The 144,179-nt window shown below is 36.8% G+C and overlaps 1 protein-coding gene across 1 annotated transcript; it reads right to left on the bottom strand.

The window, feature by feature from the left end:
* Positions 1-51,164: 51,164 nt before the first annotated feature.
* On the bottom strand, positions 51,165-136,856 carry LOC141518408 (gamma-butyrobetaine dioxygenase-like). The gene is made up of 9 exons (XM_074230402.1): positions 136,766-136,856; positions 135,004-135,249; positions 120,396-120,648; positions 118,545-118,659; positions 90,519-90,717; positions 74,146-74,251; positions 64,426-64,622; positions 55,479-55,645; positions 51,165-54,416 (listed from the first exon to the last, which is right to left on the bottom strand). The coding sequence occupies exons 3-9, from the start codon at positions 120,615-120,617 to the stop codon at positions 54,256-54,258; spliced, it is 1,167 nt and encodes a 388-aa protein (XP_074086503.1). The 5' UTR covers positions 120,618-120,648; positions 135,004-135,249; positions 136,766-136,856; the 3' UTR covers positions 51,165-54,255.
* Positions 136,857-144,179: the final 7,323 nt, after the last annotated feature.

The following is a 144,179-nucleotide window of genomic DNA, read 5'->3' as shown; positions in this document are numbered from 1 at the left end:
TCCCCTTTTCTCAAAAAACTCTCATTTGATCATTCCATTCCCACTAACCATGTTTCTCCTGTATTTTTGTTGCTAAAATCCTTGAGAAGACCATCTACAACAGATACTTCCTCTTTCTCTCCCCTCACTCTTCCCCTAATTTCCTACAAAACAGTTTCCAACCTCATCATTCAATGGAAACTGCTTTCACCAAAGTTGCCAATGATCTCTTAATGGCCAAGTCCAGTGGTTTTTCTCAATCCCTCTTTTTCTCAATTCAGTTGGTCTTTCCCCAACATAAGAGCTGTAACTAGCAATTTTGGTACCCTATATTAAAACTCAATTTCTTCATTTGCAAAGTGGTTTTATTAGAATTCTGTCACTTACTAGGTGTATGATCTTGGATAAGTCACTTAAATGTTCTCACCTAGGTTTCTTCATATATAAAATGAGATTAATCAATTAGCAAGCATTTATTAAATGTCTATAAAAATAGAAGTCTCTGCTCTAAAATAAGTCAAGTTCTGTTTGATTCTGGGCAAACCATTTTCCTGTTCTGAGGCTCATTTTCCTTAATTCATAAGCATTTAATCATTGTCTATAAGAATGAAACACTTTTTGCCCTCAGAAAACTTAAATTCTATTATGGAAGATATACCAAACTCCCCAAACCCTGAAACAAAGAAAACAGTTACACAAAAGGCATCCTCAAATCTACATTGTAATTTATAATATATAAAATAACACAAGAAGTAAGACAAATTTTACTGAATTCTTTATTTTCATTTATACTGGATTCTTTAATACTCATGAAAATTTTTACATCTGCCAAATTTTGGTTCTTCCTAAACTGAGGTCCTTGTGAAGCTTCAGATAAGGAAGACAATAGGTTCTCATCATTAAAAAAATTGCAGATCATTGTATATACCATCCTGGTTCTATACCTCATGAAAACTTGATGCCATGTTTTCCAATAGTTAGAATGCCATTGCTATTGTAAAGGACTGAGTGCTTTGGGATGCTTCCCCCCCACCCCAGAGTTGTTTCTCTCTGTCTTTTCTCCCAAGTAAACTGACTATTCAACTAATTCTCAGAAAAATTTCTGAAATCTACAGGTTGAGAAAATAAAAAACAACTTAAGAACAAAATAATAATAATAGCATTTATACTTTAAGATTTGCAAAGCATTTAACAAATAACACCTCATTTTATCCTCCAACAACCTTGGAAGGTAAGGGCAATTATCCTTATTTTACAAATGAGGAAATTAAGACAAAGTTAGGTACCCAGGTTTACACAGTAATATTTGAACTCAGGTCTTCCTGACCACCAGGTAAGTACACAATCCACTGTTCTACTCAGTTCAACCTAAAAATAGCCTCCAAAGTTAGTCTGGTCAGCTCTCAATAATGAACTCAGCAAGGAAGCTCACAAATCTAATTCAACAACAAATATTGTTTTAAGCAGCCACCCTCCAAGGATCAGATAGTGTGCTTACTGAGGGGATAAAATGTGCAAAGAGATAAAAGTATATGTGAAAGAGATAAGAGAGATGACATATGCATACAGAAACACACAGAGAGGACAGAGACAGAGAAACTATTAAATAAAGTTATTAGGAAAGACCATGGAAGATGGCTATGGATTGAGCCCTTAAAAGATTCTAAAAAGGATTCCAAGAGACAGATAAGAAAATGACTTATGGAATGGGGCAATTTATGTAAAGGCATGAGGTTGGAGCAGTGTCTGTCTTGGGGTACAGCAAATTGGTCAGCTTGGCTGTAATGTACATTGTATATGATGGGGAGCACTATATAACACAAGAATGATTGGCTTTTTCTAGTGGCAAAGAATTGGAAATTGAGGAGAAGCCTATCAATTGGAGAATGGATGAATAAGTTGGGTAAATGAATGTGATGGAATACTATTGTTCATAAGAAATAATGAGTAGGTGGATTTTGGAAAAACCTAGAAAGATTTCTGTGAACTGATGCTGAGTGAAGTGAGCAGAACCAAGAGAATATTGTACACACTACAGCAACATTGGGTGACGATCACTATGATGGACTTAACTCTTCTCAGCAATACAGGGATGCAAGACAATTCCAAAAAACTCATGATGGAAAATACCATCCGCATCCAGAGAAAGAAGTATGGAGTTTGAATACAGATTAAAGTATACTATTCACTTTTTTTGTTTTTCTTTCTTGTGAATTTTCCTGATTCTTCTTTCATTACATGACTAATGTGGAAATATGTTTAGCATGATTGTACATGTATAACCTATATTAGATGGCTTTTTGTCTTGGGAAGGTATAACAGAGGGAGGGAGAAAAATTTGGAACTCAAAGTCTGACAAAAATGAATGTTGAGACTTACGTGGAAATATGTTTAATATAGTTAAACATGTATAAACTAAATCAGATTACTTGCTGTCCAGGGGAGGGGAAGGGGAATGGAAGAAGGGAGAAAATGTAGAACTCAAAATCAAATAAAAAAGTTTCAACAAATTATCTTTATATATAATTGAATAATAAATTAATTAATTAAAAATGAAGGTTGAAAACAATCAAAAAAATTATAAAGTGTTTAAAAAAAGAGAATTAAATGAAACCAGACTCAAAATTTAAAAAAGCAAATCTGAGAAGTTTGTAATGAACTTTAAAATTGGCTTCCTTTGTAATCTAATGTATTTTTTTTAATGCCATTATTCTGTGGAGATCCATTTTCCCCAAGCTTCATTGGGGATCAAGATAATAAAGAGGTTAAGAGCTAGTCTCTTGGTGTAAATATGAGGCCTCTGAATATTGAATGAGGGAATGCTATGGTCAGTCATGCCTTGGAAAGACAACTTTGGCAGTTACGAGGGAAGATAGATTGATGTCGGCTATCCAGTTAGGAGGTGATGCAAAAATATCTTGTTTACTCCCTAGTTGCCTCTTAAAGTGACCTGACTGCTTGAGAAATGTCTCTTTGTAGGTTGTTTATTTGTCCTCCTTCTACCTTCCTAATTCCTGTTTATGTTCAGAAGCTAAGCTAGTTCTTTCTCCCCATCAACTGGTCCCTATAAAAGGAACCAGCTGTCTGTAGAGTCATTAGCCTTTGGTGGTGATAACATCTTCATACTCATGGGTCAGGAGTTTTATCTCAAACCCATGGAGGTGACTGTTTGGTTAAGAGTGAATCCAAAATAGCGTCCCATGACCCCCTAAGAGGAAATCAGAAAACTCATTGGGAACTAAAATGTCCCAGAAAATCTCATATAGTTTTCTGTTTATCTTTTTTCCCTTTATGTATATTTAAGAGATTTTTAGCTGAGTTTTCTTCTTTGATGAATGGGCTTAAAAATAACAGCATTCACACTGAGAAAGGAGAGTAGAGTGTGGAAAACAGATCCACTTCAGCTTTAATGAAAATAATGAGTCTGTGTTTGTATGTCTTGGAAGGAAGGGGGCTGGTTGAAGGCAGGAGGTTGCATGAAATGACCTCCTGAATTTCCTCCAAGCTTTCTCATTGTTTCAGACTATTGATTGAGGCTACTCTGAGAAGGAGATTTCTTTCCACAGGCAGACACTGAATATGACTTTAAATTTGCTTAGGAGAAGTAAGAAAAGGGATAAAGACCATTCTTATTATTTTCAGGCTTGAAAAAACTGATTTATTCATTCACATTCAATAAGCATTTGCTCATTCAACATTACTTATTAAATAAATAGCTGAGATACATAATAAATGAACTGAGGAGGCTTGAACTCAGGAATATACATTAGAAACTTTTTAGTTCTGTGACTGTCAGGAACTTGCTTTTTCCTCAGTTCCTCATCTGTAAAATAGGGGATTGAACTGGATGATCAATGATGATGACCTAAAAGGGATGATCTAAATTATGTACATGGGTTGGTTCCATCCCAAAAAACCCCCACATGTATCTGCTCTAGAGAGAGGGAATCCAAAGACAATAATGAGTCAACCCTTATCCTCAAGGAACTTACCGTCTAATAGGCTGGAAATAGCATGTGCTTTGAAAATAATGAACATACAAAGTATGTACAAAATAAATTTCTGGGGGAAAGACAGGCCTATCATGTTATTGATGTAACAGGGGTCTCAGAGGGCAGCAAAGGACAAGATAATTTGTGATTGGAGCATAAGAGGACTAGGAGTCACAGAGCTCCAACTGACTTGAGAGAGCCAATTGTTAAACCTTCAGTGTAAACATTTACACTTTGACTATCAGCAAACACCACAAATCAAGGCTAGATTTACTGTTTATTGATTATTGAGATTTTAAAAAATGTTGGAGAAAATATTAATAATGAAATTGTTAAAATTTTTAAATTTAAAAGAATGGGACGCATTTTTGGTGAGCTGGTGGTTAAATATTTACTGGAACACCCTAGTTCGATGCTATTTAACATTTTTATTAATAATTTGTGTATGGTGGTGAAATGAGCAGATGGCAAAAAATTGAGAGGAGAGCTAAAACACTGGATGACAAAGTTAGGATCCAAAAATATCTTGACCACTTTGAGCATTTGACTAAATGTAATAAAATAAAATTTCATAGGAATAAATATAAATTCTTGCACTTGGGAAGGGAAAAATTAATTTAAAAAATATAAAATGGGTAAGGCAGAGAAAGAGGAAGGGAAAGAAGGGGAGAGAGATAGGGAGAGGGGGACAGAGATAGAAAAAGACAAAGAGACAGAGGGGGAGAGAGAGAGAGAGAAGAAGGAGAAGAGAAAAAAAAGAGGGGAGAGAAAGAAACTGAGACATGAGGAAAAATAGAGATGGGGGAGACAGAGACAGACTGAGGCAGAGACTGACAAAAAAAAGAAGTTCTTCTGAAAATGATCTTAGGGTTTGAGTGGGTTACAAGCTCATCAGGTCATCAGCTTCATGGGGAAGGCAGCCCCACCCCAAAGATGTTGGGCTTTATTGAGCAGAATATGATTTCTAGGATAGGAGGTAATATTCCCACTGAACTTTACCTTACTCAATTTTCATCTGGAGTACTTCATTCAATTCACTGCAGTTAAAAAAGGAAATTCATAAACTGGATAGTGTCCAGGGTGGACAAACAGAAAAGGGACATGTTTAAACTGCAGCAGAGAAGATTTGGTGCAGATATGGGAGCTGAGTTCAAGTATCTGAAATACTCTCATGGGAAGTAATATTTAAACTTGTTTCTTTTGTCCCTCAAGGGTATAACTGGGAACAATGGGTAGATATGGCAGAGAGGTTAATTTAGGCTGGATGACTGGATAATATTTGGAGTTGTCCAGAGATGAAAAGGGCTGTTTTTTTTTTTTAGTTTTTGCAAGGCAATGGGGTTAAGTGGCTTGCCCAAGGTCACACAGCTAGGCAATTATTAAGTGTCTGAGGCCGGATTCGAACTCAGGTACTCCTGACTCCAAGGCCAGTGCTCTATCCACTGCGCCACCTAGCTGCCCCTGAAAAGGGCTGCTTCTAAATGTTAGGTGGTGAGGTTTTCTTTCCTTTTACATCTTCAAAGATCTTGGCACAGATCAAGGAGATTCCTCTGTGGATGGGTCAGACTATGCAGATGTTGAGATTCCTTCTAGTTCTTACATTTTACACTTCTCTAATTTTGTGGAGGACTTTGAAGGAGACAGAAGGGTGCCTAGGAAAGAACACTTCAGCTGAGTTACCTTGGGGCTCAGGATTAGATTGCCTCACTCTTTCCGATAGCAATAGCAATGTTGACTTGATTCCTAATCCCTGAGCAAGAAGTGGAAGGTGGAGAGAATGTGAGGTACATAATAGTACAGGTACATTATGAGGCTGTGGTTTTGTGTTGTAGGAGGAATATCCACACCTCATAGGCAGGGTGAGTTTATTTTTGTCCTTTAGCAGACAGAAAAAACTCAAAAAGCTTAGCTTTTGGGAGGGGTGCCATTAATATAAAAGCAAATAGCTTTACATACCTCAATAACGCCCCAGGACATCACTGCATTATAGCTCAACACAATAATGACCTGAATAAAAGTAACAGCATTTAGGTGGTGACTACTATGATCAGACACCACAAATGCTTTACAAATATTACATCATTTGAGTCTCACAACAAAATGGTGAAGTAGGTTCTATTATTATTATTCTCTTTTTTTACAGTTGAGGAAACTGAGACAGGCAATGGTTAAGTGATTTGCCTAGGTTAAACAGTAGTGTCTGAGGTCATGTCTTCCTGATTCTGTGCTCAGCACTCTGTCCACTGATCCACCTTGCTGCCTAAAACAATAAAAAAAATAGCAATGATCCTAATCAAAAGAATTAAGATTTAATATGATAGTCCTCAATAATTGATAAAAACAAATAATCAAATAAGTTGAGTATAATTTATTTAAAACAATACAGTTGTGGAAAACCTCCTGAGAACGATTTCCTTGGGAAATGGTTGGAACAACAAAAGTGGTGTGGCATTGAAAGGGATAATAGGATATATATATGTATATATCTATATCTATATCTATATCTATATCTATATCTATCTATCTATCTATATATATATATATATATATATATCTATATCTATATCTATATCTATACCTATACCTATATCTATATCTATATCTATATCTATATCTATATCTAGAGAGAGAGAGAGAGAGAGAGAGAGAGAGAGAGAGAGCAGTTAATTGAAACTCAGGTCTTTCTGACTCCAAGTTCTCATTCCTGTTGTTCATTTTTCTGTTCTCAAAAAGGATGATGTCTTGAATTTGGGTTTGAGGGAGGCAGAGCTGCACAAAGTCATCAACCTCACTCTTTCCTCATTGGAGCCCAGTGGCAAGGCAAAGGACAAGAGGACTGGTGATGGATCAGGATGCAATGGATAACTCTGGTCTTTTCTTATTCTACCGCCTAGATATCTCCATTACAATCCAATTCAATGATTACATAAATACAGGGAGAAAGAGATAAGATGGTCAATGCCATAATAAATGATAAAAAGGATAACTAAATACTAAAGTATCTGATGTGAATATAAAGATCATGGAATTTCAGAAAATGGACAGAAGCCAGAGGAAGCAGTGGCAAGGACTGCTGTCAGTATCTGGTAGGCAAAGTGACTGAACCAAACTTTCAAGTCTCCCCTTCTGGTAAAGGGATCTTTAACTGATTTTAACTCAATTCAGTGTGAGGCCAAAGAAATGGATTAAATGGGCTGTTCCATGGCTTCATCTACTCCCACTAGTTTTTTTTTTTTCCTTGAAAGAAAAATGAAACTATCCTCAATATTTCATTGATTGAAGATTCAGGTTTAGCCACTGTTGTAGTTTCCAAGTTACCTAAATAGAAGGCATAGTTTATTATTCATCTTTCTATTCTGCCAAATTGACTCCAGAAATGCCTGGAAGATATTAAACGAATTAAGAAGGAGGTGAGAATTGAACTGAATTCTAACAGGGGATAGTGTATGTCAAGTCTAAGAGTCAGGAAGACGGAGGAACAGTTAGTAGTTCTGTTTGATTGGAAAAGAAAGTGTGTGAACCCAAATATTGTGAAATAGGACTGAAAAATAGTTGGATTGAAAATTGACCTTAAATGCCAGGCTAAAGATGTTGTATTTTATTTTGTGGATAATGTGGACATCGGTTGGGCAGGCTATCAATTGAAAATATTTATTAATTGCTTATTGTGTTTCGGGCCTAGTGTTAAGGCACAGATATTTTGGAATTGCTATGCCCCCTGAATATTATTTCATCCTAAAGCAGGGACTAAACCCATGAAAACTCCAATTATCTTTTAAAAATTAGCTTTTCATGGAAACCCATTGGTGGGGGCCCTGGTCTTTGAGCCTGCACCTGTGTTCTTTTAGATACATGGTTTGAATAGCAATCAGAATAAATGGGTGTGGATGAAATAATAAAATGCTTTTTAATGTGTCTACAAAGTTGACTCAAGCCCTTATCACCGGAAGGGTGACAAAGGGGAAGCATGGTTTCCTTTTCTTTCTTCTTTCTTCTTTCTTTTTTTTTTTTTTTTGGTTGGTTGGTTGGAACTTATTCAGGGAATAGACTCTGCCTTTCTCTAGCACACAAAGTAATTTGAATTTAACTTTAAAAGAGAGGGTGGGATTCAGTAACACACCTCATATTGGGTCTCTGCCTCATGACCAGTCACATTAGTCATTGTTCATTCTTCAACTGTCCTTATCTGGTAGAGCTATCTGAATTTAGGGCTCCCCCCCCAATAGCAGGGTTCTTAAATTAGTCATTTTGCTTTCTATTCTACCTTTTTTGCTTCCTCCTTTTCCCCCTCCTTTTTCTGCTTCCTTGGGAGGCAGTATGTTATATGAAAGGAACATGGGCTCTGGAGTTAGAGGGTTGTGGAGGGACTTTGAAATCTGCTAGCCCACCTCCCCTTACCCTTTCATTCTTTTCCTCCTCATTTAGCTCAGGTAAAGAGAAGTGAAGTCACTTACCCAGCAAATTTTCTCATTTAAGACTTCTACATACCAATGGAATTTCGTATCCAATTCTTGTCCTAAGCACCTAGAACATATGTACCTAATAAATACTTGCTGATGGACTGATTAGTAAGACCTATCAGGACTTCCCTTTTATCATCTCCCTGGATCCTAGCACTGTCTCTTCTGAGTTCCGATTTATTCATCTTGTTCCCGCACTTGGACTGTAAGCTCCTTGGAGACAGGGACTAGTTTTCCTGCTTCAATCAATCAATCAATAAGGCACTATATGGGGTGCAGGGGATAGAGCACCAGTCCTGGAGTCAGGAGGACCTGAGTTCAAATACAGCCTTGACACTAGATACTTACTGTGTGACTTTGGGTAAGTCACTTAATCATGTTTGTCTCTCATCTAGGGCTATCTCCAGTCATCCTGATACTTAACTACTGGACCCAAATAGTTCTGGATAGTACAACTCAAAGCCATTTCTACATGGTGATGGACCATAAAAGCTAGACTCTAAGGTAGTCCAGGGTGGAGACCCTTCACAGCTGAACTGGCAAATGAATCTGGAAGACCGCCTAGGACATACTTCCCCCCACCATTTTATGATGTGGAAGTGTGGCTTGCCTATTGTCACACAGATAATTAGTGACAGAATCGGGTCACTCAGTCTTCTGTTGTCCACCCCAGGGCTCTTATAACAGTTGGCATCTCCTTCAAAGATAGAAGTCCACACATGGAAATACAAATAAAAAGACTATGTAGAAAGAATTTGAGCATTGAGGACTGATGACACAGCTTTGTTTTTTCTTAGTAGAGAAGTGGGGGGACAATGGATATGGAAAACTACATCCTGTCAGACATGATTGAGAGCCAGATTATTTTTCTTAATTGTTTTTGTTACCAGAGATGATTCCATAGGAAAGGGAGGTTATGTGACATTGCATTTTTTTTTAAAGGCCAATAAAACATTTAAAAAGGAGTTTTGGTTTATGTGCTTCTTGGATATTTTTGTTCTCTCTCTCTTTTACCTTTTCTTCTTTCTTTTTTCCTCTCTCTCTCTCTCTCTCTCTCTCTCTCTCTCTCTCTTGCCTTCCCTTTCTTTTCTTTCACTACCATCCTCCTTCCTCCTCTTTCCTTTCCTCTCTCTTTCCTTCTCTTTTTCTCCTTTGCCTCTTTTTTCCTTTTCTTCTTTCCCTCCTTCCCTTTCTCTACCAGTCTCCTTCCTCTCCTTTCCCCTTTCTTTCCCTCTCTTTCCTTCTCTTCTTTTTGTTTTTTCTCCCCTTTTCTTCCCTTCCTTTTTTATACCATCCTCCCTCCTTTTCTTTCCCTCCTTCCTTCCTATTCCCTTTCCTCTCTCTTTTGTTTTCTGTATTTCTTTCCTTCTCTCTTCTGCCTCTTCTTTTCTTTTCTTTTCCTCCCTCTCACCTTCCCTTTCTTTCCTTTCTCTGCCATTCTCCTTCCTCTCCTTTTCCCTTTCCTTCCCTCTTTTCTCTTTCTTACCTTTTCCTCCCTTTCTTCTCTTTCTTTCTTTTCTCTACCATCCTCTCTCCTTTCCTTTCCCTCCTTCCTTTTCCTTCCCTTTCCTTCCCTTTCTCTTTCCTTCTCTCTTTCCTTCTTTCTCTCACTCTTCCTCTCTCCCCCTCCATTCTCTCCCTCCTTCAATCCATCCCTCAGCCTTTCACTCTCACCCTTCCCTCATTCCCTCCCTCCATAGACCCCTCCTTCCCTTCTGCCTTTTTGCCAGTGAAAGTGAGCACTAAAGTAATTTGCTCTTTCCAGAGGTGGAAGCCTGGGGATCCCCAATAGTGGGATCACCAAAGAAGAGAGAAATGAGAGTTAAGAAAGGGCCACATTTCTCTTCACTTTGAAGGAACTAGGGCTCCTTCAACTGGATTTAGATTATAACACAAGAGGCCCCAGGTGATAAAGCCTATGCCCAAACAAGCTGTTTTCTTGGCCCTGGGACAAAGGAAACCCGAAACTTGGAATTTTAGCTCTGTTGGGCCTCCCCTTGAGGCCGGCTGTATCCTACTTTCCATTTAAAACTGACAGTTGAGACCTTGAAATACTAGAAAGGAGCCCTAAACTCACCAGTATCTTATAATGGACAATCCAGACCTTTACAGGGGTTGCAGAGAGACAGAATTATCTTCGGGTGGGGGGGGGGGGGTTGGTGGTAACTTATCCAAATGGACAAAGGAGGCCCGCACTGATTCAGGAGGATCTGAGGACTGTTTCTCCTCACTTGGGTGCCAACCATTTTACCATTAGAAATGAATTCTTTTGGCTTAAGCATTACTTTCTCCTTTGGATATTTCATTGTTATTGGGAATTGTTTTCATTGTTATAGGAAACTCCATTTCTCAACCCTTATACATCTTTAACTGAGCTGCAACTCACAGTCATGAGAGAGGGACCTGGGGTATTGAGAAATCAAGTCACTGGTCCTCAGTCCTGTAGCTAGTATATATTGGGGAGGGGGTGTTGTTTGGAATAGTGGAAAGAGCAATGACTGGTCCAAGGGTCCAATCCAGCCTCTGTTGACACTTGGCTTTGTGTTCTCACTCACCCTTCTCTATGGACTTTAGTATCATGACCTGTATGGGGGGGTGGGGCCAGATGACCTCTGATCTCTTGCTACTTTAGATAAAAGATTCCATTATCCTGCCAAGGGATGCTAAGACTTCTCTCTATGAATCCTTTAAAAACCCAATCCTTCTAAAACAAGGGATGGGGTCTATCCCTCTCCCCATGTAATGAGGCTGAACTCTCTTAAGTCCCTGGAAGCTCTGACAATCCATGCCTCTTAGGATACATCACTGAGCATGGTGGGGAAACAGCCCCTGGGGACCAAGACCAGATTTCAACCCAAGGACCGCCTGCCCTCTAGTGGCAGAAGAGTAAGATTAGCGGGTGTCTTTGGGACCAACGAAGCTAATCACAGAGCTAGAAGGGAAATCAGAGAGTCTGGTCCCACCTTTTTTTTACAGGCAAGGAAATTGAGGCTTATGAAGGAGAAGTGACTTTCTTGAGGCTGTGCAACTGGAGAAGGGGCAGAGTTGGCTTGTGAAAGCCAAGTTTCTTGTTCAGTGTTCTTCCCACATAACAATGATGCTAACAAAAACAATAAAAATGATAATAGCTATTATATAAATGAATTTTTAGTTATTTTGATTAATTATATAATAATTAAAATTATTTTAAAATGTAATGTTTACATGTTCCATATCGATCTATGTTTAGCATGGTTATAAATATAGAGCTTATATCAGATTGCTTTCTGTCAGGGGCAGGGGGAGGGAGGGGAGGGAGGGAGAAAAATTGTAAAAATCAAAACTTTGCCAAAAAAATGATTGGTAAAAACTACCATTGCTTGTAGTTATATAAACAAATAAAGAATATATTTAAATTTTTAAAAATGTAATGTTTGCAAAACACTTTACATGTTATCTCATTGGATCATATAACAACCCTGTGAGGTAGGTGCTATTATTTTATTTATTTATTTTTTTCGAGGTAGTGGGATTAAGTGATGTGCCCAGGGTCACACAGCAAGAGAGTTTTAACTGTCTGAGGTTAAATTTGAACTTGGGTCCTCTGGACTTCAGAGCCAGTACTCTATCCACTGCACCCCCTAGCTGCCCTGGTGTTATAATTTTATAGATGAAGAAAATGACCTGTCATGGGTCACACGGTAAGTATCTAAAGGTCGCTTAAGACAATCTCTAAATGAATGAATGAATAAAAATGTATTAGGTAGCTAGAATCAGTTATCCCCCCCCCCCCCAAAAAAAGAAGATGTTTTCATGTTCTGGAGAAGAATCAGAGATGTGTGGGATAGTTTGTGATAGGAACTGACCTGCTATTAAAAAGTATATAAATTCTGCTTGGCCCTTAAAGACTGCCCCCAACCTGCCTTTCTCTCCTGACTGTGCATTGTTTCCTTCCAGTCCCACTGTGTTTTAGTTAACATAACTTTCTTGTTCTTCCTGCTTAGCAGCCACCATCTCCTGCTACTGACCTAAGCCCTGATTAGACCGGACCCCTTCTCACCTGCCCCTTTCAGACTCCGATCCTCAATCTTCTCTACAAGAATTCTCTTCTTCCCTCTAATGGCTGGTTCCTTATCCTCCAAACCACCTTGCATTGATTAAATTTACTCACCTAAATAGAGACAGCTAGCTAGTGGATAGAGAGCCAGAACTGAAGTCTGGAACACTTGAGTTTAGATGTGACCTCAGGCAATCACTCATTGTGTGATCCTAGGTAAGTCTTTGGTTTAACTCAGTGTTCTAAACTGTAAAATGGGGAGGGAGGTAATAACAGTGCTCATATTTCAGGGTTATTGTGAAACTCAAATGAGATTATATTTCTAAAACAGCTGAGCACAAAGTTGTTGTTCACTTGTTTCAGTCACGTCTGACTCTTCATGATCCCATTTGGAGTTCTTTTTGATAAAGTGTTAACTGGAATGGTTCACCATTTCCTTTTCCAGCTCATTGGACAGATGGGGAAACTGAGGCAAACAAGTGACTTGCCCAGAGTCACCCAGCTGGTGAGTGTCAGGTCAGATATGAACCCCTAAAGATGAGTGTTTCTGATTCCTGGTGCTCTACACACTATGGTATGACCCAGCCTTCCTTGGTTCATAACTGACTCTCTGTAAATAGATGCTTTTTTCCTTTCCCCAGTGTGTATACATTTTTGATTACTTTGACTAGAATGAAAGTTTATTTTTATTTTCAGTTCTTATCTATCTCCCTTCACATCATATTGCTAGTACCATACCTGCTGTGTTTAATAATTATATTATTAATTAATCACACTCATCATCAGCATTCAATTAATTAACTAGTTGTTAATTAATTAACCAGTCAACCAATTAATAAATAAATTAATTAATTCCTGATACGTCCCAGCCCAAACACTATCATTACTGATGAATTTAGATTAGCCTAAAGGAAAATCTTGAGTGGACAATGTTCCCATGGGCCATTTTTATCAATTTCTGAGACGTTTCTCAGATGCTCTCCTTATTAGATTTTCATCTAGTATAAAACTGAGAGAGAAGCTGAACATATTTGGTTATAGAACTGGGATTCACAAAGATTTTACTGGGCTAGGATGGTGGTTGGGATGTAATAAAAGGAAGTCATGATAATATGGGAAAAAGCATGGAGGTATAGGGCCTAGATTCAAATTCTGTCTAATACTTGATTACTGTGTGATCTAGAACAAGTTGCTTCTACTTCATCTGTGAAATGAAGAGGATAGGGGCAGCTGGGTGGTACAGTGACTAGAGCACCAGCCCCGGAGTCAGGAGGACCTGAGTCCAAATCCAGCCTCAGACACTTAATAATTACCTAGCTGTGTGGTCTTGGGCAAGTCACTTAACCCCATTTGCCTTGCAAAAACCTTAAAAAAAAAGGAAGAGAATAGACTTGATGGCTTCTGAGGCTCTTTCTGGATCTAAATCTACAATCTTAAAATGAAACTTAATAGAAAAATGTATAAAAATAGAAAGCAGGGGCGGCTAGGTGGCATAGTGGATAGAGCACCGGCCTTGGAGTCAGGAATACCTGGGTTCAAATCCAACCTCAGACACTTAATAATTATCTAGCCGTGTGGCCTTGGGCAAGCCCTTAACCCCATTGCCTTGAAAAATCTAAAAAAAAAATAGAAGGCAGTTGTATAGAATGGGAGAAATGGGACTAGATAGCCACTCACTGTAAAAAAAAATCTACAAAATTGAATGCACAAAAAAACCTAAAAAAAGTCAATGCAATCCAGGTGCAACAGTTCCATTGACCTCTTCCCAAATCTCTTGAATATTATATGGAGTTTTGGGAGCCACATTTGAACAGAGATGTGATAAATTTGAGCATTTCTAGAATGCTCTAGAATTCTTATTCCAGCATAAGAAGGGAATCGGACCCAGGCCATCCTACATTTGATGGAAATGGGGATATTTATTCTGGAAAAGAGAAGACTTAGGAGAAAAACAGGAGACTTTAGATGGCTTCTGTGTCTTGCCCCCCAGAGAATAGAAATAGGACCAAGGAATATTCTAAGGAGGTGGGCTGATTCAGACTCAGTATATGGAGAAACAGAGGTCAAGGGCTTCTTAGGGAATGAATGGGGTCCATGGTCAATTTGATGTAGTCATTGGCCCTTGAGAAGCTCCTCTGGGTGGGGTTCCTTGACCCCTGTGCTATGGATGGCCCAGGCTATTGCCCTCTGGTCTAAGCTGTTCAGGGATTCCATGTCCCATCAGGAAGCTTTCATCCAATTTCTCAGCAGACCTAGTGGCCAGGCAAATCATGCAGCTCCTGTGCAAGCCAGTAATTAATTAACACTCATTAATTAATAGGGGGAATTTGAGCTTGCAAACACAGCTGCTCCACTCCTGCCTCAAAGGATCCCTGGGTAATCAGTGAGTGGAAAACAAAAGCAAACAACCCAGTGGTGGGATGGGGAGGGGGTGGGGGAGAGACACAGTTTCATTGTGCTGTCTTTCTCTAATTGAACGGTCCAGCGAATCATCTGGCTCAAGAGCCAACATCAACAGAGTATTAGCTGCCTGGAAACTGGGAGACAAGGCCTTAGAGATGTTTCTAGCCTGGAGTTTAAATATCTGGAACAAACATTAACACAAGGACTGTGGTGAAGAAGTGGGGGGGGGAGCACCCTCAGACCCAAGTCCATTTACCTTGGTGGCTGGGGCCAAAATATGCTTAAGGAAAAAGTGGGCTAATATGATCAAAAGAAAGTTAGATTTGGAATCAAGAGGCCTGAGCTTGCCTCTTCATGGGTTATGTGACCCAGAGCAGATCACTTAACCCATCTGAGCCTGGTTGAGACCTGTAAAATGGGGGTCCTACTCTGCTAACCTGGTAGGGCGGTTGTAAGAATCATCATTCTCATAAAGTGTCATTCGGCACTGTGACATACAGAGAGGGTCATCCTTGGAGTCAAGAACACTTACGTTCTGACCTTCATCTAGTCTAGATCTATGATCTTGGGCAAGAAACGGACCCTCTTTGTGACCCCCCCCCAACCAGAGCTCTCTAATGCTGAATGATGGATCAGCTTTGATTTGCATTGTTGAAGGGGTTTTCCACCCCATGAGTTGATGAGATGATGATAATGATGTCAGCTATAATAACAATAATAAAAGTGGCAATTTTGTTATGATGAAGGGTTTTTTCCTCCTACTTCAGTGAGACTTGAAGGTGAGACTTTATGACTCTATTGAATACATCACTGTCTGCTGGTACTAATTATTTGGTTCTGATTTATTTCAGACTCTTCTACTGAGCAGATAAGACAAGACCTATCAGGATGGGGGTGGGATGGGCCCATTTTTCAATCCTGACCTGAGGAGTTGCCATTCTTCTGGAACAGAGCCTGAGCCTTCCAATCTGGAATTTCTTGCTTCAGTCTTAGGACAAACTGCCCTGGAGGTCCATTGGGGAGCACATTATGGTAGCAGTTCACCAACATTCAAGAGGCAGCTTGTTTAGAATTTCAAGCAAGATACAAACAGGAAAAACCAAAAAAGGAATGGAGACACCAAGCTGGATGGGAAGCTGCTGTTCTGCCCTTCTCCTTCCAGTTTCTGGTAAAATGTCTGTGATTTTCAGCAACAGAGCATGGTGGATCAAAAGACTTTTTTATGACACAAAAAAAACAGGAGACTTGAGTTCATATTGTGGTTCCATTTCTTATTAGTTGTGTGAATCTACATAAGTTGTTTACCTTCCCTAAGTCTCAGTTTCTTCAGCTGTAAAATGGCATAATAAAGTCCAGATTACTATGTCTCAAGGTGATTGTTAGAAAGGTACTTTGTACCTTTTTATTTTGTACTTAGAATTCCATAGAAATGTAAATTATTATTAAAATCATAAATCTAAAACTGAAATGTCATTTAATCAACAAATATTTATTATGTACTTATTAATACAGCTACACTGGAGGGAACAAAGAAAGGCAAAATATGGCCATGCCTTTGAGGAATTCACATTCTAACGGAGTGGGTTGGGGTAGGGGGAAGAGAGGCAATTGCAAAAAAGGGTGTACATTGTCAGTCACTCAATAAAATTTTAAATTAATAAACCTTTAAGTTGACAAAGCTTGGTATACCTCCCTCCAGGTCAGGCCACATATGGAGGACCCTATTACCTTGTTGGGTGGCAGTTTAGGTAGATCCTAATTAAATTGGAACACCTCCAGCAGAAGATGGCAATCAGGACAATTGAGCCAGAAGAAGACTTCAAGAAGGGGATGTGTTTGAGGTTTTCAATCATTAGAAGGATTTTGCTCATGGAAAAGGAATTAGTCTTCTAAAAGCAATAGAAGGAAACTGGAGGAAGGAACTTAATGTGAGGTATAATTTCTTAATAAAAAAACCCAACTATTCTCAAGTGGAACGGTCTGCCTGGGTAGAAAGAGAGCTCTCCATCACTAGAGGTTGGAAGACCACTCATCAAGGATATTGCAGCTAAGATTCTGGATGGTTTCTGAGACTCCTTCCAACTCTGTAGATCAATAATTCTGAGTTTCTAGGACACATAACACCCACATACATACCCACACAGATAAAGCTCAAGGCAACAAAAAGGTCATGGACTAAGGAGACAAACAAGAACCCAGAACAAGAGGAATTCTCAAATTCAAACAAAAGAATGATCTACAGAAGTTCAAGTTAAAGAAACAAGGATGGTCAATAGGAGTAGCAAACTTTAGTAATGGAGGCAATTTGCCAGCTTATTCTGGGTTGTATTCATTTCTTTGACTAGGTAAGAGGTAATGGGGAGGCTGACTTGGAGGAGGGCAGGTGATGGAGGTGAAGGAACAATTTCCTTCTTGCTTCTTAGTGGAACAAAAGAAGAAAAAAGATGGAATTTTATCCTTAGTTTTCTTTATATCTGATTGCCAGAGGTTGATCTGCTGGAAAAAGAAACTGAGCCCACACTCTACTTCCTGTGGATGAAACAAAAGCTTCTCTGAGGGATGCTCTTCATGAGAGGAAGTGATAGGAGTTCAGTTCTCTATGAAGCAGTTACACAAATACATTGCCTCTACCACCTCATTTGATCCCTACAACAAGCCTAGAGACAAATTTCATACAGTAGAATGTAACCCCCTTAAGGACAGGCATTATTTAGATTTGGTATTTATCTCCTCAGTACCTGGAAAAGGAACCTGTGCATGGTAGTTAATTAGTGTTTGTTGAATTAAATTAAATTTATTACTTTGGTCTGTAATTTCACCCAAACTTCTATGCCTGCAAATTGGGACCCCCTCCAATGCTTTTGTGTTGTGTTGTGTTGTGTTGTGTATAATTCTTATTTGTGTCCTAGCTAGACACAAATGGGGAGGGGGTGGGGGAGAGATAACAGTTTCATTGCGCTCTTTCTAGATTGTAGATATTTCCTGTGTGACCCTAAGTAAATCATTTATTTTCTTCTAGCTTTAATTTCCTCCTCTCTAAAAATGGGTTTTTAATCCTTCTGAGGAACAAATAACACATTTAACATATTAACAAATAACACATTTAAAGGCAATATTGAGATGGTATCATGGATAGGAAGAATCCTAGACTTGAAGTCAGGAAAATTGGAGTTTGAATTTTGACTCAGGTGCATCTAACTGTATAACTCTAGGCAAGTCATCTAACCCTCAAACTCAGTTTCCTCATATATATATATATATATATATATATATATATATATATGTATATATGAAAGAGATAGCAATAAGCTAATCCTACAAGGTTTTATGGGGGCATAAATATGATAATATTTGTAAAATGTTTTACAAAGCTAGGGCATTTTCTTTTGTATCACCTTGGACTATAGCATCACAACATTATAGAGATAGAGCTAGAAGAGACCCCAGGCTAGTCCCCCTCATCTCACAGATGAGGAAACCAAGGGGCAGAGGGACCAAGCAACTTGCCCAAAGTTCCCTAGGCTGGAAGTGACAGGGCAAGGATATTAAATGTAGGCCCTCTGATGCTGAAATGCAGGGCTCTTTCCATCTCACCATACTGGATCATTCATGCCTGTCTGCTCTCTCCAATGCATTTTCACCATTTGGCATTATAGTTTCTTGGTATATGTTAGAATGGAAGTTCTTTGTGAAGTGGGATTAGTTCATTCAAAATATTTTTATCCTTTGCAAATTGATTGACATATAATTAAATATTTTTTATAGTAGGTACATGAGCTATTTTTTCATCTTTGTATAATGGTAATTCATTTTGTGAATATATTTATATTTATATTATTATGTGATTCTATAAATATTAAGGCAGAAATGTATCTGTATCAATACTTTATCTATCTATCTATCAAGGCTGAAGGATCCTGCAGAAGCCAATAAAAGGAGCATGGGCTCAGAATGCCACTGGAAACTTGAGGGACTCCTGAAGAACAATGTGACTCATTGTTGGGGAATTTGAGGAAGATGAATTTTCTGGCTGCTCCAGGTCCTATGATGGTTCCGTACTTTACAATGATGTGATAGTGATCCCTTGGTTGACTCCTCACCTTTTGACATTCTATATGGGTCCGATGCTACACTTTATAAAAGAAGAGGCTTCCATCTGGTGGCCATTTTTTAGAATGTAGCTTTTCATCTGGTGATAAGATGTGATGTCAGGGAGGAGGTAGATATTCTTTTTTTTTATTTAGGTTTTTGCAAGGCAATGAGGTTAAGTGACTTGCCCAAGGTCACACAGTAAGTATTTGAGGTCAGCTTTGAACTCAGGTCCTCTTGACTCCAGGACCTATTCACTGTACTACCTAGCTACCCCCAGTGAGGGGGGTAGAGAAGAATGACACATATCTTTCTTAAAATACCAGGCAGCACAGTGGATAGAGGACTGGACTCTGGAATCAGGAGGACCTGAGTTCAAACCTATCTTAGACATTTACTAGGGTCACCCTGGACAAGTCACTTAATCCCAACTGTCTTTAAAAAAAATTACTCACCATATGAAAAAAAGTCAGTCCTAGGACTTGTACAGCCCTTTGCCTCTCTTTTTTGTGACTTTTTTGGTGAACATCTACTAGTCTTGAATGTTTTGTGACTGATGAGGAGAAGCTGTAAGAACTCTCCAAGCAATTACAATTACAGCGCTGGTAACAAGTGTAGCCCAGCCCCAAGGGAAAAATCAACATTGTAGAAAGAGAAGCAACTTGCTCTTTAAATGAAGTGTAAAAAAGGTTAATTAGCAGCATTATAAAAATGGTTTATTTCCCAGCAAGAATTGTCATCCAACACATTTTACACATAGTTAGGAATTACAGTATTCTGTCTTTTTTTTTTTAGGTTTTTTCAAGGCAAATGGGGTTAAGTGGCTTGCCCAAGGCTACACAACTAGGTAATTATTAAGTGTCTGAGGCCGGAGTTGAACTCAGGTCCTCCTGACTCCAGAGCTGGTGCTCTATCCACTATGCCACTTAGCCACCCTAGTATTCTGTCTTAATCATTCTGTAATGTATACTTAGATGCAAAAGTTGAGCATCCTCTTTTTTTGCATGGGAATAAAATTGTTCCATTCCAAATTCATATTTGTACAAAGAGTGCTATTTAAAAAATTTCTCTGACACCCCCACTTCCTTTTTTTTTGGAAATCCTCCACAAACAACTTTCTTCAGTAGGCCATGGGGGGTGATGAATCAAGGAAGGTGATAATTGGGGAACCCATTTCATCTACTGAAAATCAAATTTGCCCCAGAGCTAAATCTCGAGCAAAACATTTTGCAACTGAAGAAAGAAATTGGTGGGTGGAGTAGGAGGAATAGGGAGAAAGTACTGAGGGTAGAGTTGGGAAAGGGGAGACAAAAATAGATTATTTCTAGGACCCAATGGAGCCCCTGGAAGCCCCATGGGCATCACTGGTACTTCATGGGAGCATCTATTTTCTTAGCCCCTTTTTAGTTGCTTTTCCCCCTTTTTATCTTGGCTAGGATATATGATTTTTGATAGAGTTTGACTCTAGCAAGTCTTCACAAGAGCCTTCTGATCTTCTGTTTGGATGCAGTACCTGGCTTTGAGTAGCAGAACCTGATGGCATATTTCTTGTTAAACATGGTTCCCCCTGCAGGTATGTACTTTTCTCTACAGTCAGACTCTGTCAACACAAGTCTTGGCTTCCACCTTTCCTTGTTAAGATAAATGCTATGTCAATCAATACTAGTCTTTTTTTTTTCTCTTAAGTTGACCATTGAAGTTTGAGAACCTAAGTTTTCAGTTGGAAGGTCAATAGTCATTCATGTCTTTCACATAATTTGAGCTTTATAGTATAAACACAGATATGTAAAATAGATGACCAGAGTCAATGTTTGGTGTATCAGAACGACCAGCAAGTATTTCACTTAACATTCCTGTTAGAGATACATGGACAGACTCCTAGATGGTTAGAGTTGGAAGGGAGCTTAGAGATCAGCTGGTCCCACTCAGTCCTCATCTTACAGAAGTAGAAACTGAGACTCAAAAAAAGGGGAAATGATTTACTTGGGTATATATGGGAAGTTGGTGACACAACTAGGTCCAGAACTCAATTAGTCTAATCAGTGCTCTTTCTATTTCCGTGAGCTTCTTCAGGCTCCATGGGACCGGAATCCTTCTTTTTTTAGGTGTGGCATTTTGAAAAAATTCAAGAAATATAATTTCTGAATAATTAGTCATTTTATTAATAATGGCAGCCTTCTTCATAAAAGGTCAGTGATACTCTTGAATGCCAAAGACCCTCATGGGGATAGGTTCCTGCCCTTGGAAGAGGGGTGTTTCTGAGGGTGACATTCAACTCCTGATGGTTAACTATTAATTATAGGTGGATTTTACACAGAGAAGTGAGCTCACTCTAGTGAGGGACTTAGAGTGATATCATGTCGTTCTTGGTCAGATACCCAAACCCCCCAACTTTGGTCAATTCAGACAAAGAATTTCTATAACCCCCACCCATTCTTTTTTTAAAAATTTTATTTATTTAAGACAATTGGGATTAAGTGACTAGCCCAAGGTCACACAGATAGGCAATTATTAAGTGGCCTGAGGCTGGATTTGAACTTAGCTCCTCCTGACTCCTGGGCCAGTGCTCTATACACTGTACCACCTAGCTGCTCCCCCCCCCCCATTCTTGACCTAGTTGAATGGAATAGCAATATCCAGAAAGAAAAGAATGTTAACACTATCTTCCGAGAGAGAGAGAGAGAGAGAGAGAGAGAGAGAGAGAGAGAGAGAGAGAGAGAGAGAGAGAGAATCATATCCTTGAGAGATTGGGCAAGAAAATGAAATGAAAAAAACCTTGGGTTTCTTCAATTTTATTAATTGGTTATGAATAGGAGAGAGACGCAAGCTTTTCTCTGTTACTAGGCATTAACACATTGAATGCATGTGAACTATTATGATGATTTCAGGAATGAGAGGTGGCCAATAAGATAGAACCTGTCTCATTCTAGTTCCATATTTTACTCCTCTCCAAAGGTTTCCACACTCTCCCCAAGTCCCCCAAAGAAATACCAGGAAAGATATACTCAGTTCCCATTTTGGGATTTTGAGGAGGATTATCAGAAAAACTCTGAAGACTTTCTAAAGACCCTTAGTGATTTTAATTTATATGTCAACCTGAAGTAGAAAACCGATTCCCTTTGGTGACTTGCTGTCTTGCTCAACTCCTTCAATTATGGGGATTGTTTTGTTTTAACAGCTGACCAGATTCATCTGGCTTCTAAATTGGAGGGCTGGTTCCTAGATCTAGGGCAAATCCATATGTACAGCTCTGCCCTTAACCATAACACAAATCTCAGGTTTCTAAGAAATATTATAGTTGAGGAAAAGAGGGTTATTTGAAATGACACTTTATTTATTTTCAATTTTGGGGGAATGAGGTATGCCAAATAAGTGAATTGTCCAGATTTCCTCCTTTAAATTCTAAAATTATGATTTCAGGTTCATGTGGAGTATTTTGGGTAATCATATTTATGCAAATCCTTGCTTGATCATGCCAATACTACAATTGCAATTCCCAGACAAGGCAGAAACAATGAATTAAATAGAAATTATTTGATTAGAACAAAGTATTTGGGGTAACACATTTGAAAAAACAAGCAATAGAATAATTTTTAAAGTCTACTCCTTCCAACCCTCAAAAACCTACATTTCTCTAGATAGTGGGGAAATCACCACCTCCACATGAAGCTGGTAATCCAAACTGGGCTTTCAGTACTAACACTGAATCCTCTGTGGTCCATCAGGGCTAGAATTGCCATTGTTTCACCTCTAGGCTGTCAGCTGGTCCCACACAGTCAATGTCCCTAGTATTCCTTAGAAGCTGACCATAGAGTTGCTATAATGACATTATTTCTCACTCCTCAGGTCACACCCCTGCCCCCTTGTTTCTGTGGCTGTCTTCTTTAGGAGAGTATCACAGCAAGCATACTGTGGTCCTAGGCATGCTCTGGCTACCATCAGGGCAGGGTCCCTACTTTCTCCCTGCAGTTACTCTCTTACCCTCTATCTTCTTTCCTCTTTCTCAGTGTAGACCTGGTGTAGACCTGCCCATCTGATGCCCAAGTGTCTTGGTTTTAATCTTAGAGGATTTTGGCATTCCTTTGTGGTTGGCAAGAAGACCAATGCCATCAAAGTCTACTTGCCTTTATATTATTCATCCTGGAGCTTTGCAGGAATCTTTTATTAAGGACAAAACACTAAAGAAAGTCCATTACGATTTGTCCTTTTCTTAATGTCAGCCATTTGACAGGACAGCCACATGACTCAGTCGATAGAGCATCCAGAAGACTTGAGTTCAGATATGACCTCAGGCAATTACTAGTTGTGTGACCCTGGGCAAGTCATACAGTCGCTGTTTGCCTTAGTTTCCTCATCTGTAAAATGGGGATGATAGGATTGCCTTGAGGATTAAGTGGGAAAATAATTAAAACTGTTCAGTCTTTTTAGTTTTTCTGAGATTCCCATTTGGAGGTTTTCTTTGTAGAGATACTGGGAGTGCTTTACCATTTCTTTCTCTAGTTCATTTTATACATGAGGAAACTGAGGCAAATAGGGTGAAGTGACTTGCCCAGGGTCACACAGCTAGTATATATATATATATATATATATATATATATATATATATATATATATATATACACACACACACACACACACACATATATGCATATATATGTATATATATATATATATATATATATATATATATATATATATATATATATATATATATACATATATCTGAGGTCACATTTGAATTCAGGTCTTCCTGATCCCAGGATTAATAAGTATTCTATTCACTGCACCATCAAAAGAGGCTGCTAGGAAAGAGTTTATTTATATCCCCTAGTGGTGACAAAAATGACAAAGTTGTCTTCATCTTTGGATTACCCAACTACTCCAACATTCACTTTTCCCTTAATAATGTTATTGATTTCCCCCTTTTTTTGCAATAGTTTTTCAGTTATGTCTGACTTTGTAACTCTGTTTTTTTCTTGGCAGAGATACTGGAGTGCTTTGTCATTTCCTTCTCTAGTTTAGTTTACAGATGAGGAAACTGAGGCAAACAGGGTGATGTGACTTTCCCAAGGTCACACAGTGTCTGTGTCCAGATTTAATCTGTTAAAGATGAGTCTTCCTGATGCCAAACCTGGTACTATGCACTCTGGCATGACTTCGCTGTTGTCATTATCATTTTCATCATCATGAGCATCTATTACTTGCAATATATTCTGAATGATCATTGAAATGAATAGAATGCTTTGCTCCTACACTAAGTAGTCCCATATTCCTGTAGTTTTTGAGTTCTCACATCTGCTTATTATTAGCAATTCTGAGATGCTGTGATTCTGTGAGTTTGCATTGGGTCTTAGAATTCTTTCTACATAACATTCCATGGCTTGTCTCCATGTCTTGGCAACGATTTCCTCTTCTTCCTCACTCCACCACTATTGCTGCATTGTTTCCTTGATCTCTGCCTCTCAGAATATGGGATTTCCCTTAAGACTTTGAACATGCATCACATTTTATATCAAGTCATTCTTGATTCTCCCCTCCAGCTATTAGCAACTTCCCCTACAAATAATCTTACATTGTAGATCCATGTATATTTATATATAGACATATGTATACAAATATACACATATGTGTTAATATCTCCATATTTAACATCTCTCTCTCTCTCTCTCTCTCTCTCTCTCTCTCTCTCTATATATATATATATATATATATATATATATATGTATATGTTGCTTTCTCCAAGAGAAAGTTCTGTGTGGGTAAGGACAACATAGTTTACTTTAATCTTTGTATTCAGAGCCTAGTACAATTCCTAGCACTATGTTGACCAGTCATTCTGTCTTGTCCTGTCCTAAGTGACCCAATAGGTTTTTATCCATGTGGTCTTCTTGGCAAAGGTATTGGAATGATTTGCCATTTCTTTCTCTTGCATGTTTCTACTTTAAGATGAGGAGCTGAGGCAAAGAGGAATTAAGTGACTTGCCCAAGAGTCATAAAACTAGTAAGTATTTGAAGCTGGATTTGAACCCAGATTTTCCCGGCTCCAAGTCTAGTCCTCTAACCACAACTATATTTGTTGTTGTTCAGTTGTTTTGGCTGTGCTTGACCCCATTTGGGATTTTCCTGGCAAAGAGACTGGAGTGGTTTGCCATTTCCTTTTACAAATGAGGAAACTGAAACAGAGACACAGATAAATGGTTTTTAAATTTTTTTTATTTATGGCAATGGGGTTAAGGTCACACAGCTAGGCAATTATTAAGTGTCTGAGGCCGGATTTGAACTCAGGTCCTCCTGACTCCAGGGCCGGTGCTCTATCCACTGAGCCACCTAGCCGCCCCTGGACACACAGTAAATGTTTAAGACCAGATTGGACTTAGCTCTTCCTGACTCCAGATCTTGCACTCTATCCACTGTATTTCCCAGTTGCTCAGTCATGATGATGGACCTAGTCCTTGCTCCTATTTTCTTTTTTCTCCTTAATCAAGAACTATGGATTGAACTAACCAGGGGTTCTTAGCCTTTTCTGTGGTTGTTCAGACTTCCTTGTCAATCTGGTGACGCTTCTGAACCCTTTCTCAGAAAGTTCTTAAATGCATCAAATAAAATGTATAGTATTAAAAAAAATTATTGGGGGTAGCTAGGTGGATAAAGCACCGGCTCTGAAGTCAGGAGGACTTGCATTCAGATGTGACCTCAGACAACAATTACCTAGCTGTGTGACCTTAACCCCATTGCCTTAAAAAAATAAAATAAAAACAACAATGATTATAAAATGATGTTACAAAAATGTTATTAAAAATAAAAGGTTGTAGACTCCAGGTGAAGGATACCTGACCTAGAAGATAGTTGAAATTCCTTCCAATTCTAAGATTCTGAGATTTTTGGATAAGTGTCCTCTATAGGGAGATCATGCAGCATAGTAGATAGGGTATAAGATGTGCTTTCAGGAAGACCCAGGCTCAAATCTGCTTTCATCTCTTAACCAGATCTTTCTGAGCTCATGGAAGGCTTCTGGGTGGGGATACTGAGGAAGCTGGCAACTTGAAGGCAACAAAATAAACAGCAGATGAAACAAAATTAGTGCTTCAGGTAATATTAATTCCATGAGTTTGGGCAAAAGGTTATCCCTCTCTGAGTCTCAGTTTACTATAGTGTAAAATTAGGAGTTTGGGTTTAAATTACATTCAAGGCACCTCACCACTCTAAAATTCTAATTCAGGTCTTCCTGATTACAGAGTCCAGTTCTCTCTTCACTCTGCCATTTGCTGCTTCAACCTGAGGTTTTATGGCTGATTTCTTTCATTGATTTTCGGCTTCCAAAATTCTCGGTTTTCTGGTCTGTAAAATGGAGTTAAAAGTACACGAATGATTTCTCTTACTCGGTTGTGAACAAATTGCACTTTGAGGCAGTGCTTCAATATGATTATGTGTGTTTGTGTGTGTGTGTGTGTGTGTGTGTCTGTGTGTTTGTGTGTGTGTGTGTCTGTGCACCTATATTTTGGGCTATTACTTATGTTATCTGGCAAATGAAAATCAGAAGGTGGGCCACGAAGATTGCTATTCTCTGAATTCTTTAAGTCCTTTCCAAACACTCCCACCAAAAACACCCCAATCATGACAAATACTTTGGATTTTGTTTGTAGGGGATAAGGATGGACCAGGATGAAAGAAGAGAGAAGAGAGACCTTTCTTAGGTCAAACACTCATTAAACCCTTTTAAACTCATCAAAATTTGTATTATGGTGATAGCAAAAGTCAATTTCTTTTTGCAAGGCAAGTGGGGTTAAGTAGCTTGCCCAAGGCCACACAGCTAGGTAATTATTAAGTGTCTGAGACTGGATTTGAACCCAGGTACTCCTGACTCCAGGGCTGGTGCTTTATCCACTGAGCCACCTAGCCACCCCTAAAGTCAAGTTTTAAGTAGAAAATTACAAATCCACCGACTTGAAGACTTGGCTCCTCACCTCCAGGGGATTAACACAAGTTGTCACACCTGCTCTGCCTTGTAGTGGGTGGTAGTAGGGGGTGGATGATAATTTAATTATCTACATGTGACCTTTAACATTCCCCCTACTTCCAATGCCCTAGATGGGAAATCCACATCAATCTCTCCCACAAACTGTTTCTCTTCCTCCTGCAGCTTCCTGCAGAGCAGGGACACCCCAAACTGCATCTCAGGGCCATTGTCTTTGTAGTCTAGACACACCGGTCAGATGTTGGAAAAGGCTGAGGCCTGAGGGTCTACATCTCCAGCTGAGACTGTATTCTTTTGACATAGTGGGGAGCAAGCACAAGGAAGGTGACTGGGATTAGATAGGAGGCAATGGATAATTTGGAATTTCCATGGAATATGAATTTTTTGAAAAACATTAGTGGGCCTGTGTCTTAAAATGGACTTCAGTTTGGGTTGATAACTGTTTGAGGGGAGTATCATAAAGTGGTCTACATTAACCCAAGGCCAATGCTGCTCCTCATTTCCCCTGGGGGAACCACTTTGTTCAGACTAAAGAAGCAGCTCAAGGTAAGTGAGACTATATTTTTCTTTAAAGTCACATGAAAGATCTTCTCCTTTCCAGGAGAGAAGTCCATAATCTCATGCTTCTTAAATTCCTAAACTAGGACCTGATACTCCTTCTGTCTCTAATAAATGATTTTCATGATGTGACTTTTTCCCATTTGTAGGAGAAAAGGAATTTATTTAGGGAGCTAAAGGTTGCACAGGATAGCAGTTGTTTAGTGGTTTTTTTTTGTTAGTTGTGTCTGACTCTTCATGACCTCGTTTAGGGTTTTCTTGGCAAAGATACTGGAGTGATTTGCCATTTCCTTCTCTAGCTCATTTTACAGAAGAAGAAACAGGCAAATATATGTGTCTGAGGCCAGACTTGGACGCAGCAAGATGAGTCTTTCGGACTCCAGATCATGATCTCTATCCGTTATGCTACCAAAAGAGGCTGCTGTCAGAGTGATGATGAAAATGATAAAGTTGCCTTTATCTACATAAGACTTTGGTGACAAAATTTTCCTCTCTTTTTCCTTCCTTTCCCTCTCTTCCCCGAGCTTCCTGTTTAAATTATAGAGGAAACCGATCTGAAGAAAATGATTTCTCAGCTTTTTTGCTGAGGGATCTTACAGGATGCAGAATTTTCAAACCCTTAATAGTAAAGTTCCTTTTAGTTTTAAATGGATTGTCTTAATATCCTACAATTACTCCTCCCCTCATTTAAAAATTTAGCTGAGGGTACATAGGTGTCTTAGCTCTGCCCTTTGCTTCTCTGTCCCCTTATTTGTGTCTTTTGTAGAATGATACATTTGAGGGTGATTATATAGACTAGTACAAGCCATTCATTTTACAGATGGGCAAACTGAGTCTCAGAGATGTTAAACAATTTGCCCATAGTTTTGTAGTTAGATTGTGATGGAATTTAAATGGGGATACAGGATTTCTTGATTGGAGTTAAGATCAATCACAAGTTCCAGTTTTTTTTTTAATATTTTCACTTATTCTGCAATTTCTTTTATTTTTTTTCTCATTCAATCAGTAAACTTTTCTTAAGTGCCTAATATATTCAAAATGTTCCTTTGGGTGGTAGGAATACAATGATAAAAATAGCAAGTCCTTATAGTCTCCTGAGATCATATGCCATTTATGCAAATCTTAGAATAGAGCTGGAAGCCTAGTGATCATATAATTTCGAAGTCCTCAAACTGTTTTGGTCTTGGGACCCCTTTGCCTTCTTAAAAACTGAGGAATCTCCCCTCAAAGAGCTTTTCTTGGCGTGGGTTATTATATTAGAAATTATATTTCTAATTATATTAGAAATTAAAATGGAAACATTAAAATATTTTAAACATATTTAAAATAACAAATCATTACATGTTCATATAAATAACATTTCAATGGAAAATAATTATTTTGTAAGCCAAAAAGCAACTCATGAAAAGAATGACATTGTTTTACAATTTTTGCAAATTCTTTTTAATGTTGGACCTTATAGAAGAGAGCTGAAATGTCATATCTACTATATTCAATCTGTTGTGATGTTGTTTTGCCTGAAATATATGAAGAAAATCGGGTTTCACAGAAATATGTAGTTGTAAAATGGAGGAATATTTGAATAGGCAGCTTAGTACTATTATGAGGCCCCCAGGGGTATTCTAACTACACTTTGGAACTACTCTTCTAAGATCATTCCATTTTTTAACAGATAAAGAAACTGAGATTCAGAGAAATTTATCAACTTACCCAATATCATACAATGAATAAGTAATAGAGCCAGACCTACTTTTGCCCCTGAAAATGCTCTCCTTGGGGTCCACATTCACAGACCTCTGTCTGTCCTGTTGTATAATCAACAAATTTACTCGGTCCTCTATGACTAACTCTGATCTGCTTTTTGTACTAATTAGTTTTAATTAACCAGTAAATATTAAATACCTACTAAGGGCTAGATATTGGTAATAAAAATACAAAAGTGAGATAGTCTTCCCATCCCCGTTGCCTTGGAAGTGCCTACCTGGTGAAACTTAAAATACTTTGATGGAAGAATATTTCAGTGAAGAAAAGGATCAGAGAAGGCTTCATGGAGGAGATGCCTTGAAGGGAACTAAGGAGACTGAGAAGTGCATGTAAAGATGGAACCTATGGATTCTGAAAATAAATGTTGAATTTGGAGCAGCTAATGGTATACAGTCTGGGTGGATTATAGAGGGGGACTAATAAGAAAGTAAGACTAGAATATTATTCTGAAGAAGATATTAAAACCCAGGATGATATGATGCTGAGATAAGATACAAATTTTATCTCAGCATCATAATATCATTTGTTCTATATTTCCATCTTTATTCCTTTTCATTTCTCCTATTTCTATTTCAATTTTTGGGGAGATAATTTATGACTATCATTCTTTTTAGGGGTATGGAAACCACTATTCTTTAAAATAAAGGAAGAAATAATTATGGCTTAAGTACTTGTTCTAAGTGGTTATGGTACAATTAATTAGTTAATTTAAATAGTATAATCATTCTTAGAATACTAGAGAATATGAGGGCTGGCAGCAACTTCTGGTTGTTCAGTTGTATCTAGGATTTTGTGACCCCATGGATTATGTCTGTGTTTTGTTGTCGTTGTTGTTGCAAAGATCCTAGAGTGGTTTTCCATTTCCTTCTCCAGTATGTCCCCATTTTAATTTAGACAAATAAGAATTAAGCAATTTGCCCAGGGTCACATAGCTAATAAGTGTCTGAATCTGGATTTAAACTCAGATCTTTCTTTCTTTTTTGCCTTGATAATGCCATATATTACTATCCATGGAGTCCAAGGCCAAGATCAGACAGCCTCCATTTCTGAGGAGGCAATATATTCTATTTACAAAAATCAGTGTTCACCCTGAATTCAAGAGCACTCATCCTTCAGTTATCCCTAGAGGTTCAAATGTTCCTCTTTTCTTTTCTTTTTTGTCAAAGATTTCATTTATTTTGAGTTTTACAATTTTCCCCCTAATCTTACTTCCCTCCCCCACCCCCCACAGAAGGCAATTTGTCAGTCTTTACATTTTTTCCATGGTATGCATTGATCCAAATTGAGTGTGATGAGAGAGAAATTGTATCCTTTAGGAAGAAACATAAAGTATAATAGATAGCAAGATCAGATGATAAGATAGCAGGGATTTTTTTTCTAAACTAAAGGGAATAGTCCTTGATTTTTGTCTTTCTTTGGATACAGATGTATTCTTCATTGCAGACAGCCCAAAATTGTTCCTGATTGTTGCACTGATGGAATGAGTGAGTCCTTCAAGGTTGAACATCACTCCCATGTTGCTGTTAGGGTGTACAGTGTTTTTCTGGTTCTGCTCATCTCATTCAGCATCAGTTCATGCAAATCCCTCCAGGCTTCCCTGAATTCCCATCCCTCTTGGTTTCTAATAGAACAATAGTGTTCCATCACATACATATACCACAGTTTGCTAAGCCATTCCCCAATTGAAGGACATTTACTTAATTTCCAATTCTTTGCTACCACAAACAGGGCTGCTATGAATATTTTTGTACAAGTGATGTTTTCACCCTTTTTTGTAATCTCTTCAGGGTATAGACCAGTAGTGGTATTACTGGATCAAAGGGTATGCACATTTTTGTTGCCCTTTGGGCTTAGTTCCAAATTTCTCTCCAGAAAGGTTGGATATAAACTCAGCTCTTTCTGACTCTTACCTAGCAAAGTAATTTAGAAGTCATCTAATCATCTAAAACATCATTATTTTGCAGATGAAGACATTGACAAAATTAGACAAAGTATAATTTACTTGAGACCATAAAATGTTCTGGAAAGTAATCCTAGCCCATTTGAATAAACTATAAGAATTTTCTCAAGGGATGTAGGAGAATCCATTGGGTTACTCCTCTTGAAACCATATATCCAGTGGGATTTGCTGAAGTGAATGGGAGATATTCTCCCATTGAAAAAGAAAATGGTAATGGAGTTCTATGGGGCTATGTGATGTTGGGGATACTTTGATTATGGGGTGTATGGAGAGAATATTCTTCTAAGTCACAAAAAAAAACAAATTGTGTGAGGGCTAGGATTGTAGGGACCATCAGCAAAAGAAGCCTTAAAAATAATGTTATAAAAATGCTTGGAGATTCTTATCTTAGTTCTTGTATGAATCAGTTGTTAAGAACACTCCCCTAAGGAAGGTTATGAGAATCATCTGATAGTGCTTGTGGAGGAAGGAGAGAGCCTTGGAATATTTTTAGTGGAAATGATAAAGAAAGAACCATCTTCTGGGTGCTGAGTATCTGCAATAGAGCTATGAAAGACTATATTAGAGAGTTAGAGATGGGAAATTATAACCATGATGTCTACTGAGACTAGAAGGAAATTAAGGCAGTCAGATGCAGTCAATGTAGTGGAGACAGAAAGTTGGGATTATCTTTTTTGGGGGGGCAGTATCAGATACTGAGATTCTTGACTTAATTATCTGATCATTTATATTAGAAGAAACTTATTGCTTCAAGGTTTTCACAATTATTAAGTGTCTATTCTGTTTAGAGTGCTGTGCTAAATTCTGTGGGGCAGATGTAAAGTTTAGAGAAGACATGATCTCTGACCTTTCAGAGTTTGATAGTTGGATAATATGGTAACACAGAGAGCATTAGAAACATTATTCTATGATAAATGTGTTATATAACAAAAGCTTTTGTAAAGACTGAAGGGGAAATTATTGCTGCTCAGAGAAGGCTTCATGGAGTAGAGGGAGTTGAGATGGATCTTAAAGACTAATATTTCAACAGACAAAGAAAGGAAGGCAAAATAAGACCAAATAAGAATAAAATGTATTTAAGGGGTGGAGAACAGAGAATAGTTCAATTTGACTAATAGGTTATTTAGGTCATTAAAAGCTGGGCAAAGAATCTTGAGCATTATGAGGTGGGCAATAAGGTACCATGAGGATTTTGAATGGAGAAATGACATGACCCACTTGTCACATAAGGAAGATTATTTAGGCTATAGAATGAAGAGATGGCAGCCAGAAATCCTGAAAGGTGATCCCAAATGAATGGGCAGAGGTGTAAGAAGGGCTTACACTAGCATGATGACAGTGGGAGGAGAGGAAGGAATAGATTCAAGAAATGTTTGGGAGATAGAATCGATAAGTTCTGGTGACTAAATGAAATATGGAAACAGAAGAGTCAACTAGAAAAACCAATGTTTTGATTATGGGGCAAAGGTTGAGTAAATAGTGGTACCAGTCAGGAATGGCTAAATCAGAAGGAGAATAGGGCATGATCTGGGGCATGTCTAGGTGATGATGTGTTATCCAAGTGGAGAATCTTCATAGGTATTATATGGTACCAGGAAAGAATTGGCTTGTTTTTCTAAAACAAAATTCATGATTTTATTTCCAATGGCAACCACTAGGTGGTAGTACTGCCTTAAGAACTTGCTTGGGAAGGCAAGTCCAGTTTTTTTCTGGGCTTTTCTTAGGAATTTCACTTTAGCTTTATAACTAAATTGGACAACAAAAACTCAGTTTTCCTCTTTCTCCATTGTTTCTTGGCCTCATGCAAGTCTCCAGAATTTTTTTTATTCCATATCCCATCAATAAAAGGTTTTTAAATAGAAATTTGTCTTGTAAATTTCTGTTTCCTGAGGTTAATCAGGTGTTCTTATAATCTATTGTAAGATATTGTATCTTATTTTTAGTTTTTAACAAATGGGTACAAGCTTTTTAAAAATATTTTTAAAGATTTTTCTTTATTTAGGCAATGGAGCTAAGTGACTTTCCCAAGTTCACACAGCTGGGTAATTATTAAGTGTCTGAAGACAGATTTGAATTCAGGTCCTCCTAACTCCAGGGCTGGTGCTACACTGTGTCATCCAGCTGCTCCTAAGTGGGTACAAATTCTAATGAAAGTTTTGGTTTGGAAAATTTTCAAATGAGTTAGAAATTCCTGCTCCCAAATTTGTAAAGTGTGCATAGATTAAAAAAATTTTTTTAAGGAGGTGACATAGTTACATGATTTTTCACCTGGAATTGATAAAGGGATGATCCATGCCATATACTTTAGCAAAGGCGAGAAGAATAAGATTTGAGAAAAGACCACTAGATTTGACAATTAGGAAATAGTAACTCTGAAGAGGAAAAGTTTCAGGTGAGTGATCAAGGATGGTGAGTTGTTGGAGAAACTGGGAGTTTGGAAGGATATTGAGATTCTTGAGAGAAATAGGAGAGATTTAGAAGGATAGAAAAAATAATATAACAAAACTGTGATATAGATTATAACCCATCACATCTCATTCTGTACATACTACTCTGTCTGAAGGAGAACAGAGTTTGGGTTACGTGACTCTTACTCAAGACCAACTGGCCACATAAGCTGAGGCCCCTAAAAAATTAATGATGTGGTATGGGTAAGGACATGGGTATGAAGGAAGCTATTATAGCTGCCCTGTACCAGCTAACTGCTTCGAGGGGCCAGTGTTTCAGAAGAGAAGGGCTGAGAGCATGCCCAACCATAGGAGGTCAACTATGGGAGGGAATAGTGGAGAAGAATTGCTTATTAATGGGAAAAGGGGCTGATATAATCCTCAATTAACTATAGAGGAGTGCAGATTTGGTTCCTCTTCCCATCCTCTGGTCTGGTCATCCCTTGGATTAATACAGGGGCCCACAATGGGGAAGCTGCTCCACTTTTGAGACCACTGTCCCGGTGCTCATATTGACAGTTTTCCCTTTCTTGGCATCTTAGCGTATACCTTGATTCTTTTATGGGACATTCCATGAGCTTTGTGTACTGTTCATTCCTAAGAAGAGTTCTTTGTCCTTTGAAGGGAAATCTGGGCAATCCAGAGGCTCTTGTTACCTGCAGGTCTCCATATGGAAAACTGGGGTCTTTTAAATCAGAACACTCAACTGGCTCTGGGTTTAACCAACTGATATTTTTGGCATTGGAGCTGACTTTTCTGACCACTATCAATTACCCCATAGCAAGAACATAGCCTTTGGGGGCCAGACTTTATTTTCCTTGCAAGTAACACCAGGAGTAACTGGGTATTTATGTTGCATATAAAATAGCATTAATTTAAACAGAATATAGACAGATTTAGTGAGCCATAAATATTCAACATAACCTTTTTGATTTAATGCCAATTTTTTCTTTTAATGCTTCATCATGGAGATTTAGAGGAGAACAAACATAGTCTTAGAAGGACCATAGAGTCGACTAAAGAAAGACAGTGGATAGATGCCAGACTGGAAGTCAGAAATGAATCAACGAGTTTTAATCATTCATTAGGTGCCAAGAATTGGGTGATTCACTGGAATACAAATCAATCAATCAGCAAGTATTTTTTCATTTAAAAAGTTTTTTTTTTCCAATTACATGCAAAGGTAGTTTTCCACATTCCTCCTTTTGTTTTCCAGTTTTTAACCACCTTTCCTTCACTGCCCCTTCCCAATCTGATACAAATTGTCCATGAGCAATCATATTTAACATTCCATATTAGTCATCAACCAGCATCATTAAGCACCTATGTTTTACCAGGGACTAGGCTAGATGATGAGGCTATCAAAATGGAGCATCCTTGCCCTCAAGGAGCCCACATCCTATTAACAGAATCAGTAGGAACAAAGATAATTACAAAATAATTGGGGAAGGCACTAGCATCTAGGGAGATGGCAAAAAACTCATTGGTCTGAGTTTGAAACCTGCCTCCCATTTACTAACTTTATTTCCATGAGCAAGTAACTTCATATTTCTGAGCCTCATCAGTGAATCACGCTTGGAGGAAGTGAAGTGTAGTAGATAGAGAAATAGAGTCGGTAAAATCTAGATTCAAGACCCTTAAAGGGAAAGGGAAGAAGCATCTATTAAACATCTACTAGGTCCAGATACTGTTATAAACACTTTGATCTCGTTTGATCCTTGACCTTCATGTCTATTAAATATCTAGTATGGTTAGGAGAATCAACCTCTTTCATCAAACATGGCAGAATTTAAAATATTCACAGCAGATATCCCTTAATGTCATTAAATTTAATTAGGGAACTTGATCCCCTTTAATGAAAATTCCCTTGAGAGGTTTCATACTCCAATTTAATTGAACAGACATTTATTAGGCTCCTATAATTCATTAAAGTCTCCACAAAATCTTACTCCAATGACTCTTCATTGTATAGATGTGAACTTGGGGTGTTGAGAGTGATGCTGTGTTCTGCCAAATGGAACCCCCCCCAAAACCAAAACATTGACAAGAGGATCTGGCAATGGTCTGAATCTACTTTCCAAGGACCAGTCTAGTTAATTAGTAATAATAATAATATTATTATTATTAGCATATTTTTTATTGCTTTAAAGTTTACAAACTGCTTTATATAGATGATCTCATTGGATCCTCTCAGCAGCCCTGGAAAGATGGTGTCATAATTTTTTCCCATTTTAGACATGTGAAAACTGAGGCTGAAAGAAGTTAAGTGACTTGTTCAGGATCTCCTAACTAATAAGTCCCTGAAGAAAGATTAGGATTTTGCTCTTCCTGATTTGAAGTCCAACACTCTATTCACTACTCTTATCTAATTGTCTCCAAGTAGAGGGAGAGACACATGTCACTGATCAGTTATTAATAGTTATTAATATAGGTTCTGGCACATAGTGAGCACATATTAAATGTTTTTGGCCCAGGCAATCAATAAATATTTGTTAAATATTTACTATGTGTATCAAGTACCCACTACACTGTATTAAGCTCTGGGGGAAAGGAAGCCATAAGAGGCAAAAAACAGTCCCTTCCCTCAAGGAACTACCATTTAAGGGGTGGGGGGAGACAGCATGACTAGTGGACCTGCTACTTGGGGAATAAGTCTTTGGTTATGGAAACCTCTGGAAAAAAAAGAAAAATTCAAAAATGAGCCCCATGTAGTCCCTTCTTCTGCTGTGACATTGTCAGAGTGCTGGTAAAAGAGCAGAGGATGCCAAGAATAACATTATTAGGCCACTGCTATTCTCCATGTGAGATCTTTTTTCAGAAGAAGAAAGATTCATTGGTTATGTCGTGGTGGGGGGGAGAGAACAACAGATGGAGAATATGAGTGCCCCATTGGTAAAAGTGGTTTCTGCCATGATTGTTCCATTTATGGAGAATTTATGGGAAGGGAGGGGCAAACATGATTAGTGTTTCTTTGGTGAAGGAAAGAGACATCAGTGACATAATTTTCCTATATTTAGTGTCATTCAGAGGAATAAATGTGGAAAGGAATATGGAATCTAGATTGTAGGGGGCTTTTTTAAATTTAGGTTTTATTTTGCAAGGAAAATGGGGTTAAGTGACTTGCCCAAGGCCACACAGCTAGGTAATCATTAAATGTCTGAGGTCAGATTTGAACTCAGGTACTCCTGACTTCAGGGCTGGTGCTCTATCCACTGTGCCACCTAGCCACCCCTGTATAGAGGGCTTTGAAATCAAGACTGAAGGTCTTGCATTTTAATCTTGGAGGCAGTTGGGAGCCATTGACACTTTATGAATAGGGAAATGACATGATTTGGTCTGTATTTTCAGCACTATCAGCTTGGAAGTTCTATGGATGATGGATCAAATGGAGATAGAGCTGCAAGCAAGGGTTATGAATTAAAGGGTTATTAATGCATAAGATTTATATAATGATTTAAGATTTCCAAAGATATATACATATATATATATATATAAACATACAATATGCACACTTACATATTTATGTCTGTGTGTGTGTGTGTGTGTGTGGATCCTCACAATAATGCTCTGAGATGGGCACTCTTATTATCTGTATTTTAGAGCTCAGAAAACTGAAGTCGACAAAGAGTAAGTGACTTACTCATTGTCATACAACTAATAGTTGTCTGTGAAGAGATTCAAATTCAGGTCTTTTTTACCTCAACTCCCATCTTTCAAATCAATTATGGTCCAAATAAAACATTATTGATCTCTTTCTTAGGGTAGAAATTTTATGAGTTGAGAGAAGGGAATAGATTTTAAAGATGATCTTCATTGAGGCTGTTGTTTTTGGGAACAAGAAGGAGGATGCTTTTTGGTCATAATTTTTACAGATTTTTGATAGCCTACAAAAGAGAAATCACCTCTTGCGTGAAGAATCAGGTGGGAAAACATGTTGGGGAATACTTCTGGGGATCAGAGATTAATGGTGTTGCTCCAGGAATCAGACTGGGAAATGGTTATTTTTTGAGTTTTTCTAATCTTTATAATTTCAGGCAGCAATTTTCCAGGCTATTTTTTTCATCATGTTTGACATTTGATGACTTTTGCCATGCCTAGATGTCAGTCCATCCTCAAAGGATAGAGATATCTTTTCTCCTAAGGATCTTCCAAAGGTTTGTTTTGGATAAGGTTAATTCTGAAGAGAGTCACTGTAAAAAGATGTGTCCATGGAATGACAGAAGCACTGATCTCCTACATGTGTGGTCTCCCAAAGACTTATTCTGCTTGATCCCTACTTATTGGCAGGGATTCTACACTGCCCCCATAGATTCTTTCTTCTATTAGTCCTGATTATTCTTCATCCAGTTTGGTTTCTTCTGATTAGTGATTGAATTACTTCCAGTAAATCAGCCCATTCTCTCAATTTCTTGTTTACACAAATGAAAATGGACTCAACTGGTTCAAAGCCAGAATGCCTGGGTAACTATATAACATAGTAAGCTGAACCATGTCATGTAGAACAAGGAAGTAGGTAAGTCATTGACTTTGTACAATCTCAACAGAGGAATTTGAAACTCATTAACAGGTTATGGTTTCTAAATATCCCTAATTTCTGGCAACAAGTCCAATATAATTCTTTTCTCTCTGGTGACCCAGAATTTCCTGGTTCTAAAGACTAGCCCAAGAGTCATTGTCTGTTGACTCCCAAGTAAATGGCAGATTTTGATGTGATGATAGTAAGTTTAGGTGGAAGGAATACTGGAGGGTTTGTAATATGTCTCTGATGCTTATATGTTGTATGATTATTGGAAAGCCATTTAACTTCACTAGGTCTCAGTTTCCTCATATGTAAAAAAGGGATAATAATATTTCTACTATTTCCCTCATAGGGTGGTTGAGAAGACTGAAGGATAATGTATGTAACATGTTTTGCCAACCTTAAAGCATTAAGTAAATGTTAATTTTGATTTGGCCTACTTAAGGCAAAGGTTATATAAGAGCTAGGAGAAACCATTGAGTATCAACTGTCAGACTCCTGACCTTCAGTGCTCTGACCTTCACGTACTCTTGTTTTAGCCAAAATGGCCTGCTTCTTGGCCCTGATACGTGACGCTTTATTTCTCCTCTTTCTTCCTTTACATAGGATAGGATTCCTAGGCCTGAAATTCTCTTTCTTCCTTAGTTAGGTCTTAGCTTCTTGCCTCTTTGATACCCTAGTTTCAGTTCAAGAGTCATCTTCTTTATTGTTATTCAGTTGGATTGGACCCCTGTCAACACTGTGGACCATTCATGATTTTTTTTTTTTTGGTTAAAAATATTGGAATGGTTTGGCATTTCCTTCTCCAGTGGATTAAGGTAGACTTGCTAAGCAACCTGCCCTGGATCACACAAACTAGCATCTGACACCATATTTGAACTCAGATGTTCCTGACTCTAGGACTAGTGCTCATTCCATTGAGCATCCAAGGCAAATAAGTTTTTGATTTTTAATCTTTGTATCTCTCCAGTTTCTAGCATAGTGTTGGGGATTCAGTAAGTGATTAATAAATACTTGTTAAATTGTTGATAAATTAGATGGACTCTAAGGTCTAAATTTAAGTTTTTATGACAAAATAATGGAAGGTCTGAGATTGAGTAATTTTTTCTCTTACTGAAACTTGGGGAAATAGTGTAAAAATCAGAAGTGAAGTGAAGAATGTGTTCCTCTCCTTTTGGCTTACTCAGTTGACGTATTTAAGGGAGTTCTGTTGTTACAGTAGATGGCAGAGTGTTTCCACTGAATTGTTTAAAGACATTGGTATTTTAGGAGTCTACTTCTCTTTAGCCATCGGCTACCGGAGCTGCTGCCCTTCGAAGCTGATCTAAATTTTACAAGCTATGGGAAGGAGCCCAGGTTTAATTGAGGGCAGCAGCCACCACTGGCTTCCAGAGGTCTGCCCTTTTCACGTCCTCATTGTAACATCTGGCAGAAGGAGCTGCTCCTGGGCCACTGGGGAGGCAGAGAAGAGGGGTACAGTGCTCTGCTGACCTGAGAGAGTACCTTGCCTTCTGGGTGTCTGCCCAATTCTACACCTGGTGAAATATTTTGGACGCCACTGGTAACAGGAGGTGCCACCCACAGAAACTGTAAACCCTGACTCCGAAGACGTGGATGCATGTTGAGCCCCAAGGCTTAAGAAGTGACTAAGTCATTCTCTGCTGGCCTGCCAGGATTTTTGTGGGGAGATTATGTTTTTATTAAATTTGGAGCCCTCTGGTTTAATCTATCTCTCCTATTTTATGTCCAGACAGTTATTTTCAAACTAATAGTTTTATAAACTACACAAAGCCCTATTCATGCTGGTCCCATTTACTCTGATGCAATAGCAGAGAAGGGTTTTCAGTTATATCCATTGCACAGGCAATCGTTGCTTTAAAAAAATACAACTTTTTAAAAAGCTATGCTCATTTATTAAATACCTACTGTATACAAGACACTGAAATAAGTCACTATGGGTATTGGGGTAGTGAAGTGACCAAGATGATTAAAAATGAAACCAGAAGCCTGTTGCCTTCTGATACTACATGCAATCTTAAGGTAAATCATTTAAGCTCTCTGAGACTCAGTTTCCTTGTTTGCAAAACAGAATCCCTACTATACAGGATTGATGTGAGGAAAAGACTCTGCATTTAAATTGTTGTTTTTAAAAACTATGAATTCATAAAACCATATATCTTGGCATCCTAACAGGAAGATTAGACATATACATGATGGGAGATAATGTGGACTTATAGAAAGAACTTTGGTGAAATATTTTGGATGCCACTGACAATAGGAAGTGCCACTCACAGAAACTGAAAATCCAGATTCATGAATGGATATTGAGCCTGGGTCCTGTTTTATAACTAAATTCCTAAAGGCAAAATTGGAATAAAAGAGTCAACTTAGGGACTTTCTGGCTACTTCCCAACTCATGAATATCATCTCTGCTTGTTGTGCAAGTCAGATGTCTGGTTCACGAGGAGGGACTGGAGCTCTAGGACTAATTTCTGGAGGTGATGGGAGGTGGGGAGGAAGAGAGGAGGAGGAAGGACTAGGAGAAGAGGTCCGGAATCCAGCTTGCTGTGATCTCTGAGGATTCTGCCCGTCTCCTAATAGGTTGGGAGGAGCCAGTGAGGAGAATTCGAAACAGAGAGCCCTAAGGGTCCATGGTGATAGCTATTTTAATTAGAATAATACTGGAGAGGGTGTCACAAGCAATGGAGAGAACTTTTCATCTGCTGACTAGGGACTAAGGGCAAATTGCACTCTTTTTTTTCTAGTCCTCAGTTTCTTTTAATTGTAAAATGAGGGATTTTTGATTAGACATCATTTAAGGTCTCTTCTAGCTCTAAATCCAGGTTTTAGGAATTCATAGTTTTTTTAAAACAATAATTTAAAGTCCTTTCCTCACATCAACCCTGTGTGGAATGGACTGTTTTGCAAATGAGGAAACTGAGTCTCAGAGAACTTAAATGATTTACCCCAAGAGTGCATGTAGTGTCAGAACACAAATACAATCTTCTATTTGGAGAGGGCAGTAAGAGGCTAAAACCAAGGGATACATAAGAGACAGTTTGAATGTATAAGCTTGAATGTAGATTATTACTTTGAATAGAGTAGATTGTGACATGGGTGAAAAAGTAAGTAAGTGTCAGCTTATGGAGGACCTTGAAGACCCTAAGGTTAAGAAGTTTGTATTTTTAGTGAATAGGTAACTAGAAAGTTTGGAGTAACTGGACCTCAAGTACAGACTGTGCCTAAAGGAAAACTAAACTGATGGTTTCTTTCCCTTGACATGGAAATAGAAAGGTTCCCCTAGGTTTCGGAATGAAGTCTTGTACATATGGGCCAGACATTTGACAAAATAAAAATGACAATTTTGGGGGGCAGACAAGTTCAAATCCGAGCATGATAGAAGACATAGTAAATATAAAGGCAATACTAGTTCCCACATCATTCTTTGAATAGAAATACTTGAAACAGAAACTAGAGTTAAGTTAGATGGTGCTTTGGCAAATAATTAGGTGGCGGGAGATGTGCAAGAAATGCGTAAATGAAACTTAGTCTCTGATCTCTTGATAATGTCTAATTCTCTTCAAATGTTTGACAAACCTAGTCTTTTCATGAGGTTCATCAGGGAAGAAAATAAAGGGGGGGGGAAAGGAAAATCCTTTTGATATTTAAAAAAGAATGAAAATTATAGTTTCTTTCTTACTCTTAGAATCAAAGCCAGATAATTTTACAGCACATGCAGGTCTGTTTTTGGAATCTCTTTAAATTGACAAAATGCTTTGTGCTCCCAATCAAACTATGGTGACACTCATCTAAGCAAAGTGGACCCCAGTGCAAGATGATTCCATTGCTTAAAGATCAAAGTGGAGCCCTTGATTAATCGTATCAAGATGTATTTTGACTTCCAATGTGTGTTTTTCAGAAAAGCCATAAAAACCAGTCCAGGATATTGCAGACATATACTTGTCTTAAGAAAATGACCCAATCCTATCATGGTGAGATATGACAGTTACAAAGACAGGATATCTGGGTAATTAATCATTTATCATTGCTAGCAGATAATAAAAAGCTTCATTGGTATTCTTGAATACTCAGGACTCCTCTTAGAATCCCTTCAAGTGCTTACATGTCTTTGTAAGAGAGGGCAAACCTGAGGGTGGCAATCAACTCTGATTAACAAGTAAAGAGAGGGAATGGATATTGTAATGATGGGTGGGTCTATTCTAATGGAGTTTTTGGAGATTCGACTTTCATTATCCAGTCCTCTCTGATTAGAACATAATTGACTGGACTTCACCCAAATTAGATTAAGTTTTTTTGTAAGCTTCTCTAATGGAGTGAGGTCTCTCATCCAGGATTTAAAGTCATGAACCCCAGGGATTTGAGTAGTGTCATCCATCATCATTGTCCTTCAGAAACTGAATGACATACAGATTTTTGAAAAAATCCTGGTTCCAAATCAATGATTGATTATTCAAGTAATACAGAAATAATCATTTCTCTTAAAAGGTGAAAAAAATCTCAGTTTCTTCATGGAGGTCAAGAAGAAATTTACATGCAGTAGGGATAGTCTTCCTCAGTTGCCTTAGTTTATCCAAGAATGTAAATCCTAACTTAGTTTGTGACTTTTGTAGAGCCAAAGAACACTAGGTTTGGAGTAAAGAGGACCTGAGTTCAAATCTTTTTTTTTCAAATCAAAACTCTTTTTTATTTAGGATTCAAACTAATCTGAAGGAGACTCACCTATGCTGAAGAGGTTATTTATTCAACAAACATTTAATAAATACCTTATATAATAGGATATTTTAGACTCTAGTGTTAACAAAATTGTTAAATCTTTGTTGTAAGCATTTCTGCCAAAGAAATTAGTAAAGGCTACAAATCAAGGCTTGATTTATTGTTTTGTTGAACATCTAGTCTTAAGAAAATGAAGGGAAGGATGTTAATGATGTGGATTAACTTTAGTTTGTTATACATACTTTTTGAAAGGAGAGCTGATTATTAAACATTTATTAATTTGCCATTACTCCTAATATCAGGGTTTGGGGCAGCAATGCTAAAAAAAAATCCTTGCTCTTATAATACAGTGATAAAAAGACTGATTCTGTAGTTAGTGGACCTGACTTTAAATATCAATGCTTGGAATGATTTCCTTCCTTGCTTCTGTCTCCAAAGCTTCTTCCCTGACTTCTTTCAAGATTTAGCTAAATGTGACTTTCTTGGGAACATTTCTATCTTTGACCCTTATTACTCAGGTTTGAGTCTATGGTCTATGACATCTTTGACCTTCAGTTTCCTCATCTGTAACATGAAGGAGTAGACAAGATGACTTCTGAAGGCTCTTTCATATTTAAGTCAAAGTCTTTTAGTTTGAGGTCTTTGAATAGCTTTCAGGAATCTCAAGAATTTGGTTGGGAGAAAACCCACCACATCTTTAACTGGAATTTATCATTTTCTTCAACTGGAGATGTCCCTAGAGTTCCAACAGTGGTGATAATGGGAAAAAAAACCACTTCTAGGGTATCTCTGGGTTTTTGACTTTTTTCTCTGTAGTAATAGATATACTCTAAGGTTCCTTCTAGCTCTCTACCTGGAACCCTAGGAAAGAAAAGAATAACTGCTTTGTTCACATTATTGCCCTTTTAAAAAATTCTTAAATAGTAGTAACTTCTCATACCTCACAAAGCACCTACTACATCTCTCTTATAACAGTGTATATTCTTATGAACTGTATTAGCAACAACTATTTCTGAGCTTGAACTTGGGTTTCTAAGTAGAGGGAAGGAATTTCTAAGTAAAGGACACATTATTTGTCCCAGTCACTCCTCATTTTTCAACCTAGCCTGGACTGGTCTTGGCCGAGCTTCCAAAAACCAAGTGGAGGATTTTCTAGAGACATTAAGTACAAACTTGCTGAGATACTTAATTTCTTTGGTAGACTCTAGTACTTTCTGTCTATTTATAATTTAGGAAATACATTGTAGAGGAATTAAAAAAAACAAAAAAACCAATCAGCCCAAACCTTCTAAGAAGTTTTCTTTTAAAACCCACCTTGCTGTAATATATTTATATTTGTAGGTTTTCCCATCTTTTGTCTAAAATCAAAGCTTAGGTCCTCTTATATGTTACTTGACTCAGGAAAGTTAGATACTTTTTTGGTGGGGGGGAGGTAGAGGGAGCTAAAGGACAGGGAGGACATGAGTGGAAAATCTGTCCATTTGATGGTAGATCACTCTTGACATCCAGTCAAACTGGATTCCTTTTGGTTTCTGAAAATTGTCCCATTTCCTTGATTCTGCTAATTTTCTGTCTTTGTTAATTTGTCTATAATTTATAAGCTTAGAGAATTGTAGGGTATTTTTTTGGGGGGGGGAGCAATGGAATGTTTATGATGAAAAGTTGTGACTTGTTCAGGGTCATATAGATATCAAAGGTAGTACTTGAGTCTGTTTGGAGATCAATTCTCTGTCTGCTAGGCCACACTATTAGTGTCTCTTCAGTGGTAATGCTTTTCACTAATCTAGGACAGGGGCACTAAAAGACCCTGGGCTTTATGTGTCCAAGAATGAGTGAATGCTCATTTATATGTCCAAGAATGAGCGAATATTTTAACATGACAGCTCCAGAGATCTCTTGAAAAGAGACCAAGGTGATATTTGGGTTCATCAGCTATTAATGACCAGAGTGATTGATTCCTTATGACTTTCTGAAACTGAAAATGGGAGTCAACTCCTATAGCTTATTCTTCATGTAAATAATCCTGAAGCTGACTTTTGTAGAGAGGAAAAATATTTTGCTATGAAATTAAATTCAGCCCCTAGAGAGAACAAATATATCACTGTCTTCCCAGATCAATGGGCCAGAGGACTATCAGAAATACCACTTAATATGGAAAGAAAAAAAATTATCTTGTTGCTCTAACCCTTATCAAATACCAAATCCAGAATTTCTTATGTCCCCTTGGCTTAGAATCTTGGATATAATGATAGATAGCTCTATTATATTCCCTTCTTCTCAGACCATAGCTGAAATGTTGCCTTCAGGTGTGGGCATCATGTTTTAGGAGAAGGTCATTGATAAGAGAGGTTGACTATTACAATGGTTAGAGATTTAGCCTTGGTGTGAAGGAGATCTGAGTTCAAGGTCCCATCTCTGACATTTTTTGACTCTAAAAGCCTTAAACTCTCATTAACCTCTGGCAATTCATTAAGATTCTATGTTGCAGAAAAGATAATGATATGCTTTGGTAGATAAAATTTTTTATAGTTAGTATCCTACAAGGATTACATCATAGGTCCAGAAAAAAAATTTGAGCTAGTGTGTAACTCAACAATGGTAACTCAGATAGTGAAAGGTCTTGAGACCATCTCATCTGAAGATTGGTATAAGATATTAAGTATATTGTCTGGAGAAGAGAGGAGTTAGGGGTTCATGATAGCTGTTGTCAAGTATTTGAAAAGTTGTCTGATGGATGAAGTATTGGAATGATTTAGGAGCAACAGGTAGAGGATTTTAGATAGGCGTATTTCTGTATGACATAAGGAAAAATTGCCTGACCATTAAAACTATCCCAAAGTGGAACAGAATCCCTTGGGACATGGTGGGTTTCCCCCTCATTGGAGGGCTTTTATGAAGTTCGATGGCCATTTGTTGGATATATAATAGAGGAACTCCTTTTAATGTTGGATTGGATTTATTGTTATTTACCTTCCTACTGATTTTGAAATGCATGTGTGTGAATGTGTTTGTATGTGGGAGCATACTTTTTCTAATATCTCAGAGGAATGGATACTATGAAATCAGCATCCATGATAGTTAGCCTGGTTCTCTTTTCATGTAGAAGAGAGATTCAATTATTTTTGGCAATTTTTTGGAGGCATTGGGTGGAAGGTATATAGATTTAAGTTTGATGTCCAGAATATTATATGAACAGTTGGAGCTTTCTACATGTGGAATGGGTTGATTCAGAGGGTACTGTGGTCTCTTTTGGGGCTCTCTAGTGAAGGCTAGATAGCTACATGTCAGTTGTATAATAAAGAGGATTGATTTTTAGGTAGGTGTAAGATTTGATGGATTCTTAGGTCACTCCAGCTCCGAGATTCTTATATTCCAATCAATATTAGCTTCATTGAATTGAATGTGTCTATAAAACAACTATTTAAAGCATCTCTGAGTTTGAACTAACACTATGATTTGAGCCAAATGAGAAGGAAAGCATTTTTGATTTGAAATATGCCATGGCTACATGTGGTATCCAGTATTCTGAAATGTCAAAGGATGGAGAGGCATCAGGAGCAGATAATTAATACTTCCACCTTGATAGGATTAACTTTAATAACTGTGGTATTTCAGATGAGGTAGTTGGCTCTGGTGGGGTGAGTTCACATTCAAGGGTACATGTGTACCTCCCCCCCTTCTCCCCTCCCCTTAACTAGAAGCAGAAACTTGGGTCAGAGTCTTAGGACTGCATAGTGTGTTATTGGGCCATCAATCATCAAGACTTTTAGTGCAAAGGACTAAAGATACAAATATGGTTATTGAAGCAAACCTTACATGTAAAAATCTTACATTCTAATGGAAGGAAAGAAAAAAGAAAGGAAGAAAATAAGTAGTTATTAAGCTCCTACCTACTACCTACCTACTACTATTCTCTCATTTGATCCTTACAACAACCCTGGAGAGAGTGGGATAGAGTCCAGAGAAAAGTGGAAGTGCAAACCAGAGTAGCCTGAACATTTTTCTTAAAATGGAGGCTCCAGGAGGAACTGACTAATCAGAGGGAGGGTTAGGGTGGAGAAAGGAGTCCAGGCAATCAGAAATAGAACCCATGGAAAAATGATGCAATAATGGAGCCCATGACAATAATATATGCAAGAAGTGGTGAAGGTCTGAGTTAAAGTTGTAGCTATGTAAAGAAAGACAAATCATGTTTGAGAAATGTAGAGTTAGAAATGGTGAGATTCACAACACAGAAAATGAGGTGCCCTGCTTGACCATTGGTTTAAAATTATTTGGATCCTATGTGATTCAGACCTTGCCCCTGTTTCTCTTGGAAAAGTAGATAGCTTCTCAACTTCAGGCATCCACATGTACAGTCCATCAAAGGAGGCTTTTGCATAGGGAGCCCAAGGGTTAGAATTCGGGTGGGAGTTCCTGGCCATTCATAACACTAACTTCTAACTGTCTCATCTACTTATTCCAAACTGAACTAATGGTGCAAGAGAAAGAATGATGAATTTTGTCAGAGCACCTGAGGTCAAATCTTGAGTGCTATTTACTGTCAAGGAAGTTATTTTTTACCTCTTTGGGTTTCATCTTTTAAGTGAGGGGTTTGGACTAGGTGACAAATGAAATACTTTCCAGCTCTAAATCTCGGATTCTATGATCCCAAGTTCATTTTGGCAGCTGTGTGAAGGACGCATTGGATGGGGGAAGGCTGGATGCTATGTGTCGTTAGGAAGGAGACCTTTGCAATAGTCTAGAATGAAAAGCAATGAACTCAGATAAAGGACTAGGAGGGTAGTTTTGTGAGCAGAGGAAGAAGTGAAAGGGAAAAAGTAAGTCAGGTCATCACGATCTGGAACCTGATTTCATTATTGGGTAGGAAAGGGGCGGACAATGGAAGGGTCAAAGATGACTCTGATTCAGTGTGGATCACAGGACATTCCTGACTCTTAGGATGCAGGGATCATAGAACCAGATCTCTAAAGGATCTCAGAATCCATCTAATCTAATCACCTCACTTTACAGATGAGATCATTGAAACTCAGAGGGATACATGACTTTCCCATGGTCAAAAAGGGAGCAATCTTTAGGGGTAAAACTTGAACCTAGGTCTGAAGCAAGTGCCCATTTGATTGAGCCCTTTTTGATTCTTTGTCTTTCCCAAGAGAGTTTGCCTAAGGTCCTGGAAACTTTTCTTCAGGTCTATTTCGAATTTTTTTAGGTCTCTAACTAGTACCGTACCCAGGCTAGTTATTACTAGATTGAATCAAAAGACATCTTGCTAGATAGAGAGCACTAAAACCTATTTCTGTCTCTGAGCTAATGAAATAACCCTGTAGCATAGGAAATGACTTTGGAGGCAAAAAATTTTGCTCCTTTTAAAACCATTCCAATATTTCATTAAAACACATTACTGCAGGAATCAACGAAGGCAGACAGAGGGCCCCAATCTTATAAACAAATCTGTTACAAAATTGTTTTTATACTGCCCAAATATATGATTAAATGCTCACATCAATAATACGGTCTTAAGGCAGAAAATATTTCCTTTATTAACATCTGCAAACCCCATCTGCATTCCTCCCACATTGTTAATATTTAGCTGTAGTAAGAAAAATAATTAATTTCCTGATGAAATAAAGTTCTGAGTTAGTTCACAGTGTAGCTATTATGCATTTTGGGGGGTCTTTGGGGGAAAAATTTCATGAGAAGAGGCCTTCTCAAAATTTTTATTGGGTCAAAGACCTCCAAAAGGTCATAGTAAGCCCCAGAGTGTCATATTGTTTTACAATTTTCATTTCCAGTGAGATAACATTGCTATAGGTCTTTGAAAATCTTTTAAGTCCAGTATGGGTATTGCTGCTTCTATTACTGCTACTACTACCACCACTACCACCACTATTACTTCTGTTATCTCAGTGGAAATAGAAAAAACTGGTACCAATGGTATTTGACTTTACACAAATATTCAGCAACATATTCTCACAGGGAGAGTATATGGTGTTTTAAAATTTATAAAATGTTTTATTCATAACAGCCTGTTTTAGAGTAGAGGAAAATATGGCTTACTTTATGAAAAGTGCTCCAGCCCAATGGCAAATGATGCTTAAGGCATTAGGTCTTTATTAATTTTCTTTAAAAAAAAATTCAACTGTGGATTGGATTGGGGAAATGAGGGATATAACCTAGGAGGAACTTCGGGTGGGATAATCTGACTGCTGCAAGATTAGGTAAGAAGTTTGTATGGGTGTGAGTAGGTGGGTGATGGGAAGGTATCAGCTATGTCTTTGTAAGAGGCCACTCTCAAAATGGCAATCCCAGATTCCTGACCAATAATTCATTTCTGATACCCAAATGGGCATTTCTCCCCCAAATATCCCTCTAGAGAGATTCTAAGAAGTGACTAACAAGGTCTACATCTCTAGCTTGATTTGGAAGCTTCTAGAAAAGGACTGTGAGAAGTGTCAATATTAGGCATGACAAGAATAGAGGGAACATGATGTGAATTTTCAGAAGATCCACAAATCAGAGTTTTTTTTTTAAATCCCACATTAAGGAAAAACTTCTTAACAATTAGAGTTCTCCAGACACTCCTCCTTTCTACTAAAAGTCTTCAGGCAAAGGTTGGGTGACCATTTGTTGGTTTTGGGGGGAAAGGGAGTCTTGGTCAGTCTTAAGTTAGACTAAGTGACTTCCTGGGTCTCTTCCAACTCTTAAGATTTTGGATCTGACTGATCAAAGTTTATGTTGCTAGAAAGTAGTTTAATCAGTCCTTGAATCTAGGACCTAAGATTGTCACCTTTTCCACTGGCATTCTCCAAGGCACTCATACTCCATGTCATCATAATTCAAAGACTCTCAGCATTGTAAGAGCCTGAGAAATCGTCTAATTCACCCTCATTTGAAGAAGAATCCTCTCTAGAATATATCTGAAAATATCCAAACACTTCTCTGACTTCCAACTGAATAATTCTAGTGCCAGGAAGTATACATATGATAAAGATATTATACAGTTCACTGACCTAAGGAATGGAAAAAGTAATCCAGCTAAAATCATCCCAGGTAAAAATGGGAAAAATGTTAGTGTTGACTTTTTGGTTTATTTTTTGTATTTTCAGGATTCATCAGTGATTGTTCAGTTGAGTTACAAAAAATCATTGAAACTAGTTTATCATTACAAAAATATTCTTTTCAACTGGTTGTGTTGGTGACAGTGTTCTCACCTACCTCTCATTCTATACTCTCCAGAACCTATAGAACACGGAACATTCATCTGCCATGACTTTGGATCTTGGATAAAGCCAGAATTTTCAAAATTAAAAACAAAAGAAGACAAAATGAAAATAACAACAAAACCAAACACACTGATGTGCACTATGTGAACAGGAATTTCAATTAAATTGAATAAGCATTTATTGCCTGTCTGCAAGGGATTAAAAAAAATGAAATACTCCTTGCCCTCAAGAAGCTTACATTTTAATAGAACTAAACACCATGTGCATACATAATTTTAAACAAAATATTTGCAAAGTAAATACAAAAATAGATTTTGGGGGGGGGAGAGTGATGAAAGTTTAAAATAACCTGGGGAAGGGATCTGGAAAGGTCTCCTGTAGGGGCTTATACTTTGAGCTGTATCTTGATGAGAAGTTGAGATTATATTTGGTAGAATAAAGGGATGAGAGCATGCCAGACACAAGTGAAAACTTAGACAGAAGCATGGGAGTAGGAGTCAACCCTATGGAACATGTGTGGGGGGGATGGCCCTGGACCGTGGCTCTCCTTAATGGGCTACTTGTGCTCTGACCCTTTGTAGGACTTGAGGCTCACCTTATGAGGTCAGTGTAGGGGTTCATCCTTATTCATGCTCTATGGGATGATTCCCTGCTTTGGAAAGAATGTGGGATGCTGCAAGTGGGGTGATTGGACAAAAGGAATATTGTCCATAATACATTCTGGAGAAATGCCAAAATTTAGTCAGCTGTGAACTGAACAATGGACTTGGCTGTGGCACTGGAAAGAAAGTTAAGACTGAAAGGAGAGTGCTGGTCAAAACAATGTCAAAAAAGGAACCAGAGTCACAACAACCCAGGGGAAATAAGGTAGGAACTAAGTTAGGGTCCAAAATACAGAATCCTTGTGAATGACTTTTTAAAACCGCATTTTTTAATTTCAGAAAATTGTATTTTCTATGGTACATGGACAGATGTTTATTTCATGATGTTACCTTTTGTAAGCAAGGCCTCCAAGTGGACTGCAGTAATTTTTAAAATTTATTTAGGGTACGTTGATGTCCAAGCAAAAGCACTAGAATTTAACATAATCCATAGAGAGTCTGTGTTGATTACAATGAGAAGATTACAATTCAATTGGGAAATCTCTTACAAGTTGTTGGGTAGCTTAAGTCTCCGACTTGTTCCTTCCAGTTCCAGGAGAACAGATTCTTTTTTTTCGAGTTTCACTCCAGAGATCTGCTTTTGCCCAGATTCCCACTACTCATTTTTTTCCTCTCTATCAGTTGGGGAGGTACCATTTGAATAGAACCTTGGAGCTTCCTCTTTGGTGACTTCTAGAGTTATTCAGATGAACTTTATAAAGATGGAATTGGACATAACAGGACATAACACAACAACAAGAACAAATCACCTTTCAAGAGCAAATCAGCAGGCAGCCCATCTCATCTGGACAATCCAGGCCTGGGTTCTAATCCAAGTAACATCAAATCTATTATGAGTTTGGTGGAAAGTCAAATCCATAGAGCATTGTATCCAGGAAACCTAATCATCCTTAGACTATAACCTTTGCTGCAGCCCATAATGTGTCATATCATCTCCAACACTTCAGAAATTGTAGAAGTTATATATATATATATCTATATCTATCTATCTATCTATCTATCTATCTATCTATCTATCTATCTATCTATCTATCTATATATATATATATGTATATATATATCTCTCCAGTCCTACAGTTCCCATTTCCATTGCAGATTTTTTGAAAACTGCAATCATAACAGAAAATTAGTGGAAGAGAACACCATTTAAGACATAGCCTAATGGTCCAGGGGCATGATGAAGAAAAGGTGCCAGGGTGCATTGGAAGAAGATGAAATCATTAAGGCAAAATAATGAAAGACTTATGAACCTGATGGGTTTAAAAAACAAAAACAAAACATTTCCTAATAGCATAGAGATTGAGAACTGGAAGAGAAGTTGTTAGTAATTATCTGGTCTGATCTCTTCATATTACCAATGAGGAAATTAAGGACTAGAGAGAGGTCTTATGGGAAAGTGGACAAGAGGACTTGCTCAAAATCACACAGATATGAAGCGGTAGGTCTGGAATTCAACCTTGGGTCATGTGATTACAAGATTCTCATCATGTCTGTTATACCAAACTTCCTCTCAGGTCTTTGAATAAAATTTTTCCATAAGAGAGGAATAAAATCCAGTTCATTTATGTCATGAGCCTTATCTATAAAGGATGCTATTCTAGTCTTGTCCATAACTAGAATGGGGGTGACTGGGGTTGCCAGCATTTGGGAGAGGATGATTCTTCCCCTTTGTGGGGGCAGGGGCTTACTTCTCTCTTTAAGTTTTCTTCCTACTTGTCTGATGCCACTTCTGTCTTCCATTCTGGATCATCATACATTATCTCTTATTTTAACTGCTTACCTTAAGCACCATGCTTCCTGGGTGGGTTCCAAGTTTCTATTTCTCTCCATAGCTAGCTCTCTTCTAAGCTGGCAAGGATCCTATTCTTTGGACTGCTTTTTCCATCAAGTCTTAACATCCATCTCTGTTTAGAGATTCTCTACTCCCTGTTGGATGCAGTGTCTCCTAGGATATCAAGAAGCTACACCTCAAAGCATCATGGCTAAGGGTTATGAGGAGAAGGGAGGAGAGAAAGGACCCTTCTTAGAGACCCATTTCTTTCTATACTTCAGGATACTGGTTTCAAGCTCTTGGACTTCCAAATTTCTGAAATTTATTTAAAAATTAGCTACACAAAGCTCCAAAGACATGGATAATTTGTTCAACATACCAAGTTATAACTTTTAGAGTTTCTACCTCCTAGAGGGATCAGAGATTATACCTTATTAATGTTAACATGTGATGACTATAGCAGTTTAATGGGGCTGTGTAGTATGAAGAGAGAAATCACATATATTCTGTTACATGTTTATATTTTGTATTTTTATATGTGTACATTTTCCTGATAATATAATAACAAGATAGAATATGAGCATGGATTATTTCATTTTTGTATTCCTAGAGTTTAGCACAGGGTTCAGCATATAAAAGGTTTAACAAATGCTTTACTGACTGATTAATTGAAGTTGTAGCATTAATTTTATTATACTGACATAGCCCAACCATAAACAATGAACATCTCTCTAATAGTTTAGGGATTTTTTTAACTTATGAAAAAAATCTTGTAGTTTGTAAAATTTTTTTTTTAAAAGGGCATGTTGTCTTCTTTTAATCATTGGTATGCAAAGATATCCTTGTCTGTTTTCAGGGAATGCTATTTCCAGAAATGGGGCCCCATCTGGGCTCTTTTTTGTTTGTTTTTGTCAGTATATAAAGGGTATCTCATAAAGCAAATGCAATGTAGTCGTTCATATACTCATTTTATGGACATACTAGTTAGTCACTTATCAAGCTAATGATCAAGGAAGAAATTACCTACAAAGAATAAAGCTGAAAAGAAAGCAACAAAATCACAGGTATTTTCTTTTTTTTTTTTTCCTAGGTTTTTTGCAAGGCAATGGGTTAAGTGGCTTGACCAAAGCCACACAGCTGGGTAATTATTAAGTGTCTGAGGATGGATTTGAATTCAGATACTCCTGACTCCAGGGCCTGTGCTCTGTCCACTGTACCACCTAGCTGCCCTTTAGTATTTTCTTAACATTTAAAAATGTTTTATTAGTAACTTTTATTTTGATATCATAGTCACACACACACACACACACACACCACACCCCTCCTGCTCCCAATTTACTGAGTTCTCTCATGTGAAAAAAAAAATAATTGAGCAAAACCAATTGACACTGCAATCCTGACTCTACTATTGTCTCTATTGCCTCTAATTTTTCAAAGAAAAGAGAGCAATATATTTTCTCATCTCTTTTTCTGGATCCAATATTGTAGCCATAACATTTACAAAAACAAAGAAAAAGGTAATCTTGTCAATCTGGCTGCATTTTAATGTCAAAGAAATTAATGTCTATATGATATAGTTACCTGTGCATTACTAGCAATTGTAGCAATTGAAGATTAAGTAACTTCTATCTTACGAAAACTTATTCTTAGTGTCACTAATGTAAAAAAGGGCAGTTAGGAAATTCAATTTTCCATTTTGACAGCCTTCTTTAAGATACGGAGCCTTGACATAACTATGTCCCAGTCTGCGTAACCACCTTCAAGATGGCGAGATATTTCTTTTCCTGCTTCGTAGCTCCGCCGGCCATGAAGTAAACGCCAATTATCGAATGTAATAACATCACCTAGAACAGATCATTTTGGAACAAAACAAATCATATGTTTAATGTTTGATTTTTTTTTTTTTTGGAAAATAAAATTCTTACTTGTTTTTTTTCTTTGTATTAAGGGCAGAAAGTCAGCTCTTAATGCTTATGGACTGATTGGTCCAGATCTAGTTCTCTTCATTTCAAATCAGTGTTTTTTCCTTATGCCACCTGACGCTCAGAGATACAAAATGACTAGCCATCAATATGCAGTAAGTAGTGGAAAATCTTGAACTTGAACCCCGGTTTTCTGATCCTTTCCTAGAATTCTTTTCACTTAACATGTTGTAAAGCTAGGGATAATTGTCTGGTTCTTTTCTATAAGAGATAGCTTGGAAGAAATGATGTTTATTCTCTTCATTTGTTTAAAATAACTTCTCATTTTATAAGTTTAATGTGTAAATCATCAGTCAATAAATATTTCTTAATTTATTACTTTGTACTGGACAATATGCTAAGAATTGGGGATACAGATATGGGTAAAAAGAAAAACAGTTCTTGCTTTCAAGTCTCTTATATTCTGAGAACGGGAGATGACTAAATCCAGCAAATTAGAAGTTCCAGGATAGGAATAAAAGATGACTGGTGGAAATAGTATTTCCTTGGTAAATATAAGTTTAAAGGAGATGAATGGTGAATCTCTCCAGTTTTTCAAGAATTAAGAATTAATGATAAACTCCATTTTTTTGTTCAATGACTACCAGGCATATAATGCTATCATACAGGAGTAGAATTTTCCAGTAGCTTGGTTGTAACTCTGGAATGAGGAATTCTTAACCTATTTTATGTCTTGGACGCTTTTGGCAGGCTGGTGAATATCTACATGAATAATATTAGAACAATATTATTAATGATATCAAATAACATAAATTGATTATCAAAAAAAAATTAAAAAACCACCTAAACACATTGAAGTATTCTTCTCCATACACACACATACTTATGGACCCTCGCTTTGAGAATCCCTGCTCTATGCTTTGACTAATTAATACATATAAAAAAAATCTCATTTTCTGCATTGATAAAAGTTCATACACTGACCTGGATGCATCTTGAAGGTAAACTTGTTTTCTTTGTTATTCATCAGGTCAACAAACTCTTTCAAGGCAGCATAGAATGGCCGAACTTTTTCAACAGGGATGTCAAATATTGTATCTCTTGTTGAGTTATTAAAGTTGATGCGAATCACTTGACCTCTGTTGTCTACTCTGAAGAAAAATATTTTAAAGGTTATAGTTTTATATAATTTTAAACAGCTCAGGTCATGACTCTATGCTTTTTAAAGAAACCATCTTTTTTTTTTTCCTTTGAATCAAATTATGTCAAGAGGCACCTGAAAGGTCTCACAGTTCATTTAGTTCAACTGGTAGCTAAAATCTAAATCCCTCGTACCACATTACGATGATGTAGTCATAAAGTTAGGGAATCTGAACACAAGGAAGAACCACAAAAACAAGGTCAACCCTTGCCTGACCAAGACTTCTTTCTCCAGTGTCCTCAAAAAACAGCCCTTTAGCCTCTACTTGAAGGCATATAATAAAGAGGAAACCTATTGTCTTCCAAGGAAACCCATTCTTCTTTGGATCAGCTCATTGTTAGGCAGATTTTCATTTTATCAAACCTAAATGATAACAATTTCAACTACTACTGCTACTTCTATTTACTTACTAATAATACTTACTACCACTACAATGACAAATACTGCTACTACTACTACCACTACTACTACTAACTACTATTACTACTATTGCTGCTATTACTACTACTATTACTACTACTATACTGCCTCCCATTTATATGGCCAGTCAATGAACATTTGTTAAGCACCGACTCTGCCAGGCACAATATTAAGCACTGGGGAAGTAGAGAATATCAAAGACAATTTCTGCTCTTCAGAAGCTCACAATCTCTAAGGCTATATAAAATGCTTTATGGATATTATTTCATTTTGTTTACTTTTCTGAAACTCTAATTTGTTCTCTTTTCTGCCTTCCAGGTTCAGAAAGAGTAAGTCTAGTCCTTCTCTCCACCACCTCTCTCCTAAACAAAATATTATGAATACAGAGTGTCCCAAAAATCTTAACACAGTTTTTAAGCTATTAAAGTTAGACCAAACATTCCTGTTTATTTAACTTATCTTCATGAGGCATGTTTTGCGGCCTTCTAAATAGCCTGGTTACTCTTTTCTGGACACATTCGAGCTTATTTATACTTTTTTTTTTTTAAAGGTACTAAACAGTACTTGAAATGGGACCTGACCAGGACAGAGCAGATTGGAAATATTACACCCCTCCCTCCCATTCTGAATGCTCTGCCTTTATTAATATAGCCTAGTACTGCATGTACTTTTTTTTAAAGCTATTATAAAACATGACTGACTACAATGTATTTCAGGAAGTGTCCAGTAAGACCCTGAGATTTTTTTCAGCCCAATTATTGTCTAACCATGTGCTCTCCACTGTCTCTGTGTGTGTGTGTGTGTGTGCACACGCGTGTGTGTGTTTTAGAAGTCAAGTATATAGCTTTGTTTTTCCCTATTAGTTTCATGTTGTTTGATTTGGCCTAACCTTCTAGTCCATCAAGATTTTCTGAATCTAAGTTCTAGCATATTGTAAGTTAAATATCCTTTCCTAGCTTATTATCACCTTTGAAACATAGATGCTTTCATCTCTGTCAGTGGTCAGAATATTTAACTACATGAGGTACCTCATTAATGACCACTCTTTCAATTATTACTCTTTGGGCCCAACCATTCAGTTAGTTCCAAAATTGACTTCTTTATATCTAATTTAGTTCATCTTTTTCCATCTTCTCCACAATCCTAGCATGAGTCTTAGTGTAATACTCTCCTAAGATAGAGGTAAAACATACCTATAGCACATTCTTTCTCAACCAGTTGAGTCTGTCCAAAAAGGAAATAAGATTAGTCTGATCTGATTTTTATCTTGAGGAAGCCAAGTTGGATTTTATATTTATATTGGCTTTATATTTATATTTATTTTTCTCTTCTCAAATGTTTAGAAATCATTCCATAATCTTGTGTATTAGAATCTTAATAGGTATCTAAGTCAAGCCCACTGATTGTCCATTTTAACCTCTTCCATTTTGTTGAGAGAATAAAGACAATTCTCAGGAGAGGTTAGCAAGCTTCTGTCTGAAAGTTTTCAACTAAGGCAGTGTGTTCAATTTTTTAAATTGTTTTCATTGTCGAATCTGTCCCCTTTAATCTCTACCCTTTTCTAGACCAAGGAATCGCAACTGAGGTCTACAAATTGAACATTTTAACAACAATCATTTCCCAATATAATTTGGTTTCCTTTGTAATCCTATGTATATTTTTTGCATTTAAAATGTTATTCAGTGGTCTAGAGGTTTCACCTCTGATGAAAAATACAGAACCCCTCTGACAAAATTACAGAAGACTGCTCTAGGTAAGACAGAATAAGTTGAAACATTCTTCTATCTGTAAGAAAACAGCTACTTAACTTCCATAGTGTCTTAGAGATAGAGTTGGATGGGATCTTGGAAGCTAGGTAGTTTACCACTCCTTTTCAATGTACAGATGAATAAACTGAGGCCCAGGAAAATTAATTGACTTGCCCCAAATCATATGGCTAGTATGCATTTGAGATAAGATTTTGATTCAAGTCCCATGCTTCTAAAGACACTGGTTTTTCCACTGTATTACAGCTGCTTTCCATTCTATTTTCTCTCTCTGTCTCCCTCTGTCCCTGTGCTGGGTGCCTTCATTTTTCATTGTCTGGATGGTATTTACAGGACTTCCTTATTGAGCAGACACTGGCTTCAAATTATAGATTCAAGCTCACTTACTACCAGTATTTCAAAGTCTGTTCCAAAGCCTCAAGGACAGAATCTAATTCTTTTGGAACAGAAAGAACAAATTGATTCAAACTTTCTGGACCAGGAATAAGAAAGAGTGGGTAAAAAAGAAGATGAAGAGAAGGAGTAGAGGATGACCCATAAAACTGAAGCCATGAAGCAGAATTTGATGCATTTCTCTCTTTCTACCCCTTAACCCCTCCTCCACCCCTTTTAAGACTGGTTGTTCTAAGAGCCAAGATCCCAAGTTTTTGAGCAAAGGAATTTGCCAAGTTATATAATAAACTACAGTTGAGGTCTATTGTAACTCATGTCTTGGACTCATTGATCTGCCAGCACCTGGCATTGATTCCAATAAACCATTTTATCCTCAATCACTTTCTTACACACAATAACTTTTTGTAAATTTGAAGGCAGCAGTCTTGCCTATGTCAAAGACTTTTTCTCCCAGATTAAACATGCCTCTTTCCTTCTACTGGATACAACAGTGTAAAACATTGAAAGATCCCAAACACAGTGCCCCAAAGATCCTTTAGTATCGACAACTAGAGTTCACAGAATTCTCAAATTCTATGATCTTTTTGCAACTGGCTACCACAAGTTACAACTATGAATATTGGTATTGCTAACCCAATGAAAGTTATTTTTCCTGTACTTAATATAACATAGACTTTTCATTGGAGTGAAATTCCACTATACTGATGAATTTTCTAAGACAAGTTTTTTTTATATTACTCTTATTGGAAAGAAAAATGTCATTTTGTTGTATCACGAAAATTACATCATCAAGTAATTAAAACTGGTTTGAGCTTCTCTTTGGTTGCCTGTCTTTCATAGAAATGTAGAAAACACAGATTCTGGGAGCTGGATAAGACTTTAAAAAATCACCTAATCCAATCCTATAATTTAATGGATGAATAAATCTGTACTGTAAACCTTCAATTAACCTGAAGTCTAGTAAGTAAAATCATATATTAACTGGATTAAAAAAATTATACTTGATTTTTAGGAGTAATAGATAATTCTAAGAAAACGAACTCAGCAAAAATAATTGAGACGCAGAGAGATGAAATCATAGGGTCATTATAGGGTTACAAATCTCATGCTACACGGAATCTGAGAGGCCATAGAGTCTAAGTCCCTCATTTTATAGTTGAGGAAAATGAGGTCAGAGAGGTATATGACTTATCCTGGGTCATTTAGCTAGTAAGGTAGAATCTGAACTCAGGTCTTCTAGAAAGTGAGGCTGGTGACTTAGCCCAGGCTAAGTGAGTGAGTTCAAATCTAATTTATGTGCATATAGATACATAGATGGGCCTGGAGACAGGAAGACTCCTCTTTGTGAGTTCGAATATGTCCTCAGATACTTCTAGCTGTGTGACCCTGGGCAAGTCACTTAACCTGTTTATCTCAGTTTCTACATCAGTAAAATGAGTTGGAGAAAGAAATGGCCAACAACTCCAAAATCTTTGTCAAAAAAGAGTCAGACTGAGTGTCTGAAATGAATGAACAACTTCCTGATTCCAAATCTCTATCCCACTACCTTATCAATTATACTATGTCAAGGTGGTGGAGCAAGTTAGGGTTAGATTCAGAATGAGAACAGGGATTCCATTTTTTAATCTAATGTTTTGCCCTAGACTTTCTCTTCTCTCTTTGCTTTTTTCTCACACTCTTGGTGATCTCATTAACCTAAATCAACTATCATCTCAGGCAGATTCTATCCAGGTCTCACCTCTCCCCAGATCTCCAGGCTCACATCTTCAGATGCTTGATGGAGATCTCCATTTGTGAGCCCCATAATTATCTCAAGCAAATCAACATAGAGTTATTTTTTCTGTATCCTTAATTGACCTATCTGTGAATCTGTATCCCCTTAAAAAAATCTAAGTTCCTTTAGGGTAAGGACTGATTCATTTTTACGTTTATATTCCAAGTATCACCATGTTGTTCAGTCATTTTTCAGTCATGTCTGATTCTTTGCATTCCCTTTTGGGATTTCTTGGTGAAGACACTGGAGTGGTTTTCCATTTCCTTTCCAAATCATTTTTATAGAAAACAAGTCAACAGGGTTAAGTGACTTGCCCAGGATCACACAACTAGTAACTTCTAAGGCCAGATTTGAACTCATGAAGGATGAGACGTAGATGGGACTTTTGTCACCTAGGACTGTCATTTTTGCACCTGTATGCTCAGTGCATATCATCATGACAATCCTAAAGGTTCATTGTCTTCTTGATGCTTCTTTCCATTAGAATCATGGGATAATTGAAGGGAATCTGAGAGATTATTTAGTCTAACCTTCTCATCTAAAATGATATATATATATATTATTGTTGCAAATCTTGAAGTATTAAATAATAAATATAATTATAATTATTCTTATTTTAGGAGGTCTAGACTTGTGATTTCAGTGAAATAGGGCACTTTCAGTGAGGAAATTCCCTTTACAGATGCTACATTGTTACACTGTTCTATTCCATATAAGCTCCCTTCTCTCCTCTGACACTGCCACCTCCCTGGTGGCGGCCCCCATCACCTTGTGCCTAGACTATTGGTTTTCCTGCTACAAATCTCTCCCCACTGCAACCCATCCTTAAGTCAATTGTTGAAATGACCATCCTAAAGTTCAGGTCTGGTCAGGTCTCACCTCTCTTCATTCAGTTCATAAACTTTTATTATGTGCCTACTAAGGGTCAGGAACTATGCTAATCATTGTAGATGTAAAGAATATCAAAAGAGAGCCCCTGCTCTCAAGGAACCCACAGTCTAATGAGATGGACAATATGAAAAACTATATATAGACAAGTGGCTATATATAAGAAAAAATTAGAAATAATCACTAGAGGATAGGTTCTTCTTATTATGTTTGACCTTTATTCTCAAAGATGACTATGACATGAGGGAGGTGATGCATGACAGGCATAGGAATTGGACTCAAGTGAGGGAGTGCTGTAGAAAGTCATCAGCCTTACTTTCTTCTCCAGAATACTCTAGTTCCAGTGGTCAGATATAAATCAGGATGACTGGGTGAGACAATCAGAGTTAAGTGACTTGCCCAAGATCATACAATTGGTAAGGGTCCAGCGTCTGAGATTGGATTTGAGGTCTGGTGCTCTATCCACCTAAATGTCCTAGAAGATAGGTTCTAGAAATTAGGGGAAAGAGGACAGACTTCTTTTGGAAGGTGGGACTTCTGCTGGGACTTGAAGAAAGTCTGGAGGCAGAGATGAGGAGGGAGAGCATTCCAGGCTTGGGGAAAAGCAGTAAAAATGCTTGGAATTGGAAGATGGAGTGACTTTTGTCCTAGAAGCAGCAAGAAGCCTGGTGTCATTGGATCATAGAGTACACGGGGGGACAGATGGTATAAGAAAATGGAAAGATGGAGGGGGGACAGGTTACACAAAGCTTCAAATGTGAAACAGAGGATTTTCTAATTGTTTCTGGAGTTATTCCAGTGGTTCCCTGTAGCCTCCAGGAGCAAGTTTAAAATTGTGTTTGTCATTTGACCTTCAAAGCTCTTTCTAAGTGGCCCACTTTCCTCCTCTCCCACTTTGCTGCCCCATCTTCCCAATCTTCTTAGTCAATAGGCAATTCAACAAGCGATTCATCAGCGCCTACTCTGTGGCAGTCATTGTACTAGACACTAGGAATACTTGAATGAGGACCTTCCTCAATCCTGAATAATCTGGGATTAAGTGACACTGGCCTCTTTGCTATTCCTCTTTCTCCATCTCTTGGTTCTGGTCACCTTCTCTGTCCCTCAGGAGTCAAAAACTCTCCTTCATCTCTGCTTTCTTCAGAACCCAGATACTATCTCATCTTCTACAGTAAACCTTTCCAAATCAACCTCAATTCTAATGTCTTACCTCTTCTGATCACCTCTAATTTATCCTGTAAATAGTTTGTTTTTACATAGCTGTTTCCATGTTGTCTTACCTGCTACTAGCTTGTAGGCTCCGTGAAAGTTGGGACTAATTTTGCTTTCTTAGAATTCCCAGTGCTTCGATAGGGACTGATGCAAAGTAGGTGGTTAAAAATGCTTACCGACTTACTGACTATAATTTACAGCAGTGAGTGTATGGGACCATGAAGATGACTTGGTCAGGCATCAAAGATGCCAAGCTCATCACTGTATCCTGGGTCATCCCCAGTCTTTTGTCCTACCACTGATTTTTGATGACTCAAGAAGATAGTATAAGATTGACAGCATTGTGCATCTCTATCTCTCAAATTCAATTCATACATGAGTCAAGACATTGGCTATGATGACACTTGTCCCCTTCAAAAATGAAGGACAACAATAGCAGTAACAATTCTTTTTTTTTTTTTAGTTTTTTTTTGGATGGCAGTGGGGTTAAGTGGCTTGCCCAAGACCACACGGCTAGGTAGTTATTAAGTGTCTGAGGCTGGATTTGAACTCAGGTACTCCTGGCTCCAAGGCCGTTGCTCTATCATTGCACTACCTAGCTGCCCCAGCAATAACAATTCTTAAAGAGTTATCTGTGGAACTGAAAGATTAAGTGAATTTCCCTAAGTAATCAAACCCAGGGACTTGAACCCAGAATTTGACTCCAAGGTCAGATCACTGTCAACAATGTCACATTGCTTTTCTCTCTCTCTCTCTCTCTCTCTCTCTCTCTCTCTCTCTCTCTCCATATATATATATATATATATATATATATATATATATATATATATATGTGTGTGTGTGTGTGTGTGTGTGTGTGTGTGTAGTAATAGAAAGAGTTTCTAAGAAGCATAGTGGCTTTCTTAAGATCACATGAATGGTGGCTTCTGGGATAATTTTTTTTGATTAGCTTGTTAGATATGACTTCTGTCAACAGGCATATGACCTAAGATAATTTCCTCTGCTAGACTGGCAGAATTTTGGGGACCACATTCAAGGCCAGAGGCTTGGGGTATACTATTGAATTGAAGAGCAAGCCCCTCAAGCTCACCTAGCATTTCTTCTCTCGGTCTCCTCCCCATCCTGATTTCTCTCCTTTGGATATGTGTTTATTGATCAAGATAGTCCCAGAACTGAACATAATGCTCCATAGGTGGTCTAATTAGCCTAGAACATAATGGAACAATTGCTACCAATACTGTAGAATCTATACTGATTTTTATTTTTTTAGATTTTTCAAGGCAATGGGGTTAAGTGGCTTGCCCAAGGCCACACAGCTAGGTAATTATTAAGTGTCTGAGGTCGGATTTGAACCCAGGTCCTCCTGACTCCAGGGCCGGTGCTTTATCCACTGCGCCACCTAGCTGCCCTCTATGCTGCTTTTTGTGGAATCTAAGATTGATTGCATTTGATTTATGAGGGGCTACATCACACTATTGACTCATATTAAGCTTGTGATACACAAAAATTGCCTTGTCTTTGTCACACAAGAGCTACCAAGTCATATCCTTTCTCCGTTCTTGATTTAAGCAATTTATTTTTTTCCATATGCAGGACTTTACATTTGTTCATTCATGTTAAGTGAATAATAGATATCTTTATATTTGTTCTAATCTATTGAAATCTCTATGAATTTTAATTTTTCTCATCCAGTGTCTTTGATAGTCCTTTCAAACTTTGTGTCATCCACAAATCTGATAAAATATATTTTAAATCTTTAAATCTTTGCTAAAAGAAGTTGAGCAGAATGTAGCATGCCACTAGAGACTGGATTGGGTTCAGGCTGATGTTGATATTTTTGTTCCATTAATATATAATCAATTAGCTATTAATAATATCTAATATTTATATAGCCCTTTAAGTTTGAAAAATGTTTTGTAAATAGCATCTCATTATTTCATAGCAACTCAGAAGATTTTTATCTCTATTTTACATATGAGGAAACTGAGGCAGAGATTCAAGTGACCATAAATCTATCTAACTACTAACATACTTTATTTTTATCCATTGGGATACTGGAAATCTTGAAGAAGATTCCTTCTAGTTCTGAATCTATGAGAAACTAATACCCTGGATATATAGTACTTTCTAGTTCAATACAACAATCATGACAGGAAATGAGATGACTTTGGCAGTGATTTGTTCTCAGTGAACCCAACTTATATTTCAATATTCCAGTTTATAAGTTCTAATGTTATCCATTTAATAATTCACATTATCTCAAAAGACACTACTCACTCTATAATTTTGTGCTTGGACTGCACTGAGAAGTCACAGAAGTCAACCCCGATATCTGTAAAATCAACAAAGGTCGAGGAGAGGATCTGGAATGCCTTAGGATTTTGTTCCTTTAGCTGTCGGCATACATTAAATCCATCCACAATTTCACTTTCCCCACCAGTGGCTGTTTGCTTTATGCAGTGAAGGAATTGAACCTGTAATCAAATGGAGAAATAGTTTTTAGAAGACAATTATAAATGTCCTTTGATTAAGAACAGTTTTTTTGGCCCCCCTGATGAGGAGTGACTCAAGAATGGTATTTAAAATTTATTACAAACCTTTTGTGATCAAGGAATAATAGGCATGGCAAACTCGGTCTACCCTTGCCTTCCAAGAGTTTATATACTATTCATAACTTGTTGCAAACAATTAACACAATCCCTCACACATAATAAGTGTTTAATCTATATTCCTTGATTGACTAGTAGATTAAACAACAGTATGAGATTTTGATGACAATTTAGGTTAACACTAAAGAAATATTAAAGAGCGAGTGGTATAGGACTCATTGCATATTACATGACGCAGTCAATGTCTTATTAGTCAAGGGAGGGAGATCGCTCTAATTTGGCAGATAGCTGCATGGACAAACTGGGGACCTTAAAGGGTGTGTAGTTTTAGATAATGGAAAAGGATTGGCAGGGCGATGAGATTTGTTGTATGAAGTTCAAGATGCACAAAAGTTTGAGAATCATACCAAAAAGTTACCATTCTTAGTGGATATGATGTGATCCCACCTACTCCCTCTGTATCCACTGGTACTTTCTCAAACCCAAGTTCCACTGGCCATCACAGCCTCTATATATGTTGACCTCTTGGAATGTAAGCTCCTCGAGGGCATAAATTACTTTTTTATTTGCACCCCTAGTGCTTGACACATGATAAAAACTTAAATGCTTTTTCATTCATTCATTCCAAAACAAAGAGGAGAAAAGTTCAAGGTGTATTTTAGGGTAAATGAGCAAACCAGATCAACTATGGCAGACATGGAGTCAGAAATTAAATCAAAGAGTAGGTTGAAGCCAAGTTGTAGGGGGGTCTCATATCAGACCAAGAAATTTGGACTTTTATTTTATAAGCAGTAGGGAGCTACACAATGCTCTCCTTCTGTAGGGGAGTGATATGATTAATGTTTAAGAGATCATTACACTGGGACAGATTGGATCAGAGAGAGAGAGAGACACACATAAGGAAGGAATAATACTGAAAAGACTTTTATGGTGGTATCATTGAAATGGTAATCATGACCATAGTCAGCTAGGCTGTTGGACAAGGAAATGGAAGAGAGATAAAGTATTCGTCAGTTTTATACTAAAATATATATTAGGGATGAGAATTTTAGAAAAATTGAAAAATCCACTAATTTTTTCATATTGTTCTGGGAGAAGTTCTTTTGTGTTAGTTGGATATATGACGTATTTTTATTATCAATGTGGAAGTTTTTGTAAAACTAAATATAGAGAATTATTTTCAGCAGGAAGAAGACATTTAACATCATTCAGCTGTGAAAACGGTACATGCCAAAGTAAAATAAAAATGAAAGCCAATGTCTGGCTGAAGGGTCCCTGAATGAGAGAGCCAAACATGACCAAATTCAGATATTAGAAAGTAGCAGGTCCAGTAAAAAGGAATTTTAAAATTAATTTACTTGGTTTCCCTGCCTCTCTCCATCAACAGACCAAATATAACAATCCCTTGAGTCCCACTGAGACCTGAAGATGGGAGAGGGGAAAGCCTCATACAGTATACAAAGCTTGGGAGGAAGGAACAGCATTAACTCATGAAGGACTCCTCTCTTTGACTTTCTGAGTAACTGAGAGTCAATCTTGTCAAAATGGGAAGAAAACTGCATAATTCTTTTTACTCTCCCCCCTCACACTGAATAATTATGTGACAATGGACAATTCATTTCATTTATCATTTTCTCATCCTTAAAATGGGGTGAATAATTACAGTAATTATTTAACCTCACAGGATTGTCACAAGGTTCAATAGGGAACGTATGCAATTCACACTATGTATTCAAATCTGTAACACTGAAAGTTATAATTATATAAAATACAGTAACTGGCTCCAGACTAGAAGAAATGACAAAGTGAGAATTTGAATAATGCTCCATTTCAGAGGAATTCATTATTTGCTGCTTTGTAATATAAATCAATAATTTTATCATCAAATATTTATTAAGGACCTATCATATGTTAGAATTTGGAAACATATAGACAAAGATGAAGCAGGCCTGCTCTCAAAGAACTTAGATTCTATTTGAGCATTTTATACAAGCATTATATACAAAAACTTCCATTGTTGGACAAAATGTATTAACAATAATAATATTATCCCAAAGATCAAGCTGATTAAAGAAACAAGAATAGGAAGAGTCATCTGATGTCACAATCTTTATGGAAATCAAAAAAATTGTTCACCTCATACCACATCAGATTGACAAAGATGCCAAGGAAAGAAAAGAAAAGAAAATGGCAAATATTGAATGAGATGTGCAAAACCAGGAGCATCAATTTATTACAGCCTTTCTGGAAAGACATATAGAACTATGATCCCCAAAGTCACCAAATTGTGCATAACAATTGACGTTATGATAGCACCACTGGTCCTATAACTAACTTGGAGATCTAAAAAGATAAAGAAAGAAGAAAATATCCTAAGTTCTTCAGATCTTCAGGGATGCAAAAAAGTCCCCAAATTTCACAAAGCCCTTTGTCTTCCTCATACTCACATCAAATTGGCAAAGGTGACAAAAAGAGAAAAGAATAAATGTGGCATTTATTTATATTACATTAATACATGTTGGTACAGTTGTAAGTTAGTTCAGCTATTCTGGAAAGCAATTGGGAGATGTACCCCAAAACATCACAGAATTGAGTACACCCTTTGACCCAGTGATGCCATCACTAGACCTATAGCCTAAATTTTATGACCTAAAGAAATAAAGATGAGAAGGACTTAGCTCTGCAAAAATATTTACAATGTTCTTTGTTGTGGCTATTTTCCCCTTCCTAATAAATAGTAATAGGAGAATAAATTATGGAATGAAATAGAATATTATTGTACTTGAAGAAGACGCGATGGATGATTTCAGAGAAACCTGGAAAGACCTCCGGGACCTGAAGTAGAGTCGAAGGGAGCCAGGAAAACAATTTTTACAATGACAAAGTTGGAAAGAAATTTTGAAAGTCTTAAGAATGCTGATCAATACGATGATCTATCATGATTCCAACTGATCATTCCACAAGCTTTTATATATGCCAGGCACCACTAGGGGAAAATATGCTTCTTGCTTTCAAGGAACTCATATTCTAATACTTCTTGAGAGGTGATGGATTCAGAAGTAGACATACATTTTTGGACATGGCTAAATGTGGAAATTTGCCTTAAATAACTGTGTATTAGTTATAAGGATTTTCTTTTTTTCTTTTCTTTTTAATTGGGGGGGAGGGTGTGAAGAGATAATAACATGCTTTCTCTTCCCCCACATGAGATGGAAACATAAGGAAGACCAGAAGGAGTTATAGACAAGCAGGAAAACTTTGAAAGTTGCATATTGAATTTACTATTTATGCCAAAATAAAAGCAAAGTCTGCATCACAGAGACTTGGCGTTTCATAGATAATCTTTTTCTGATCTACTTTGCATATGTAAATATCATTTAACTTGGTAAAAAATAAATAACTCTAAAAAGAAACTGGTTTTTCCATAATGGTGGAGAATTAAGTGATATAATTAGGAAAAAAATTAAGAGAAAAATTAATATCAAAATAAGTGAAATTCCATGATGATAATATGGTATAAAGGTATCCTTCAGGAAAGTAAAAAAAAAAGTTCTTAAAATCACTTTTTTAGATTTTAACATAAGAGAACTGCACATTTTAGGACTAAAACTCTTAAAAAATCCAGATGATTTCTTTTACATATGGTAAGAACCATGGACATTTTTGCCATCTAGATTTTTTAATATAATTTTGTGAAAGAATTTAAATGTAAGAGCCAGACAACTTAACACTTGTGCTAATCCAAATGGTTAATATGTGTCTGACATACATAAAACCAAATTTTATTCTATGCAAGCCATTCTGAGCTGAAAAGCCTTTTTATGTTACTTTGTAACAGCATGTGATTTTTGGCGTGGATAAAGACAATGAGCTAAACAGCATGTGGTTTGAATTAATGAAGTGAACCCACTCTTCCTGACCCATGATAGCGATTTTGATCAAAATGAATTCTCAACAGGTAACTAATTCGTCACCTGGACCACTTGGTACCTGTTTAGGAGGGGCAAAAATACTCCAACTTCAAATGTTTGACTTGCTTGTTAACATGAAAATTTCAACCCATTGCTTTGAAATAATTTTATGCACTAGACATTTTTTTTTTTTTAAAAGTGGAAACTTGAATTCTACCCAGGTTAACTACTATTCCATTGGAGCTAAAGATTTTGAGAATCAAGCTCTACCAGAAATCTCTTCATATGTCATACAATTTTTCAAAGTCTTTTTTGGGGGGGTCAGGAATCTGAGAGTTGGCAAATCTTGTTTGTTATTTCTCACTATTTTGCCATATCATATTAGCCAAACAAAGAGGAAAACTTGGGAATTTGTCCAGATTTTTCATGCAGAAATAGATACTTGTCGAACACCTATCTTGTGCAAGTCACTATGCCAAATGATGAGGAAATGTGAGGAGTTGTGAAAAAACCTGTCTGAATCACAGCACCTGAAATGAAGGAACCTACAATATAATTCTACAATATAATCATATTGTATGAACTCAAACTCTAACTCCAAACTCAAGGGACTAAATAGAAAGATTTTGATCTAGCCTGGCTTCAGTGAAGAATTATGACTCATAATTTGGAAGATGGAATAGAAAGAGTTCTGGTCTAACCTGGACTCAGGGCAGCGATTAGTTATACAGATTATTATTTGCTATTAGCGCAATAATTTTGCTAGGATAAAGGAGTGTAAAATAAGTTAAACTATAAATAAAGTGTAAACTCTATGAGGTCAGAAATTATTACTCATTGGAACTTTGTCTCATGCAGATCCCAATGATGCCTTGAACATTATTAGGCAATTATTTGTGAATATCAATTGAAATTGAAATTCATGAAGCACATACTGTGTGTTGTCCAATGTATTAGGGATTATAGAAACAAAGAGCTTTCTTTCTATTGGGTGGAAACAAAACCCATATACACAGAAGAAAATTTACATATAATGTACATAAGTAAATTCAAATTACTGACCAGATAGTCCTTAAGATCCCCTCTCTTTCTAAAAAATTGTGGTTGTGTCTTGCAGAGTTTTTGGGAGACTCTAATAAGAAGCATGTGAAAGCAGTTTATAAAATAAATCTATCAAGAGCTGTTCAAATGTAAGACATTAGGGAAATGCTTGGAGTCTATTTAATCAATTTTATGTAAGTTAAGATTATGTCCCAGAAAAAATATGTAACTTTGTGAAAAGCAGTATAAGTTTGAGGGTGTCTTCCTCTAAAACACTGTTTCCCCTCTTTCTGAGTTGGCCTTTGGCAGAGAAAGGGATGAGCTGATCAGTCTGGCATTTAACCCCTGGACTTTAAGAGGTTACTAGATTCCAAAGTCAGACCATGTTTAGAACAAATCACATTGTGTCTCCCCCCCCCCCCCCAAAGGTGCCTCTGGAGGGTCACTTCTCTGTCATCATTTAGTTCAAAGAACACATGTGGTATTTTGGAATCAACACAGTAATTTAAAACATGTGAAGTCAAATATTAGCCTGGCAGCATTAGTTGTCATAATGAAGAACCCTCTCCAGTGTCTCAGTGTATCATGGAGGTGACCCTGAGATTCTCAAAGACCATGCCAAGTGGGGTACGGGTTTCAAGAGGCCCTGCCAACATGGAGAGGACTCAACTCTGGGTCTGGCAATGACATAAGGGCTGTCCTCTGAGGGCAACTCTATCTAAGCCTAGAGACTAGGGGGGTATGTAAATGTATATGTCAAGAGCTATAGTGATAATATATTTTTGACTATTGACTAAGTTAGGGAGATAGTAGGCCATGTTAAATGGAGAGAGTATCTATACTTCATTTCTGCTTGTCTAAGTCCATCAAAAGACCAATTCTAGTCCTGTCTTTAACATCTCCCCTCATGATGCCATATCACAATAATTTTATCTTCTGCCTGAAATTTATTAGCACATACTGAACACATTGTTCTTTTTTCTTATTGTATTGATAGCTCTTATATTTGCAAGACCCACATAAAGTATAGAAGCCATATCTTGCTGGTTTATGCACAGGAAGATTATTTTCATTGGGGGAGGAGATTAATGAAACCTATGATTTCATCATGTAGTGAACTCTGGGTAAGCAACTCACTCTCCTAATACATGCGGGCATCTTTTCTGCATCACAAACTTTTAGAGAGGAATCTGAGAAATCGGAAAGCTAAGTGACCACACAATCAATCTATGTTAGGAGGGCATAAAACCAACTCTCTGGTTCAGAACTCAGTTCTCTATTCCTTTCATACATATCAGGAATTCAATAAATATTGGAAATTAGAGACAAAATGTGAATTATCCAAATCCGAAGAGATTGGGCTGTTCACCCTCTAACTGGAAAAAACTTTGACTCTGGAGTTAGGAAACTGGGTTCGAATCCCTAATGATTACTTCCTGTGTGACCTTGGACAAGTAACTTCATTTTCCTTTAGTATCCTCAACTAAAGTGAGGTGTTGGACTAGAAGACCTGCACGGTCCATTTTAGTTCTAAATCTCAATCTCTGGTCTTCCATGCCAGTGTTTAAATAATCCTGATGCATTTCTAAGAGTATCTCACTCCTGTATTCAAAAGCTTTCAATGTGTTCCATTTGTCCATTGAATTATCTTATGATATAGATACTAAATGAGTTCTAACCTACCTATCCAGCCTTATCTTATACTATTCTCATTCATTGTGGTATAATGGAAAGCATACTGGACTGGGAATCAGGAATAGCTTCATACAAATCTTACTTTAAGTACCTAAAGAGTCTATGACCCTGAGTTCATATAACTAGACAGCTGTAAAATGGGGGCTTGGATTTGTGGAGTCAAGGACCTTTCCAGATCTAAATATATGTCCTATGATTCCACATGCTGTGAGTTCCAGATTAATTTTTCTTTTTAATAATAATGATGATGATGATAATAACTAGCATTTATATAGTTCATTAAGACCTGCAAAAGGCTATACATTTATTACCATCTCATTTGATGTGAAGGTACTATTATTAACCCCATTTTTACAAATAAGGAAAATGAGACTGAGGGTATAGTGTCTGAGGCTGTATTTAGACACAGGTGTTCCTGACTCCTAGTCCAGGTCTCTTATCCGCCAGGACACCCAGTGGTACATTGTAATTGTTCCTTTACTTGTCCTTCCAGCTTCAGTTCTTGTTCCTTTGCCCACATAATTCCTCATGTCTGGAATGGAATTGTCATCAACTTTTTATTTTCATCTGATGATTTTCCTTCAATGTACAACTAAATTGTTATTTCCTCTATGATACAGGCAAAGAGTTTTCTTCCTTAATTTTGTGTAGACTTCTACAGTTCTTTCACATGCCTTTGTCCTAGCTGTTTGTGGATTCATTCTTTCCTTCATTAAGTTGCAAATTTCTTATGAGCTGGACCTATTTCTCTCTTCGTATCCTAATATCGAGCACAGTCAGTGTCTTATTTGTTCATATGCCTAGCAAATGGTGAAATGTAATAAATTATAAACTGAACTTCATTATTAATTTGGCAAAAAGTTAAATATGAATATATAGGTATATATTGCCTAAAGTAATTTACTGTTTCTACAAAAATATGAATATAGGTGAAATTATATTACAGGGGATTGAATAATTCCATATAAACAATGTTAAAAATCTGTGATCAGCTAGGTGATGTTATTTGGATATATTTACCCAGTGTTGTAGGCAGGTTTGGTTAGAATGTGTTAATGATGATCATAGGATCATACATTTAGAATTAGAAGTAGCCCTTGAAGGTTATCCAGCCTACTCACCTCCCTCATTTTGCAGATGTGTAAACTGAGGCTCAGAGATGCTAGGCACTTTGACCAAGGTCATCCAGGTAGTAAATGATAGAACTGAGATTTTTAGCTCAGCTATTCTGACTCAAAAACAAATGCTTTCCTACATCATACAATGCTTCTTACTGACATTATTTGAAAAATATTTCTACTGAGGAATTGTTCCATTGAATAAATGCATATATGTGTCTATATACATACACAGATATATGTCTATATACATACACATACATAGCTGGTGTTTTTCACTTATATATGACTATGATCCCATTTAGTGTTTTTGTGATACTAGATACTAGAGTGGTTTGCTATTTCCTTTTCCAGTTTATTTTATAGCTGAAGAAAACTGAAGCAAAGAGGCTTAAGTGATTTGCCCAGGGTCACACAACTAGTTACTGAGGTTGGATTTGAAGTTGGGTCTTCCTAACTCTAAGCACCATGTCACCTCCCCCCTCTCCTGCTGTCTCTTCTTCCCTCTCTCTTCCTTCCTCTCTCCCCCTCCCCCTTCCCTCCCCACACAATCTCTCTCTCCCTTCCCCCTCTTTTCCCCTCTTCCTCTCTCCTTCCCACAAATAAACATTTCTATACACAAAAGACTTGTATGTGAGTCTGCAACTCTGGTGTATGTGTATGTATATATATATATATGCATAAATTCAACATATTATTTTCAAAGCTGTCTCACTTGTCTGTAAGAATAAATTTAGATTAGATTTCTTAATCTTTGTTACATCATGGCAAAACCTCTGGACTTTTCCTCCTCAGCATAATTTTTCTAAATGCATAAAATCAAATATAAAAGTTGAAGAGGGAACCAATTATATTGAGGTTAAGCTATCAAAATATATTTGAAAAGGTTCACAGCTGCTAATTTAAGAATTCCTGACCTACATGTAATGCACACACACACACACACACACACACACACACACACACACAAAATTAGAACCTCAGAATGAAAAGGTAATCCTGAAGATATTGTATAGTTTAATCCATATCTATAGCTACATTCTTTTGACATTTTTTGAGAAGTGATAATTTAACATCTAATAGAATATATTCAAGGGGGGGTTCATACACACAGATAAATATATGTACAAAAACGTACACACACACGCACATTTCTCTATTGTTTACAATATGTATATTATGTATACATATATAGACTCTATACTCAGATATAATTCAATGACACTTGTGCCATAGACTCAGAATTTCACAATTGAAAGAGACTTTGGAGATCCACCATTTCTATAGCAACCTTAGAAACCTTCCTTGATAAGTGACAAGTTTTCACTGATGTGCATATATGTATATATATATATTACATGCATATATGTGTCTATATCATACATTAATGCTTGTTTCAGTATTGTGTACATTGGCTATAATTGAGAGGTATATGTACAAATTTCACTAGTGTGTCTATTGTCTGTAATGAGAGTTGTATATGTATATATATATGTGTGTGTGTGTTTCTCACACACATATATATACACACACAATGAACCAATAATCATTTGGCTTCAAAAAGATTGGAAAAATCCAGTTCCCTGGCCTGTTTTGTGGAAAAAGTGATCAGGCTCACCTTACCCCAGGTGGATGATGTAGTGCCGGATAATCTGTGTGAAAACTTAGCTTTCCAGTTGTGTAAGCCACATTATTCGCATCGATTTTGTCTTGTACTTGCCAAGTGTGTCTGTAAAATAAGAGAAACACATGTTTGCAGAGGCTGCTGCCAAGTCAGACAGACAAAACGTGAAAGTATGAACTCAATACCCAGAGGCTTCTGGGTCTTTTCAGAATAGACCTTGGAGTGGTGGATGATGTTGATGACTGGAAAGGGAATCCCTGTGGTCCTGTTCTGCTCCATTCAGCTCCTGGCAGAAGGGTTTCTCCTATTCCCACTCCTTGTAAAGAGGCAAAGCACAAATGCTTTTTATCCAACAAACTTTATCATCGGTTGGGGATGTGGGCTTGCTGGAATGTACCTATAGCCACGGGGTTCCAGAGAAGATCCCTTTTCTTATTGGGGCTCATGTTCAGTCTTTAGTTTGATTGATGTGAGGTAATTTCTTTATGACGTTTTGATGCTCATGAGCAATCCTATCCTATAATTTACTCCAGCTGTTGTATGAATATTTTGGTGTTATTTCTTGATTTTATGCACATATGTATAGATATGCATATGGAAACTGACCTCTAGCCTTGGCATTTCCAAGTCTGTCTAAAGTCTCAATAGTTTTTTTTTTTTTAAATAGGTCTCTCCAGTCCTCTCCAATAAGCATGTATTCTCTGGACAAAGCACTAGGGACACATAGCTAAGAAAGCCAAGCCCAAAGAATAGAATCTCTTTTCTACATGACAGCTTTGTACAAAGTTAATGACAACTGCTATGTCCTAGCTTAGACTGCTCATTTTCAGGCTAAATATTTTCATTCCCCGTAACTGTTCTTTATAAGGCATGATCTCTAGGACCTTCATCATTAGGTAATTCTCCTTTGAGTTCTTTCCAATTGAGCAACATGCTCCCTAAAATGTGGCGCCCAAGCTAAATCTTGTTAGGGCATGGCTATGGCAGAATGCAGGTCAACATACAGAATCATTGACCTGACAGCTTTCTTTTATTTTTCTTGGGCTACTATTTTTCTGTTTGTTTATCTATCACATGAGTGAGCTTGTGGGTCCACTAATACCCCTAGATACTTGTTCGATAAATTATCATTCAACCATGCTTACTCTATCTTACATATATGTTATGGTTTTTAGTTTTGTTTTTAGCTCAAACATTTCATTGAGCATTTCAACTTAAAATGTTCTCTATTATAACTGAACTCTTGCAGCATTATTTCACTCATATAGGTAATTATTATTATTTTAAAAATAAATATGCCAGTGAGCCAAAAGGCATTTATGAAGCATCTGTTTAATAAGCGCCTACTATATGCCAGTCACTCTGTCAGTTACTGATGATTCAAATGCAAAGAATGAAACAAGTTCTACCCTCAAGGAGTTCATATTAAGGGCCTATTATGTGTATATGTCTTATTTCCCCTACTAAAATGTAAATTTCTTAAAGTTGGGAGTTATCTCATATCAGAGGAATAAATTATTATTTAGATTATATTCCATATCATACTAAATTGTGTTACATTACATTATTGTATTATATATTATATCATGTCATAATTTTACCTATGTTGTTATGTTATAGTCAATAAATATTACATGCTTCCTTCAGCTCTTCAGTTAGAGGGAGAATTTATTATTAAGTAGAGATAGATCTCTATGCTAAGGAATTAAAAAACACCTTATAAGAAGAATATAAATTATGGCAGTGTCTTTTCTTTAAAATATAGCAAAATCACAACTCTCCTATCAGTTGAGAATATCTTATTGAATAAAAATTCAGTTTCGTCCCTGCCCTGGTCACTAGGAATGAATTTCTTTATTTCTCTGTTTCTCTCATTTAAATTTAAGATGGAATAGCTAGCAAAGCTTTGAGAGGCAACAGGCAGCATAGGGTCATGATTTGAAAAGCTGACAGTGAAAGGAGCAGAAGTATTTATAGCTTATTGCAAAACATTTCAAGTCTGAATCAAACAATCCATTTGATTGTAGCTACTGGAGCCAACTATTATATGTTCTTATTGGCATTCATGTATTTTGATGCACTCTATACCTAATAAAGAAGTAAAATCTACCCTTTTGTCCACATAGATAATCTTTGCACAATCAAGATTTAGGAAATTTAAAAAGGAGCAGGAAAAAAGAGGCATATTTCACCAAGATGTAGAATGTGGCATCTCTACTCCATAAAGACAATACTACTGACTTGTCCATGGGACATGTGTTTTAAATTGATTTTCACTCTCCTTCCCCCAAATAGTGATGGTTTTGCCTTGATTCATTTCTATCCACTTTTTTACCTGGTTCCCTTCCTGGATCAAGGGGAATCATTTGAGAGACATCTGGCTAGAGTTCAGGGAGCCATATGTTTCCAAAAAGGAGAATTTTTTTTTCCTTTTTGAAGTTAACTGGATCTCCTAGGGTTCAAATCTGTCCTGTGACCTAGGCTTTGACAGTGTTCTTTCTTGCTAACTGGCAGGTGATGAGTAAATATTCCTCCCTGTCCTACATTAACTGAGACATGGCATAGGATGAACCAGACTGAAAGAACCAATACAGAACTGAATATGGGACTAATCAGTTCTGGTCACAATGTATTTTATAGTACAGGATCTTGTGATGTCTTCTTTCTCCAAGGTGGGACTGAACCATTCCAGGGTGATGGACACTTGTTTTCTATACCCATTATTCTTGCAAATTTTAAATCTTCAAGAAATTTGCAGGAATAAATGAAATTAATTTGTGTACTAATCAACCTTGACTTTGAAAGAACACATATATTCAAATGTCTTTACCTCTCTCTATATGTATACACACAGAAACGTGTGTACCACATATGTACAGATATGCACACAGGTATACATGCATATATGTATTTATATAAGTATTTCAGAAAAAATCTGGGAAAAGACGATAAAGTTAGAGGGTCAATATAATAAAAGACTCATTGGCTATTTTCCTTTCCACAGCATTCCAACCCTTTTCATCCTTATATAGGTTGATCCTCAGCCTGGGTGTTCTGTTATCTGAGATCCTTTAAGGCTGATCTTGACTGCCACCTGTGGTCCTCCCCATTTGTTAGAGCTCCCTTACCATAAAACCCAAATTATTTTATGTTTATTTATATGTTTGTATTTATATTCTATATATGTATATTCTATTTTGTATTTATATTCTACATATGTATATTCTATTTTGTATTTATATTCTATATATGTGTATTCTATTTTGTATTTATATTCTATATATGTATATTCTATTTTGTATTTATATTCTATATTCTGTATATTCTATACATTTCTAATATATTTCTATATATTCTATATATTTATATTCTATATTCTATATATTCTATATATTTTGTGTCTACTTCTCTATTTACAGGTTCCCTACCTCATCATCACCCCCAGAGACTGCAAGGTATTTGAGAGAAAGGATAGTTTATTCTGCTTTTGTAGCCAGCATTAGGTACTCTGTGACACTTAAAAAATGTTTCTTTAATTGAACTGAGTTGACTCTATGGGAAGCATTCCATTCCCTTATTTTACATGAGAAAAGTAAGGCTTGGGGCGGCTAGGTGGTGCAGTGAGTAGAGCACCGGCCTTGGAGTCAGGAGTACCTGGGTTCAAATCCGACCTCAGACACTTAATAATTACCTAGCTGTGTGGCCTTGGGCAAGCCACTTAAACCCATTGCCTTGAAAAAAATCTTAAAAAACAAAGAGAAAAGTAAGGCTTGGAGAGTTTGTAACTTGCCCATGGCCTCACAACGAATAACAGAAAGATCTAGGTCCAGATTTACATCTTTTGATGCACCAACTAGAGCTCTACCAGTTGTGTATTCACCTCTTAAGTAGAAATGGAGATGGCTCAAAGACTTGATCATTTTCACTCAGAAATGAATTAACTACAAATCAGGATTTGATTTATTGCTTTGTTCATTGTTTAATCTTAAGAAAATGATGAAGGAAATGCTAATTGAAGATTAAACTTATAAATGTATAAGGCATACTTTTTTTTAAAAGAGCTGGTTGTTAAACATTTACCAGCACACACCTGCTCTCAACTACTCCAGTATCACTGCCAAGAAAACTGAAATGGGATCACAGAGAATTGGACACAACTGAAAAATGACTGAATAACCACATAAAACTTCTTTCAAGGCACTAAATATTTGCCAAAATGACTTGATGCTAATAATTATTTATAGAGTGACTTCAGCAGTTATATTTTAAAAATCATTTTTCTAGTTCTCACAAGGATTTATGAAAACTTTAATGAAAATGCATTTCTATAACATTTTTTGGGGTGCATGGATATCTTGAAGCTTACAACAAATTATGAACAAAACCTTTAATTTTTATCTGACATTCCTTCCTTAAATTAAAAAAAAAGTTTTCTGGCATTCTCCTTTTTTATTTATTTATTTGTTTATTCATTCATTCATTTGAAGACAATGGGGCTAAGTGACTTGCCCAAGGTCACACAGTCAGTTTATTATTAAGTTCTGAGGCTGGATTTGAATTTAGGTACTTCTGAGTCCAGGGCCGGTGCTATATCCATTGCATCATCTAGCTGTCCCTGTGGCATTCTCAATATGGAAAAAAAAACCCCTTTTGAGTAATCTAGGCATCTGTCTGATATGAGAGACTGCAGAGATGGGGTTGAAATGAATTTCATTGGTAGAGTTATCTTTACTGGTGAAACCATAGATCTCTAGCAAACCTTCAAAAACTAAAGAATCATTTTAACACTAGAAATTCAGTTCAATCAGAATGATGAATTTGGTGTCCTTGGGGACTCCGGGTTCAAATCTCTCTTCTGATGCTCATTATTGCTGTGCTCAGGCACAGGTTTCTCAAATTCCTGCAAGCTCAGATTCCTTATTTGTACTGAACTAGATGTCTACTGAGGTCCTTTTGAATTCTGCCATCCTTGACTATTTTTTTTTATCATCCTATGACTTTTCATTATACAAAATTAGTGAAGCATTTTTTAAACACCAACTAGACAAAAACAAACTAGTCTAGCCATTGCATTTAGGGAATTTTCATTGAAATAGCAATAAATCAACTTGTTAACATCAAAACAAAATAAGGAGATTTAAAAAGATTTAAATTTAAGCACGGATGTCTTTTCCATAAGCCCCATCCACTGATAAAGGAAAAGCAAAGACGCTCTTAAAATGTTCCTGGTGAGATCTTTGTCAAAGAAAACATGCCAATCCAGTGAAGAATTGGCGGTATTTGAAACATCCTCTGTAGGCAGGCCATGGAGGAAGGTAGATCCATATAGATTTCCTAACACTTCCCATATTCCTTCAAGCATTTCTAAGTGTTTTAAGATTTCAAAAATGAAATCATTCATAAGAATTCAGTATGAGTTCATTGCTTTGTTTATCTAATGATAATTAGATAACCTACTGTGGGCATTTCATTTTGCTAGGTACATGGGTGCTTAGGAGCAAAGGTATTAAATAAGATAGTTTTTGCAGTTATAGAGAAAACTAGTATATATCTTCAACTAGGCTAAAGTAAATGCATTACAGGCATTGGGGGAGTAACAAATACTGTCAAATTAATTGAGGAAGAGATTTTTTCCAATTGGGCCAGGGTAATGACATTTGTTGAGTTATTTTTAAAGTCTAATGTGCATTTTTTAGCTGATTAGAATAAGGAATGACTCCTGGAGTTTTATTTTTAAATTGAAAACAGGAGCCTAATAAACAAGGTTTTTGGTATCCAATAATATTTATTTCTATAAATGTTCATAGCTGTTCACATTTGTTCTTTATACTTTCTTTGAGTGTTTGAGAAAAGTACAATGTAATTTCCTAGAGAGGGCACTTAGCTTAGAACCCATCAGTCACCTGGCAGAAGATGAATCCATTATCCAGGAGTAAAGGGAAAACCATGTCAAAAACAAGGCCTATGCCATTTGACTGCAATAGATTTGGGGTGGAAGCCAGTGAACTGAATCTAAGAAGGAAAGGCAATGAAGTCCAGAGAATTGTGGTGCAGAAGGACTGTTTTTTACCAGGGTCTCTCATGAATTTCCATAAATGATTTCTGGAAGAGCATGAGACTCACAAATTATTTTTCCTTTCATTTATGAGGTGACCTCATGCTCGAATGGTTTTGTTGGCATCCATATTAATTACAGAGAAACCTAATGCTGCAAAGGGACCCCAAGGGATGAGCTATTGGCTGATAATCTGAACTGGGGCTCACAACAGCCAGAAAGAACTAAACTTGATTTGACTTGGGGGGGGAAAGAAACTACCCTTCCTTGGGGTATACATTTTTTAAGATATTCCCCCCAATTTACTATAATAACAAATTTATCAAATAAAGACTTTCAAATGCCTCAACATAGATTTGAAGAGGGACTTTTTCAACAAGGTTTTTACTTTACTACAATATTTTACTGTATTATTTACTATACTATTTAGGCTTTTAAATACCCCAACATAGATTTGAAAAGGGATTTTTTCAACAGGTTTTTACTTTACTGCAATATTTTACTATTTATACCTCAATTTACTATACTATTTAGGCTTTTAAAATACCCCAACATAGATTTGAAAAGGGATTTTTTTCAACAGGTTTTTACTTTACTGCAATATTTTACTATTTATACCTCAATTTACTATACTATTTAGGCTTTTAAAATACCCCAACATAGATTTGAAAAGGGACTTTTCCAACAAGTTTCTAAACTTTAAGAGCTCTTTTCTGTTTTTCTTGCAGATCAAACTGATTTATATACCAGAAGTAATTGTTATTGAGGGCAGGCTATATGGTTTTCTATAATTTTGGCCAGGAATCATAAGAAAATGAGCAAATTTTTTTTCTTATTATCTAAGTATTATTACACCTAGATGGTGTAATGGATAGAATATTCATCATGGAATCAAGAAGATGTGAGTTCTAATCCTAAGAACTCACATGACTACAGACCTTGTAGTCTCTCCACATTTTATTTTCTTTATCTGTAAAATAGAGATAATAATCTTAGTAGGATCAGTTTCAGACTTGCAGGTTTTGTAGACATTAAAGTGATCCATGAGTGTTAGCTCTTATTGCTTAATCCCGATAATCTGTTCTCTGGATTTCCAAGTTGGTGGCTCTTTCAAAGTCAGTAGTATTTTCTATTTAACAAGGAGTGTAATGTGCTACAAACCAGTAGCCATTCTTTGACTATTTGGCTAAAACCAACACACAGTGGTAACACTTGAAATCATTTGTATGCTTCCAGTGGACCAGATGCCAAGAAATAATCATATTTGCTCAGACAAACAACCCAGATCTATAACATTAACAAATGTGTGAAACACCACGGGACTGGCTTAGAGGAGGCTCTTAGAAATGTTTGCAGGAATATGGGGAGTGTTGGGAAGCCTACATGGATCTACCTTCCTCCATGGTCTGCCCACAGAGGCTGTTGCAAATACTGCCAATTCTTCACTGGACTGGCATGTTTTCTTTGGCAAAGTTGTCACCAGGAACATTTTAAGGGTACCTTTGCTTTTCCCTTTATCAGTGGATGGGGCTTATGGAGAAGAAACCCATACTTATGACCAGACTAGGGCAGTTATATTTTAGAATTTTTCTGATAGTTTCCATGCAAGAATCTCATAGTGTCTGACTGAGATAGGCATGAATTCCTAGAGCTCATGAGTTAGTTGAGTACTCTTTTGGTCATAGGGATAGGAAAAATTACATGGCAAGGTTTGAGATGAGTTGTTTCTCAGCAAAGAGCTAGTGGTAGGATCATGCTCAAATCCAGTTTTCCTTCCTTTTATGACTTTTCTGTTTGATGGACTACATATACTTGAGTGGTCCTGATAGTAAATTCTCTGTGACCGATAGGGTCTTGGACTTGGAAGCTAATAAACCTAGATTCAGATCCCGTTTCAGATATTCACTAGCTATGGAGCCTTGGACAGTTTACTCATAAGAAGAATGGGCATAATAATAACACCTACCTCTAGGGGTTACTGTGCAGAGCAAAGAAATAATATATAAAGTGCCAACCTTAAAGCACTAAATAAGGGGAGGAGGGAAGAAAATAAGCATTTAAATACTAGATACCTTATTCAGCACAAGGTGCTATATGCTTTTACAAATATTTTCTCATCTGATCCTCACCAACAACTCTGTGAAATAGGTTTATGATTATCTTCATAATAATAATTATTATCTTAATTATTTTAAATAATTATTAATTATTATATTCACTTTACAGTAAAGGAAACTGAGGCAGAGGTCAAATGACTTGTCCAAGGTTATATTTCTAATAAATATGAGCAGTTGTCATTTTTCTATTCATAAGACAGTGGTACTCAACAAGAATGGGTTGAGTTAATAAAGCTGTCTACTACAATTATAAACAATAAAGATTCTTTATAAATTATTTTTCTGCTGTAACTTTTAATTTTTTTGAGGCAATTGAGTGTTCAGTGACTTACCTAGGGTCACACAGCTAGTAAGTGTCAAGTATCTGAGGCTGTGTTTGAATTCAGGTCCTTCTGACCCCAGAGCCTGTTCTCTATCTATTGTGCCACCTAGCTGTCACCTGATTTTTCTTAGTTGTTTTAATAACATATTCCTAGGACTGACACCTTGCACAGAATGTTCCATGCCCTAAACAAATAGATGTACTGTTTTTCATTTTCTGTCATAGTACAGTGTCATTCACGTAAGCTCCTTATATTGTTTCCTTTTCAGTTCTCCAAACATTTAATTAACATCTACTATATAAACAGCATAGTGTTATGAACTGGGGTTTGAGAGACAAAAAGTTTCTTCCATGTAGCAGCGTGCATCATACATGGAAAATATCATCTTTCTAGAGCTCAATAAATACAAGATTATACGAATTAATTTCTAGGGACATCTAGTACTAAAAAGTGGAGTCGGGTATATCAAGAAAGACGTTGATTCGGAGATGGCACCTGAGCTAGGCTTTCCACTGATTAGTGGTGCTAAGAGGTAGAGGTGAAGAGGAAATGCACTCCATTAATGATAAGTGCCAAGCAGAGAAAGAGATGGAACTTTATGTACTGCAGATAGCTAGCAGGCCAGTTGGACTTGACTGCACTCTTGAAACAATTTTGGAAAGGTAAATAGGAACCACGTTGAATTGAATCGTATTGGACTGAGCCCAAATTCAATGACTCAGCCTGTATGAATTCTTCCTTCATCCACCCTTTTCTCTAGTAGTACAAATCAATAATTCATTTAAACACATTTTTGTTATCATCTACTTAATGTACTTGCTAATCTGAGCAATTCTTCATTTGCCAAGGTAGCATGTATTCAGCTGCAGAGTAAACATTTTAGAAGAGAAATACATCTTAACTTTTGCTCCCTCATCTGGAACAAGACAACTTACTAGTCAAACTTGAAATTATTTTTCCTCCTCTTTTGGTTTAAAGCTTTTTCAGACAAAGGAGGAGATTTTGTGAGTTGCCCAAAGAAACTTGATTTTGAAAGAAAGGGATATGAATATGGGGATGGAATCTCTTCTGTCTCTGTGGGAAAGGTACTGATGTCTTAGTCTGGGAGCCCCATGCTCATATCTATGAGATGTGGTGATAATGTAAGAAGCATTCCATTGGACAAAGGACATTGAGGACACATATGCCCTGGTTGCTTGTTGCTAACTTGTTCTAAAAGTTGTTTCTGGTTTTGAGAGAGGAAGAGCTACTCCCGACCATAGTTAGACTGGATAGGTGGTGACCTACTTTGTCAATTAATTGATGAATCAACAATCATTTGTTAAGGGCTCACTATGTGTTCATCTTTGTGCTAAGCTCCAAGGATAGAAGACAAAACTGAAAAGTTTCTGCCCTTGAGAATCTTACTTTATTTGAGAAAGCAACATGGCTATACATTCATAATTAATATACACACTCACAATAAATGCAAAGTAATTTTAGTGCATGTATGGGAAGGTATTAATAGCTGGGGTGATTAGGAGAAGTCTTCTGTAAAGAAGTGGAGCTTGAAATGGACTTTACTAGAGATATTAAAAATTATGGGTGAGGAGGGAGATATAATGATAAATAAAGGCTTATCTCTTAAATGAATGATAGTGTCTGTATTTAATGTACACATTAGTCATTCTCTGTTGCTACTTGTGGGTCCCCATCTTCTCCCTGGAGGAAAAAAGTGTCACTTCCTCTTATAACATTGGTAAGGGATGAGAGATGATGGCAGGAGGCATCTGAGTATTGGTAGAGAAGAAGGAGCTCTTGGCAAATGACTTTTTTCCCCCATGGAAGATAAGATTTTTCCATGCAAAGAGTCGGGAAAGGGAGAACCTAAGAAGTTTGAGGAAGGATGGAAAATCTGCTCTGGTGAAGAGGGGTGGTGACTTGATTAGAGGAATGAAAATGGATTGTTTTGCCACAATGAGGGCTCAGGTGAGATTATGTAACATAAATCTGTAGTGGATCCAGCCAGCATGGTTTGCTGTTTGTAAGTAAGGAGTTGAGGCAATGGGTAAATGGAATAATACAAGGCTGAGGTTTGGTGGTGGGGCAAGATTTTTAATAGCATAAGAGGGCAAAGGACTTGCGAAGAGGACAGAGTAGAGTTGAATTAGTTCACTGATGGTGAAGATAGGGAAGGTCAGATGTAGTAAGAGTAGGGTTTGAAGGTTTGGGAATATTCTGAGAGGTGAATAGAGGCAGGTTTTATTCTTTGATGAGCTTCTTCATCTATAACATGACAGAATTAGATTTATTAATTTCAGTGTATGGTCTTTGAACTCAGTTTTCTTCATCTTTCCCTTTGGCAACTGAATTAAAATTACTAAAAAAAGGGGTCCTGAAAGTGAATAATAATAGCAACATTTACCATTTACATATGCATCAGACACTGTACTAAGTAATTTGTATCAACATTTCATTCACAGCAACTCTGGGAGATAGGGTCTATCTTTAACCTTATTTTACAGAAAAATGAGTTAAATTATTTTCTCAGAGTCATATAGCTAGCAAATTTCTGAGGCAGAATTTTACTTCAGATTTTCTTGACTTCAGGCCCATTACTTTACCCTTTCCACCAGCTACAATGAAACTAAGAAATAGTCATTCTCTCTTGCAATAAGGTTGTCCATTATCCATCTTGCCATGTCCTTAAGAAGGAAACATCTAAAAAGAAGCACATAGTAGCACAGAGTATGTTTGGAAGAAGAAATCCCATTTCTTTGTGATCTGTGGGCATAGACAAATTAAGGAATTTTCCTTTTTAGTGCTGGCATATTTTGTCGAGATGAAGAGTCTTGTTAAGAAATAACCGAAGTTTGCTCTTTGTTTGTAACAACTGTTGATGGGGTTGAATTCCATACACTTATTGGCTGTCTCCAGTGTTCTTATTAATGAATTTATTGCCCAGGTTTGGATTTGTTTCTTGCTGCACTTAATTTATACAAAACTTTCTGCATATTTTTAATCTGAGGTTTAGCTACAGTAATATATTGTTCCTTCCATGGTACAGTTAAGGCATATCAGTATTTTTCATTACAGTGACTTTGTAATTGGCCTAGAATATTTGATGTAAAAATTTTAAGCAATAAAGATCATCATGTCCTTCCTAAAGAGCATGATATGATGTCAAGCAAGCATTTTTCAAATGATGAAGTTTCTTAACTGTTTCAGTTTCCTTATCTGCAAAATAAAAGGGTTAGACTAGATAGTCTATGAAGTCTCTTCCAGAACTTATGATGATCCTAAATAAATATGACCCTAAATATTAACTATCATTAATTACTCTAAAATATTTCAAATCTCTAAAAACCAGAGAGAGGTGCTTTAAAATAACCTTGAAGGGGAGGACTAGGTGGTGCAGTGGATAGAACATTGGCCCTGGAGTCAGGAGTACCTGGGTTCAAATCTGACCTCAGACACTTAATAATTACCTAGCTGTGTGGCCTTGGGCAAGCCACTTAACCCCATTTGCCTTGCAAAAATAAAATAAAATAAAATAAAATAAAATAAAATAAAATAAAATAAAATAACCTTGAGGCATTACCTCAGACCTATCAAACTGGATGGGGGAAAAATCATATTTGATTGGCTGACATACCATTTCATTGCTCGCAGAGTAAAATCTATGTTCAATAACTGGGGAATGGCTGAACAAATGATGGCATGTGAATGTGAGGGAATACTGGTGGACCACAAGGAATGACAAATATGAAAAAATAAAAGAAACATGAGATATCAAGATGAGGTGATATAGAGTAAAGAAAATAGATCCCCCAAACCATCAGATATAATCACTAAAAGCTATCCATTAAAAGTTAGCACAGAGAGGGAACAAACACTGACCAGTTACATGGTCCTCCTTAATATTATATGGCCAAAGTTCAAGGACACATCTATCTTTTCTGTTAATAAAAAATCAAAATATTTTCTTGGAGAAGATATTTTGAAAAGTGGTTTGGGTATTGGGAACTATCTGTAATGGCAAAACAAAGTTCATCAAGAATTCAGTTTAAAATGAAATATAATATCCATGAAGGATAGTTTTGTTTTGTGAGGAAGAGGTCTGGGAAAAGATTGAGACATAAGAATTTAAGAGCTGGAAAAAAGGGACCTTGGAAATCATCAAGTCCAGTTGTCTCATTTTTACAGATGAGAAAATGAGACCCACAGGTGAAATGATGGATTCTAAATATCTTGGCAACAAAGGGACAGGCCAAGCTGAAGGGCTGGAACTCAGGAGTCCTTTTAATTCCTGGTCCAGTGATTTTTTTTCCACTAGATGACTGATTATAGGGTAGGAAATTTTTAACTGCCAGAGGATGTGGTTCCTTTGGAATTTACTCTGGGATGCATCATTCAAAATTTTGGAATATTCATTGAAGATGGTTGGGTATAAAGAAGCATCATGTCTTAAGAACATTCCACTTCTGGTTAAGTCATGTCTCCTTTTAAAACTACTTTCTGAAATCTCAGGTCTTGTTTTAATCTAATTCTACAAAAAGAGAGAAAATGATTTCTCCTTTTCCCTCTCTCTCTCCCTTCCTTCCCTTCCCCATTCCAGTTCTAAATGACTCTAGGGATCTGTTGTAATTTTTATCATCAGCACCACCATTATTATTATTATTATTACTTTTATTATTATTATACTATTTATTCAACTTATTTTTTCATCAGCTATATTCCCTGGAATTGCAGAACCTAGTTTTTTTAACTAGAAGGAAACATTGAGGTCACCTTGGTTAATCTGTTTTCACAAATGAAACTGAAAAAAAAAAAGGAAACAAATGACTAGAGCAAACTCATATGGATTATATATGGTAGAGTTGAGATCTGAACCCAGGATCTATGATATTCTTTCCTCTAAACTACAACATTTTGGGGGGAGGAGAGGGGGAAGACAATTGTGTCACCTAGCTGCCTCAAGAAACATACTTTTTTGGGGGGCAGGGTTAAATGACTTGCCCTGGCTTGTACAGCTAGTAAGAATCTGAGGCTGGATTTGAACTCAGGCTCCAGGGCCAGTATTTTATCCACTGCATCACCTAGCTGCCCCAAGAAAAACACCACTTTCAAAGAAAAGAAGAGTGCGAGCACTGCCAGGGTACTCTGTATTTTAATTTCTCTGGGTCTCAGTTTCTTCATTTGGAAAATCAGGGAATTGTACTAGATTCTGTCTCTCAGTCTATGACACTACTATTTATACACATAAATGAAGTGACTTGCAAATGCCTGCAAATAAATGTTCATTGGCTGATTTGAAAACATGGGTTTCTCTCTGCTCTAATTTCTCCCTTACTGGGAGAATGACTTAATGTCAGTCTCATCTAGTTATCTAGATATTGAGCTGATAATTTTATGACATTGCTTGAGAAAATACAGCCATTAAAAATAACAAGTGGATGGGGGCAGCTAGGTGGCGCAGTGGATAGAGCACCGGCCTTGGAGTCAGGAAGACCTGGGTTCAAATTCGGTCCCAGACACTTAATAATTACCTAGCTGTGTGGCTTTGGCCACTTAACCCCATTTGCCTCGCAAAACCATAAAAAAACCCCTCCACCTTAAAAAAAAAGACAAGTGGGGGCAGCTAGGTGGTGCAGTGGACAGAGCACCAGCCCTGGAGTCAGGAAGACTGAGTTCAAAGCCGGCCTCACTTAATAATTGCCTAGCTGTGTGGCCTTGGGCAAGCCACTTAACCCCATTGCCTTGAAAAATCTAAAAACAAATGACAAGTGCTTTGATCTCTGAGTTACTGCTGTTTTGATCTAATATTTGTACAGTAACACCTTAAAATAATTTTTTAAAAGCACAGCTGACTAAAAAGTCACTGAACTTTGCATAACCTTTACCTTTGATCTAGTGAGATCATTAGTAGACCAGTATTTTTAAAAGATCAAAGAAAAGGATCCATATTTATGTGTGTCCAGCTATGTGTATATAAGGACATTTATATATTCACATTCATACACACACACACACACAAGTTTGCAACTTTTTGCGGTAATCCAGTCTGGAAACTAAGGGGGATGCCAAGCTATTGGGGAATGGCAAAACAAATTATGTTATGTAAATGTAATGGAATATTATTAAGTTAAAGAAAAAAACCCTTAATAAAGATTTATTGAATTGAATTGTCATGAACTTAAATATCTCATTTTATTTTAGGACTGTTTGAACCATTAAACTGCCTCAAGCCCTTTTGGAAAGAGAGTGAGGTATAAAACTTAAATAATATGAAATAACTGAAAGAAATATGATCCTAGACTTAAAGGCATCAATTTCATGGAAAGTTTAATGTGCAGATTAGAATGCTCAATTGCTCTTTGTCATCCTTTTTCTTTTAACTTTTTATTTCATATTTTGTTCTCCTCAATTACATGTAAAATAATTTTCAACTTTTTAAAAAAATTGAATTCCAAATTCTCTCCCTCCTTTTCCTCCCCCTCATTGAGAAGACAAGCAATTTGATATAGACCATAAATGTATAGTCATGCAAAACATATTTCCATATAACTCATATTGTAAAAGAATACATAGACCAAAATTAAAAAAAAACCCTAGAATAACATAGAATTTAAAAAAGCATGTTTCCAATTGCATTTAGACTCCATCAGCTCTTTCTCTGAGATGTCATCCTTCTTTATTGAAAAACCTTTTGTACTCTTTTGAGTCAATCTTTTGACTCAAAAAAACAAATACATTATATTTTTTGGCTTTTTGGTGTGGTGCACAAATATTTTTTTTTCCTTCACTTAAAACTCACTTAGGGGGTGGTTAGGTTGTGTAGTGGATAGAGCACTGGCCTTGGAGTCAGGAGTACCTGGGTTCAAATCCAGTCTCAGACACTTAATAATTACCTAGCTGCGTGGCCTTGGGCAAGCCACTTAATCCCAATGCCTTGCACAAACCAAAAAAACCCCAAAAAACAAAAAACCAAACTCAATCTTATTCTTGTTAGGCAGTGATGGTATACTCAAGTGAATGGAATGATGGAATTTGGAAAAGGCAATGAATTATGGAATCAGGGTACCTGAGATGTAATCCTTGACTTTGATAGTATCTATATGGCCAGAGGTATGTCATTTCATCTCTTGGACTTCATGTCCTCATCTGTCAAATGACTAGATTGGATTAAATGGTTTTATCTCTAGATTTATGATCTTTTTATTTGCAAAGAGCTGGATTCAAACCCCACTTTTAATGCTCTGGATCATAGATTTAAAGACAAAGGGACTTTGGAAGTCATCAAGGTTCAACCCTCTCCTTCTAAGGATGAGGAATTTGAGACTCAGCGAGGAGGACTGTCCCTGGCAAGTAACTTAACCTCTCTGAGTTTTAGTTTTCTCCTCTGTAAAATGGGAAGTCTAATAGTATCTGCCTCTTGGAGTTGTCAGAGGATCATGTGAGATGTAGGACTTAAAGCCCTTTTCAAACCTCAAAGTGCTGTACAAATTTCAGCCTTTCCTTCTTCTTTATTTTTAAATGGTTTTACTTCCCCAAGATTAAGCTTTGTTATATTACAACTTTGTGGAGAGAGAATATCAATGCTGGTGAAATATGAGTATTTTGAAGCAGTACTAGGAAAAATTGATCTTTTTCTACACTCAAGACTGAGTTACCAATTACTGCTGTCATCTTGTGGCTTTTAAGCTAATTTTAAACCTTTCTCCAGTCACTGCAAAGCCTCCTCTTTAGTGGCTTTCCTTTTATCTGGCTTCCTCTAGGTTGTGGAAATTTCTGCCTGAGTATTGACAGCTGAAGCAATCCCAGTGAAGTAGAGGCTCTAATGCAGAGTAGAGCAAATGCTATATGTGTTGGCTGAACTGGAACCTTGGATAACTCACCCATAAAATGTAAGATACAGGAAGCCAATTCTCTTGCCAAGTTTGGCCACTTCTCCCCGTTGCGCAGCTGCTCCCGTGAGCCGCACGATGCCGATCTTCTTAAGAGTGGACAGCCAGTTATAGGCATGTTCATCACTTGTTAAAACATCTTCAAAATCCAGAGTGGGAAGCTGGAGATTTGAACCCCAGTATTGACATTCTGAGGAGCAATAAAAGATGGGGTAAAATATCATAATTTTGACATTACTCTTCATTCAGGTTAATAATAGAAAGGCTATCCTTGATAGGCCAAAGAAATAGCAACTCTAGGAAGTGGGTAACCAATTATTAGTATCCCTATTTCACCAATGGGAAACTGAGGTCCAGATGAACAATGTGGCTTTCCTACAGACTCCCAACTAAAAATCTCTTACCTTTCGACCCCCTGCTCTTTTCACTAAGGAGAGGAGATAGCATAAGTCCAAGCAATTACAAAGTAGAATGAAAAAATTATGATTGGAGATAAAAATTGATTATAAGGGGACTTTTGAGGAAGAATTTAGCTCTTGGATATTGGCCTTTCTCAATGTAGAGATGAATTAAAAAACGTTTATGGGTGATGTCCATTATGAAAGTTTTTATTAACTTTACTCAATATTAGCTTCCATGTTCCTTGTGTACCTGGCTTCTGCTCAGAAATATTTCTGTGTATTTCTATTTTATTTACCATCTAACTATTTTCTTACAAAGGCCATGTTAACATCAATGGGGATGCCATTTGAAAAATGGGTATGAGAAAGGAAAAGGAGAGCACATGCTTTTCATAAGAGGGACAGATCTTTCTCCAGTCTCTCTCCTCTGAGAAAGGGCTTCCTTGGAGCTCCACTCAGTGGAAGCTGCCCAGAGTGAGGGCAGAATGGGAACTTGGTCCTGGGACAATTAAGATTTCATCTTGGGCATTAAAGCAATGTAGTGGGCTCTTTGCTGGCAGCATCACAAAAGATAAAAGGATATGTATTGGAAGCCATGGATGCTAGCTGCTCCTTCTAAATGAACAATGCTGAATGTATAAATTATTCAGTAGAATGATTCAATGCAGAAAGATGAAAGCAAAACCATTTTAAAAAAAGACTCGGAATTACAAACTGAATTACAAAAAGAAGGCAGAACAGAAAGGAAATAAGACTTCGCCAAGGGAAACAATTCAGATATTAACAACTGTATTCAAGAAGGACATCATTCCATCACTCCATAAAACCCACTTTAAGTGAGAGACTAAGTATTATGATCTTGTAATGCACCTGTGTCATAGAAATCTTTATTTTAAACTTGATAGCTATCTCAAATTAAGGGAATAGATTCACCATTTAGGAATGAAAAGTGGTCAGTATTGTTCTATTAGAGATCTTCACCTTTCCTAGGTTTCCTGAGGAAGGGAATATAACTATTCCCTCTTTGAAAGGAGTCTGCATAAAATAGCAGAAGGTCAGAATCCTTTCTATTACTATGCTGTATAAGGAAACCTATAGATGGGGGGGAGGGGGGTGTTGGAGACAAGCTGAATCAAGTCAATTGGAGAGCTGATTGTTAAATTTTTAGGGTGAGAATTTTCAACTTTGGAAATCAGCAAGTGCTACAAACCAGAACTTGATTTTGTTGATTGGACAGAGTATTTATAATGCAGATAAAATTTAAAAGTGCTTTTTTTTTGTGTATATATATATATATATATATATATATATCTCACTCTCTGAGTTGATCATTAAATATTCAAAGTCATACCCCTGCTTGTGGAAGTGTGTGTGTGTGTGTGTGTGTGAATCTATCTGTATATATAATATGTATTGTGCTCATGTCAGTGATCAAAGGGTGAATAGGCTTCATATACATGAAATACTCTAGTTTTTAGGATATTAGATATAATATCTTATACCACATCCTAAGTATTTTCAGAGTCTAAACTAGATAGTGGTTGCAAATAGCTCTCTTCTTTCTGTATCCCCTAATAGAATGAAAATTTCTTGAGAACAGGACTCTTCCATTTTTTTTCCTTCGAGTCCCTAGCATTGATACAGTCTACATGCTAAGCACTTAATAGGGACTTGTTGATTGATGGATAAGACTCCTTTAGGAGCTACATTAACTCAGACAACTATGACTTCCTTTACTGCATGATAGTTGAGCCAGTCAGACTCCATACATCTCTATTCTGACACTCAATTCCATGTCGCAAAGTTTTGGAGAGAGTTGAAGTATGATGACTTTTCCCCCTTGGTTTATTTCTCCTCCTTTGGTTTCTGTTATTCTATTATGTTCTGGGTTCTCCTGTCTACTTATGTGAAAATTCCTTAGTCTCCTTTGTAACCCCTCAGGCAGACTCTGTCTTTGGGTCCTTTCTTTCCTCATTATATATTCTCTCTCCATGACATCGTATGGCACGGGATCAATGATAATTTCAGTCTATGTAACTTATAGTCATACGTGCCCACATATCCATATCCATATATATATCTATATATCTACATGTTGTATATATATATATATATATTTATAGATATACATTCACTGTCAATATTGTCTTTTTGAACATCAAGCATGTATCACAATTACTGACTGACCATGTCCAGTGAAATGTCCTGTAGACAGATCAGATTCAACATTCTTCAAATGGAACCCATTATTTCTTCCCCTTTCTGTTTCTTGTTTAACTTCCCCTTTTTCTAGTGATGCTACTACCATCCTCTTCTGCACTCAGGTCTATAGCCTCAGATTTGTCCTTTCCCTCTTATCTCTCCCTTTTTAATTCCCACCAGAGGTGAGTGGTTACCTGATGAAGCTGATATGGGTAGGATTCATTTGAGTTAGGAGCTGAACAAATGACTACTAAGGCCCTTTGAATTTTTGATATTCTCTGATTCAATTCTATTGAAAGGCAATGCAGCTTTCCAGGGGAAATTAGGTATTCAATAAACAATAGATTATAGAATATCAGAACTGAAGATACTATACAGAATCTGTAACTGGTACCCTATTTTATTATAGAAGAAACCAGGAATTACTAAAAGAATGAATGAATACAGTCAGATCATTAAATCCAACTCTTTCATTTTTATATCTGTAGAAGTAGTTGGCAATAAATTATATCATTGGGTTTCTTAACATAAGGTTCATGAATGTAAAAATAATTGTATTTTAATATCAATTGGTTTCCTTTGTGATTCTTTGCATTTTATTTTGTGCATTTAAAAACAATATTCTGAAAAGGTGTTCATATGCTTTACTACACCACCAAAAAAAAGGCAGGGTTGGGGAAAGAATCTGATTCTTTTTTAGAGCACAGGATTTAGAGCTTGGACAAATCTTAACATTCATCTAATCCTATTCCCTCATTTTTCAGTTTGAAAAATAACTCAGGCCAGGAGAAGTTAATAGCATTGTCCAAAGTCAGGATTTGAACTCAGGTCTGCTGACTTCAAATCTTTTTCTTTTCCTATTGAATTATTTCTTTTTTTAAAGCTATTTTTAGATGGGTTTTTTAAGGTTTTTTTTTTTGCAAGGCAATGGGGTTAAATGGCTTGCCCAAGGCCACACAGCTAGGTAATTATTAAATCTGTGAGGCTGGATTTGAACTCAGGTCCTTATGACTCCAGGGTCTGTGCTCTATCCACTGTACCACCTAGCTGCCCCTATTGAATTATTTCTAATGACATCTTTTAAGTAACTGATAGACTAACCAGAAATAGAATGAACAATGGCTAGTTTCTCTTCATTCCCTTCCCTATTTTTTTTAAAAATAGAATCCTCTTTTTTCTCCCCCCCCCCCAATCCTACCATAGGGCAAATCATTAGTGCCTATGTTTTGCTCAGGTTTATTAAAAAAGAAGAGGAATTCCGCTGGGACTTTGGATGTCTCTTGTATGAAATATTTATGAGGAGATATGGAGAATTCTAGGATAAGAATCTTAGGGTGAGAGTTTGAGTAGAAAGAACGGTTACATGGATAGAGGACAGGCCCTGGAGTTAGGAAGACCTGAGTTCAAATCCAGCCTCAGACACTTAATAATTACCTAGTTGTGTCACCTTGGGCGAGTCTCTTAATTCCACTGCCTTGCAAAAACAAACAAAAAACAAATACCCCCCCCCCAAAAAAAGAACATAGGAAAGAAGGAAATGATTTACTGGGAAAAAAGATGAAGAGACAAATGATAGAGAGGGAGAATATGAAAAGCCTTGTGTTAAAGATGAGACAAAAATTTCTAAGAGGTAGAAGTGAAGGAGAACATTTTATATTTAGGGGTGAGTGGGGTCAGCCTGTGCAAAGAAGTAAACCTGGGAGATAGAATATTGAATTTGAAGAACAATAAAAACAGACTCACTTATTATGTGTAGTGTGTGAAGAATAATTGGAAATGACTTGGAAAAATTCCAAGGGGCTTTAAATGTCAGATAGAAGATTTATTCTAGATGCAACAGGGATCTGTTTAAATTTTTTTAAGCAGGGAAATGACAACTAAATCTCTAGTCTACCCTTATACACCTTGTCACAAGCCAAATTTTGAATCTCTACTTGCGTAACTGTCTTTTCTTGATTTTTCTTCCCCGATTATTTATGGAATATTTCTATTTGTACTCTTCATTATCAGCAAGATATTCCACGTACCAGCTATCAACTATTAAAATACTTGTTCAAACATTTTTCAGATATATCCAATGCTTTGTGACCCCAACTGGGATTTCCTTGTTGAAGATACAGGAATAGTTTGCCATATCTTTCTCCAGCTCCTTTTTCAGATGAGGAAATTGAGGCAACTAGAATTAAATAGCATGCTGGGGATCACAAAGCTAGTATCAGTGGCCAGATTTGAACTTAGAAAGTTGGGTATTCCTGACTATTTACTTTACCTTTGTTCCAGAGCTCTTAGGGTCCAGAGTTTCCCAATTTCTCAACTCTAAAAACCTTTCTAGCCTCTTATACATATGAGAAGTAGAGCAAGAGCAAAGACAAAGCCCATTCCAAGGAGTAAATTCATTATCTTCTCCAGTTCTAATTACATTCTTTTCCTTTTTATATTCACGAAGCCAATAAAATCTAAACCCATTTCAGACTTTCATTTCCTTGCATCAGGTACAAGTTGGGGTACTTGGTCACCAAGAATCCCCTCCTACTCCTAAATTCTGTGACTCCATTTTAGATGTAGTTTTAAGTTGTCTTTAAGTTATCTTCCTAGAACTTTTCACAGTGACTGGTAAATAAGTGTTTGATGAATGCTAACTGGAAGAGAAAATGAAGCTGGTGACTTAGCACAGTATCCCCTTCACTCAAATCCAATTCATGTGCTTGTTGTGGCATCACCTCCCTGATGTCATGGTCTTCTTCAAAAATAAAGGACAAGCATCAATCTAAATTGTGAGGGTAGGACTGGATGATTTGCTCAAAATACCTTTGTTCTAAGGCTATCAGAATATGAGCCAGAACCCAACCAAAAAAAGTGTCAGGCTGATAGAATCTACTGTCATCCTGAAAGAACTAGAGAAAGGGCCTTTAAAATATATCAGAGCCTATTTTTCTCATTAGAAAGAGTCAGCAATATAGCAATGGGTACTAGCTAAATCAGAAGCTGAGAGAAAAGAGGAGCTCTTCATTCTGTCTTAAACTCCTTAGTATTTTGAAGTTCCAAGGTAGAACCAACATGGCAACCTAGAGGTAGCAAACTGAATTCTTTCATCATTCCTTTCTAAACAACTTTTAAAAGATACCTTAAATCAAATTCTAGGGTAAGATAATACTGCCCAACTAAGAAAGTTTAGGAGATTGGTAAGATAAGTGACACTGGGTAGAGACTTGTCTAAGGTTCAAAACCATAGCAGCAGCAATAATGATAGTAGGAGCTTCAGTTCTCAATTCTGAGATGGCAAGGGGGTCAGACAACTGATCAGGAAGAGATTACCAGGGACCTCTCTGCTGACACTGTGAGCAAGCTCATGTGGATTGACCTTTTATTTCTTGTTTATAGTTTGAGGGTGGAGAGAAGCAATCATTAGCCCACCACAAGGGAGTGGGGTCCCAGATCACAGCTCTAAGGCAAAAAGGAGCCCCACTGCTTTGCAGCTGTAGGAGAGCAGGAGACCAGGTCACAGTTCCAAAATCAAGAGGGGCTTTAGAGATTGAAGGGGCCCAGGGACCCTTCCTGGGTAAAGACTACAGTACAGACCAAGGAGTACCTCTCCCATATGTCTTCCCAGATCACTCCCAACTTGGGAGCACTGAAGAGTGGCAAAACCCAAATGTAGCTCTGGGAACAGGAGCCTGAAGTTTGGGATAGTGCCTCCCCAACTCTAGGTGAAAAGAGTTCAACTTTAGCATGAAGTTCAAGGTCAGGCAATAATGATCAAGAAACCAAAACTAGACCCTGACCTTAAAAATTCTTCTACAGTGGTAGGGAAGACCATGATACACACCTAGAAGAAGATAATCATATAAAAACAGATATAAGCAAAGCCTCAAAGAAAACTACTATTTGAACATAAGCCCACTAGAATTTCTGAAATAATTAAAGAGCTAAGAGTGGAAGAAGAAAAATTGGGAAAGAAAAAGAGAGTAATGTGAGAAAATTACAAAAATAGGATTAACAACTTGGTAAAAGAGTCATAAAAATATCACTGAAGAATTCCATAAAAAGCAGAACAGGTCAAATGGAAAGAGACATAAAAACTCATTGAAGAAAATAATTCTATAAAAAAATAGAACAGACAAGTGGAAGTTAATGACTCCATTAGATATCAAGAACCAATAAAACAAAGTCAAATATATGGGGGGGGAATAGAAGAAAATGTGAAGTATTTCCTTGGAAAAGCAATTGAAAAATAGATTGAGGAGAGATAATTGCAGAATTATTGTATTTTCTGAAAGCTCAGATTTAAGAACATCTAAACCTAATACCTGAGCATCATATTTTAAGAAATTATCACTGCTTGGATATTTTAGACAGAGGATAAAATATAAATGAAATAAATCTACTGATCAAGTCCTAAAAGAGATTCCCCAAATGAAAACTCCCAGGAATATTAAAGCCAAATTCCAGAGCTCCCAGGTCAGTGAGAAAACATTGTAAGCAGCCAGAAAGAAACAGAATTCAAATATTGTGGAATCATAGTTAGAATCTCACAAAATTGAGCAACATCCACATTAAAGGACCAAAGGGTTTAGAAAATGATATTCTGGAAGGCAAAGCAACTAGGATTGTAATCACGAATAGCCTACCTAGTAAAACTAAAATTAAAAACTTGAGGGGGAAATGGACATTTAATGAGAACTTTCAAACATTCCTGATGAAAAGACCAGAGCTGACTAGAAAGTCTGACATCCAAACATAAGACTCAAGAGAAACATAAAAGGTAAACATAAGAGACTTAATGAAGTGAAGCAGTTTACATCTTTATGTGGGAAGATAATATTTGTAATTCCAAACTTTATCACTATCTGGGCAGTTAAAAGGAGTCTACATGGATAGGAGAACATGGGTGTTAGTAGATAATGTTGGAATGATTTTTTAAAAAAGTGAAGGGATGAGAAAGAGGGATTAACAGAGAGAAGGGAGAGGTAGAACTGGGAAAATCTTTTCATATAAAAGAGGCACATAAAGAAGAGATTTTATAGTGGAGGAATCAGAAATGACATACTATGAAGGAAAAAATGAGGGGAAAAACAGTATATTAATGCAATGTTGGTCGGGGAATGAATTGTTCTAACTGTGCTCAAAGGGTTGTAAAGCTGTTCATATTCTTTCCTTGTCTCAGCAGTACCACTAGTAGATTTGTATCCTAAAGAGAAAAGAGAAAAAGTGCCTATATTTACAAAATATTTATAAGCAGCTTTTGTGTGGTGATAAAAAATTAGAAATTCAGAGGAAGCTCATCAATTGAATGGCTGAACAAATTGCAAAATTTGACTGTGATGGAATACTGTTATTCTATAAAGAGTAGCAAGGGGGAGTTGTTTCAGAAAAAAAATGGCAAGACCTATATGAACTGATGGAAAACAAAATGAAAGAACTGGAGTCCCACTGTACTCAGTCACAGAAATATTGTAATGATCAACTGTGAAAGCCTTGGCTACTCTGATTAATACAATGCTTTAAGAAAATTTCAAAAGGACAAAAATGCTGTTCACCTTTAGAGTGAGATCTGATGCTGAGTATAAATTGAAATATTCTTCTTCTTCTTATTATTATCATTGGTTTTTGCAAGGCAGTGGTATTAACTGCCTTGCCCAAGGTCAGACAGCTAGGTAATTATTAAGTGTCTTAAGGCTGAATTTGAACTCAAGCCATCCTGACTCCAGGGTGGGTACTCTATCTACTATGCCCCTGAAATATTTTTTTCTCACTTTATCTTGTTTTTTTTGAAATATGATTAAAGTAAAAATTTGTGTTTTATGATTTCACATATATAATTGATATCATATTGCTTGCCTCCTCAATGAATGGAGAAGAAAGTGGGAAGGAGGGAATTAAGAGTTCAAAATAATTGAGCTTAAAGAAGAGAATGTTTACAATAAATAGAGTAAATTAAAAAAGAACATCTAGCTATTTTCCTGAACATAGTACACAAAGTAGTTTCTCATTGATTGATCAGTTGATCATAGAATTTCAAATCAGAAAAACTCTTGACTTTAATCCAGACTTCCCACGTTACAAAAGATGAAATTGAGGCCCAATATAAAGTGACCTGCCTTAGATCATCTATATAGTAAACAGCAAAACATAGGATTTGAATTCAAGTCCTAGGGTTCCAATTCCAGTATTTTTTCCAGGCTCAATCACTTACTAGTCGGGTGATCCTATGGGAGTCACCTATCTTTTGCCCCAGTTTTTCCTACTATAAAATGAGCATTATAATAATAGCATTTACCACCCAGGATTGTTGTGAAGATCAAATGAGATATTCTCAGTGAGATAAAGAGGTTAGCACATAGTAGATATTCTATCAATATGCATCCCCTTCTTTCTACCACATCACTGTGTCTCTTCTACTTCTCTGGTTTGTCTAAATGTAGGGAATTTGGTCTAGCGCTAAATGAAATATAACCGTCAACTTAGATGGAAAACAGATAATGACTTCAGTTTTATTAAGCCCGAAACTTAAGATTATTTTTATAGAATTTTAGAGTTGGCATGAAGCTTAGAGATTCAAATGACCAATTTGTCATTCATTTTAGTCTATTGGGTTTCCTAGGACTTTCAACATTTTATATAATCAACAAACCAATTGATTTCTTTTTGGATAGATTGGTAGAATCTGTTGATGGACAAGAGATGAAGGGAAAAATGTTTATTTTATCTTAAAGTAAAATTTTCATATTAATTTAATTTCAATGGACTTGGTGTTAAGTAAGCCACAATGGAATTAGAATCTATTAAGGTAGTTTTTCCAAAGGTTTTTTTTTTCCTTTTCTTCTCCTAGCCTACAGGGAAAGAATAAAAAACAATCCAGATTGGTAGCCAGGGTTGTGATGTAACAAGCACCCCTTGTACCATAAGCAACACACTAGGGTAGATTCTACCTAGGACATTTTTGTCTAAAGCCACCTGAGTAGAACCAGCGGTAGTTTTGACAGTATTTGAACAAGCTGATGAAGAGTAAACATTCTAGTTTTGTAAGCCATCCAGTCCTGTGAATTAAATAAAGCTTGAGTAGAGGCAGGAGTTGTGCTGACTTGTCTTTAAAGGATGAGGGAGGATTGAGAGTGTTTTACAGCCTGCAAATCTTCAATTACAAAATGTTATTTTGAAGACACAAAAACCAGAACCAATATCTTACACCTACTGATTATCTCTCAGTAGGCTTGAAAAGACACACAGAGCATGGTGATCTTTACTAGCCCTAATCATTTTTCTTCTAAAGTTGATGGAGCCCAATGTTTGACACACTTAAGACTGTGAGAAATCAGAATTTAGTTGTTTACATGTATGTATTCCTCAAAATATGCCACAAGTTTCTTTTGGGTGGCCCTCATTGTCTCAATTGCTATTTCTATTCCAAATGAGCTTCATAAATATTAAACCAACTAGCTTTTTCCAGAAAAAGATATCTCCACTTGGTGGAGAACTTCAAAACATGCCAACATTTTTCTAGCCACTCCTGGGATTGCTCAATTCATCTTAAATCACTTATCAGATTATAGAATCTGTTATCAATGGAAAAGGTCCAGATGGTGATAAATACCTAAGATGTTGACTAGTCTCTAGACAATAAATTGACTCTAAATTGGAAGAGAATTTCACTATATAGACATTAAAAAAACCCCGCCATTTACTTTTGTCTCAGTTTATAAATAAATGAAATATAACTGTCAACTTAGATTGAAAACAGATAATGACTTCAATTTTATTAAGCCTGAAACTTAAGAATATGTTTATAGAATTTCAGAGCTGGCATAAAGCTTAGAGATCAAATGATCAATTTGTCATTCATTTTAGTCTATTGGGTTCCCTAGGACTTTCAACATTTTATATAGTCAGCAAACCAATTGTCTTCTTTTGGCCTGGTTAGCAAATCATGACAGTGAGGGCAAGGACAAGAGATGATGTTGTGGAAAGGACAGTGAACCTTGTATATAAGATTTGGGCATCCTGGTTCCAACAAAATACCAAATTTCTGTAAGCCTTAATTTCCTCAGCTATGAGAAAGGGATAGTCATATTTACTGTCATCTATTTCATGAGGGTCCAGTGAGGATCAGTGATAATTTCTATTACTTTATAAATAAAACCTATTAAAGAATCAGAGAATCACAAGATTTAGAAGTGGAAGGGGCCAAAGAGGCCATGGATTACATGGATTACATTACAATCCCCTCATTTTACAAATAAGAAAACTGAGGAATAGAGAGATTAAGCACTTTGTATAGCCACATAGGTTGTAAATTTCTATGATGAGATTTGAACTCAGGTCTTCCTAACTTCAAGTGGAGTATTGATCCTCTCTCTACATCATATAGCTAATTATAAACATAAACATAATAATAATAATAAAATGATTTATTCACCCAGGTTGCTAGCGTTATCTTATTCTCTTATTAGCATAAAATAGCTATCTTGAAAATGTAAGTCTTTAGTCATAAAGAACACTGAGAATAAACATAACTGGATCAATGAATACTTATCACCAATACTGGAAAGCAAATGGGTCATTAATGAACATAGAGTTCTCTATATGACCTTCTTGATACAAAGGATGACATTTTATATTAAACATGTAAATGGTTCAGTGGATAGACAGCAAAACTTGGAGTCAGGAAGACCTGAGTTGGAATTCTACCTCCGAATCCAGAACTGTATGAACCTGGCCGAGTTACTTAACTTCTGTCTCATTTTTCTCATCTGTTAAATGAGGACATAAATAGTCCCTCTCTCTCTCAAAGTATAGTTGTAAGAATCAAATAAATTAAAATGTCACATGCATGTGAGCTTGAAAAGCACTATATAAATGCTAAATATTACTATCTTTGCAATAATTACTGAAGAATAACAAAGAAATAAAACCTGATATTTGAAATGGCATGTAATGGGTAGTATTGGACTTTGTGTTAGAAAGAAATGGGTCTCATTTCCAATGCAGACATTGGTTGATTGACCCCTATCTGTAAAATGAGGTTTTAAAAAATAACTCTATAGGACTATTAGAGGAGCACATGAAATGATTGTTTATAAGATACCTTGTATATATTTTAAGTTTTGCAATATAGGAATTATTTTTTTATTAAAGTTGAATGCTCAGTATAATAATAATAATAGCTAGCATTTATAGAGTATTTTGAGACTTGCAAAGCATTTTTCCTAGAATATCTCATTTTATCCATACTACAACTCTGGGAGGCAGGTGCCTCTCATTTTACAGATAAGGAGCTGAAACTTAGAGGAGTTAAGGGTTGCACAGCTGATATGTAAGTCAAGATTTGAACTTTTTTTTTTTTTTTTACATTTTTCAAGGCAATGGGGTTAAGTGGCTTGCCTAAGGCCACACAGCTAGGTAATTATTAAGTGTCTGAGGCCTGATTTGAACTTAGGTACTCCTGACTCCAAGACCAGTGCTCTATAAGATTTGAACTTTGATCTAACTTGAAATATAATATTCTAGCCACTGTTTCAAATGGAATTTATTAATTTATTATTTCTATACAGTCTAGTATAGAAATCAGGACTTGTTTGCTGAATGTGAATAATAAGACTGTTACCTATTTGGCTATTTTCTTTAATTTATAATTATATTTTTTACTTCTTTGTTTGAATTCCTAGAACTATAATGGTTCTTTATAACCTGGGAGACAAAAAAAGATACTGAAATCTGTCATTGAAAATATTATCATTCACTTCTTAATTTCAGTGCTCTTTTTTCAATCTTCATCAGACTTTTGGGAACATGTGACCAAGAGTCAACGACTCCCTCTTTTAGTTTCCATCACTCTGTTCTGTCTTGGTTTTCTTTGTACCTGTCTAGCTCTGTCTTCTCAATCTCCTTAATTGGATCATCTGAAACCTTTGGTACCTCAAACATGACTGAACCCCAAGTCTCTTCCCTTAGTTCTTTCTCTTGCTGATAATAGCTACCCCCCAATGGTGTCATCACCATCTCTTGGAATATGACTCTTCTATCTATGTACCGAGGACTAATTTTTCTTATTTATTTTTCTAATTTTAGTCCTGGGTATTCTTTGTATACCTCAAATTCAACACATAAGCTATTTCAGTTTGTCTCTTCCTCTAAACTACATGGTTTCTGTTGAGATCATCCCATTCTCATTTGTACTCAAGTTATCTAGGTTTATAACCTCCAAGTTATATTATGATATGTCCACATCACCTCTAATATTCTTCCTTTTCATTCATTCTCGTGAGGGCCCAATCTGTTGTCTCTCTTACTCACTCTTCCTGCTTTTAGTCTTTCCTTCACACAATTGTCCAATAATCTTCTTAAAGTGCAAATATAATCACATAATGACCCTAATAACAAACCTTCTGTTTTTCCTTATTGTTCTACTGCACCCCCCCCCCCCACCCCTTTCAAATTAAGTACACACTTCTTCAGGATGCCATTTTCAGACCCACCGCAATTTATTTCCAGCATATCTTTCCAGTCTTATTTTGAATGACTTAACTTTACAAATTCTACAATCCAGGCAAGCTCCTCTAGATTCTGTCTCCTCATCCAGATAACACCATATTCATCTCCAGGAATTTGTATAAGCGGTTCCTTATTCCTGAGGATGGATTTGAACTTAGGTCCTCCTGACTCCAGGGTGGGTGCTATAACCTTGGACAAGTCACTTCACTCTGATTGTCTCCCATCCAGGGCCATCTTCAGTTGTCCTGATCCATACCTGACCAGAGAAGAAAGTGAGGCTGGTGACCCCCCTCATTCAAGTCCAATTCACCTGCTTGTCATGGTGTCACCTGATGTCGTGGTCTTCTTCGAAAATGAAGGATAAGCATCCGTCCAACCTTAGTCCTGCTGTGACTTCTATCCACAGTCATGTTTTCCAGAATTCTTTCTTCCTTCAAGACCCAGCTCAGATGATTCCTTTTCCATGAAGCTTTTCCTGATTTCATTTTAGAGCCCCTCTCTTCAAATATTCCTGGATATCAGCATCTGATTCTTCCTCACTCTCATTTTGCTTATGTTATAACTTAGGAAATGACTCCCAAGATTTGAGCTGGAAGAGATCTTATAAGCTTTGAAGTCCAGTAGTTTAATGTAACAGTGAAGAAACTGACCAATATGTGTTGAATTTGACATTGAAACTCAGAAAGCTTTTCTTTTGCCCTGCTTGAACCTAAGTATTTAATGATAAAGACCACTTGGGGGTGGGCTGTTCAATGTAGGAAAAAATCACAACATAAGCAGATTTCACTGCACAAGATGATACATAATACTGAGATTTCTAAAATGAATAATGCTTTACAACAGTTAACAATCAACCAACTTTTTCCCTTTGTTAACATGTGTCTATGTTTGGGTAGCCCCTTCATTGAGCCATTTGGTTTTGCTTAAGACAGTTCTTATTTTACAGCAGGTTTCATTGACTTGAATCTTATGCAATTTTAAAGTCAAATTAAAAAAGAAACACATTCATAGGAATGTAAACATTTTAACATGCCTAAAGTTAGTCAAAATACTTTGACAGTGCAAAAGAAGATATGTATAGGGCACAAATGATGTATAATTGGGTACAATTGCTATTTATATTTTTGTTCACATTTCCTTTTAAGACCACACAAGAGAAATGAATTCTTTTTAAATATAGACTAAATCAGATTTTCCAAGCATGCTACAGGGGAAAGAACAATAGATTTGAACATCAGATCTGCTACTAACTATTATATAATTTAGAATTAACTCCTCTTGGATTCATTTTTCTCATGGGTAAAGGGAAGAGATTAAGATATCAAAGTGGAATGTTAGGCTTGCAAAGTACTTTGCATTTGTTATTTTATTTGAATCTCACAAAACATTCCCATTTTATAGAAGAGGGAATGACCTCAAAGAATTCAAAGCCATATCTTTGAGAGTCTGAGTATAAAACTTTTAGTAGACAGGGGTGGCTATATAGCAGAGTGGATAGAGCACCAGTCAGGAGGACCTGAGTTCAAATCTGGCCCCAGACACTTAATAATTACATAGCTTTGTGGCCTTGGACAAGCCTTGCAAAAATCTAAAAAAAAATAATAAAACTTTTAGTAGACAAATTATCTTCCTTATTGTCCCTCCTTTGATAAATGATGTTTTGACCACATACTCTATCAGCAAAAATTGAGTGTGCATACCATTTTTGACTTAAGAGAAATATTCAGAACTACTATGTCAATAATTATGTATATAAATAGAACTTACACAGAGGACAAGAAAAAAGGTAAAATAATCGATCCTTGCATCAATAGGGAGCTAATGCCCTGTTGTACAGAAAGGTAGTATAGGGTAATAGTGCCACACAACTCCATTGTTCTGCTTATCAGGAACAGTATGGTGCCCTACCACCAAAATTACTGGAGATACATTATTTGGATTATATTTTCTTCACTTAACCAGACTTAAGAGAGAATGGTTACAATGATCTTGAAATTCTGCCAAGGTAGCAAATTCCCAACCACCATTGCCCTGTTGGAGCTTTCTGGAATAAATAAACTCTAGAGAAGTTAGGATCCAAGCACATGTATCCTAATGGAAACCATTCAGGTAATCTTTTATTCTACCCTGTTTCAAAGAAACATATCTGGGACAAACCAGTTACCAGATTCATTTGGATTGTCAAAGAATGAAAAAATACCCAACCTAATGACTGGGAACAAATAAAATCACACTTCATTAAGCTGCCCTTGAAAAAAAATATTGCTGACAGTAGTTACTCTCTCCAAAAACTTAGAAAATGAAAATAAATTAAAAGACAATTTTCCATTTTACCCCTTCTGAATGGAAAACAAATACCCAGGGATTGAATAAAAACACACAACTCTAATAAATCATATGTCAGAAGAATGCATTCAAAACAAATTTAAATTTCACACTTGGGCATAGGAGTATAAAGTGGAGCAAATTACAGAATATTTAAGATATGACCTGTTCTTTCTAATTTAAATTGTGGCCTTACCAATAAATACTTCCTTGGACATATGCTTCACACATAATAAAATTTATTTGCATACTGTGTGCTGGTTTTTAAGGAGCCTTTTATTGGAATCCTCTCCGAGGGTTCAGTGTCACATTCCTTTAGAGAAGGACTTAGAAGTCCAGGACATTGGGCAGAAATGTAGTATTTCAAAAGCTTAGGAACTTTTGCCCACCTGCTGAGAACTGTTCCTTTGGCTCCGAGGCCAACTCATCTAATGTGCAGAAGAAGAGCCAATTGTTCTGTATCATTTCCTGTAAATAACTTCCCTGGGTCATGCCCAGGAAACAAAACAAAACAAAAAAAGGCAAGTAGGATTGCCCAAGAAAACCAAACAAAACCAAAGAAAGAATGAACCCAAAATCCTTGCAAAGTAAATTGGGGCACAGGACTTTGGCATGTTTTTCTAGTTAAAAATGGGCTTATCCCCCCCTCCCACCTAAATCATTGATAATTTCCTAATTACTATTCTTGTGATAAAAGTCCTGGCCTACAGCTTAATCTTATATATATTTTTTTAGGTTTTTTTTCAAGGCAAATGGGGTTAAGTGGCTTGCCCAAGGCCACATAGCTAGATAATTATTAAGTGTCTGAGAATGGATTTGAACCCAGGTACTCCTGACTACAAGGCTGGTGCTTTATCCACTACGCCACCTAGCCACCCCCTTAATCTTATATTTTAAGAGAGGAAAAAAAGCAAATCCAAAATTTCTTTTTGTAATAGATATGTTTCTACTTATTTTCATTGTCTCATTGTCTCTTGTGTGTGTGTGTGTGTGTGTGTGTGTGTGTGTATAAATGAAAAGAAGAATTAAAATAATACAATAGGAATATGGTGAAAAGATTGCTACTTTATCACTATGACCTTGGGCTTTGCCTCTCTGTGACTCAATTTCTTTACCTATAACATGACTAGTCCAGGGGTTAACTTTTTTTATGAATTCGTTAGAATAATGTTTTTTATGCATAGAAGAAAATACATAGTATAACAAAGAAAACAATTATATGGAAATGTAATTAAGAGTCTCTGAATTTGATGATCAGTGGTTGTTCTTCTAAGATACTATGTTTATAAATCAATCGATCAACAAATATTCTTGACATGCCATTGTTGTTTAGTTGTCTTAATGATGTCTGATTCTTTGAGATCCTAGCTGGGGTATTTTTTGCAAAGATGTTAGAATGGTTTGTCGTTTCCTTTTCATAGATGAGGAAATGAGACAAACAGGGTTATGTTACTTTCCCATGGTCACATAGCTAGGAAGTATCTGAGGTAGTATTTGAACTCATGAAGATGGATCTTCCTGATTCCAAGTCCGGTTCTCTAATTCACTGTACCTACCACCTAACTGCCCCCAGGAAATACCTACTATATCCCAGGTCCAGTGATACAAAAACAAATGCAGGGCAACTGAAAGAAATTTTAGCTTTGAAACAGAAGTATAGAGATTAAAGCTATTTTACAGGGTCCCCAAGCAAGAAAATGATTCAAAGCATAATTCAGGAGCTACATTCCAAGATGTAGTCTAGTATCAAGAACTTCCTAATGCAGTTTTCATCTATTTTTCTAGTCTTATCTTCTGCTTCTTCTCTTCACATAGCCTATACCCTAACATGGGGTTCACTCACTGTTCTCCAAACATAACCAATGGATTCCTTTTTCTCTTTGTATCTTCTTTCCAGCTGTTTGGAATATTATTCTCTCCTAGACCCAACTAATCTATTCCTACCCAGTTCAAACGCCATCCTTTCTACTTAAGTGCCTCACACCCTCCCAGAAGGAACCAGTTAGTCAGTCTTCATCATAGGACTCTATATGTCTCCATCATTTTACTTTTCACATTTTTCCTTCTAGTGTAAGCAATCAATAAACATTTATTAAGCTAAGTGCTAGGGATGCGGAAAATATCTATGCAAATTAAATTAACCAAATAGTTATGAAGCAAAACTCAACCAACATTTATTATGGGCCTACCATGTGGAAGACTTTGGGGAAAACACAGGGCCACATAGCCATTATCTATCAAGGGGGACATAAGATCAAGTCATCTTGATGGTGAGACCAGACCTTTTGCCCTTATTAAAAGAATGCTTAATACATGGTCGAATTCCTGGATGATAATGAACAGGAAAGCCCCAAACCAAATGTTTACCAAGGACAGATTATGAACCCCAATGGGACTCTATATTTTTTCCTATAATAAGTACACATTCTGAAGTGAGAGGAAAGGTATATTAATCTTTTCTATTATCATCAAAAGCATTTTCCAAGAATTATAGCAAGTTGTTGGCAAATGGTTATTATAATACTTCTTATTTGCAACAGAACAAGAAAAAGGAAGATTCAGGTTTGTCAAGGAAACTTAATCAATATCTTCCTAATTATTTCACCTGGAGTTTGGTTTAACTCAAAACAATTAATAACTTCATCACTATACAAATGGAAAATTTAAAAAAAACTGGTGGTCCACATTTCATTCATGCCAATTGCATAAGAGAGTATTGAAAGATCTAAATCTGGAATAGTTTTATGAGAAATTAAGAATAATCCATATGGAGTGATTTGGAACCAGACCTAAAAGGCAGTAAAACTGTGCATAACCTTGATCCAGCAATACCACTACTAGGTCTGTACCCCAATGACATCACAAAAAAGGATAAAAAAACTCAAGTGTACAAAACTATTTTTAGCAGCTCTTTTTGTAGTGCCAAAGAATTAGAAATTGAGGGGAGACCCATCAATTGGGAAAGGCTAAATAAATTGGGGCATATGAATGTAATGGAATACTATTTTTCTGTAAGAAATCATAAAGGACAGGGTTTCAGAAAAGCCTGGAAAGACTTGCATGAATTGATGCTGAGTGAAGTGAGCAGAACCAGAAGAACATTATATACAGTAACAGTAACATTGGTTGTGTGATGATCAACTATGATGGACTCACTCATCTCAACAATACAATAATCAAAGACAATTCTAAAGACTTGTGATGGAAAATACCGTTCACATCCAGAGAAGGGATTATGGAGTCTGAATGCAGACCAAAGCTTGCCATTTTCAATTTTTAAAATTTGTTTTATGGCTTTTTCTCCTTTTTGTTCTGATTCTTTTTTTCACAAGCTGAATAAAATGGAAATATGTTCGACATCCTTATACATGTATAACCCATATTATTAGATTGCTCTACCAGGGGGAAAGAGGAGGGAAAGGAGAGAGGGGAAAAATATGAAACTCAAAATTTTACCAGAAATAATTGTTGAAAACCATCTTTGCATGTAGTTGGAAAAATAAAAAAAAAACAAATAAAAATTCCCCCCCCCCCAAAGCATAACCCATGAATGTGTCTGGACTCCACATGTATGTGTGTATATATATATATATACACACACACACATATATATATATATATAAATATACACAAACACATATATACCATACTAAGTAACTAAGTTTAAGTCTATCACGTGAATTGCCTGTTTAAGGACAGGGGATAAAGCCAGAATCTGGGAGCAATGAGTTTTTACTCTTTGCTTCTTTTTTTGTCTGTAGTTTTCCCAGTGTGTGCACTGGTAGAAGCAACAAAACAAAATTGGTCCCTTGGTTGTACAATGTCTGATAAAGATGAAGCAAATTCATAAAACCATCCAACTCCACTTCACAGAAGTATTATACCATATAATTTTTCTAAGTTGGAGGTTTGCTGTTTAAGTGCCAGTATTATAAAGACATTCCCTGACTATGAAATGGAAAGGAAAGGAAAAGGGGGCATAGACCAGGGAAGCCTTTGAGCAACATTGTTCAAAGGAACTCTGAGTGTTGGTCATCCAAGGAAGAAAATTCTTTCTATTAATCTCCTATTTGAAAATAGGGCAACTCATTCATGTGAAATTTGAAATTTGATTCATCATTCAATTTGATTCAGCAAATGTTTATGAAATATTCATTCTTCACAGGATACTTTTAGAAGAAAATTAATTTTGATTATCTTTTCTCTTTGTTTTTTCTGTATTCTCCTTTGTTTTCTCATGGCCCCTGTTTTGTTTTTAAAATTTTATAAAAGTTAATATATTTGCTAAGGTAGCATAGGGTAGTGGACCTGCTGTCAGGCAGACTCGTTTTCATGGATTTATAGCTGGCCTCAGATACTTCCTAGTTGTGTGACCTTGGGCAAATCACTTAACCCTGTTTGCCTCAGTTTCCTCAACTGTAAAATGTGCCAGTGAAGGAAGTGGCAAACCCTCCAGAATCATTGCCAAAAAAACTCTGAATGGGGTCACAAAGAGTGGGTCATGACTAATAAAATGACAGAACAGAAATACATTTGCTGTAATTTTCAAGGTAACTGTCAGATTGGAAAAAAATATGAAAGTAAAAGGAATGAACCATATGCATTTTAGTCTCATCATTTTTGATGAAACTTGGACTTATGCTGTTTATCTGCAGAAGGAAGAGCTAGCAGTGGTAGAATTTACAAAGGCTGGTTCACCAGGAAAATCTAACAACTAAACGTGTCTCAAGTTGGTATGGGTTAAATTAGTTCTATAATTATGTTTATGGAAAATAAAGGCCAGTTTGCATAATTATGCTCCTTTAATCAAAGAGGAATGCCTGAGGATATTGTTGGTTGGTTGGTTCTTGTCCTTTGTTATCAAAGAAGCCCTAAGCGACATCACTGTGTTGGAGACAAATTACAGTATGTCAGCCTGTGGTTGATCAGACAGATGTGAGCTCAGAATGCTCTACCACAGGTTGAGCACAAATAGTCCGTGGGAACACCCAGGGTGTTTCCTCTGAGCTGCTTCAATTCTGCTTCCTCATAGAGTGCAGCCCCCTCACTGATGAGGGCATGTCATCCTGGGCGATCCTGTGCCAGTTTCTCCCATGTTCCATAATCGGTTCCAAAGTTCTTGACCTGTTGTAGAGCATTCCAAGCTCATACTGGTCTGATCAGCCACAGTCAGACACACTATAACTTGTCTCTAACATAGTGATGTTATTTTGATCTTCTTCGATAATGGACAAGAACCAACCAATTAACCATACTCGCACAAGAATTCCCTTTATAATATACCAGGTCTAAGGATGCATAAATTTTAAGGAGCAGAAGAGTATGAAACTCAGATCTCTGGAATATTTTTAATTCTATGCTCAGTGATCCTTATTATATAAAACCAGGCTTCAATATAGATCATCTTTTGGAAAGCCATTGGAAGTTCTTTGTAAATTTCAATTTATAATAAAATGTACCACTCAAAGTCAAAGTTTCACTTGAAATATTTCAGTGCCATTTCAAAGAAATAGAAAAAACATGTTAGCTTTCTGGCAATTAGGAAAAAGAGAGTCAAACATATGGATTTAGGGTCACATATGGAAGATTACAAAGTATACTTTTTCCCCAGTGTTCTGTGAAATGTATTAAGCGCTGATCGTTTTGACTGTATGATGGAAATTTTGCATTTCTAATAGAAATGAGCTTTGGGCTCTTCCAACCATCCATATGACAACAGTAAAATTTAACAAAAATCTTTGTTTTCAAATATTTGGATGACACTTTGAATTTTTGGCCAGAAATCTGATATCATGTGGTCATAACTATATTATACAGTATTATCTTGTTAGGCTGATAATTCATAAGAAGAAAAGAGAATAACTTCTTGCCATCCAGTTTCTCACCCTAATTTAAGTCCCCTCCCCAGTATATCTATGGACTCACTGGCTGTTTATAGTTTGTTGGTTAGGAATGCTTGGATTAGATGCAGACCTTTGTACCTTGAGAAGACCATCTATGGAGGGTTTATTTATGGGATGGGTTGAGATCAGTATTGTTGGAGAAAGTACCCACATTAATGAGCCCTGCATTGACTGAAGTACTGAATTTAGATAATGTTAGTCTTTAAATTGAATCAAAATGAGCTTCCTATATTAAATCAAGAATAAGCATACTCTTGGAACAAAGACTGATTTTCTTTGGCAGGATGATGTTTTTGGCCACCCACAACATTTTCCTTGTCATTGGCAAAAATTACTTCTGGCCATGAGAATTATTGGCTGGAGCATAAGTACCTTCTTGCCCAAGATCCAACAACCAACATGTAGGAACTTCAAGATGGAAAACTGGGGGAGCCCCTTGCCATACTCCTTTTCGCCAACCCGTGATTTAAGCCATGAGAAGACAACAGAGAATAAGGAAAAACAAAGGGGGGAAAATAAGAAAACTCAGTTTATGAGAACTTAAGTCTTTTGCCCAGCTTCACACAGCTGGTAAGTGTTTGAGGCCAGATGTGGATTCAGATCTTCCTATCTCTTAAGTGTTATCCACTGTGTGCCACCTAACTGCCTCCATGACCTTGAATTACTTATCATCCCCCTTAACTCTGCCTCTCCTCCAAACCTTCATATTTTTCTTAAGAGTATAAATATTCTCTCAGGTTCAGAATCACAAAATCATCCTTCACTCTTCTCTCTCTATCCCTCCCTCATACTTAATCAGTTGTCAAGTTTTGTTAATTATGTTTGGACAGAATCATTTAAAAACTAAACGCTTCATCTTTTCTCATTGTACTTTATGCTAATCTCTTACTACTTTTTGCCTAGACTATCACATTCATTTTCCAACTGGACTCCTAACCTCTTCCTTCTTCAATCTATGTTCCACAAGGCCACAATGATAATCTTTTTAACATATATCTGACCATATCAATATTTCCCTCAAAAAAAAAAAACCTTTCATGGCTCTCAATTGCCATTAGAACAAAATAAAAACCTCCTAAATTCTGCCTTTACATTTTCCAAAATTGATATTCGAATCTTATTTCATACATCTCCCCACCACATGCTATATACACTCTAGCCAAAGTGGACCAAGATCTGCTTTCTAAATTTAACATTCTGTTTCCTACCTTCATTTTATTCCTACCAGGTCTTCCCCTTGCTATCTTCCCTCATCTCTACCTCCCAGAATTTTTACTATCATTTACCATCTCTGTGAAACTTTTCTTGATCACTGTTGCTATGGGTGCTTGTTCTTTTGTCTCCCCTCAAATAATGTGATCTAATTCTTTGTGTATGGCTATCTGCTCCTGTTACAATAGAAGTTCCTTGGGGTTTGGCGGGGAGGAATCAGGGAACCATTTCATTTTTGACTTTACATTTTCCATGCCTCAGTACCTATTTTATGAATTGTTGCTGAACTCCACTTGGTGATAAGCCTTTCTTTATGTTGCTAGGCTGACCCTCAGCCAACAGATATATGGTTCATTACTGGACCATTATTCTAAGCTTTCCCTTTTTTGGTGAGACTCATCAGAATCTGCATGTTGCCAGCATTGCCACTGAGAACTCAACATTATCTTCTTGGTACCAGAGCAGAATTTTACTGGAGACTCTTTTATAAATATAATTATTTGTATAATAATTATGGAGTACAAATGTTTGAGGGGAGAGAGTAATAATAAAGCATGCAATAAAATAGAAAAATTAAAACCTATATATCCATATAGATATCTATAAATAGTAATGTTTCTTCTTTAACCTATAAATTCTATTCTTTGGAAATATATTTAAAAATCCAGATCTCATTTGAAACTTTGAGTAAGATTTTCAGTGTGTCCTGGGAACAGCAACCAATTTATCTTTATATCATTCTGGTCTGTATTCTGTCAGTATGATTTCATTTTCCCACTGTTTACATGAAAATCATAGCACTTTTACTTTGCTCTGTTTTTTTTTTTTTTGGTACTGGCAGATATGTTACTATATCTTGCCTACATTATTTTCTCTTGGTAATTGTGACTTTTTTTTGAGACTAATTGTGACTCCTCTGTAACTACAAGTAGAAAAGTTAGGCAATTCATCTGTAGGGCAGAAAGGCAATGTCTGCAGCTAATAATCCTTATGAAGGCACCGACCCCCCATTTCTTTCTCCTCTCATGCTGATGCTACTTGAGGGTAGCACAGAAAGATGGGGAAAATCTAGACCCTCTAGTCTGGGTTTTTGTTGTGATCTGGGCTGTAGTTTGTTTACTGAGTTTTGTTTGTTGATACATTATCTTATAATTGAAGAAGTGAATGCATTGAAAGGGAAGAAAACAAAAAAGACAGAACTGTGTAACTCTAGGGTTTGGTTTTCCTGGGTAACTCTCCCAATGTCTGGACATCTTGTATACTTAGCAATTTAATTTGCCTGGGGCTTGAAGCAATAATAGCAATAATAACAATAGCAACAAGCATACTACTATTGGTAACGATGATGAAAATCATGTCTAACATTTATAAAGTGTTGTAAGATTTGGAGCAGCCAGATGAAATCAGGAAGTTGTTACTTAGTTATGTCTGACTCTTTGTGACCCCGAGACTACAGCATTACAGTTTTTTCTGTTCTCCACTATCTTTCCATGTCTGTCCAAGTTCATATTCATTGTTTCCATGTTTCTATCTATCTATTTCATCTTCTGCCATTTCCTTTTCCTTTTGCCTTCAAGCTTTCCCAACATTAGGGTCTTTTTCAATGAGTCCTGTCTTCTCATATTTAAATATTTAAACTTCAACTTTGGTATTTATCTTTCCAGTGAATAGCCTGAATTAATTTAAGTATTGAATGATTTGATCTTATTCATCAAGGGACTCTCCAAAATCTTCTCTGGCACCACTTTTTGAAAGCATCAATTCTACAGCATTCAACTTTATTTATAGTTTAATTCTCATAGCCGTATATTACTACTGAAAAAAAGATATAGCTTTGATTATATGGTCCTTTGTTGGCAAGGCAATGTCTCTGCTTTTCAGTATGCTATCCAAATTTGCCATGGTTTTCCTTTCAAGGAACAAACATATTTTAATTTCATGGCTGCAATTTTTTTTATGATACTCTTCTTTTATACTCTCCTCTTTCACCCCCATCAAGAGGCTTTTTAATTCTTCACTTTTTTTGGCCATCATTAAAAAAAATAGTTCAAAGGTTTTATTCTAAAAGCTTTAATTACAGTGCTTGTTTGTTGAAATGAACACTGAAAACAAATATACTGATTGCTAATTATGTATTCAAATCAGTAAGAGTTTCTACAATACCAAACAAACCAGTCCTGAATATTTCCTCAGATAAATTTTAACAGCTCCAGCTTCTTTAGTGGTTATCAAACTATACAAGAAAAATTTGACTCTTGTAGTATGAGAGGGTAATAAAGGAAATTTCACATATATATACAAATAGGAGGATTGTTTCAAAATGAGATGGAATATTTTTAGTACCAGAGTGTCATCATCTGCTTGTTTCAGAGTATTAATATTTCTCCTGGCAAACTTAATTCTAACTTTTGATTTATCTGACTTGCAATTTCTCATGTTGTTTTTGTACATATAATTTAAATAAATAAAGTAATAATGTGCAGCCTTGTTGTACTTTCCCAATCTTAAGCAAATTGGTTGTCCCATATTTGGTTCCAACTGTTGTTTCTTGGCCCATATACAGTTTCCTCAGGATACAAATAATATGATCTGGCACTCTCTTTGAGAACTTGCCTCATTTTGTTGTAATCCTCACAGTCAAAGGCTTTTAGCATAGTCAGTAGAGCAGAAGTAGATATTAATATGGAACTCCTTTGCTTTTTCCACAATCCAGGTAATGTTGGCAATTTGGTCTCTAGTTCCTCTACTTCTTCAAAAATTAGCCTTTTCTTCTGCCTAGAAAGAAAAATCTTAAGCATAACCTTGCTGGCATGTGAAATGAAGGCAGTTTTTTGCTAATTTGAACATTCCTTGGTATTGTCCTCTTTAGGATTGAGATGTAAATTGATCTTTTCCAATCCAGTTTTGAGTCAGGTAGACCCGAGTTTAAATGTGATCCCAGATACTAGCTATTGTCACCCCTGGAGTCACTTAAATTTTGTTTCCTTTAATCCATTAGAAAAGGAAATGACAAACCACTCCAGTATCTTTGCCAAGAAAACCTCATGAACAATATGGCTCATGGCATCATGAAGTATCAATATGACTAAATGACTGAATAACAAATGAGGTTTGCAAAGTTGTTTTTTAAACTTAAATATTATTGTCCATTTTAAAGATGAGGCAGTCGAGGCACTTGAAAGTTAAGTGACTTGCCCAGGATCACAAAGTTAATAAATATTTGAGGTAGGATTTGAATTTAGGCTTTCTTGATTACAGGTCCAATCTTCTCCCTGTGGAACTGCCTTGCACTGAGTTTGTAATGATTTTATGTCAAAAGGTCACTGACTATGTCCACTCAATGAACCAAGTGCCTTTCTCAACCTCTCTTGACCTCTAAAGGACAGCAGTGGACCAGATCTCTCCATTGGTTAGCTTTTGCTCTCATAGTGTGAGTAGTTCATCTTCTTTCCAATCATATATGAAACAGCTCAAAGCAATACATTCATAATGGCCAAGAAACATTAGTATTCCATGCATCATATTTTTTACAATGTTAGAAAATAATAAACTGAAGTAATAAGATAAGGTAGCTTTCCTATTATTCAAATTGTCAAAACTGAGAGCAGAAAACTCTAAAGAAATAAAATCAAGAACATGATTTTTATTATTTAAAATTGAAACCAAATTAGGGAGAAAATCCTTAAATAAATGATGAAGCCCTAAAATGGTGTTGCTTAATAATGATAGTAGCAGCAAAAATAAAAGTATGTTGCAACAGTTATTCTATCATGGTCCTACAATGAAAATCTTTTTGTCAAAATACATGAGTTAATATTTGAGGTAAACTATCAAATCAGAGTGTTAATGTTTGGGGGGATACTTAGAGACCATTGAGTCTAGCTTAGTTTTATTAATGAAGCACATTCCAAAGAGGGAAAGGAACTTTTTCAAAGACGTGAGTTAGTTAGTGGTAGGTCCTGGATAAGGATTCAGGTCTTCATATTTCTATGGAGGATTCCTTTTATCATGAGATGCAGTCTTGACATTTTATCTTTACCTAGTTTTTAATCAAATTCTTCTTGAAAAAACATTAGGTAAGAAAATAGGTCACATTCTTTTTTTAAGGGGAAAATGTAGATAATTTATTTTCCTAACTTCATGTATTTATCAATTCTCTTGAAAGTAAAAAAATCACCCAAACTTATGCACAGCTGTAATTCAATTCAATTCAACAACAACATTTAAATATTTAATAATTAAATACTTTATAAAAAGAAGAAGCTGGGGAGCTAGGTTGGCAGTGCATAGAGTGTCTAGTCTGGAGTCAGGAGGATTCATTTTCTTGAGATAAAATATGGCCTAAGAGACTTGTTAACTGTGGTGATTTTGGACAAGTCAATAAAACTTGTGTAACTCAGTTGCCTCATCCATAAAATGGGTAACCACTCCAGTATCTTTCCCAAGAAAACTCCAAATGGCGTCACAAAGAATTAGACATGACTGATAATGACTGGATAGCAACAACAAATGAGGCAGTAGTGGCAGAGAAGTCAGTGAGTCCAAAGTCACTTTGAGATTTGCACAACTCTTCACAGATGTCTCATTTTATCCTCAAAACAGCCCTGGAAAATACGAGTCTTTATTAGCCTCATTTTATAGATGAGGAAATTGAAGACGACAGTGATTAAGTGACTTGTCCAGTGTCATCCAGCTCGTAAGTGTCTGAGACTGGTTTTAGAACTTAAGTCTTCTTAACTCTTAGTCCAGAATTCCTATTCAATACACCATCTTGAAAGTCTGAGATAACAGCAAAAGCTTAGTTTTTTGTACATCAAAGCACATCTAGTCCTAGTGGTATTATCTGCTTATAAAAAAAGGTTTGCATTGGAAATTAAAACTGTATTATCAATAGATGTAAAACTTGGAAGAGAGAGGGAGACAGTTCAGCAACAGAGGGATGAAAAGTGAATGCATTTTGAAGATGATTACATTAGTTTAGGATGGCATTCAAGTTGGAAGTGGAAGGATTGGTCATGCCTCCAATCATTTGGTTGGTTGCAATTGCTCAGAACTGGGGGTCAAGGAGAGAAGGGATGGTTATGAACAAATAGAAGACAAGACAGAAAAGGGCATGTCTGAGGAGTGAACAGTAGTCCTGCAGATAGTAATAAAGCTAGAAAGGTCAGTTGGGGTCAAATTGCCTCTAGTTTCATCTTCAATTAGTAAATACCATGGGAACAAGAACTGTGTTTGCTGTTATGTTTCCATGCTTCTCACATTCCTTGTACTGGCTTAACAAAAAAGGATAGCTATGGATGAGATGGATCCATTAGGTTTTGATGCCCTTTCTTCCTTGTCTGGGCTTCTTGAGTAACCATTACTTGTCCAAATACCAGTACTGAAGAGTAATAAGCTTTGAGTAAATCCTCTTTAGAAAATTGCATTTTTATTCATGTATTGGGGAATGATTTTAAAGATTATAAAAGATTTTTAAATACACCTACCTGGCAAAAACAATTCTTTTTGAACTTTTGCTCTGGATTTTTGGGAAAAGCATCTTTTCTTTAGCCAATCTGCTTCGAAATCACTAATATGTTGATCAGGCCATATGATATGTACCTTTTAACACAGTAAACAAACATATATTTAAATGTTAGATGCTTTAGCACTTTTCAGTAGAAGAAACTCAAATAGAAATGAATCCCTATTGACTTAGATCCTATTTGTTGACTTAGAAAGCCATAAATTAGCATTATTTTTGTTAAACTATATTTTTATTTAATTTTTGTTAAACATTTTCTAATTACCTTTTAATTTGGTTCAAGCCTTTCTGGAGTCTTGAGTTTGTCACCTCTGCCCTACAATCACTTAAAAAAAAATTGGAGATTTGGGAAATTTAGCAAATATCTACATTTTTTTTTAGTTTTTTGCAAGGCAATGGGATTAAGTGGCTTGCCCAAGGCCACACAGCTAGGTAATTATTAAGTGTCTGATGCTGGATTTGAACTCAGGTACTCCTGACTCTAGGGCCAGTGCTCTATCCATTGTGCCACTAGCTGCCCCTAAATATTTACATATTTGAAAGATAAATCAAATTACTCTCTAGTGCAGAAGCCAAGGATTTTGGAATTTTGGAGTCTGTCTAGACCCAAACCTTCATTTTGCAAATGAGGAAACTAAACAAAAGAGTTATTTCTCATGTAAGATCATGTGATTTGTCAGTGGCAAGAGTCAGAACAAGAACTCTGGTATCCTTTTTGCTATGTCATTCTTCTTCTGAGGATGAGGTACACTTAATGAAAGATAAGATTAGAAATCCCCATGTCTGGGTATTGAGTAACACAAGTTAGGGTTCCGGATAGAGTTAAGTATGCATCTTGATAAGGACATGGCCCCTATGAAATCACAAGGTTTCAACCTTTGTACTAGACCTCGTATTGATTCATACATGTCTTTGGCATCATTGTGAAATCAGAGTTGGGATAGTGGAATGAAGTGAGTTGTGTTTGAGAAGGCATGATTGATACCATCAAAATCCTTGAGTCAATAGGAAGCTGATGGGTGGATGAACAGCACTGGTTGGTATAGCTTCCCCTTCTTGCCAGGAGTCCGCCTCAATATTAGAGAGGTGGGGCATGATAAAGTTACATGTATATGTGATTGTAGCAACCAGATTTGAAGTTAATTTTTATATTATTTGTCTACCAGAGTCAGGACACTTTGGTTTTAGTCTCAGCTACAGTGCTGACTATGAGTGTAGCTTTGGATCAGTCACTTACTCAGAAACAAAGAAATCTGCAGTTGAAAGGAATCTAAGCAACCATCTAGTCTAACTTACACCTGACTGGAACAGAATAAACTTTCTGAATATTAGTTTCCTCAAACACAAAAATGTAAAAGTGGGATTGGTTCAGAGATTCTTAGTCTGAATTCCATTGACCAAAGTATAGAAATCACGGGCTTTATGAATTTGGATAGAAAAAAAAATCAATCTCATTTTCATTCATCTTTAACTAAAATTTAGCATTTCCTTCATTTCTTTAAAGGTATGGTTCTGAGAAAGGCTCCATGGGCTTTATTAGTTAGCCAAAGGGATCCATGGCACAAAAATGGTTTCAAATCCTGGTACTTATGTCCCTGAATCAAAAATTCAATTCTAAGACCTGTTAGTAGAACCAAACTTCTGGTTGGAGGTATCTGCAAGAGCCCTAGGTTCAATTAGTTCATTGATTATTGGGTATACTTACTGTGTGCCAAATACTTTCTGGGATTCGGGGGATCCACGTACACATTTGGCTAGTAAGCTTAAAAAATAGTCTATTAATACCAACTGGTTGATTTAAAGCAAAAAATACCTTTCTTTGGTTGATCAAAGTCATGTGCTTGACCCATGTGTTTACATCAAGGGCTTCAATGAGGAGCTTTCGAGCTTTTGCAGAATCCAGATAGCAACAAGAACACTGACAGTTGTCTCTCAGCCACACAGCTGGGTAGAGTGACTCTTCTCCATCGTCCCAGTGAATCTGGATCAAACGTTCAGAATCTAGAGCCTCCACCTTCAGGATAGCTGAACTCATGCTGCCAGCCTTCAGTATGAATTCTTTGTACCTGTTAAGATAGACCAGGGCTAAGAGGACATACATAGCTGTTCTTTTACCATTTCAGCAAAGTACATGGTCTGTTTGTTCTTCCCCTAGCTACCACAATCCACATTTTGAGGAGAACTTTGCTTGTATTAGATTGGCAACAGAAACAGTTGATGAAAAATAAACAAGAAAATTATTTTGAGACAAGGATTGGGGAAAATCAATCCTTTGATTCTTCCACTGTGATTTTAGATAATCGTATTTACTGAGTTTGCACCTAATGAAAAATATAATTTTATTATTATATCTGTATAATAGCTCTGAAAATTTTAAAAAGTAAAATTATCCCTAAATGGAAAATAAAACAAAGCTTATTTGTTATAGCAAAGGACTATGAGAAATGAAAAGAGGACCATAAGAAGATAATAGTTAATAATTAGCTTTGAAGATTCCTTACATCCGGGTCACTTTCTACCTTTGAAATCTTATACTTTACGTCCTTCTCCATACTCTGTGATATAGCAGCACTGATCTATTTTCTCTTCCATTTATGTAGCACTCCATCTCCCAGTTCCTCATGTTTACCCATCATTTCCCTTGACTTCCTTTAAGACTCAGCTGCAATCCTTCCTTCTGAAGTAGAACTTTTCTGATTCCCCTCTTGTTTCCCACTCACAATGTATCCAACATGTAGGAATATAGCTGTTTACACTTAGTCTCTTCCATTAGAATATAAGCTCCTTGAGAGCAGGGACTGTTTTTTGTTTTATTTTTGTCTTTATATTTCTAAAAGCTCAGCACTGTCCTTAATAGCTACTCATTGCTTGCTTGAACACTCTTATCTAATAATGCAACTTAAGTTCTAATTGCTGATTGCAGCTGCCATGTAAAAGGTTGTTATTGAGCTTGTAATCTACTGTACGTAAACTGTTCCGTATCTATGTTTCTCATTCTAGGATCTAGTAATTTATGGAATTTCATAGTTCCTTATAAGAGAACAGGTCTGGTAAGGCCAAACCTTTGGAATAACAGAACTGGGAGTCAAACCCAGGTTCTCTGGCTCCAGATTCATTGCTCTTTCTTTGGTCAGTAGCTGTTATATTTATAGTTCCTGATCATGGTGTGATTGTGTGATTGTGCTTGTGTGTGTGTCTGTGTGTGTGTGTAGAATACCTACTGATGATTTTTTTCAACCATCCTGCCTGTTATAATGTATGTAAAGCCCTTTATAAGTTGTAAAGCAACTATTATCTATTACTATTATTTTTATACAATTAATTTTTAAAATGCAAGTAGAGAATTTTTCCATTTGTCTCTACAAACTTTATCTTTAAAGTGTAGTAGACAGAACACTTCCTTGAAGAGTCAGAACTGGGTTCACAAATATTTATTTTTTGAAACAGATCAACTAACTCCTTGCCATAGTCAATGGTCCTCATGAGTTTCTGTTAGGTTATAGTTGGCATTCACACTGATTAAAATTAAAGAAGAAAATGGCAAATCACTCTAATATCTTTACCAACAAAACTCCATGGACAATTGGTCCACAGTGGCACAAAGAATCAGACACAACTGATTGAAGAGGCTTCCTGAAACTAGATTGGGGTTTGGACAGAGTTTGTCTTCGGACCCATTTCTGCAAACTTCCTAGATTGGCAGAAGCTACTAAAGCTTACATTCTATTAACATGGGTCTACTGGCACCCGGCAATTCCTCCAAGCCACAATAAGGCTCTGACATTTACTGATTGTATGATACTGGTCATATTCCATATTTATGGAATAAGACAAGCATTTCCATAATGTAGTAAAATTAAAAATGATTGTAAATGAAACTGCAAAAAACCCTCCAAAACCATAAAAAACACAAAAATTAAAAAAAGTTAAATCATAGAATACATCTTCTAATTTACATTGATAGATGAATAGCTTCACCAGGAGCACCTATTCATATATCAGATTATATCACATAAAAAATCTTAATTGATATGATCAGTCACTCTGGTTTATTGAGTAGATTAGAAACTCATTGAGGGCAGGAACTGGATTTTTTTTGTCTTAGTTCCTAAATTGTATGATGCCTTCCAAAAAGCAGTAAAGTTTTTGAATTCAAATTAATTTGTTGAATATATTTTTATGGGGTTTTATGTTTAGTCTGAAGAATTGCACAAGATGTTGCTGACCATTGGAGGTGGCACTCATGCTGATGAAATCAGGCCTCTATGAAGATATTAGAGCAGACTCTACTTTGTTTACTACTCCTCATATAGATCACATCTCTAGAACAGGAAGGGAAATCAAGGAGCTTCTAGTTTCCCTACCCCTTTCAGTTTTTCAATGAGGAAATGAAGATAAAATGACTTGCCCAAGCAGAGATCTGAACTCTGGGCTTGTGACTCTGAATATGGCAGTCTTTCCATTGTGGTGCGTTGCCTTTAAATCATAATAAGCTATATACATAAGAAATGCTTCTCATAGTTGAGGGACCTGGGTCTAAGTCCTGACGGCTGCCAATTCCCAGTGTCTTCTTGGACAGATCACTAGTCTTCATATTTAAGACCAGATCTCTTATTGCCTTACTAGTTCTAAGCACTGTCTCACTCAAATCCAATACGTAAGTCTGGATAGTACCGTTATTGGTAATATTGGTTCTCTTCAAGAACAAAGGAACAATAATTATATATTTTATGGTTTATAGCATCAAATGCTAATCAATCTTTCTACCCCAATTAAAAAATTATATGCATAATGGCCTTAACCAGGATTTAAGGCTTATATTTTTTTCAATATAAGTATTTTATTTGTTTTCCAATTACATACAATAGTAGTTTCTACCTATCATTTTTCTGTAATGGCTTGAATTTTATAAGTTTCCCCCCCAACCTCCCTTCCCCCCAAAAGGCCTATATTTTAAAATCCCTTTTCATGAAGTAGAGTATTATTAGTACAAATCTTCATAACTATCTGTTAATCTATCTAGATATCTGCCTGTCACATTCTTCTGAACTTTTAGGATCATAGGATTATCAATTTAGAGTGAAAAGGTCCTTAGCTATTGTCTAGTCCACCCTTAGAATTTTATAGAAAAAAAAATTGAGGCTCACAGAGGATGTTTTGTTGCATAGCTAGTGAATGACCAAGAAAAGAGTGGCATTGAGGTTCTCTCACTCCAAATCTTGGGTTCTTTAATCTTTCTACTCTGATACTTCATTGTGGCCTGCAGATGATGTAGGATTCTTGAAAGTTATACCATTGGAATATAAGCTAGAGTAGGTCTTACTTTCTAGAAAACCTTTAGAATGGGGACTGAAGACAAATTTTAAGTTCTAAACTAGTAATCTCAGGGAATCTCTTCACCGGAATGTTGCCTGTTAGAGGAAAAATTATTATTATTATTATTATTATTATTATTATTATTATTATAGTTCCCTTAGATATAAAAACATTTTCAACATTAATTTTTTTAAGTTATGAATTTAAATTTATCCCCCTCTCTGAGATGCTAAGAAATGTACAGGTTATACATGAACAATGTAAAACATTTCCACATTAGTCATTTTGTGAAAGAAAACTCCACAAGAAAAAAAAGAAAGTATGCTTTCATCTGTATTCAGATACCATCTATTTTTCTGGTATAGGCAGATAGTTTTCACTGTGAGTCCTTTGAGATTATATTGCTGAGAAGAGCTGAGTCATTCATAGTAGGTGAAGAATTATTTTTGACCACAGAAACTCATTAAGACTAGCTGCTAAGAGAAGGAGTGATTTGATTTACCTCAAAAACAAATATTTATGTATAAGACATTGTGTTTGGTTTATTATAGGGTGTATCCATACCAATTAAATCATAGGCAAACACGCATCTGATGAATAGACACATGTATCCTCTGTATATTTAGCTTCGAGCCTTAAAGGAAACAAAATAATAAATTTGGTTCTTGATTATAAAGAGATTATAATCTTATAAGGAATACAAGATTAATAAATGTTAAATAATTAAGAGTAACTAGAAGTAACTTTTTGGAATAATAACAGTAAAAGAAGAGATTAAAATAGATGCGGGTGGTCAGGAAAGCTTTGATTTAATATATGAAACTATGGAAAATGGAAAGGATTGGATGGGATAAGTAGAGAGGAGGAGGAAAAACAATGTAGTTAGAAGAGTGAAAATAAAGACACTGCAGCAGTCAAGAAAAAGACATTTATTAAGCACATGTTGTTTACCAGGCCCTGTACTAGGGGATACAAATACAGCAATGGATAGCCTTTAAAGAACTAACATTCTTTTGTTGTTTGCCTTTTTAAAGCTCATTTTACAATGAGGAACTGAGCAAACAGGGTTAAATGATACATCCTAGGTCATACAGATATTAAGTATCTGAGGCTAAATTTGAACTCAGGTCTTCCAATGCTCTATCCCCTGCATCACCTAGCTGTCCTAACACATTCTTTTAGACAGCAATTATTAGTACAAATCTCCATAGTTATCTGTGGGACAGCAAAAATGCTACTTTAACTAACGTAGCACAGAGGTGTAGAGCCCTGGGTTTCAGAAGACTAGAACTTAAATCTCAGACAATTACTAGCCAAGTTATACTGGACAAGTCACTTAACTGCTAGCTACCTCCATTTCCCCCTCTATAAAATGTGGAAAATAATAGCACCTACTTCCTAGGCTTGCTGTGAGAATAGAATATGATGAGATTTGCACAGCATTTTGCAAACATTAAAACACAATGTAAATGCTACTAACATCATCATCATCATCATCACCACCATTATTATTGGAAGTTCTTAGGAAAAAATGCTTGGGTAAATAGACTTGAACAAATTTTAATACTATGAGTTATGACTTGATATAGTATGCCTTCCAAAGCTTTTGCAGATTCTTGTGCAAGAGGATAAGATAAAAATGATATCTTTGAGAAAGGAAAAGAGGAGTATCTGCAGTCAGAGAAATTAGATCCAGCATGACTAGATAAAGAGGGTGTTGAATAAATCCAGGTTTAAGATAACAGGGACCTGGCCTAAAACTGTGGCAGTAGGTATTGAAATGAAAAAAAGAGAGGCAAAAGAAGAGACAAAAGTTAGCAACTCATTAGCTGGGTAGAGATAAAGGAAAATCTTAGAACTTTCAAGTTAAAGGAATAGGAGAGGTTTTGTAATCCAGCCTCCTAAGCAGTGAGGAAATTCATCTTTTGCATCCCAAACATAGTCATCTAATCCCACCTTTGGGGAAAAAGAATGCATAGAGCAGGAAAGAGAATCCTGAGCTAAGAAACTGAAGGCTGGCCATAGGCCCAGTTCTGCCACTTATTCCTGAACCAGTCAGTTGAATGATAAAATGAAGGTAATAGCTACCTGTCTACCTCCCAGGGCTATCATAAAAGATAGATGACAACATGTATGAAAAGAACTGGATAAACTATACAATTCTCTATACAAATGTAAGGTATTACTATTACCTCCCACGGCAGCCTGTTGTACATGTTGTACCCAGTCTATTATACATAATGAACCATTCTATTAATTAGCAAGAACTTCCTTATTTTGATCCCAAATGGGCCTTTGTCATTTTGACCCATTGCATCAGTTGCACCTTCTGGAGTACCATAGAAATGTTCTATTTTCTTAGAGTTTGTCATCTATTTGAAGGCAATAGTTGGTTCTATTTAGTTCCCCCCTTCTATTGGTTAAATTTTCTAAGATTTTCAACTTTCTTTGAAAAGATTTTTGTCAAACTGCTCATGATCCTGGTGGTTCTCCTTTGGATGCTACTCTGTCAGTGTCCTTAAAATGTTATGCCTAAACCCCAGAAAAGAGCTGAAAAATGTATCTCTCCCCATCCCCTCACTTGTGTTGGAATACTTGACTTCAGATGCCCCCTCTGACACTTAGCACTTGTGTGATTTTGGACCAATCATTTAGCTCTCCAGAATTTAGTTTCCATGTCTGTAAAATTAGAGTCTTGGACTGGATAAACATTAATAATAAACATTTATTAAATGGCTACTATGTACTAAGTGCTGAGCATACAGAGAAAGACCAAAGACAGTTCCTGCTTTCAATGATCCCCCAGTCTAATGGGAGAGACAACAAGCAAATCATAAAGTATATGTACGATAACTAGGAGAGAATCAATAGAAGAATATGGGACAGATAGAGGAAAAGGAGAATGAAAGAGAAAGAGGGGAACAGAGAGAAAGGAGAGAGAGACAAAGACAGAGAGATAGAGATAGAGAGACAGACAGTGGGGCAGAGGGAGGGAGGGGAAGGAGGGAGAGAAGACAGAGAGAAAGGGAGAGGAAAGAGACAGGTAGGAGATGGAGTTTCTTGGGTGAGAAACAGCAAGATCATTGTCACTGGGTCATAGGATACAAAGGAGATGAGGTTTAAGAAATAGGGGTGGCCCTGGAGTCAGGAATACCTGAGTTCAAATCCGGCCTCAGACACTTAATAAGTGGCCTTGGGCAAGCCACTTAACCCCATTGCCTTGCAAAAAAAAAAAAAGCAGACTAGAAAGGTGGTGGGGGTGGGGGTCATATTATAAAGGGCTATGAACATCAGAGATATCAGATATAGTCAATGAGTTGCTCTTGCTGCTCCTTTCTTTCCCTTCTGTTTCCCTTTTTCTTTTTCTTCCTCTGTCCTCTCCTTCTCTTTCCTAACCTTTCTCTCTCTCTCTCCTTCCCTCTTTCCTACCCTCCCATCTTCTCTCTCTCCCTCCTTCCCTTCTCCAAATAGTCTAACACAGTTTATAATGAAATTGGCTACTTTTCATGAAGGAAGATTCAAACATGACTCCAAATTTTCTGGTCTGATAGAGAGTTCATTATTAGTAGTAGAGGAACCATGGACAGGAATAGGGTTGTGGGAAAGGGGAACTGCTTTATTAGGGGGAGTGGATATGGTTGGATAATGGGGTTACAGAAACCGAGCTCTTGCGCTGGCAGAGTCCTCAAAGGTCATTGACTCTATCTCCCTCATTTTATGTTTTTGGGAGAGAAAGGTTCAGTCACATAGGTAGTAAATGAAATAGAATTTAGAAATAAGAATTTTAGAAGGAGATTTTGAATCCAGATCTTCCTGACTCCAAGTCAAATATCCTATTGACTTCCTCATGAAGTGTCTCAAAGTAAGGAACTAATGAGTTGGAGTTTGATCCGATTAATTTGGAGATGACAATGACTTGTCCAAGGTCACATAAGTAGGGAGCTACAGAGATGGTATTTGAACTTATTTCCTCTGACTCTGGGTCTAGCCAAAACATTTTTAGAGAGATGTCATGATTTCCTTTGTATATGTCTTAAGGGCAGCTGAAAAAAACCCCAGCACCATCGTTCTAGGAAGGGTCAAAGAACTAGGGATAGAGATTTGGGAACCATCAGCATTGAAGTCATAGATGATATCCTAATTGTTTCCTTTTTTTTACTTTTAGTTTTCAAAAATAATTTAATTAAAAATAGATTCCACCTAATTTAAAATAATGAATCCATTAATGACTTTCAATCTTTATTGGTCTCATGGACATGTCAGTGATTTGAATGAGATAGCATTACTATTAATGGAACATCTCCAAAGAAGTGAAACTGGCTTTCCGCTCCCTAGAACAGGTCTTTCCTGACTTTATTGTATTATTCCCTCTTCCTGGAATGTCCTTCTCCCTCATCTGCACCCTTCAAGGCTAAGCATTCTTTGCCAAGTGTTCTGTGATCTTCCCAGGTGAAAAATATTATCACCTCCTCTACTGGATTAGACATTCTAATGGATATTGAGGTACCTTATCTTTATATCTGCCTAGCACAGTATCTGGCACATAGAGGGGTATCAATAAATACATTAAGTCAAAACAAAACAAACTTTCCATAAGACATAATGGAGTCTCTGTACTGAAAGTTGGCAAGGAGACCACATCACACCTACTGTTCATGAAACCATATAGGCAAACGTTGTCCAGATAAAAATTCATCATTCTTGGATCTGTTTTGAGGGTAGTGTTCTGTTTTTCTTATTCTCTTTTGACATATTTGAACTAGATATCATAGGGAAGGGAAAGTATTAGCCAGATGTTAGGAAAAATGAGAATCTTCCCCCAACTCACCTAGCCAAAAGATTATGCCAAGGAAGATATTAAATGAAGGGTGGAGAGGGAAAGAGTTTGGCAGATGGGAGACTTTCAGGCACATGGGTCAAAGTGAAAGAATTAGAATATTGCTATTATTTCAGTTTTTTTTGAATAATTTGGTTTGTAGGTCTGCACAGTTGAATTTATTTGGGTAATTGTGAAAGAATTTAGCAGGTTATTTCTATCATTTGCTTTGTGTCTGTGTATTTATAATAAATGCATATGGTAAAAATGAGAGGAGAAAATAAAAATCAAGAAATTTTCCATGCTAACTTTTACTGACTTCATGGAAGTCTATTGTTATAGTAAGGTAGAAGGGAAAAATCAAGATCATAAATGAAAATCCATATTCTAAGTTTATTCTGCTTTGAAAATTTGTAGTCTTGAATGGAAGGATTTATATCTGACCTCTCCTAAAAAGACTCTTGAAAATTTGGCCTATGAGCATTTACACCAAGTGGAACAACTCTGGGCCGAGTTAGATGAGAAATTGGGAAGAAAGAGACCTCATTTCCATGCAAGGAAATAAGGGGTCAGGAGGGTCAACAATGAACATTCTTCAGAGGGCATATCAGCTTCTTAGGTCACTTCTGACTTGGTTCCTTTCCCTTTCTCAAGGGATGCCTATTATAGGAAGATGTTACCTTCTGATAAGTTTATCCAGAACTTCTGCTAATTCTCCAACATATAAGTTTGTGAAATATCAGGTTTGACTGCTATGGAAATGATCCTCTGCTGTTCCCTGAAAAATGAGCTTGGGTTTCAGGTTTTGCCTTTATCTGATGGGAGCTATTTCTCTATATTTCTATGCTTATTTGATTTTTTGTTCCTCTGCCTCTCCTTACCCCACCCCACTTACCAAATTAATTCTCTTTTTTTGACTCTGGTAAGCCCCTGTGGGACACATGTAAGCAATTTTCTTTGTCATATTAAGGAGGACATCCTGGTACTATAGAAAACACTGGCTCTGGAGTCAGGGTGCAGATTCATATCCTGCCTCAGATGGGTATTGTCCCTTGGGGATATGGCCAAATTCCGATCTCATTGGCCTCAGTTTCCTCCTCCATAAAATAAGGAGGTTGCCCTTAGATGGCTTCTTAATTTTTAAATAATATTTTATTTTTCCTTGATTACTTATAAAACCAATTTTTAAACATTTCTTTTTTACATTTTTGAGTTCCAAATTCTATCCTCCCCTTTCTCCTTCCCTTCCTCCCTAAGATAGTAACCAATTTGATAGAGCTTATACATGTGCAATCATGTAAAATGTACTTCCATATTGTTAGGAAGGAAACTTGATCCGAAGTGAAAAATAATATGCTTCTGTCTGTATTCAGACACCATCAGTTCTTTTGGAACTTTTCATCATCAGTTCTTTGGGACTGTTCACTGTATTATTGAGAATAACTAAGTCATTCACAGTTATTCATTGTGCCATATTGTTATTTCTGTGTATAATGTTCTGGTTCTGTTAATGTCACTTTGCATCAGCTCATATAAATCTTTTTTAGGTCTTCCTGTTATTTCTTATATAACAAAACAGTATTCCATTCCTTCACTATTTAAATGGCTTCTAAGAGACTTCCAACTCTAAATTCATGACTATTTACTCCTTTGGTAAAAGCCTGGTTGCAACAGAATTCCTTTCTCTTTTAGACGCATGTTTCTGAATGAATAATTTTTTTAGCCTGACTTGCAAAATCAAAGAGCAATACAGAAAATAATTTTGCATACTGAACATAGAAATGTGCAAAAGTAGAATTCTATGACTATTAGAGGGCTGCCAGATGGTACAGTGGATAGAGCATCAGACCTGAAGTTAGGAAGATTCATATTCCAGAGTTCAAGTCTCGCATCAGAAACTTACTACCTATAGACTTGAATGGAAGAAGTTACTAGACATCACTTGACTCTGTTTGCCTTAGTTTCCTTATCTGTAAAATCATCTGGGGAAGGCAATGGCAAACCACTCCATTATCTCTGCCAAGAAAACCCCAAATCGGGTCACAGAGAATTAGACACAACTAAAATGACTGAACAATAACAATGATTATTAGAAGCAGCCATCATTTTACAGACATGAAAGCCCCCTGCCTTTCCCAAACTGAGGCATGAAGCCCTTAAATAACTCTATTTAAGTTCATGCAGGGAGTAATTAACCATTAATTATAACTAGAAGTAACCTCAGTAGTCAAGTCCATGCCCTTTCTTTTACAGATGAAGAAAATGAAACCCAGAAAGAAGAAACCAACCTAATCAAAGTCATAGACAAGAGAGGAGTCTAGATCTCAGGTTTCCTGTCTCTTAGTTTGCTTTCTTGGATGTGATGAGACTCAAAGGAGACAACGGATGGAAAGCATTTTGCAAACTTTAAAGAGCTGTATAATTACCGGTAGCAGTTGTTGTTCTTTTAGTCACCAGACCTCCAGTCTGGTGATGACTTCATTGCCTGAGCCTTCCATTCTCCTCCTGCTGATCTCAAATAATGTTTATGGAGTCATATAGAGGTGTGCTGGTATATGGATAAGCCATGCTCACCAGAAAAAAAATGGATGCTCATACTTCCAAGTTTAATCTGCATTATTAGTACTTCCTTAAGTCTAGACAATCAGTCCAACGATCAATCTAGTCTTGATTTATAATTTGCTGCTCTCTGAAGAGTAAATTTAATAATCTCTCTACAAGGTTGAACACTTCAGTTTAATTCTTTCCATTGTAGTATTTGCCTGCTTTAGTAATATTTGATTACAAAATTACAACAGTGAGAAAAAACTCAAGAATTTAAATTAGAATCTTGCATATGCGCTAACAAATAACATTTTAAAATCAAATGGATTCTGTGATCTCATCTATTTGGCTGCTCACTCCCTTCAGGTAATGTAGATTGCAGCTTATTCAGATGTCTCCTATTGAATCCTTATTTAATATTTGATGGTGGATGACCACGCTTAAGGCTAGCTCGTTCAACTATTTCAGTTCTGTCTGACTCTTCACAATCTCAATTTGGAGTTTCCTTGGAAAGGATACTGGACTGGCATGCCATTTTCTTCTACAGCTCATTTCACAGATGAGGAAACTGAAGCAAACAAAAGGTCACTCAGATAATAAGTGTCTGAGTCTGGATTTGAACTCAGATCTTCCTAACTCCAGGCTTGGCGCTCTATACACTGGGTCAGCTAACTGTCCCAAACACTTAATGGTAGGAGGAAAAAGAAACATAATTATTTTCTTGGGAAAGTCCACAAAGGAACCATCACAAGAGTATTAGAAGATACCAGAGCCTGGAAGTCTAGGGAAGAGCTATTAGTTCAGCAGTCAGAAAACATCAGGGGGAGTGGGTGGTCATTGGTGTCCAATGCTGCAGAAAGTCATGGAAATAAGGACTGTGAATAGGTCAGTGGATTTTGCCGTTTAGTGCATTGATGACCTTATAGGGAACAGGATTAGTAGAGTGGTATGGAAATAAAGTAGATTTTAGGAGTTTGGTGAGTGAATTGGCAAGGACGTACAAGAACCAAGTACAAGATGCTACGTGAGAAGTTTAGTGGCAAGGGAGAAAATAAGGACAAGGTGGTGTGAGGGTCAAGTGACAGTTTTAGGATGAGAAAGACCTGAATTGGATAAATTCGGGATGAATAATTAAGAGGTTGGTATATAATTAAAATGAGACTAAATATTTTTAAAATGACTCCTACACATTCACTTAAAGCATGATATCCCTGTTATAAATGTTCAAGGTTCAGAATTCCAATCAATGAATTGCGCAAAGCACTGTTCACACAGACCTTTTGGACTGTTAGAGAAAGGGGGAGACTTTAGAAATGATCTAGGTTAGGAGTTCTTAACCTGAGGTCCATTGACCCCCAAGGGATTCAGAAGCAGATTTTAAGGGGTTGGTGAAATTGTTTGGAAAAAAAATTACATTTTTATTTCAAAAAAATGATTTCTTTTATTATATCTTTTATGATCGATCAGAAAAAGGGTTCACAGACTTGATCACATAGCCAAAGGGGTCCCGGACACAAATATGGTTAGGAACTTCTGATTATCCCCTCACTTAATATATGAGGAAATTGAATCCTAGTGAAGTTACAGGACTTATTAAAAGTCAAACAATGAGTGAGTTTTGAGTTGGGACTAGAACCCAGGTCAGTGTTATAACCACCATCTATAACCATTAAATGTGCAGATTTCATTTTCTCTATATGTAACATTTCCTGAACATTATAATATTGTGTGCATATATGTGTGTGTGTAAAGAAGTGTGGCCTACATCCAAATCTCTATTTCCAATTCTTTAAATCTTAGGAATATATTTAAAGTTAACATTAATTGAAAGTAAAGGAACTAATGTGAATGAGTGAAAAGTCCATGTTTAATTTTTTCAATGTAATTTTATGACTTACAAGTACAGATCTGATAGACTTGTTAAAAGAAAAAGAAAAGCCCTGGGGCAGCTAGGTGGTACAGTGAATAGAGCATTGACCCTGGAGTCAGGAGAACCTGAGTTCAAATTTTGCTTCAGATACTTAATAATTACCTAGCTGTGTGACCTTGGGCAAGTCACTTAACCCCATTGCCTTGGAAAAACAAAACAAAACAAGAAAAGAGTTCCATAGTAGAGATGTCAGTTTTCTTAAGATAGCAAATGCCCCTGGAAATGGTTTGTTCTAGTGAATAGATTGAGCAACTTTCTCCAATGTTGGCTTGTCAGTATGACTTTGTTGGGGAAAAATGTACTTTTATAGATAGTTTAAAGTTAAACTTTCTTCCAATCCTCAGTGGAGTTTCTTTTCAGTATTTATAGAGCCTATCATGGTAAGACATTTCTCTATTTTTAAATAGGGAGAAGCAATTCAGTATAATGGGTTATGGTCTGGCCTTGGAGTCAGGAATACCTACTTTTGAATTATGCCTCTTTGTCACCTATAAACTACATAACCTTGGGAAAATAATTTAATTTTCCACTTTCCTAAGAAGACTTTTAAAGATTGTTATGGTACATGAATACTATGGAATATTTTTGCTTATAAGAAACCATAAATGGTCAGACTGTAGAGAAGCAGGGAATGACTTATAGGATCTGATGCTGAGTGAAGGGAGTAGGGTCAAGAGAACGATGTGCATATCAACAACATATGAGATGAACAACCTTAATGGTTGCAATTCCTCTGGATGGTCCAGAGAGCTAGCACAACTGTATTAGACTGGTAATGGTTTATATCATACCCAACCAGAGGAAGAAATCAAAACAAAACACACAGAAAAAAATACCCCTACCAAATCTGATAAACACTTTATAAAAATTATCTCTTATGTATAATTCCTCATGCCAAAAATTACTAATTTGTAAATATGTTTAACAATATATGTGTATATATATATATATATATATATATATATATATATATATATATATGTATGCTAACCTGCCTGTTCCCTACTGAGAGGAGGGGAGTGGGAAGGAAGGGTGGAGGGGAAACTTTGAAACTTGGAAATATGCATGTACTAATGGATGAAAATAAAAAAATAAAATAAAAATATTAATTGCAAGGATGAAGAGAGTCTCCACACAAGAATTTCAGTTTAGACCAAAACAAAGCACTTTCTATTACCGATAAGTTTTAGAAAGGAAAATGAAATTCATAAACTAGAAATCTCATTCATTATTAGAAATCTTAGATTACTAAATAAACACAATTTCCCCTCTTTATCTCAGCCACTATTCAAAAAAAAGGCTTTGAAAGTAGATCCCCTTAGGCTTGTATCTGTATTCAATCCCTTGGGATTACCAATAACAAGACTGAAATATGCTCTGGATATTAAGCAGGGCATCTTTCTAATCTTCAGACAGATTTTCCTTACCACCATGCAGTCTCAGACTGTGTCTCTTTTCTGATCAGTCTGTGTCAGATCAGAAAATCCAGTTATTTGATTATTAAATTGAACATAATTGGGGATCTGCTGCTAACCAATTCTTCAAAGGCAGTGGTAGGTCATTCACATTTTCCCATTCCCATCATTACTTGGACTGAATTATTGAGAATCATAAAAAACAATTCCACAATTCACTGCCCTTCCTCACAGTGCACTGCCCTGAATTTCCCCTCTGAGTAAAGGAAAATAATGTTCATTTCATAGGAAGCGAATGACACTTCAGGTATTATATCATGCAAAGTTTTCCAAGAAAATAATAATAATAATTAATAATAGTAATAGTAATAGTAATAGTAATAGTAATAGTAATAATTACCTCCTATTCTGAATCTCTTCCACAGCTCCCTTTGCAAGTGAGTGGAGATCAATTACATCACACACTGTCCCCAATCTTCCTTGCAACCTGGTGCTGCCTTTGGTGGCACTCTTTCTAAGAAGCTGGTGTTTCCTGCTTCTGCCAGTGGCCCTGCCGCCCTGCCCCCAGTGGGTATATGACACAATGCCACTTGCAAATGAAGGGGGATGGCCCAATCAGAAGGTGCAGCAAAACTCTGGAGGGATCCTGAGGGTGAACAAAGAAAGAAAGAAAGAAGTTAAAGGCTCCCAAGTATTAAAGAGGAGAAGCTGAGCAGGGGGAAAACTATAACTGCCAAAAAGACTCAATAGGTCCATGGCTGGAAGGGGGGTCCTGCCTCTCCTGCTTGGGGTCACTCTTCTCTCTCCTGGGAAAGCAGTAGTTTACAGTCAGTTGCACCTGTCCCTAGCATTGACTTTCTCTTGGTTAAAACTCTAGGACGTGAAGTTACACCTATTTAAAAAATCAAAAGGCAAACACACCAAAAGACTGAAACTCCTTTGGTCTCTCTGGATGATCTATTTCTTTCTTTCTTTTTTTTTTAATAAAAGATTTTATTTATTTTGAGTTTTACAGTTTCCCCCCTACTCTTGCCCCCCCCCCCCGAAAGCAGTCTGTTAGTCTTCACATTGTTTCCATGGGATACATTGATCTAAGTTGAATGTGAGGAGACAGAAACCATTGGGTGCCCTATTTCTAAATGCCAGAACGATGACCTTGGGAGAGTCAAAGAGGGGGCAAAGACACAGTCCTGAATAGTGCTCAGCTGTCTTGGAAGCTGATCACTAGAGAGCCAATCCCTGGGCTTTCTGGCTCTCTTCCTTCCAAATGCTAGTCAAAGAGATGCCAGCTCCCTGGCCTGGCATTCAGCTTCCTTATCACCCAGGGCTCCTGATGAGTTGATCAGTCACAAGCCTCCAGAGAGGAGAGGGAGGAAGAGAGGAGGAGGAGGAGGAGGAGGAGACAAGAAGGGGGGAAGAAGAGGCAGCTAGAGTCAGGAGGACCTGGGTTCAGATCAGACCTCAGACACAATAATTACCTAGCCGTGTGGCCTTGGGCAAGCCACTTAACCCCATTGCCTTGCAAAAACCTAAAAAAACAAAAACAAAAAAAAAGAAGAGGGGGAAGAGAGGAGAGAGTCAAAAGAGGAGTGGGGGGGAAGGAAAAGAAAGGGCAAGAGAAAAGAAGATAAAGGAGAAGGATCAAGAGTGAGAGAGAGACAGACAGACAGACAGAGGAGAGAGAGAGAGACAGACAGACAGACAGGAGAGAGAGAGACAGACAGACAGAGGAGAGAGAGAGACAGACAGAGGAGAGACAGACAGACAGACAGAGGAGAGAGAGAGAGAGAGAGAGAGAGAGAGAGAGAGAGAGACAGACAGACAGACAGACAGAGGAGAGAGGAGGAAGGGAAACTAGGGAAAAAAGGGCAAGAGAAAGGAAGATAAGGAGGGAGAAGGATCAGCAGGAGACAAGAGGAGGGGAGGAAGGGAAAAAAAAAGGCAAAGGAAGTACAAGGAAGATAGGGAGGAGAACCAGGGTAGAGAAAGAGGATTAGGAAAATGGGAGAGGAATAGGGAGAAAGGTGGCAGAAGACCAGGTAACAGGGGGCACCAAGGAGGAGGGGCAGGGTGGAGAAGGAAAGGCAGAGAACCTGCCGGAGGAGTGAGGGATTTATTTAGCATTTTAAGATTAGTAAAGCTCTTTGCAAATATTATCTCACCTTATCTTCACAACAACCTTGGGAGGTATTATCCCCAATCTACAGATGAAGAAACTGAGGCAAATAGCATCATAGACCTAGTATGTGTCTGAGGCTAGTTCTTCACTTAAAACTTCCTGACTTTAGGGCCAAGGGAGGAGTATTTAGACAAGGCAAGAGTTGGAAGAGGAAGCCAAGAAGGGGATGAGGGCGGAGAAGGATGATTTAGGGGATGGCGTTTCTATCTTTTTCTTAATCGTCTTGCCTTCTCATTTCCCTGCAGGGTAGGGAGGAGGAGGAAGAAGGAGGAAGACCAGGAGAAGCAATAATAATGGAGTTTGTGATTCTGGGAGAAGTAGCAGGAGGTATTGGGCTAAGAGGAAGAGGGGAGGAAGGCAAAAGAAAGAAACCTGGGCTAAGGAAGTAACCTAATTAGGTTATTAGCAGCCTGGGGCTAGAGAACTTCCCACATGGCAGAGGAGGAGAAGAGTCTGACTGAAGGGACCTGGCCTCCTTAGAATTCACACCCTTCCCTCCTCCACCAGTCTCCTCTCTGGGAAAATCCCAAGAGTCACCTCAGCGGGCAGCCTGTTCTTTCTTGTCTCCCTGGTTTTCCCAGCTGCTGTCAGGAGAGAGGCAGTCAGCAGGGCAGATTGGTTAACTCTCTGCCATGTCCTGTGGGTGGGCCCTGGCTTATCTCGGAAGTCCTGTGTTTCAAGAGTAGTATAACGCCCAGGCCTCAGAAATGCACCCACTCCAGGACAACCTCTCACAATAGATTGTGATGCCTGGACAGATTGTCTCCTCCTTCTATTGCCTCCCTCCCTTTCTTCTTCTCTCTCCTTCCCTTTCCTCCCCTTTCCTCTCTCCCTTCCTTCTTTCCTTTGTTCCTCCCTTCCTCTTTCCCTTCCCTACCTCCTCCTTTGTCCTTTTTCCTCTCTACTTCTCCACCTTTCCTCTTACTTACATTATTTTTTCCTCTCTTCTTTCCTTTCCCTTCCTTTCATCCCTTCTCCCTTCTGTCCCTTCTTCCTATCTTCTTTCTCCCCTCCTTTCCTTCCTCCCTTTCTCTTTCCCTTCCCTTTTCCTTCTTTCTATTCTCCCTTTCTTTGTTCTCTTTTCTTTTCTACTTCCCTTCCCTCCCTCTCTTCCTTTCCTTCCTTCCTTCTCTTCTCCCTCCCTTCCCTTCTTCCTTCCTTCCATTCTTCATTTCATTTCTCCCATCTGTCCTTCCTTCTCCCCTTCTTTCCTTCCTATTTGACCCTAATTCCTTCTTCTCAATCTCATCCCGTGCCTTTCCCCTTCCAAAACCACCCTTACCACAATAAAGTATTAAAAAAGTTACACATATAATGCTTCATAACATGTTATTTGATCCTCACAAAAACCTGGGGAGGAAGGTGCTATTATTATCATCATATAGCACATGAGAAAACTGAGGCTGAGAGAGGTTAGGAGACTTGCTCGGGATTACACATCATGTAAGTGGCTGAGGCAGGATTTGAACTCATATCTTCCTCCCTTAAAGTTCAACATTATCCATTGTTTCACCTAGTTTCCTTGTCTCCTTGCTTTTCCAGATCATCTCTCTCCTGTTCTGACTTTCTTCCCTTCAAAATCTTTACCTAATAATTAACCAATTCAATTTCATGCCAAGCTTCATCTTTGAGTACTTTGTTCTCTAACCTTACCCTTGACTAGAAAATGCTAGCTTTGATTTGTGTTCTCTCTCTCTTTATCTCTGTAAGTGTGGATTTCTAGTCCCATCACTTCCTAAATTACAACTCTGGGCTGCTTCCACTATCTGCCTTTTTAGCTTTTTCTGTTGCTAGTCACAGAACTGTGCTGACTGGGTCACTACACTTTTATGTTGTCTAATCTCCATTAGGCCTTCATTTCTGCAGATCAATGCTTTTATTCTTACCTGAATGTCTCTCCAACCTACCCTGCAAAGATTGACTACTAAGCATATCTTCTTTGCCCAAGTTACCTATTTTCTCCTTTCTACTCTCTGAGTGGATGACCTTTTCAAATACTTTCCTGTAGAAAACTGAAGCCATTTGTCTGCTGCTCCCTCTTTTGCCCAACTTTCTTCCCTACATCTACTTACAACATTTGTACTTACTCTTCTCTCTTTTGGAAGAAGAAGTCTGGTAGCCTTTCTCCTTCTAAACACTGACTAATCTACATGTACTTTTGGTTTCTGTCAATTAATCCATCAACAATCAATAAGTTAGCATTTAATGGATACTTGCCAGGCATTTTACTAATTCATGAATGTATAAAGATAAAAATTATGAGGAATGTTGGGCTGCTTGGTTTCCACAAGAATGTGAAGGGAGATTGTTAGTTTACATTACAAAGACTGGGGTCTGCCTGTATTGGTGCCTATGGGTAGGTATGTCAGTATAAGACAAGAGAATTAACCTTGACCTAGCTCTGAGTTAACTTAGGTCTATGTCTTTCTCCTTTGTGACTGCTCAGGGAGATTACTGATCTTTCCCCTATGCTCACTGTCCTAATCAACAGGAGAAGAAAATGTTTGGGAATGAATGTATCAATTAGATTATGACCCTGGCCAATGATTGGCATAAAGGGAGGAGGAACAGGTCTTTCAAACTGCATATAAGCTTTGGCATTGTCATAATTTGGCAACTTCTTTCCTTAAGAGAGGAGGTCCTTCTTTGCAAAGATGCATTAATACAAGCCATTTTCATCACTCTGGACTAAGTATTTATAATGATGAACCATTGATATAAAAATGAAACAGGTTCTACTTTCAAGGAATATTCTTTCCATCTCTATTGGAATTCCTAATTTTCAGTCTTTCCTTATCCTCTGGTTCCTTCCACCTATAAATATGCCAAGACCTCCTTCCTTAAAATTGCCTCCCCTTGATCTTGCCATTATTTCATACCATCTATTATAACAGACTCAAAAAGGGGATAAGAACTGAATTTAAAGATTATGTGCTTAAAATATTAGAGAAGCAATTTCATAGTGAAGAGAGTCCTTACCCAAATAAGGAAGAAAGATGATCAGAAAATCTGTAATTCATGAAAATATAAGTTTCTGCATGAGCAAAAAAACCCACAGCTAACATGAAAAAAGAAGTTGACAATTGGAATAAAATCTCTGCATTAAATTTTTCTGACAAAGGTATGATACTCAACATTTGTGTTTAATTGCGTATATATAATATGTAGGCACATACATGGACCCATACTTATACATATATCCAAATTTTGGGAGAACATTGCATTAAATATCTTTAAAGGATTGAGAGTTTATATATGCACACATACATGTAGATATACTTATATATATATGTAACAAGTATATATATGTATGAGACTTGTGCATGTACATATGACTAAATTTGTTGTTTAGACTAATAATCATTTCTGACTCTCTGTGACCCCATTTGGGATTTTTGTGGCAAAGAAACTGGAGAGGTTTGCCATTTCCATCTACAGTTCATCTACAGATAAGGAAATTGAGGCAAATGGGGTTCAATGACTTGTCAAGAGTTACACAGCCAGTAAGTATCTGAGACTGGTCTTGGAACTCGAGTCCTCTTGACTCCAGAGCCAGTATTCTATGCACCTAGTGGTTCTATAGGACCAAAGCCATTCCTTAACAGATAAATGGTCAAAGGATATAAGTAAAACAATTTTCAAAAGAAGAATTTGCAATTAGATGAAACATTGTTCCAAATAGTATTAAATTAGAGAAATGCAAAGTAAAACAATCCTGAGGTTTCACCTCAGACTCAACAATCTAGCAAAAAAGAATAAAAGGGGAACAGTTAGTTTTTGGAGGAATTGTAAAAAGATAGACTCATTAATGAACTTCTGTAGCATTCTGGAAAACAATTTGGACTTTGGCTAAGAAAATGACTAAAATGTCCATACTTTGATCATGTTTTGAATCAAATACCCCTTCCAATTATAAGTATGCCTAATCTTCATCCTTAAAAGAGCCTCCTCTTGGGATCAGAAGACCCAGGTTTGAGCTGTCAAAAACTGTTATAAGGATAGAATGAAATGCAAAGGTAAAGGATTTGGGAATCATTAAATACTATATAAGGAGATTTCTTTGATACTATCAAGTTCAAAGTTCCTAAGCACATAGTAGGTACATAACAAATGGAAAAAAAATACAAAAAAAACCTCAATTAGAAATCACACAATTCTCCCTCACCTGCCATTGATATAAACAACTTCCTATTTTTGCATGTGAATTTATGCATACATTTTACCTGTGCTTTTATACAAGTGTATTGCATATATACATGTGTATGATGTGTGCATGCTGTATTTGATCATGTCTAAGTGTACCATATGCCATAGTAGACTCAAAATGGAGACATGAACCGAATATTGAAGGTGGTCAAAGAAAAAGATACTAAGCACACCAAAATTTTGCAGTAGCCACTCAAAAAGCATTTAAGTGCCTTCCATGGGAATGCAGAAAAAGGGTTAGAAAATCAATTCCTGTTGTCAAACTAGTGGAAAAGGAAATGTGCAAACAAATATGTAATATATATATATATATATATATATATATATATATATATATATAGTTTAAGTAGGAAATAATCCACAGAAGTAGGAAATATTTCAGCAGAATTAAGAGTTAGGAAAGTCATATCGTAGAAGGCAAGATTTTAGGGGAACTTGAAGGAATCTAGGAGAAGCCAGGAGACAGAGGTAAGGAATAGGGGAAGGTCAGAGGAAATTCCCAGAGCCAAGAGATGAAATGTCCATGCTGGTGGATTGAAGAACCTCTATCAGAAAGTAAGGTGAAAGACAACATGAAAGTGTGTGTGTGTGTGTGTGTGTGTGTGTGTGTGTGTGTGTGTGTAAGAGAGAGAGGGGGGGGGAGGGAGAGAGAGAGTGAGCACGCTAATGAGCATGGTCAAACCTCTGCTTTAGGAAAATCCCTTTAAAACCTGAATGATAGATGAAATGGTAGATGGAGTGGAGAGAGATTAGAGGCAGGCAGCCCCATCAACAGCTATTGCTAGAGTCTAGGTGTGAGGGGAGGAGGCCCCACATCATAGGGATGGCAGTATCTGCAGGGAGAAGCAGTTTTATAAGGGCAAACAACTGGAGACAAAATTGATGCTCATTGTTTGGGAATGGCTAAAAATGATTTGTTGCATGAATGTATTGGGATATTGTGCTATAAGAATATGATGAATACATAGAAAGATAGGAAAACATGAATGCAAAGTAATCAGAATCAAATATATACAATTTAACAGCGTAAATGAGAACACTTTGCATCAGAATCAGGAAAATAATGTATAATTCTACAACAATGTAAATGAGGGGGGAAACCTTGAAAAAAAATAAAAGAAACTGAATTCTATGAATTTAAAATAATCAAGGTTGACCCTAAATTAGAATGAAGCTCTTTCCTTTTTTTCCTTTTTTTTTTTTTGCTAAAGTGGAAGACTGTAGGTAGGGAATAGAATATGTTATGTTTTGCAAGCAATAATATTTCCTGTATTTATGTTATTTCTTTGAATTTTCTGTTATTTGCATTCTACATTATATTTAATGAGCTATCATATAATTGTTTTTCTAATATTCAACCTGGGAAGTAGTAATAATTCACATTTATGTAATATATATATATGTATATATATATATATATGTATATAAAAGTTTCCAAAATGCTTTACCCATGTAATCTGACTTAAACCATAGAAAAATCCTGTGAGACCCTTTACCAAGATAAGATCCAAATGGTTACAGGACATAGACATAAAAAACAATACTATAAGCAAATTAGAAGATCAAGGACTAGTCTACCTGTCAGATCTATGGAAAGGAGAGCAGTTTATGACTAAGGAAGAGTTGGAGAATATCACCAAAAAACAATTAGATGATTTCGATTCCATTAAATTAAAAAGCTTTTGCACAGATAAAACCAATGTAACCAAGATCAAAAGAAATGTGGTAAATTGGGAAACAATCTTTACAACTAATGATTCTGACAAAGGACTCATTTCTAAAATATACAGAGAACTGAGTCATATTTTTAAAACAAAAAGCCATTCCCCAATTGACAAATGGTCAAAGGATATGCAAAAGCAATTTACAGATGAGGAGATCAAAGTAATCCATAGCCATATGAAAAAATGTTCTAAATCATGAATTATTAGAGAAATGCAAATTAAAGCTTCTCTGAGGTACCACCTCACACCTCTCAGATTGGCCAGTATGACCAGGAAGGATAATGATCATTGTTGGAAGGGATGTGGGAAATCTGGGACACTATTACACTGTTGGTGGAGCTGTGAACTCATCCAACCCTTCTGGAGAGCTATTTGGAACTATGCTCAAAGGGCAACAAAAATGTGCATACCCTTTGACCCAGCAATACCACTATTGGGTCTAAACCCTGAAGAGATGAGGGAAAAGGTAAAAACATTACTTGTACAAAAATATTTATAGCAGCCCTGTTTGTGGTGGCAAAGAATTGGAAATCCAGTAAATGTCCTTCAGTTGGGGAATGGCTTAGCAAACTGTGGTATATGTATGTCATGGAACACTATTGTTCTATTAGAAACCAGGAGGGATGGGATTTCAGGGAAACCTGGAGGGATTTGCACGAACTGATGCTGAGTGAGATGAGCAGAACCAGAAAAACACTTTACACCCTAACAGCAACATGGGAGTGATGTTCAAGCTTGAAGGACTTGCTCATTCCATCAGTGCAACAATCGGGAGCAATTTTGGGCTGTCTGCAAAGGAGAGCACCATCTGTATCCAGATAAGGAGCTGTGGAGTTTGAACAAAGTGCAAGGACTATTCCCTTTAATTTAGAAAAAAAACCAGATAGCTTATTGTCTGATCTTGTTACCTCTTAGACTTCTCTTCTCTTTAAGGATATGATTTCTCTCTCATCACACCCAATTTGGAACAAGGTACAACATGGAAACAAAGTAAAGACTGACAGAGTGCTTTCTGTGGGGGGGAGGGGGGAGGGAAGCAAGATTGGGGGAAAAATAAAACTCAAATAATATCTTTAATAAAAATAAATAAAAAAAAGAAAAATCCTGTGAGGTAGATGTTAGAATGATCCTTTTCTTCATCTTTCACATGTTGAAACTGAAGCTCTGAGCAGTTACATGAATTTCCCATTTGTCATATGCTTAATGTGAGAAGTGGGATTTGAACTCAGATTTTCCTGACTTCAGTTCCAGGACACCATCAACTTCGCCATGCTATTTTCCAAGAATGATTTTCATATCCTTGGTAAAAATTCAACTTGGTCATGATGAAAACATATTTTAAATATGCTATTGTAACATCTCCAAAAATTTATTTTAAAACTATCAATATATATTAGTAAAAAAATAAAAATCCTTCTTTCTTTAATTATTCTTTCCTGGATATCAAGATCATATTTTTCCAAAGAA

Source organism: Macrotis lagotis, chromosome 3 (genome assembly GCF_037893015.1).
Source record: "Macrotis lagotis isolate mMagLag1 chromosome 3, bilby.v1.9.chrom.fasta, whole genome shotgun sequence".
NCBI classification, from domain to species: domain Eukaryota; kingdom Metazoa; phylum Chordata; class Mammalia; order Peramelemorphia; family Peramelidae; genus Macrotis; species Macrotis lagotis.
The sequence above is the reverse complement of the archived record's forward strand: the minus strand, read 5'-3'. Positions and strand labels throughout refer to the sequence as shown.

What these genes read in the sequence shown, in the direction of transcription:
- LOC141518408 (XM_074230402.1), bottom strand. Translation starts at nt 120,617, where the DNA reads ATGAGTTCAGCTATCCTGAAGGTGGAGGCTCTAGATTCTGAACGTTTG. An exon ending in CACTACATCATCCACCTGGG is followed by an intron (nt 64,623 to 74,145) that starts GTAAGGTGAGCC and finishes ATTTGATTACAG; the next exon opens with GTTCAATTCCTTCACTGCAT. An exon ending in TCCAAGCACAAAATTATAGA is followed by an intron (nt 55,646 to 64,425) that starts GTGAGTAGTGTC and finishes ATTTTTCTTCAG; the next exon opens with AGTAGACAACAGAGGTCAAG.